This window comes from Myiozetetes cayanensis, unplaced genomic scaffold, assembly GCF_022539395.1.
Source record: "Myiozetetes cayanensis isolate MyiCay16 unplaced genomic scaffold, myiCay2020 scf1, whole genome shotgun sequence".
In the NCBI taxonomy this organism is placed as follows: domain Eukaryota; kingdom Metazoa; phylum Chordata; class Aves; order Passeriformes; family Tyrannidae; genus Myiozetetes; species Myiozetetes cayanensis.
This window is the reverse complement of record NW_026086604.1, coordinates 146,146,059-146,288,920: the sequence shown is the minus strand read 5'-3', so window position 1 is coordinate 146,288,920 and position 142,862 is coordinate 146,146,059. Positions and strand designations below refer to the sequence as shown.

The 142,862-nt window shown below is 41.8% G+C and overlaps 5 protein-coding genes and 1 non-coding gene across 8 annotated transcripts; 4 read left to right on the top strand and 2 right to left on the bottom strand.

The window, feature by feature from the left end:
• Positions 1-2,966: 2,966 nt before the first annotated feature.
• Positions 2,967-18,763, top strand: CSRNP1 (cysteine and serine rich nuclear protein 1). Of its 2 annotated transcripts, none has more exons than XM_050319378.1 (5): positions 2,967-3,096; positions 10,227-10,422; positions 12,753-13,012; positions 13,486-13,782; positions 14,840-18,763. In XM_050319378.1, exons 2-5 carry the CDS (start codon positions 10,251-10,253, stop codon positions 15,821-15,823), a joined length of 1,713 nt encoding a protein of 570 aa, XP_050175335.1. In that variant the 5' UTR covers positions 2,967-3,096; positions 10,227-10,250; the 3' UTR covers positions 15,824-18,763. The 2 variants fall into 2 exon arrangements, with proteins under 2 accessions (XP_050175335.1, XP_050175343.1); XM_050319386.1 differs by having other exon boundaries at positions 3,013-3,091; positions 10,225-10,422.
• Positions 18,764-25,674: 6,911 nt separating this feature from the next.
• On the bottom strand, positions 25,675-32,376 carry LOC126650961 (elastase-1-like). The gene is made up of 9 exons (XM_050336404.1): positions 32,319-32,376; positions 32,120-32,220; positions 31,854-31,961; positions 31,204-31,210; positions 30,529-30,649; positions 29,757-29,893; positions 29,486-29,631; positions 27,866-28,015; positions 25,675-25,809 (listed from the first exon to the last, which is right to left on the bottom strand). Exons 1-9 carry the CDS (start codon positions 32,374-32,376, stop codon positions 25,675-25,677), a joined length of 963 nt encoding a protein of 320 aa, XP_050192361.1.
• Positions 32,377-52,540: 20,164 nt separating this feature from the next.
• Positions 52,541-62,594, top strand: GORASP1 (golgi reassembly stacking protein 1). Of its 2 annotated transcripts, none has more exons than XM_050319431.1 (9): positions 52,541-52,646; positions 54,519-54,599; positions 55,632-55,835; positions 56,485-56,571; positions 56,924-57,054; positions 57,621-57,762; positions 58,176-58,320; positions 58,683-58,838; positions 60,437-62,594. In XM_050319431.1, the coding sequence occupies exons 1-9, from the start codon at positions 52,584-52,586 to the stop codon at positions 60,718-60,720; spliced, it is 1,293 nt and encodes a 430-aa protein (XP_050175388.1). In that variant the 5' UTR covers positions 52,541-52,583; the 3' UTR covers positions 60,721-62,594. The 2 variants fall into 2 exon arrangements, with proteins under 2 accessions (XP_050175388.1, XP_050175398.1); XM_050319441.1 differs by lacking the exon at positions 52,541-52,646 and adding an exon at positions 52,934-53,321.
• On the bottom strand, positions 60,436-92,210 carry WDR48 (WD repeat domain 48). Its single transcript, XM_050319365.1, has 19 exons — positions 92,127-92,210; positions 83,872-84,012; positions 83,469-83,547; positions 83,112-83,194; positions 82,864-82,993; positions 79,207-79,295; positions 78,252-78,353; positions 77,671-77,895; positions 76,167-76,241; positions 75,738-75,840; positions 75,332-75,429; positions 74,741-74,848; positions 74,265-74,361; positions 73,650-73,745; positions 71,478-71,583; positions 69,955-70,042; positions 69,306-69,382; positions 68,070-68,262; positions 60,436-67,478 (listed from the first exon to the last, which is right to left on the bottom strand). The coding sequence occupies exons 1-19, from the start codon at positions 92,172-92,174 to the stop codon at positions 67,383-67,385; spliced, it is 2,034 nt and encodes a 677-aa protein (XP_050175322.1). The 5' UTR covers positions 92,175-92,210; the 3' UTR covers positions 60,436-67,382.
• Positions 92,211-92,580: 370 nt separating this feature from the next.
• LOC126649647 (U2 spliceosomal RNA) lies at positions 92,581-92,772 on the top strand. The gene has a single exon (XR_007631111.1). It is a non-coding gene; the product is annotated as a U2 spliceosomal RNA (small nuclear RNA).
• A 12,186-nt stretch (positions 92,773-104,958) lies between these two features.
• Positions 104,959-139,698, top strand: LOC126650898 (sodium channel protein type 10 subunit alpha-like). Its single transcript, XM_050336277.1, is given in 22 exon segments — positions 104,959-105,228; positions 108,847-108,920; positions 112,768-112,912; positions 114,226-114,411; positions 116,512-116,703; positions 118,423-118,467; positions 118,469-118,526; positions 118,736-118,744; positions 120,751-120,980; positions 121,103-121,255; positions 123,662-124,015; positions 124,675-125,127; positions 126,569-126,688; positions 127,245-127,359; positions 128,006-128,160; positions 131,814-131,987; positions 133,409-133,663; positions 134,593-134,646; positions 134,984-135,125; positions 136,086-136,186; positions 136,984-137,248; positions 138,599-139,698. Coding segments are annotated over 22 exon segments (4,650 nt in total).
• Positions 139,699-142,862: the final 3,164 nt, after the last annotated feature.

Here is a 142,862-nt window from a genome sequence, read left to right as displayed (position 1 = left end):
GGCACCATCTAGAATTACAGATTGCCTCTGACATTTGCATATTTGAAGGAAAATCTCAGCTCATCCCTCCTGTGCCTCTATTCCACTGGGAGCTGTGGCTGATGTTTCATGGGCTGGGGAGAGTGACACAGGGTGAGTTAAGTAGTGGGGTGAAGCACCTGGAGAGGAGAAGCATCAATCAAGTACCACAGGAAAACTGGCTTGAGGATGTTCTTAGTCCTCCCTGGTTCTCACTCTTGCCCCCCTTAGGGCAATGGGTGGAGCTGCCCTGTCCATGGAAATCACTAACACACACCAGGGCAAGGTCAGGAGCAAAAATCCTGCAGGCACCAGAGGGGCATAAACTGGCTGAGGTTTCAGCACTAGAGAGGACATTTTTCACCACCAGATTATTTTTCCCCCAACATTTTAGCCCCAGAGCTTGAAAGCTTTCACTGGTCAGAGGACTAAGGCTGAGATTTTCACAGCAGTCTACTCCAAAAGAGCTGAGCCACACTCAGGCTCTTATCTCGTCTTCTCCCCTCTTCATGGTCAGATTGGGCACCTTCCCAATGAGGCACCTGTGTTACAAAAAATAATATTAAAAACCCCATGAAAGGCATCCCAAGAGGTTTACAAGTAAAATAATATTCCTGGAAAGAGGTGCCAGCACTCTAGCTTGCAGAACTGTGTGGGAAGCATTCTGGAGCTAAGGAGCTCACAATGAAGCACAGGGAAACGTGCTCGGGGAAATCCCCCCCACACCTCAATCCATCCCCCCTCACCTTCACAGTAAATCCCTCTGGGGGCCAAGCCTCACATATAGGGCCTAAGTTCCTTCTGGGGGCCCAATTCTTTGTGGGGAACAGTTCTTACTTGTGGGGCCTAAACCCATTTTTGTGATCAACCCTTGCCCATGGGGCCCAGATCCCCTTAAAGGAGCTCACATATCCTTGGGGGATCAATCCTTGCCTGTCTGGGGATCAAGTCCCTGTGAGTACAAAATGCCCTTTGGGGGCCAGACCTTGCTGATATGCAAGGGGGTGGGAGGAAAACCCCTTTTGGGATCCAAACTTTGCTTGAGTGCCCCAACCTCTCAGGGGACTGGAACCCTTTTTGCGGTCCAAGTCTTGCTTGTGTGGCCCAGAACACCTGTGTGGTCCAGGACTCGTGTGTGGTCCAAGTCTGTTCTGGGTGCCGTGCCTTTTGTGTAGGTGTCAAATTCACAGCTGTGACTGTGGGTCCCCAACCCCTTGTGAGGAAACAAACTCGTTGCAGGATCCAAATCCCTTTCAGGAGTCAAGCTGAGCTGTGGGTTCCAAACCCACTGTGGAACCCAAATTCATTTTGGAGTCCGAGATGTTCCTGTGGCTCCCGAACCGCTTGTGGGTCTCTGTGAGACCCAAATGCATTTTGGGGTCCAAAACCTTTACAGAGGACTTGTGGGTCCCAAGTTCCCTGTAGGACCCAAATCTGTTTGGGATCCAACTCATGTTGTGGGTCCCCAAAACTTTGTATGGCCCAAATCCCCTGTGGAACCCAAATGTATTTCAGGGTCCAGGTTTTGTCTGTGTGTCCCCAACCCTTCCTGGGCTCCAAACCCTTTGAAGTGCCCAACCCCCTTTTGGGGTCCTCACCTGCTTCAAGGTCCCAAGCCACCTGTGGTATTTACATGTGCTCTGGGGTCCAAGTTGTGCCTGTGAGTCCCTTGGCGGAGTCTAAATCCTTTTCAGAAGCCAACCCTGCTTGGGAGTCCCTAGATCGCTGTGGTGCCTAAATCTGTTTTGAGGTCCAACCTTTGACTGTAGGTGCCAACCCTTTGTGATAGCCCAAAGACCCCAGGGTGCCCAAATTTGTTTTGGAGTCCAAGCTTTTCCTGTGGATTCCCAACCCCTTGCAGGCTCTGAACTCCATGAAGCACCCAACAAATGTGTTTGGGGGTGCATGCTTTGCCTGAGTCCCCAGCTCTTTCTGAGCTCTGAATCCCTTGAAGTAGGTTTTCTTTTGTAGTCCACATCTGCTTCGGGGTCCCCAGACTCCTGTGATATTTATTTTGGACTCCAAGCTGTGCCTGTGGCTTCCCAACCCCTTGCAGAACACAAGCCCCCAGTGTGGCACAAATCCATTTTGGGGTTCCCATCCCCACCATGGTTACTCAAACATACCTTGATGGTCCAACCTGTGTCTGTGGCTCCCTGAATTCTTGTGGGATAGACCTCCCTGTGGGACCCTAATCCTAATCCATTTTGGGGTTCCCAGCCCAGTGTACTCAGAGACACTTTGGGGTCCACACTGTGCCTGTGGCTTCCCAACCCCTGGGGGTATAGCCCTCACCCACGAAACTCAAATCCACTTTGAGGGTTTCCCAGCCCCCCATGGCTACTTCAAGGTCCAAGTGGTGCCTGTGGCTCCCCAGACCCTTGTTGGATAGAAATCTCCCTGTAAGACTCAAATCCATTTTGGGGTTCCCAGCCCACTGTAGTACTAAGATTCACTTTGGGGTCCACTCTGCACCCGTGGCTCCCCAACCCCTTGTGGGACACAGCTCCCCCACAGGACCCAAATTCATTTTGGGGTTCCCAGCACCCCGTGGCCACTTGGGGTTCAAACAGCGCCTGCGACCCCCCCTCCCCCATCCCCATCTCTTGTGGGATAGAACTCCCCCATGGGAATAAAATCCATTCTGGGGTTACCAGCCCCCGTGGTACTCGGAGCCACTTTGGGGTTCACCCTGTGCCCGTGCGAGACACAGCCCCCGCCGTGCGACCCAAATCCCTTTTTGGGGGCCTCCCTCCCGCCCGTGGCCCCTGTGGCCGGCTCACAGCGCTGCGGTGCGGAGCGGTGCCCGCGGTGCGTTCGGGGCGGTGCGGGGCGGTGCGGGGCGGTGCGGGGCGGTGCCTCCCGCCGCCCCTGACTCAGCGCCCCGCCCGGCGGGGGCAGGAAGCCGGGCGGGCCGGCCGGCCCCGCTCCTGTCACCGCCTGCGTCAGAGCCCGGAGTTTTCCACTGACGGAAAAGGGCAGCGCGGGGCGGCGCAGCCCGGCCCGGCCCCGGCAGCGGAGCGGGAGGCGCCGCGCCAGGCACCGCCGCTGCAGCCGAGACCGCCGCCGCCGCCGCAGGTACGGACCGCCGCGGGCAGCCGGGATGGGGATGGGGGGAAGCGGCGCTGGGGCTTGGGGAGAGGCGTCCGTGTTCCACCAGCCCTGCGGCTCCGGGCTCCGCTCGGAGCCAGGTCGGTGCTTGCCCAGCGCGGGATTCGAACCTCGGGATCCCGGTCAGGAGCCGTCCCCCTCCGCCCGGGGGTCCCTCCGCGGTCCCCTTCGCCCGGGGGTCCCTCCGCGGTCCCCTCCGCCCGGGGGTCCCTCCGCGGTCCCCTCCGCCCGGGGGTCCCTCCGCCGTCCCCTCCGCCCGGGGGTCGCTCCGCGGTCCCCTTCGCCCGGGCGTCCCTCCGCGGTCCCCTCCGCCCGTGCCCGGGCGGTCTCGCCGCAGCGGCGCCGTCTGGCCGCGCTGGTCCTGCCCGGGGGCGAGCGGAGCCCGGCGGGGCCGGGGCTGGGGCTGGGGCTGAGCCGGCGGGAAGCTCCGGGATCCCCCCGGGGCAGAGGGACGGCGTTCCCTGGGGGAAGGGGTATGGGGGTTGCTGCGCCCCCGGCACCCCCGCACTTTCCCATCGGCAGCGCTGTACAAACGTCCGAACACCTTTATAATATTTACTAGGAGTAGCGCTGAGTTCCCCCCCCTCTGTCAGTCCAGGCTGTGCTCCATCCTCACGGCTGCGGTGCCAATTTTTTTGATGTTGAAAGAAAGGTTGGCGGGGTGGGGGGGCGGGGGGAGCCTTGCCGGCTCGCTCTTTCCCAAATCCGCCCGGCTGGGGATGCTTTCCCGTCGCTACAGCAACACCTACCGACGGGCGCACGGAGGGACCGACGGGCGGACAGACGGAGCGGGGCACCCCCAACCAACCCCCCCCTCACGCCACCTCCCGAAATAAAACATCGCGGCTTTTACAGCCCACCTGAGGAAAAAGGGGGGGAAAAAGAATACACCACCACCACCTCCCCGCAAACTGCTAAGTTTTCTCAGGTTTTTGTAATTTTTTTTTTCTTTTTGCTTGCCTCCCCCTCCCCCCGGCATCCTCCAAAGTGTCTGTCACCTCCGAGTTACATAATGTCGCTGTAGGAAGAGGCTGACACATAGGGACAGCCCTTTCCTAAAGCAGCTCAGTCTTACTAACGCCTGGAATGCCTGGGTGGGATGGATGGAGAGACTAACCCTCACGGCCATTTACAAACCTCAGAGTCACAGAATCGGAGAATCGTTAAGGTTGGAAAAGCCCTCTAAGATCATCGAGTCCAAACCCTTAACCCACCACTGCCAGTCTTGTCATTTGTTACTAGGAATTCATCACCAGTTATTATTTTTATTTTCTTATTTTATTTCCATGAAAATCATTTTAGTTTTCCCTCTGCTGAGCAGTTTGCAGATAAAGCCCATCGGGGGGAATGGGGGCGGGGGGGGGCCGGGGTTATTTTCTGGAGGGTGAGTTTGTTCTCCGCACGGAGAGACTCCGCAGCTCCCGGCAAAGCCTTTAATAATTCAGCGCAGGAAATGCGTGCGTATATATAGCAGGGAAGGTAACGCACAGCGTGTACCTACAGGAGGACAAATATGGAAACCTGGTGTGAATTATTCATGAGGTGTGATCAAATAGAGGATTTTCCTAGACAAAGCACACTTCGCTGTTTTCCTGTTTATTACAGCACAATCAGCGCCGAGTACATCCGAACCTCCTTTCATTCGGGCCGTGTCAGATAACCTTTAATGTGTTTGCTAATGTTTCTTATTTACCTTTCAAGCTGTCAGCGAGAAATAAGGGCTTGGTAGAAAAATCTGACAAGCCTTTTTTTTTTTTTTTTTTTCCTTTGTGGCCTTCCAAAAATGAGGAGATGGAGTAAAGACTTCTGATACTCTTCTCAGGGAAGGCACTTTGCCTGTTCAGTCTCTGACAGGAGAATAAACTCGTGGTACTCTGGACTGATTCATGCTCCTGCTCCATGGCACGGGGTACTTTGGGTTGTGCTGTTGCATAGTAGGCAGAGGCTATTTTTAACCAGAGCAAGGTTATGAAACCTTAGACCCAGCTGAGTGAAAATAATCTGGTCTGAACTGGAAAGCACAGCTTTGTGTGGCTGGGAACACGCGTGGGACTGTCCCCTGGAGGGTCCTGATGGGATGATCCCACTCGCCTTGGCTCCGTCAGCCCCAAAATGGGGAAGTATTGTCTTTGTGGAGGCTGTCACAGCGGCACTGGGGAAACCACTTAAGTAAATATGCAAAGAATTAAAATAGTTAAATGAGCTAGCAGTGAATCAGTGTTGATAGTGTGGTGATTATTAAGTAACCCAGAGGTGCTACTGGAATCACCACTGCTGTTAGACATCAAATTTCTGGGATAGCTAAACGGGAAGCTCAACTCCACACCAGTTTTTGGTGATTCTCACACCGAGGTCGCTTCACCCGCAATAAACGGCGGAGGGCACATGAATACCAGCCCCAAAAACTTCCCTCAGCTCTGCCCCACGAGTCGCCTTCGGAGCAGTACCTGGCTAAAATATGCGGTGGTGTTTTTTAAACTAATATTTACTCCTGCTAGACCTGCACAGCCACTGCAGCTCTGGGGGAGGGAGCGGGAGCCGCTCTGACTCATGGCTCAGCAGAGTTGTTAACTCACTCCCGGCGCCCGAGCCCTCGTCCCGGGAGGTGTGCCGGGAAGAGTCCACCTTGGTGTACTGCGACGAGTCCACTTTGTCTCCCGGGCTGCAGGCTGTGCTTTAAAGTCAGCAAGCCAGCTCAAAAAGTCACTGGAAAACAAATATTTTCAGTGCATTGCACTGAGGTTTGCGGGGTAGCAGGGATTGTTGTTTTCTTGGTGTTACCCAAATTGCTTGGCAAAAGAAACTTTGCTTTCAATAACCCATGCAAAGATTTGGGATCCTTCCGTTCTTTAGGATGCTTCACCAACAGAACCCTCAAAATTTAAAATACTCTTGTGCAGAGGTGTTATCCTGCAATACCACGGCACAAGCAAAGGCAGCTGCTGGGCTCTCTGTGAGGAGTTTGCTTTGCTTGCTCTGCAGCAATCTCCTGTCGCTTCAAAGCACATGTACAGCCCCAAAATGTAACACTGAAACATCTTCTCCTCATAGTTCTGCCCAAAGCCACGATGCCTCCTTGTGCAGTCTCTTGGAGACTGGACACTGGCAGGAGTTTTAAGTTGCCTTCCTCTGCGCTTGGCTAAACAAATGCCAAACCTTCTTAAATCTAAATTACTCGAAATATTTACTGTTGAGACGTCGTCCAAGAGGAGGATAGTTAAAACATTAATTCCTCGCATTCCAGTGTATTAGAGCTTTACCCTGCGACTTGCTGAGCGCCAGAAATGGGACTTTGCAGATTCAGTTCCCTTCCCCCCAACTAGATAATACCCCCCCCAGCTGCCCCCACCCAAACTTTAATACTTTAAAATAAAAAATAAAAAAAAAAAAAAAAGGAGGGAGAGAGAAAGAAAGGAATGCACATCTGGGCTAAATATTTGTTAGAAAGTATTCCCAGGATAGTGGGAGTTCTGGTGCCAGAGAGGAATTCCTGCGGGTTTGATCCATTGCATTATGTACTTGTTCCAAAAGCTGTTTTCAGTAAAATAGATGAGTAAGAAGTCTTAGCCAAGAACAGAATGTCTTTTTTGGCAACTAAAAGGAAGATAGGATTATTTTATTTCAGGTTATGTAAAAAAAAAAAAAAAAAGAAAGAAAAAAAAAGAGAGAGAGAAGGAGAAGGTGGTAAAATTCTGCACTCGGCAGTGCCTGCAGGGATTTGCAATGGCAGGCTTAGATATAGATATTTATTTTTTCCATGCTACTGTGGACATTTTTAGGGCTTCCTTGTAAGACATCACTGTGAATTTAAGGTTCCTTGCAATTAAAATATCCTCGTTGTGTCCAAATGGGCCTCTTTTTTTGGCTGAGTGGTCAAAAGCTTTGGTGACGTGACTTTAAAGGCAGCATCCAAATTGCTGGCAGGAATTCTGCTCCCCTGTGCTGGGGTGAGGAGGGGAGGAGGAGATGGTCCTGGCTTTGACAGTAATACCCCCACCTAGAGGATTTTTTGGGGGTGGATAGAAGTAGGCACCAATGGCTGCAGCCCAATTACATCCCTCCTGAGAAGGATTTGAAAACTTCACCTGGAAAACATCACAGCCATAAATCAGCAATGAGGGGGAAGGCATTACAGGGGAAAATTAATGTATTTGGCTGGTGGGCAACATGTTCACCAGCTCTTTCCCATTAATTGAGAATCCTGTTTGCACGACACCTACTTTGCATTAACAAAACAATAGGTGTTTTGAAGAAGACAGCATGCCAGAAATGTGTGTGTGGGGGGGTTGTTTCCTATGCATTTGGCTCATTCTCGTAGATGGGAGCTGCACACACCTCCCTTCACCCTTCTGGCTGATGATAGTATTTAAAAAATAAATAAATGGAATTGCACCATCTTCTGCACAGCTTGCCTTGGCTCCAGCTTGGTGTTTGTGTTAGCTCAGCTCTCTGGCTTGAGAAGAGCACTTCGGTTTTCCCTGTGGTGTGATCAGGGGGGATGTGATGCGGCTCCTGAGGGGCTGGTGGGTTTGCAGGTGACCTGAGCGGCAGGGTTGTGTCTTTGGTCTGGACCTGGGAGTTATCCCGGTCTCAGCAGAGTGATCTTGGCTGCTCCACCACCCTCTGGTGTCTCCCACGAGGCTTGTATGTGATCAGCATTGTATCTCTGAGGCTGTTTGCTGTTGGATGTGTCCCCTACGGGCTTTCTGAGGAGCTGGTTTTTCCCTCCCTTGGCTGCAGTGGCTTCACTCATTGGCAGTGTCAGAGGTGTCCTTTGGAGCAGCGAGTGGCCACTCTGTGGCACAAACTGATGCTCTTTCAAGCCAGCTGTGGGATTTTTTTTCCAAAGTTTTTGGCCCTTCCAGGTGGACAATGGGGTCTGCAAACCTCTGGCTGCAGCCCAGGCTTTCATTCAGATCCCTGCCTTGGATTTGAAGGGTTATATGCTCCTGGTTTTTTTTCCTAAAGCAAATGTGAGACAGTGCAGAAGGCATATGTATAAAAATAATAAAATTGTAATGTTTTGTAAATGCAGCCAGGTTGCTGGTTTGGGTGTCGTGGCTGCCTGTGAGCTCAGCTTTGCTGTGGAGCAGGCAGGAAAGGGGTTAATCCAGGTGTCGGGTAGGACATGTGCTGCTGGGGCTGGAGGGTGGCCAAATCCACCTTCTCTGCATCTATTTTGGATTAAGGCCAAAAAAACAACAACCCCTCTGTGGCAAAACCACCTGCAGCTCCAGGTCTGCAGGAGGAGGAGGAGGAGGGATGGAGGGATCACTTCTCCCCAGCCCCCAGGTTCAGGGGGCCATGGGGGATGTACTGGCCCCATAAACGTGTGCTGCAGCAAATAATTAACTTCCTCAGGCCAGGGAACTGCTTCATCCAGAGACTTTTCTGACCTTTTAGGGGACTGTTGTCTCCTGGGAAGCTGATGGTAAACATAATTAGTGAGGGTTGGTGCAGGGCTTGGAAGGTACTGCATGTGCTCCCATCGTGCAACGTGATACTGCACCGTGCTCTCGGGATATTGAAAATCCCATCGTGGGGAGGTTCTTGAAGCTGGTGTGGTGTCTGCACTGCCTGCTCAGGGCTGTCAGAAGGGCAGATTTAGTGTTCCTTTTTCTGTTTCAGGGACTTAATTTAACTTCAGACATGCAAAAGAGGGTGAGAAAGTGTTAAGGTTGCAAAGAATGAATTTGGTTTGTGGAGGAGTTTCAGGTGGTGGGAGGGGATGGGGGCTGGGTGTCTGATACCCCTGTATCTGCACTGTCACCATCCTGGGGCTGTTTAATCTCTTGTTTTGTCCAGATTTTAGGCATGCTTTAGCTTCTGTGTGTTATGGGGTGGCTGGTAGCATCCCACGTTGCTGGGGCTCTCCCCTCCTTGCTGGAAGGAGTTTGTGGGCTGGGGCTGCATCTCTGCCACTGTGATTGTGTCTTACAGCCTGGTGGGGCAGGGTTGAAGCAAGTCACCCCCCTGGCAGCAGCCTGGGTCTCAGCTCTGGGAATGGCTCAGTGGCTTCAAAATAAGCTGGCAGAGACTTCTGCAGAAGCAGGGGCAGCTGGGGTGGTGTTGCCAGTGTCTAAAAGGTGGAATGGTCCATCATCGGTGCAGGAGCATCCCAGCTTGGGTGGCAGCTGATATCCATTAGAATCACGGAATATCCTGTGTTAAATGGACTCACAGGGATCATCGAGTCCAGCTCCTGGCCCTGCACAGGACCACCCCAGGAATCACACCATATGCCTTAGAGCATTGTCCAAACCTATTGTAGGCAAAGTTTGTAGCTTTTGTGTTTGTTTGGTTTTTTTTTTTGTCTCCTGAAACCGTACAAACTTCATAAAAGCAAAGTTTAAAAAGATGCAACACAGTTATTTTTTGGTTTTCTATTTTTATTTTTTTTTTACTCTTTAAGATGAGCAGGGGCAAAGCATGCAGGAAATTTAGGAATCTAGGCAAATACAGAGCTCCTTTGTTTTTAATTAGCTGCATTGTTTTTAATTGCTACTATGCTTGATACATAACCCAGCCTAAACAAGAATAGCTTATTGAATGGGGTACTGACTATGAAAGGCACCGTGAGGAGAAGGGCTGTTCTTCACAGTTGATATATTTGTATTTCAGTGCTTCATTTAATAAGTCTGTTTCCCCGGGGGGCTGTAGCAAGTAAATCATGCCAACAGATTGTTCTCTGCAAACTGGCTTATTTTTGTAATTAGCAAGACGTTAAAGCTGTAACTGCATAGAAAGCGATCTGGGTAAGGAGAGTGAACATAAAAGAATTAGTAAGCAAAATGTAATACTTACTGTTTGATAACATTTGTGTTGATTGAATTGGTTTCTGGACAGTTTGTTGCCTGGGATAGTCGTTTTTTCTCCAGTGTTGTAAAAGGGGAGAGAAATTCAGCAGGTGTGCACAGCGAGCTTAGTAAGGTGTGGTATTTTGGGGGGGGGAGCACTTTTTGGGAATCACACCTGCATGGCCAAGTGGATCTGGTGGACAAGCTTTGTTAGGGGGAGGGGTTAAAACCATTTTGCTCATCATCAGAAACTGCCAGTACTTCCCTTGCTTCATTTTGCTTTTCTCCTTTGTTTTCCAGGTATATGAAAAATACGGCGTCACCATGAGCGGAGTACTGAAAAGGAAGTATGAAGAGCTGGGGGATGACAGTACCTACTGCTCCTCCTCCTCCTGCTCCCCCCTCTCCTCCTCAGCGTCCTCGGGCTGGGAGACTGACGAGGAGAGCTCCCGCGGAGAGGGCAAGCCCAGCTCTGCCTTAACGTCCAGCTTCACCCGTGAGTATCTCCAGCAGCCCCTTTCCTGTGATCAGCTGTGCCTCTGCATGGGTTTTTTTGTAGCATGCTGGTGGGTTTTCACCACGCAGATTCCCCCCTTGGAGCACACCTTTATGGGTGGGAGTGGCTGTAATGCCTGTCATGACACCGATTTATAATCATCCAGCATCCTCAGGGTTGTCTTCTTCAGCCCTTCCTCCCAGTATTTGTCATTCCTTTATCGTGTTTTTGCTGAAGTCCAAATTTCCAGGAATAGACACCCAAGGACCTGGGTGTGCAGAGACATGTGGGTGCCTCCAAGCCCGTGCTGCAGGACCATCCCACCAGCCCTCAATTCCCTGTCAAGTTGTTCCATAGGCAGAAACTAATCAGACAGCAAAGGCCCATAACACTCTTTTTTAAAAATGATTAACCAGTAGTGTAATTACCATTTCAGAACTCGTTTCCTACGTAAGTTGGGTACTTTGCCAAAGAACATGACATGTTTGACATTGCCTCCGCTGCTAGTACAGATAAATGCTATTTTGTTTTCCCAGCAATATCAGTTTTGAGAGCTTTTAGGAAAACATACAGGAGGCAAGGTTGTAAAACCTTTATCTGCCATGTGAAGGGAAAAATAAAAGATACAATAGAGGAACATCTTCACGGTGGAGAAATAGTCCAGCCTAGTAAATTATACTGAACACTCACTGTATATAGCAGTTAAGGTCCACTTAGCAGACATACACAAACACCCAGCGGTCTGAAAAGGCTTTAGAAGTCTTGTAATAATAAAGAGTCTCATTCTTGCTTGTCTTCCCAGGTTTTGTGACAAAACAATGAACTTTTTGTATTCCCTGGCTCAATTGGAAAGGGGTCAGGAATGGGAAAACAATTTCGGAGGAGGGGGTTCAGGGAGAGAGAGGCAAAGTGCAGCAGCTCAGTCGATAGATGATCGCAGTGGTTAACTTGCCTTCTGATAAAGGGCTCGTGTTTTAGAAGATTGAGTCAAGGTTATTATGAAAGTGCAACGCGCAGCGCAGAGATATCATCAGAGCAACTGCAGCGCCCAGTGTGAACCCCCAGCTATTGAGCAGAAGCTGCTGACACAACTGGGTGAACACTTCTTTTTTTTTTTCTTTTTTTTCCCATGAAACTGAAACGCTGTATTTTGGCAAGTGAGACTTGTGAAATGTGGGTGCAGCTAACTGTCCAGTCTTGCACTTTCCCAGCCTTCAGGGCCAAACCAAACCAGCCAAGCCCCTTGGGTTTTCACAGTCCTTCTGTTGGCTCCTTGCCTGTGGCTCTTCCACCTGAAGAATGGGGCTCGGTCCCAGCTCTGCAGGAGTCACCCATCCTTCCTGGGTTATTTTTTCCCATAATTTCCATGGTGGCCACCAAAGCACAATGCATTAGCAAAGAATAGGACCAAAATACCCACCACCACCACCAAATTTGGGTGTAGCTGGCTCTTGTTCCTGCCACTTTCTTGCAGCTGTGTGACCCAGTGCTGCTGTGCCTCGCTTTGCTTTCTTGGCCAGCTACGTTCGTGGAAACTCACTGACTCTGAAAGTGCCCTGACTAATTAGTCCCCCTACATCTGCTGTGTTTGCATGTGCAGATGTGCAGGACCAGGTATCTCTGGAGAGGCTCCCCTTTAAATGGTGTGTAGCATGTTTCAGCAGTTTAAGATAAACCAGAGTCATGTGTTGCCATGTTTACCCTGGGATCACCTGCACCAAGATTAACATCTTCGCAGCTGCTCTCAAATGAGTCTCTTGAGGGTAAACTATAGATTCAGAGTTCCTCCCAGTGGATGGTGAAAGGAAGTACCAGAAAAAAAAAAACACAGCTGTTTGGGCTGTTTTCTGCCCTGCCACAAAAGCTGGAGCCATGCAGTGCTGGAGTGCCGGTGCTCCAGCATCCCGGGAGCAGACCACATGTGGGGCAGGGTGTGTGGGGTTTAGAGAGACAGACGTGTAGGATGGCTGGTTGCTTGTTCGTTACGCTCTGCTGCACGTGAAGAATAAGCAAATGTATGTTTCCTGGGGGAAGTCAGGCGGGAAGGAGAAGCAGCAGCCGTTTTCGTAGGGTCAATCTCATCAGTGACTCCAATGCAGCAGGACTTGCCTTAGTTTTCTCTCCATCCTCATCCCACCTTTGAAGTGTTAGCTCCTAAAACACCATCAAGCAACGATGTAGCCTTGTCCCATTGTTTGTCCCTGTTGAGAGAGTAATTTTAAGTCCTGGTGTTTGTAATATTTACAGCCTGTTTGTAACATTTCTGTTCTGTCTGCAGGATGGCAGCGCTGACTTTGTGCCTTTTTTTCTTTTCCTCCCCCCGTTTTTAGCCACGTCTATCCTGAAGAAATCCAAGCGACTAAAGAAGAACAATGTGGAGTTTGACCGGGTCACTGTGTTTTACTTCCCACGCTGCCAGGGGTTCACGAGCGTGCCTAGCCGTGGGGGCTGCACCCTGGGGATGGTGAGCAAACACAGCTCCTCCCGGCAGTTCACGCTGGCAGAGTTTTCAAAGGAGCAGGAAAACGTCCGTCGGGGGAAACTTGAAGAGAAGTTGAAAGAGGAGAAGTTGGAAGCGTTGAAATGGAAAGTGAGTAGGAGCATGGGGCTGGGTTGATGAGAAGCTGGTGGATGTCGTTAGTTAATTGGCCAGCTTTCAGTAGGAGCCTCTCTGAGACCTGGAGGCATCAGTCCTTAGCCCTGTTTGGGTCTCCAAAAAACACAGGCTTCAGAGTGGATTTTTTCACTTAGTTCTCCATCTTTGAAAAGTGATGGAAAAGACACTGAAGATGTTTTTGTTCTTTTGGTAGTACCTCTTTATTCCTAGACTTGAGACTCCTCTCAACATCTCCCAAAAGCTTTTCATCTCTGTTTTAGACACTTGATATCCCAGGAAGCAGCCCCTGTCAGGTCTTTGGGGGCTCTGACACAGATGTTGTTCCCGGGGTTGGCTATCATGGAGGGGGAGCAGGTCATTCCTTTCTTGTTTCCCCTGATCTGGGGATGCTGATGGCTCTGTGACCTCAACAGGCCACTAATACTTTGTCCATTTTCTGCCCTCAGCTCACCATGAACGGCACAAAGGAGTCGGAGGAGGCCAACCAACTCACCATCGACGACATCTCCGACGACGACATCGACGTCAGCAACGTGGACCTGGAGGATGGGTTCTTCCTGCAGCCCTACCCTGCCAAGAAGAGGCGTGCGCTGCTGAAGGCCGTGGGGGTGAAGAAGATCGACAAGGAGGAGAAGCGGGAGCTGCACAACATCCGCCTGTCCCGGGAGGACTGCGGCTGCGACTGCCGGGAGGTCTGCGACCCGGAGACCTGCAGCTGCAGCTTGGCAGGCATCAAGTGTCAGGTACTGCCCTCACCTCTGGGCATGGGGGAGCACCACGGCTCCAGCTGTGTGCTGGAGCAGGGGGGTTTGGAGCCAGCAGGACAGGGTTAGAGCAGCCTGTAAAGTGCATCCGCTCCCAGCTGCGCTCAGAGCGGAGCAGGTGAAAGCTCTTGGAGATGCTCCCCAGGCTGTGAGGCAGACACTGCTTGAAAGCGTCCCCTTCCCAAATCACACGTGCAGCAATCCCTGTGCTGCTGGAGCAGCCATGGGGATGTGCCTGAGCCTGCAGCGAGAATGCACACACCACGTGTGTCCCCACGAGACCCGTACCTGCTTGGTCTCCTGCTGGAGATGGGCCACGTGGGAATGTCTGCAAGGGAAAGCTTCTTGCTCCTCACGCAAGGCTGCGATTTCTCCCCCTCCCCCTGGTTTTATTTTTAATTCTGTTTTCCCTTGGTGTGTGTCGCAACTCCCAGCGCGCTCAGGAGGACGTGGGAGTGTCAGCTGAGCGTCAGCCCACAGCGAGCTGTGCAGGCCACCTGCACAGTGGGATAATCCCTCTGTACTCAAGTAGTGTGTTGTATTTTTCAGACTAATTTTTTATGAGTGCCTGCCTAGCTGCATTTGAGGAGCCGTATTCCCTATTCTGGGCACTGCTCTCTCCCTCGATGCCGCGGTGGTTGGAGGCTGGAGGTGGCGTAGGTAGATGCGCACAGTCAGATGGGTGCACACGGGTGCTCCATGTGTGTGCCACAGCCCCCCTCTAGTGGCTGCTGCAGATCAGATAATGATATCTATAAATAGCAATAAATAGAAAAACTCAAGTTTGCCCCCTTATGTCTCCTTTTGGACCATTATATTTTGCTTTTTTTTTTGAATCTTTTAATTTTCTTCACTGAAATCTGACTTGTTACTTCATCCTTTCAAAAGAGCAGGGCATCTTTTTTTTTTTTTTTTTTTGTCTGCTCTTGAACCCCTCAGCTGTTACTTGGTTTCTCAGGGTGGGTGAGTCGCAGGTGGTTTTGACTTTGTACCGCTTTGTTTGATCCTAATCCTCCACCTCTTCTCTCTGTGCCAGATGGATCACACCTCCTTTCCCTGCGGCTGCACCAAGGATGGCTGTGGCAACACCGAGGGCAGGATCGAGTTCAACCAGGCCCGTGTGCAGACACACTTCATCCACACCATCATGAAGCTGGAGCTGGAGAAGCAGCAGCAGAGCAGTGAGAAGGTGTTAGAGGCTGAGCCCCCTTTCCGGGAGCGGCTCCCACCTCTGGGATGCACGGCAGGGAAGGGCTCCTTGGAGGAGCGCGCGGTGCCGCTGGCACCTGCCTTCCAGTTCAGCCCTGACCTGGAGGCCCTGGGGGAGAACAGCTGCAGCAGTGACATGACGGACTCCTCCATCTCCTCCCACCCCAGTGAGGACCTGGAGGAGCCCTACGAGAGCCTCCCCTCCGACAAATCCCAGTCGGATGTGGATGATGACGGCTTGGCGCGCATCCTTCACTTCAACGACTCGGATGCCGAGGAAGAGGGTGACCGTGGCCAGGATGACCTCAGCTGCTTCCACCCCGCTGACTTCTTCATTGAGGACCACAGCAGTGAGACCAAGCCTGTCCCTGGCCACTTGTCCCACCTCTCGGAGTGCCTGGACGAGAATGCCAACCAGGACAGCGGGGGTTTGCTGGAGGATGCTGCCCACGCGCGGTGCGATGGGCTGTCCTGCTGCGCCTCATCCCCCGCCGAGCCCTGCTCCAAGAGCTACGCCGACCTCAGTCTTTCCTCTGACTCCTTGGATTTTTTCCAGTCCTTCTCAGACTATAACTTGGGACCGCTTTACAACTCCTTAAAGGAGTACGAGAACCTCGATAACTTCTCAGCGTTACAGTTTCAGTTGCCTAATTTCCCGGGCTTCCCGCAAGCCGGAGATCAGGGCTCCTGTTTCTTGGAGTCCCTCATTGGTTTGTCTGAATCCGTCCCTGAAACCCCGGCCCCTTTCACAGACAATCAACTTTTGGAGGATGCCATCAAGTCATCGCTGATGGAGACGGTGAAAGTGTGAAACACCCGTGTGGCTCAGGCAACAAGGACTGGAGCCGAAAGGAAAATGGAAGAACAGTTGGATGGGCAAACTTTTCACCAGACGGGTGACAGTGTGCTAGTCAAATATAAGGAGGAAAACCCAACAGCAACAAAAGACTTTCTAAGCAAATAAACTATTTTTGGTCTTTATAGAACGTGGACGTTTTGACATACTGCAGCTACAATCAGTTCTCTCGCTGTTTGTGCAAAAATTTCTAAACTTTCATGATGGGATGGGGAGGGGAGGGAGGGAAAAAGACTTTCACGTAAGAATTTCCTTGTGTTTTGTATGAAAAGACCCGTTGAGAAATACTCCTCGCTAACGTTGCCAGTCGTACACAACAGCCCCTTCTAGAAACGTTTCAGTGTTGCAGGAACTTTTTACGACAACTTTTTGAAGCTGTATTTATTGTGAAAATTTGTGGTTTGCGTAAGAGTCAGCCCAACCCGCTCTTGCGTTTAAATCGGACGAGGTTTACAGAAGAGATCCATACACTATATACATAATCATTCTTCATCTATTTATTGCGAATTCCAGAATTTAACTAGCCACTGAAGCTTGAACTAGCATGAAACCTTATTTAAATTGGTAATACCTCAGATGTATTATGTGTACAATCATATTTTTTTGCATAATATATCTGTATTTATTTATTTTCTACCTGTAGTACGTGAATAGCACTGTGGTTTGTCAATGACCTGGAAGGGCAATAAGGTCTTCAACAGGAGGATGACCCTGGTTTTTCTGAGTCTGAATGATGTTGGCTGTTTGGTCTTCACTTCACATTTCTAAAAATGCTGAACCCAAGTGAGTGGGAGGGCAGGGACGGGGGAAATGTTTGTGCAACATTCCTTGGTTTCTCTCAGCCCTCAGATGGTGTCTGGTCTCTGTAATATCCCTATGGAGAGCAAAACAAGCAAAACCTCCAACTATTCAAGAAATAACAAGAACTAGCTCAAAACAAAACGAAACCCAACCCCTTTTTGTAAATTATTTTATAATTTATTTAATTTCCTGAGGATTTGGCCATGAGATCTTTCCCCATCAGTTATGGTGCCTGAATGTGCAGAGGAACTGTTAGCAGCAGTGGGGAGGTGTAAAGATAAGGACCTTTGCAGCCCTCGGTGGGGGCTTTGGGAGAGCAAAGCCAAAACAGCAACACTGTGCTCAAGCTCCTCAGCAAGTGCTCCTTAGGACAACTCCCAAACACCGAGGATATCACAGCTCCAAAATCCAGTGGATCAGGCTGATTGTAATCATTTTTTATACAGGTGAATCAGGTGATTCAAGTAAAACAGATGGATATGAGGTTTACTGGGTTATTTATCCATTGAGTACGGTTTTGAAGGGAAGAAAGAACAATATCTGAAGACAAAGCTGAAAAACTGAAGGCTTTTGGTTTTTAAAATGAGATAAATCATCGTGTTTAGGAAGGATACTGGAGGCTGCCTTGGCCTTTTGCTATTTAAATCAGTCTGAGAACATGACACTATTTGGCCACGTGATGTAACTGGACATAAAATCTGTACGTCAGTGATACACTAAGTGCCTACACCAGTGGTATGGAAAATACAAAACGGATTTAAAACCTGTTGGCTTTAAAGTCCCCCTTGGAAAATTTGGTGATGGGAGCGATTCCAAGCATTACCAGCACAGGGGGAGGACACAGCTCTGGTGTCCCAGCCCCACTGCCCTGGGAGCAGCTGGAAGGAACTCCCAGGAGTGCAGAGACACACGGTGAAATAACCCCAAAACATGGATTTGAGGATTTTTCTATTGGCCGAACTGTTTCTATCCCTGACGACAGGGATGGTGCTGATGGGGACCTGCTCATCCGCAGGCGCCTCTTGCAAACCTGCCGGCAATTTAGGAAACTTCTGGTGTACGAACATGGCGAAGGCTGGGTTGCTTGGGGGTTTTGTGTTGTTTTTTTTTTTTTTTTTAAATCGTTGTTATTCCTATTATTTAATTGTGCATCTTCTCTGGAATTGAGCCGGTCAACTTGGAAGCGGAGCCACGTCCCCGCCCCGCGCTCGCTGCCGCATCCTCCCGCAAAGCATCGCCCCCGGGGACCCCCCCGCCGGGCAGGAGGGCGACTGTAGGAATACTACTGGCAGAATGGAGGATTTCCTGGATATATATATTATTATTATTATTATTGTAACTATTATTATTGTTATTATTATTTTTTGTTGTTGTCGTCGTCGTCGTTTCTTTAGACTGTAAAGTCCCCCCTTCAGTTTTTATCTCCCAGGTGGTAGTTTCTATCCTTCAAGACTGCATCAAAAATACTGACAGTTGAAAGTCTGGTACCGTTCTGTATTTATTGGCACTAATATATTTTATAACATTCCTAGGTTTCTCTGCATATATATATTTATATATATAAAATATATACATATATTTTATATATATATATATACACACACACTTTTTTTTAAATGAATGATTAGGATTGACTCCTGCCTTTGTGGATTTTTTTCAATAATTTATTCTTTTTATTTGTGTTGGTGCCAAAAAGAAAGAAAAAAGATTTTTTTTCTCTTTTTTTTTTTTTTCTCCCAGGGCACTGAATTGTAAATATATAATTTTTTTTTTCTTCTTGGTATCTGTGTAAAAAGTCGCCTGTTAAACAGTTTAAAAACTGGGTATTTATTGACACAATCTGTAATTATCTAATGTATTGGTTGAAACGCTTTGGTTTCAACATAGCTTTATTTTAGCTTTCTTTGTGTATATATTGTGATTACGTTGCTTAAAGGTACAAGTTAAAAAAAAATGCTTTATTTTTACCTTAGCCATTTGCATTTGTTTATAAAAAAGCATATTTGTCTACAGCTGCTGTCTCTCATTTCATCAAAGCAATATGAAGAAATTTCCATTACACTTTCAATAAAAGAATTTTGTTTGAATACGGCAGCGTCTTCACCCTGTTTATCTGTCACTGTGGCTCAGAAATTTGGATGATGGGTGGTGTGTGGTGCATTGCATGTCACAGTTGCCTCTTCTTCCTTTGTTTATGGTCCTTTTGATCCATTTTTGAAGCTAATGTGTGTGCTGGGGTTCCCACCCCAAGCATCAAAATGGGAGCATCCTACCACGGCAGGAGCAGCCCTTGTCCCAGCTTGGTGTCATCCAGGAGGCTTCTCCTGAGCCTGGGGACTCCCATTGCTTTTCTCACCCCCCAAAATCATCCCAGGGAGGCAAAAATGTGGTGTAGCCTCTTACTTCTTGGCAAGATTCGTGCCCAGGAGATCCTGAGGCTCCTGAGGTGCCCCTGCTCAGCTGTGCTATGGCACTGTCCTCAGCACATCACCTTGCAGTGGCATTTGACAATTACCCTGCTCGAGTTGCGTCCTGCTCCACCAGTGTTACTTGTGTGGCACCATAACCTTTTCTCTTTTCCCTGAATATAAAGTAAAAATCCAGGGCTGGGATCCAGGTGGGGTTTTTCCTGAACTTGCTGGTCTTGTGGATGGTGGCTGCCTCTCTCTGTGGGATGGTAGAATAGACAGCAGTCATGGCAGCCTGCACATCAGCCAGAAGCATTTAGGAGAAATCTTGGGAAACCTCTGGGGAATCCTGGAAACCACTTTCCCTCATGGGTTACAAACCATTTCTCATCGCTCCGTGGCACTCCTGGAAGGATGGCACCTGGAAGGATGCAGCCAAAAAGAAGCATCACCAGGGTCCTGCGCCCCAGGGGAAAAGCAGAGAAAATATTCTTGGTCCTGGCAACAGCACAGAAAGAAGAAAGGGGGTGAGCCAGCCAATGGTACAAAGCAAAAGCTGAATAAATCCCAGGAATCTAGATAGGGAAAAGCACACCTCTCCCATGGGTTTGTGTCTGTCAGCACAGGCATAAATCATAACCCCTGCCATTGACCTGAAAGCAAGGGAAATTGGTCAAAGAATGCCATTGTCTAGTTTTCCATTGGGAATCCATTTTTAAAGGTTGCCGTCTGCCCCCAGAGCAGAGAAGCTCAATTAATTGAGTAAACTATTTGTTACAAATTATTTGCTGAGCTGTAAAAGCAGCAACACTGAAAAGAGGCTCGTCTATGGAGGCTTTGGGACACGCAGTGAACCCCGGCCCGTTTCCCCAACCAGAAGGATGTGTTTGCTTGGTTTTTTGTTGTTTTTTTTTTTTTTTTTTTTTTTTTTTTTTTTTTTTTTTTTTTAATGGGATTTATGTCTATGATTCCCTCTTACATGAGCTGCTTCCTGACTGGGAGGGGAACAGTCCCCAGCATACAGCTCCAGCTGCTGCACTGGTGGGTTTTTGGCTCACAGTGATGACTTTGTGCCATGCCCCAGCAAAGAGTATCATTACCCAGGGACCCATCACCCCCAAGAGACCAGGGTGAAACAGCCCCAGTGTGCTGTATCCCATCAACCAGCCTCTGGCATGGGCATCTCCATGGGGAATTACAGAATCCTAGAAAGGTTTGGGTTGGAAGGGATTTTAAAGATCATCAAGTTCCAACCCCCCCAACACCTTTCACTTGACCAGGTTGCTCCAAGCCCCATACAGTATGGCCTTGAACACTTCCAGGGATGGGGCATCCCTGGAAATGGAGCTTCTTTGGGAAAGCCTGTGCCAGTACCTCACATTCTCACAGTAAAAAATTTCTTCCTAATATCTAATGCAAATCTGCCCTTTGTCAGCTTGAAGGCAACCCCCTTTTCTTATTACTCCATGCACTTGTCCAAAGTCCTTCTCCAGCTCCCTTGTAGCTCCTTTTGGCACATTTCTTTTGGTGCAGCCCAGGACATGGTTGGCTTTCTGGGGCTGCAAGTGCACATTGCCAGATCATGTCCAGCTTCTCGTCCACCAGCACTCCCAAGTCCTTCTCCACAAGGCTGCTCTCAACCCATTCTCCACCAAACCTGTATTTGTGCTTGGGATTGCCCTGATCCAGGTGCAGGAACTTGTGTTTTTTTTTTTTCCCATCACATACCAGTGAGAGACTAAGATTCAAGTGGGCCACAGGAACATGCCAATAATTGCCAATTCTGCTGTGCCCTTTTCATGGAAAAGCCAAGCTAGTCTCTAGGTCTGAGTTAAAACCTCAGCTCTGGCAAACTTCTGCTGAATTCCATGCAAAGTGTATGTGCACGGGCAGAGAAAGTGTTAGAGTGGCAGAAGTCAGGGATGCAGAGGCATCACCTGGGATATTTTTATTGCCTTTGCCAAAGGCCTGGGACAACCTTACTCCCTGCTGCTCAGCCACGAGGTGCAAGCCTGCCTTTTCCTTGTATTAACCAGACAGATGAGAAAAGGGATTTTTTTTTCCCCAAAGTTCCTGCCCTCAAGACAGGCGCAATCCCTGTGGAAATGCCCTCGCTGCTGCAGAGCCAACACCCCTGCCCTGACCTTGCCCTGCAGCGCCCGAGTTGTTTTGTTGTTCGCTTTTTTTTTTTTTTTCCTTTCTCCCTGACGGAGATAAAAGTCCATCCCATCCGTCATTTTATAGCTGTTCCTGACGAGAAAAGTCCTCGGGACTCTCATTCCCGCCCGGCGCCAGGTTTGGAGTCGCCGAGCCTGGCGTCACAGCCTGTCCCCGTCCCCGCCGGCCCCTGGTGGCCAAATGACTCATCCCTTTTCCGGAGGCTGTTCCGCCACCCGGGGAGGAATGCTTTCTGGTCTGGTGGCTGCACACACGGCTCAACGCGTGCGGGCACCGAGAAACGAAACGATGAGTAATGCTGTGCCTGTGGGTGCTACGAGCAGGGTGGAGGCGGGGTGGCTGTGCGGAGAGGAAAAAAAAAGAAAAAAAAAAAAGAAAAGAAAAAGAAAACAAAGAGGGTGGTGGAGCCCTAAGCAGGGTGGGGGGGTGCAGGGATGGGTTACTTGGGGTCAATAAATCATTGGTTTCCAGGGGTGGGGAGGAGCAGCGCCGCCCGCTGCCAAACGGGGAGGGAGTCCCAGCTCGGTGTAACCGGGCTGGAACACGTTTTTCCCGGTGAGTACAGGCAGACAGCTGGTCTCAGCCTTTCCATGGACAGGGAGAAAGCTGTGGGCTGCACCTGGTTTCACTCCTTCTAAGATGCAGCCCCTTAAGAGCAGAGTGGCCATGGTTTGAACGCCAGAGGGCCTTGCAGAGAGACCATCTCCAACCAGCTGGGAAACTCCTCCAGGGCTTCTCCAGCCTCCAGCTTCAAAGGAAATATGAACTCCTCTTGGCACAGAGGCTGCGGTAAACTCTGATGCTTCCAGGACATGGACCTGCAGGAGGCCACGAAGATGCTCCAAGGGCTGGAGAACCTTTGCTCTGGAGACAGGCTGGGAGAATTGGGGGTGTTCATCCTGGAGAAGGGAAGGCTCTGGGGAGACCTCAGAGCCCCTTCCAGTGCCTAAAGGGGCTTCAAATAGAGCTGGAGAGTGAGTTTGGACAAGAGCACATAGTGATGGGACAAGGAGCAATGGCTTTAAAATGAAAAGGGGGAATGGCTCTAAACTGAAAGAAGGCAGGGTGGGATTAGATATTGGGAAGAAATTCTTCCTGGTAAGGGAGGTGAGACATTGCCCAGAGAAGCTGTGGATTCCCCATCCCTGGAATTGCTCAAGGCCAGGATGGATGGGTCTTGGAGCAACCTGGTCTAGTTGAAGGAGTCCCTCTCCATGGCAGGGGCACTGGAACTACATGATCTTTCTGGTCCCTTCCAACCCAAACCATTTAGTGATTCTATGACTCTATCACTCCTTCACAGCTATGACCACTAGGAGTTTTCAGTGCTGTTTAATCCACACATGTCCATCAGCTTGTTTTGTCCCTCCAAACCTGCTGCTGAGTGAATAGCAGTATTGCCACCTACTGGGCAGCTACCTCCTTCTCCCAACCTCTCAGCTAGCCAAAGTGCTCTTGGGAAGTGCTTGTCCTCCTCTATGGGACCAGAGGCACCACATATCTCACTAAGACATCATAGTAAAATAAAATAAAATAGGTCTTAAATGAGTCACTTGGGTTTGGAGGAGAGGTGGGGATGTCCTGGGGCTTGGCTGTGTTTCCACATCTGGCCTGGCACACACATCCTCTGCTGGATGAAACCATCTCCATAAGGTAAATGCTCAAAAAACCCCCATGGATGCACCTACATTTTGACCAGAGAAGCTGAATGAGGGACAAAAATGCCAGTGCTGGGCATGCCTAACTCCATTACATCTGCTGGTGCATGAAACTCACCAAAGTGGGAATATCTGCAGTCAGTGGAGCTGAAATATTTTGTCACAAGCACAGAGGCTTTGGGGACTTTCAGGTCAGTCCAGCTGAGGAGGCTGAAAGGCTTGAAATTGCCTGGGGACCTGATATCTTGGGGAACACATGAGCCACACACCAGGGTAAAACATTACAGGAGAACCCTGCCACCAAGATTAATACCATAGAAGGATCTCCCTCTAAAATAACCCTGCTCCCCTGAGACACACTACACAGGAAACTATTATCTGCTACACTTCTCTGGAAATAAATATTTGGCTGCTACTTTGGAGTAAATAGAGATGAGAACTTAATGGTCCTTAAGTGTTTTTCATAGTCAAAGCATCCCAAAGTGCTCTCTGGTAATTAAGGCTGAAAAGCTGTCAGGAGGCAAGGGAGCCCCTTGTAGCCACACTCCCAATATCCATCACTTTTGCCTGCAAGTGAACAAGTGAATGATCAGTGAAGGAGTGGTACAATTTCAACTAGAGAGATGTTGGAGGTTATTCTGATGAAGAACAGCAGCCCCAGGGTAGGATTTGGATGAGGAGATATCTATAACCAGAAAATCTCTATGCAGCCGTGGTGTGGCTGAGGGCCCCGTTGCTGAGCTTATCTCTGATTTATCTGTGATTTTAAAGCTCTTCAGCTCTGTTGCATTTTGGGCCAGCTGAGGTGCTCAAGGGTATGAAGATGTCCCCATGGGGCTGGTGAGGTGACAAGTGACCTCAGGAAATCTGTGCCCCTTTGATGCAGCGGGATGGGATGGGATGGGATGGGATGGGATGGGATGGGATGGGATGGGATGGGATGGGATAGGTAGTTCTCAGACATCCCTCATGGCACTAATTTGATACCTCCACCCCCACTCTGTGTTTCACAGCTCCTACAGCCTTACATCCCCAGATGGCTCAGTGTGTTGTGGCTGGTCCTACACCTCACTGAACACCCTACACGTGGTGGGGCCAGGAGATAATTCTGTTGCCATGGTTGTCTCCTTTTTGTGCTCTCCACAAAGACCTGGGGAACACCGGTTTTCCAAAATCTAGTTCATTCCCTGCTTCAGCTGCACCCCCACCACCCAGTTTTGGAGAAAAGGACGTGGACATTCCGTGTGAGCATTACAGCACTGTGCCCAGCCGTGTTTTCCCACTGGATATTACACTGCTGTTCCACCTGCCATCCCCACACAGCAAACCCTGTGCGAAGAGCCGCATTTTCCACAGCCTTCCCGAGGTCACAGCTTTGCCTGGCAGCGCCAGGGAACGAGCAGCTCTATCCAGGCACTTGGATATTGAGAGGCAAGTGAGGCGCAGGAGAAGCACACGTGCCCTGTCCGTGTGCTGCCAGGCTCCCGCCTCCCTCTTATCCTGCGCCATAAATCACAGCTGAGCAGCACATGCTGTTCCTGTCATCGAAACACGGAAAGCAACGCTGCTCTTGGCACGGGGGATGTGATAATGACCCTGAATTAGGGCTGTACGTCTCCGGCACCTGATTCTCCTGCTCCTGTGGGTGCAGCCTGAGGTTTTTCCTCCTGGATGTTGCAGGAACAGGTCCAGGTCTGGCTTATGTGGAGGAAGAATTTAAAGGAGCAGTGTCCAGCCTGGCTTTCAGAGCAGCCTGTGACAAGAGGTTTCAAGCACCCGATGGCCACAGCTGCCCTGTGGAGACCAGGGCTGTGGGCAGGAGCAGGGACAGCCTGTCACTGCTGTCACATCAGGGAACAAACAGGGGATGGCTGTGGTGTTTAGCCCTGGGTCAAGGCACGTGCATAGTCACTAAACTCCTAATGTGGTCCCAGTAGCAGCAACATCCCCAATGGTTCCCAGCTCTGCTCAGCACCAGCCAGGAATGGAGGGTAATTAGAAATTGTGACCCCATATGACATCCCTAAAATTGCCCCATGGCCCATGCACTGAGCACACAGGATTAGATCCCCCAGCCCAGGCATCAGGCACTCTCCAAAACCACCAGGCACTCTAAGACTTCATTTCTCAGCACCTGAGTAATTCTTGGAAGTGGTTTGAGGTGTTCCCTTTAAAAAGACCTCATTTCCCAAAGCCTTTGATCTGTGTTTTTTTAGTTCCTTCTGAAGCTCCGACACAAAACTTGAATACAGTCAGGCAAGACTTCAGGTGCCGGTGTGCTCCTGACACGTGGCTGTGCAGTTGTTCTTGGAAGGGACATTTCTGAGCCCAGCAGCTCCAGGCTCTTTCAGAAGGGTCCTGCCCACAGTGGGGGTTGGAATTAAATGACCCTTAAGATGCCTTCCAACCTAAACCATTCTGTGATTCTCTGATTTGTGGTCTAGCAGCAGAAATCACATGTGCTGTCTTACACAGAGCAAGAACCATTCAGTAATATTAAAGAGTAGAAAAGCTGAGATTTAGGGTTTTTTAACCTGTCAGAATAGGAGAACTGCCAAAGCACTGAGGGCCCAGGAGACACTTCAAAGTGCAGCCCAATAAAGTTGGGAGCCGAAAACACAACCAGGACTCTGCTCCTTCACAAGCCTCGAAGAAAGTTCTGCAGGTTTCATTTTCATTTGCTGTAACAAGGAAGGTTTTTGTGTTTGCAGATCAGAGCTCTGGATAAAGGCGGCGAAAAGCAGCTCCCGTGCGTCATTGCTTATCTGTGGGTCTGCAGGCAAACACGGGGGACAGAGTGCAAGGCTGAGACGTCGTTCCTCGCCCGCAAAACTTCTTTAGCAGTCGGTGGTAACCGTGCTGGATATTCCTTCGGTTGGCCAATGCCCTCTAGTGGCTTTTGGAGAGGAGAAATGTGCGTTCCACAAAAGAGAGGATTTCGCTAAAATACTGCTATGCCCTAGGTGTGTGCAGGGTTTGGGAGAGGTGGGGCACGGGTGGGTTAGAATGATAGAAGAGCTAAATCAAAACCCTTCACCCATAATCGTGCAACTCATACGCAGCAAAAAGGGGCAAAGGGAAGGTTGTGGGATTCCCTGTATTTTCCAAGAAGATGATTTGTCGTTCACAGAATCATAAAATGATTTAGGTTGAAAGAGACCTTAAAGGTCATCCAGTTCTAACACCCCTGCTGTGAGCAGGGCCACCTTCCACTAGGCCAAGCTCAAATCAAACCCAGCCTTGAACATGTCCAGGAATGGGGAAGGGGTGGTTTTCTAGTTCATGAAAAGACAAATCCTGCTTTATTGTGCACATACATCTCTCTCTCCTCCTCCTCCCCTCCCTTTACCAACCCTGCTGTGTGTCTAATAGGGAGATGCCTTTTGTTTGAAAATATTATGCACTACAGACAGGCTTGCCCAGCTGGCTGAAGCCCCTGCACACCTAACAGCACAAGGGATTGTTTAACACTGAATTTATTGCTTCCTCTCTAGAAAAGCACCCTCCAGAAATACCCTTTTCCGGACTCTTAGTCTTATAAAACGAATTGAAAAAGTAATCGTCCTGTACAGAGTGGATTTAAGAATAAGTTAGATGGATTGTGCTTTCTGTGGGTTGAGTTTGCCACAACACTTGAGGCAGATGGCCTCTGTGTGAGCAGCGCTGTATTGAGGCTGTTTGTTTAGGAATATGGAGAGAACCCAGTTCTGCAAGCAAAAACTGCTTGGCTGCTCTGAGAATAGAACAGGATAGGAATATCTATCCTTGTGCCCAGCAGTGCCACACATTGCTCTGCTCCCACTGGCCTGGAAGCACCCAGCTGACCACCTTTGCTGATGGTGGGGTTATCCCTAAGGAAAAACCCATCCTGGTCATTTTCAGGGTGGGTTTGGTGTTGAAACCACATCCCTGAGGAGCTGTGCTGGCTGCCACGGCCCAGACCCAAGTTAAGGACACCATCACTGGAGTATTCACTGGAGTCTCCTGCCCTGCTGGCCTGGTCTGAGCTGTGCCTAAGGCTGAGAAAACACAGCAATGGATCACTGGTTGCAGTCAGTGAGACTTTATTACCCCATTAGCCACACCTTGCTGTTAATAGCCCAGAGAGTGCAGAAGGGATGAGAGGAGGGTTAATAAGCAGAGATACTTTATTCTAATCTCTTATATTCATGCACCAGTCAATCCGTCTCTAGAACCCCCCGTTATTCTCCATAGTCTGGAAAAGAAAAAAGAGATTAATTCAGCAGAGAGCCAGAATAAGGCATATCTCCATCCCAGGTAATACTCTGAAGAAGGGTTTGCTCTCAGCTGGCCCAGGAGATTGCTCTAAAAATCTGTTCCCATGCAAAATGGTTTATGGACCACAGTAACCTTCCCCTTCCTCACACTGATTTAAAATACCTCTCCCCACCTTTCTTTCCAGCAGGAATCATAGTTTGCAGCTGCATTTCCACAAAACCATCCCCTGTGCCTGGGATACGGCTGCTCCTTGTGCCCATCATTATTTCTGGGAGCAAAGAGCTCGTTGTTCACTCCCAAACGTAAAGCTGAGGGTGGACAGTGCAGCACTGCAGGACTTGCACTTGCAGAGATACTTTATGTTTGCTGCATTTCCCATTCAACAGAATCCTTCCATGGTTTCCTGCAGCAAGGTTTTGTCTGGGTGAATGGTGATGAGAATTTTTTGGACACAGACCCCAGTTCCTGCCTGGCTTGAATTTTGTCCATGGTCCTCAGCAGAGCATTTGCAGCTCCAAGGCAGCAGCTCCTTCCTTGCTGTTGTTTGACTACACCAAAAGTAACATCAAATGTCCTGATTTTAGACCTCTCCAGATTTCCCAGCTTGACCCCTAATGGTCTAATAAATGAAAGGCTCCAAGGCTGCTCCCCTGGCAACCCCTTGCTTTCATGGGAGATGCACCAGGTTACCTCACAGGCATTAAGCAACTTACACTGTAGATCCAGTCCACATAGGCTGACACTCGAGTGAAGACTGTTGGTTTCTGGTAGGTGTTACAGTAGGGCACTAACCCAAAACTGACGATCCCATGGACTTCCCAGTGATCATCTTTGTAGCAGTTGAGAGGGCCCCCAGAATCCCCCTGGATCGGAGGAAGGAAAGGAGCATATTAAGGCAAATTATCCTGAGCAGTTGGAAGACTGGATGGGATTAAGGAGCATGGAAATAAACGTGAAAACAAACATGAAAATATAAATTTGTGCTGCTTTCTTTTCCAAGGGCTGACTGGTCCCCAGCAGTGAGAGAGCAGAGACTGCCCAGCACCTCCCAACATGCTGCAGAAGTCAGCCCCTCTATGTATCATTTCAGTCCTCATGCACATACACACACCTACATATACACACATACCCCCAGGATGGGCTGAAACCCTAATTTACCACCACTGCAAATTTAGTGACTGTAAGCAAATGGTCCAGGGCACAGTCCATAAAACCCAGTCCTTTCCTGCAAGGTCCACCTGCCCAGCATCTCTGTTAAAAAATCAGTGCACTCTCCAGTTATCAGGGACCAGGGAGAAGGGAAATGCTGTTCCCCTTGTTTTTCGGAAACAGGTATATTCAAAGAGTCCCAGGAAGTTAAAGTGGTGAAAAAGAAAGGAACTCAAAATATATAAGAAGATAAAGGCTTTTGCTTGGCTGAGGACCTGGTTTTTAACAGGGTTCTGCCATAATTAAACCTCACCAAAAAAAAATACACTAAATATCTACAGACTTATAATTACCTTATACCTATAACTGACTATGCATAACTGTTTAACCTGTTTTATTTCTATATGTGTCTCTATTATATTCATATATTTACATAATCAAACATATTATGTATTTGTCCACAATTTTTTAAGGGCTCTGCATGGTGGCTCTTACCAGAAGCCACCTCTGCAGCAAAGAGAATACAGGCAGAGGTAACAGGCATTCCCTGCCTTCATGTGCCAAACCTCCTTGCCTTGATGCTGGGGCCACCTGGAACTCCCAGGATAATGAGAACCTCACAGCATCTTCCTTTCCCACCCAACCTGAGCCAGATAGTGCAGTTGGACATGGCCAAAACTTGCAGCAAATTCAGCTCTCCATGCAGAGTGGAAGGGGAGGGAAGGATGGACAAGCAGAGGGAAGCACTGCCTGGCCTGCACAGAGCACTGCACAGAGGTGCGATGTGACAGCAGTGTTGGAGGAGTGGACTGACTTCCCCACAGCTTCACCCTTTGGGTGAGGGCAAAGACAACTGCCAAAGTTTTAACCTAGTCCCCAGGATCTGGTCAATGGGACATGCTGCTGGAAGACAGGGCAAACATCCCTTCCAAAATCAGAGGAGAGAGGCACACCCTGAGGATTTGGAGGTTTTCCCTCTGCTGTGGAGAGGTGGAGGAATGTGGAGCAGGTCTGATTTGGAAGATATTCAGCAGAAATCATCCAAGGGGCCAGGATTTGCAGGAGAGCTATTGCAGGTGGAGAAATGGCAAAAACAGGTCCCGAGTGAAGGAACAGCAAGGTCAGAGAGGTAGGAAAAAAACCAGAGAGGAGCTTAAAAATGCTTTGATAATAACAGCTCTTACACTGCATCCAGCCTTCACTCCGTCTCCACCTGCACAGAGCATGGTGTCCTTTGCCTGGGATCCCCACCAGTCATCCTGGGAGCAGATCTCGTGGTCAACCACCGGCAGCATCACCTCCTGCAGCCTGTCTGTGCTGCCACCCCCAGCTAGCAGGGAAAGGGGGAGATGATGGTCCAGGAGCTCCAGGCATTGAGGAAGGAGGCTTTACCTGCACAGTGCTCCCTCTGGAATCAGGGGGGACCCTCAGCACTCCTGCTTCCCCCTTACTTACCACTAACCAACCCCCAGCCGGCGACGTAGCAGGGGTAGTTATTGGGCAGAATTTCTCCTCTACGTGGAAGCACTCCCAGCTCGACGAACCCGTTGGCAATGGCAGGAGACTCGAGGTGCAGCAGGGCAATGTCGTAGCTGAAACAGGATAGAGGGGAAAGATTCCTTGCTGAAAACCCGAATCAGTCGTAAACCAGGCATCCTGGCATGATGCACCTTGCAGATATGATTAATTATTCCTTGTAGATATCACAGGCAACAGGAAAATAGGAGCAGTTAAGGGAGAAGAGGCCGTGGTACAGACTGATAAAGGGCTAATATCCCTCGAAAGCCTCCTACTGCTTTGGAGCTCTCCAACCTCTGAGTGAATTTTGGTCCATCCTGGGAGGACAGGCATGGTCTCTGAGGGGTGACTTAAGACAGTCCTTCAGCGTTTCCTTGTTGGCTTCCCCTCATGAGGTGCACACAGTGCTGTGACTGCTGGCAAGCCCCTGAACCTGCTGTGCATCCAAGATCCATCCATTTTTTTCCAAGATGGGGAAAAGAGGCCCATCTTTTCCCCATTTTGGGCAAAACAGGACTGAGGTCATCCACACAGACACCATGGAACACCTCCAAGAGAGGAAGCCACTTGGGAAATCTCCCTTGCACAATCTTTCAGTGCTTCCCAGAAATCCATCCTCATTGGGAATTGGATTGAATGCGCACATAAATGCTAGTGGGACAGGATGTTAAATACCATTCAAACATTTGACATTACTCAAAACAATCACCCATTGGCAATGTCATTGGGATTCCAGCCATCATGAATGAAGATTGCATCCACATCCAAGTAGTACTCGGTGCCATCCACCTCCAGGAGGTTGTGCTCACCCAGAGCCACACGGTAGGATGCTCCTGGGGGCCTGAAAACCAATCACAGAATAATTAACGTGAAAACTACTGCCCACCAAGTGCTTTGCAGTGTAAATCCTTCCACCAGTGCAATAATTTCCAAAGCACCTTCCATCAAAGGATTTTCAGTGGACTGTAGCTAAATTTGCTGTGAGCAAGTCTGCAGAAGGGCAACAAAGCTGGTGAAGGGTCTGGAGCACAAGTCTGATGAGGAGCAGCTGAGGGAGCTGGGAGTGTTTAGCCTGGAAAAAAAGGAGGCTTAGAGGGGACATTACTGCTCTCTACAGCTACCTGAAAGGAGGTTTTAGCAAGATGAAAGTTGGTCTTTCTTCCAGGTAACTAGTGACAGAACGAGAGGAAACGGCCTCAAGCTGCACCAGGGGAGGATTAGGTTGGATACTGGGAAAAGTTTCTCCACCGAATGGGTTTTCAGGCATTGGAACAGGCTGTTCAGGGAAGTGGTGGACTCATAACCTCTAGAGGGATTTAAAGGATACTTAGATGTGGCACTTCAGGACCTGGTTTAGTGCTGGGCTTGGCCGTGTTGGTTTAACAACTGGTCTCAATGATTTTAGATGATTTTTCCAACCTAAATTATGACTCTATGATTCTAAATGGAATCAGGAAAATGCTGCCTGCAGTTTGCTGGCAAAGCAAGCGAAGGTGCAGCATCAGCTGACACAGTGCTGAGCTTGGCCTTGAACGAGAAGGTTCATTCTGCCTCTCTGCATCTTTCTGAAACCGAGTGTGAAGGAGCAGCTTGTTACACTTCATTGGTGTTACAGCTTGTTGGTGTCCTGCTGTACTGCTGAGGTGGTGCATGTCAGACATGCTGAAGAGCGTGTTGTACAGCACAGCTCAGATACCAGTAAATGTGCCTTTTGTTCCATCTTTCCACCTCTGTGCAGGTTTCTCGGGATGAAAACCCATTGGAAGTGCTCACAGCCATGCAAATGCACCTCTTCTTATGCAAATCAGCAATCAGCTTGATTTCCACTCCCAGTAAGTCAGCAATTACGATATAAAATCAAGGCTAAGGCAAACAGAGTTTTCCAGTTCCCTTGATTAAGTGAGCAGCGAGATGTCCAGCTGTGCTAGGCACGGAACCACTGGGGAGCTCAGAGGATGAGAAGGGTCTGGCTCCCTTCTGCAGCAAGAATGAGGAGCAGAACAGGAGTTTTAACACTTTACATCCTACTCACACGCTGAGGCAATGGGCTGCAGTCATGACCCACTTGCTGCTGATAAGGGTTCCACCACAAATGTGAGCATAGTACCCCGGGTCGTTGGGGTAGGCAATCTGAAGTGATACCTGGAGGAAACATCAACATGTTTTACACCTAAGACATGCCCCTGCAGAAACAGTGTGTGTGGCTTTGGACAGCAGAAGCTATCCTTTTCTCGTTGTTGTGTTTGGGTTTATTTTCAAATATAAGGCTTTTTCTGAAGTATAAGACACACCAGTATTACCTGCCACTTCCAGCTGTTTGGTTGGGCTTCATGGCCTCCAATTACTCGCTCTGTCAGCACATCCTGAAGAGTATCCCTCAGGGGCCTTCCAGAGATTGCCCCTAACACACACAAAAATGGAGAACAGCTTTTGCTGTGGACTCCTAAAGAGCATCAGTCATCCCAGTCAGCCAGGTCTGAAAGATGGAGTGACTGAGACCTGCACGTGGTGACACTGTGATCACTCTCCATTCTGGAGGCTTCTTTAAAGCCTCCATGGTTGACAACTGCCAGAAATAGGCCTTAAGATACAGAGCTCTCATATAAATTGACTCATTCCCCATACTCCAACCCCACCCTGCTGCACCAACATAAATCCTTTTTCTTTTAGGGTGTAGGTTTCCCATCCTTCCGAAAACTTCCAAATCTTTCTCATGGAGAAAATGCTCCTGCAAAAGAAGAAAACCCTGCCACATCAGGGTTTGCCCTAGCACAATAACTGCAGAGAAAAAAAAATTTATATGCTCTAATGTGCATCACTTAGAGGTTGAGAGGTTCACCCTTCCCAGATCAAATAAATTGCATCTTACCCAGGCAACTCAGAAGAACCAGAAATGGAAGCATCTTTAAAAAAGTGGTCGTAATTTTTCCCAAGAAAATGTCTTTTTATACTAAAATATCTGGTAAGAAGCTGTGTCAAAATTTGGGATCAATACAACTTATCGATACTCGTGACAGACTACACTGACCAAAAATGTTCTCTGTGTGGAAAAAACCCAAACTGCTCAAGGTAGAGCCCAAGGTTACACAAACAGGTCCACCCTGCATGGTTCCCACGGGACCATGAAGAAGGAAAAAAAAAAAAAAGAAAAAAAAAAAATTTTGAGTGCTCTCAGACCGCTTCAAAAATAGGAAAAAGTGAGGGGGGTTCAACCTAGGCTGGACATGTTAAATACCCTCCCTTTGGGTATTTATGCACTTTGATGAGATCCTTCCCTTCTCCAGGCTGATCAGTTCTACATCTCTTGGTATTTCCTTGTGGGAGCAGTGTTTCAGTTCCCTCCTCATCTGTGTGACACCCTGCTGGAAAAGGTAGCATGGGTCACCCACCCAGGTATGGTGGTGGAATCTACTCCCCATGGAAAAGACACTGTAGTATCAGGACCTTTCCCCTATCATTCCTCTTTAAAAAATCCTCTTTATTTTACTGGAAGCCATAAAAAGATCAGTGCGATGTTTCAGCACTGAGACTTTTTTTAATAGTCATGGAACACATTTTCCCCTTTACATCATAGATCATTGTTAGCTTCCCATTAGTTTTGGCTAAGGAGGTCAGAAAGTGGCCTCCTACCTAAGGAGTCTCTTCCCTCACTTTCACTGCATTCATCATCCCTGGATGTTAGTCTGGGCCAACTCACTCATTTTTTTAATCACCAATTTATTTTTTTAAAGGCTTTATGAGTTCCATACATAAGATGTTGTTTAAGCATGCAGTTGTTTATACTCCTTTTGGACACTGTGGCATTTGGCTTGAGCAATTGCTTGTCCATGATCTGTCCTCTGCAGCCACGAACACGGTATCGTGCTCATTGTGCAGCTTTGATGTGGGGCTGGGTTCTAATGCTCAAAGGAGAAATAAATTCCACTAAGGATGAAGAATTACAGCTGTTTTCAGAATTCCTCCACTCCAGGCATTGTTTCAGTGTAGGGCTCTTAAGGGATTGTCTGAGTTTCCCCTCTGTGTTCTACATATGTGCTTGTGGAAGTGGTTGACCTACAGGACATATGTGAATGGAGAGAGGGGAGTGCAAGCATTGGGACTGAGAAGCTGTTTCATATACAAGCGCTTGCCATGGTGAAAAAATTTGAATTTTTTGAGTTAGGACTTCAACTGTAGCAGGAGGAAATGGAAAAATACTGCGATTTGTGTTAATGGCAATGAGAAGGCTGATTAATAGAAGGCATCCTTGCCCATGGCAGGGGGTTTGGAACTAGATCATCTTTGAGTTCCCTTTCAAACCAAACCATTCTGTGATTCTATGATTAGCTTTGGTATCTCAGCATTACCATGGACCTCCAGCTGTGAAGGTCTAAAGGTGACACTCAAAACACAACATCTCAGCTACTGCTAAAGTTCAGCAGCCCATAACCCTCCAGGGGCTATCAAATTATTTTCAGAACATGAGGATCCCTGGAATCAGAGCCCAGAACTCTTCCTCTTTGAAGGAGAATCTCGAGGCAGAGCCATCTCAGGGTTTCTCACACGTGTAGGCAAAAAGGAATTTCAGAGCTCCAAGTCTTTACCAGCAAACAAGATGAGGCATCTTAGAGAATCAGAGAACCTCCTGAGCTGGAAGGGGCCCACAAGGATCATCACATCCAACTCCACCACCACAAAGCCAACTCAAGTGGCCCTGTTTGTGTCCAAATGGCAAAACTTTTTTATCTCTAACCCAGAGAGGTCTCATCCATGGAACGTGGGGTCTCTTCCATACTGGTTTCCCAAATCACGTGTAAAAGTTGCTACAAGAACTGTGGGCTGGTGCAAACCAGTGTTATGCCAGAGTGTGCTAACAGCTATCTGTACAAAAAAAGAGAGACAATGTCTAAGTTGGTGGTTCAGCACTGTTTAGTTAAATGGTGCTTTGACATTGTTTATTTAATTAGTGATCTAGCACTGTTTAATTAGTGTATAGCCTTTATGTCCTTGTTCTCAGAGGATCTGAATTAAATATTGGGATGACAGCAGCGTTTTCTGGGTGTGTAGGTTATTTTCAGAATGATGGGAAGCACAAGGGATGTTGTGAGTGGTAGGATGGATGGTGGGGAAAGATTCCAGGACTGTACAAGAAAATAAGGACATTTGGGTGGACTTGATGAGGTCTGTTGGGAGCTACTGAGCACAAAGATGAGGATCATCTTTCAGGGAGGCTCTAAAGCACAAACTAAATTCCAGATGCTGGGAAAGTTCACTGTGTATGTTTGCTGTGCAGCTTTATGCCTGCTCTGCTCTTACATGCCTTTCCTAACCTATAAATATTCCTAGCTTATCATCATCTGGAAATAAGTTAGGACAACATGAGTGGAAATACTTCTGCTATAAAAGTTAAAAAAGTCTATGGATATACTATCCTGAAACCACTGCTAAAACCTTGACCTAAAGCACAGGTCTTAATAAATGTACTACTGAGGTCTTATTCATCAGTAAATGAGGATAACAAATCAATGAGGATAAAGGAACAAATTACTTCCTTCTTTTCACTGCTACAGGATGAAGCCTTCATTTCAGTATGAGCACTGTTGAGCTAGGTAAGAATGATGTGAAAATGCTAATTTGTCAGACCACACTGTTTATATCCTGATGAATATCTTTGAAGGCTCGTGTAAAAAATGTCCAACTCAACAGAAATTTTTAGAAAGGAGGAAACATAAAACCAGTAAGTGCGAAAACTTCACATTGCAGCACTGGCAATGGAAAGTGGCATAAGGCAATGCCAGTATAATCACTCTAATGATAAAAATGTTTGCTAAATTTAAAGTCAGTCTCACAAAATACACACAGTTACCCCATATTCACTGATGTTTCACAGGATGATGTTTGATGGAAAGGGCAATGGACTGAGTAGCACTAGAGTTAGTGTACACTGGGCTGTACACATCCATGAGAAATGCTACCTGATAAATTTATAGGGCTGCTGTGGTGCAGGCAAGTTCTAATGCACACATAAACTCTACTTGGAAAGTGATTTTTTAAAAACCTTTGATATACAGACTGTTGAAGGTGGCATGGAATGTGAGAGCATCTGCCTCATTAAAGTTACAAGATCAAGGACTTTTTAATTTAAAGGGGATTAGGAATAAAAGGGAAAGGGATAAACAAAAAGCAGAGACACAAAGGGACAAGGGATAAGTAAGGTGATAATGAAGGGCAAAAGTCTCCAGATCATAACTGATGGCCCACTGGGGAACTACAGGCTGAGCTTTGGAGGGAGCTCACCTGGATGGTGCTACTGATAAGAAAGGAAAAAGGTGAACTTCAGTATTTGGGGTATTCACAGGGGCTGTGCAGGACAAGTGGTTGGACTTGATCTTAGAGGCCTTTTCCAACCCTAATGATTCCATGATTCTATGACTAGGTGGCAAGTAGGAGGTCATATAGCAGGACCAAGGGCCCAGAGTCCCACTGAGGGCGTGTCAGACTGGGCTCCAGCAGCTGGGCAGGAGAAATCCCAGCTCCTGAAACCTGATGGAGATGACAGGTCTTATAAAGTCCTTATCAAAGACCACTGCATATGAAGGTCTCACTGCTTTTATTTAAAACCTTTCTGCACCACCTGGGGAGGTAAAGGATGAACTGCTTCAGTACATGTTTTATTTGAGGAATAAACCAGCACATCAGTGAATGGGCAGGTGAGCAAAAACTAGCAACCCATTTTTTTTCTCATTCATCAACACCTGACAACAACCAGTTCACTTTTGCTAATTGTTTGAGTTGAATTCTGGCCTTGACATTTTGTTTTAAGTATCGCATGGACTTGGGTCATTGTCAAAATAATTTGAATGCTTTCCTTCCAATCAAAAAACAACTTAGAGAACCTTCCAGCCTAAAGGGGCTACAAGAGAGCTGGACAGGGACTTTTGACGAGGACGTGGAGTGATGGGATAGTAGAGAATGGCTTCAAACTGACAGAGGGAAAGTTTGGATTAGATATTTAGGAATAAATTCTTCCCTGTGAGGGTGGTGAGGCCCTGGTACAGGTTGTTCAGAGAAGCTGTGGCTGCCCCATCCCTGGAAGTGTCCAAGGCCACGTTGGATGGGGCTTGGAGCAACCTGGTCTAGTGGGAGGTATCCCTACCCATGGCAGGATGTTGTACTACAAAAAGGTAATGCAAAACCAAACAGGTTGTTAACAGATTGTGAGATAACCCTCAGTACTGCCTTTTAGAGTAAGCACCCAATACAGCACTAAAAAGCCACTGAACATATACCTTTATCTTTTTATCTTGCACCTGAACTCCTACAGACAGGTTTCCAGGATCTCATAATACAGACGAATTTAAATATTGAATCTTCATATTAGGGCAACATATTATTGACAAACCAGGTGGAATAGACAAATCAAAATTCTCATAATTCAAACCACTGTATAAGCTTTCCTGTTTGTCTCAGCACAAAAGATACCAAGAGAAAACCATCTCCCATAGTACAAGCAGTGATACAGTTTTCAGGAATAACGTGTCACAGCTGGGTGCTGTCAATGTGGCAATGTTTCCTCACTGCAGTAGAAGAATTTGGGTCATTTGACTCCTAATTATCCAAAACACTGGTCGTTAAAACAAGGTCAAAGGGCTCCTTTAAGTAGCAAAGCTTGTTACCTGCCTTAATATGTTTAGTGATTGATGATTAATTTTGAGCATTCATAAAGCTCCCTTAAAATCACTGAGTGTACATATGTGTGCAGGGAAAGCTTGTAATGAAATATTTTCTTGGATCAAGACCAGAGTGCTCAGCCAGTTGTAATTGCAAACTGTTATTTCCCAATATTGATTTGACTACATTGAAAAATCTTAGGAAAGCTGCAAAACATTAACAATTCAAATTATTTAAGGACAACACAGAACTGAAAGAAAAGTCTTGAGAAATAGTGCCCCGTTTATTTACTTTTAACAGCAGAGTAGCTTGATCTTGCTGCAGATTCTGCAGAACATTCAGTCCATAACTCAGTCTCCTGTGTCAGTGTTCTAAGAAACCATTGTGCTAGAAAGCAGTTTACTGAAATCCACAGTTTTCATAACACTTAAGAGTTATGGGTATGATTTTTCTACAAGTAAATAAAGTGCATGCTTTAGAAAAATTAGTCTGTGGAATTTTATAAACACTGGTACTCCTAATTTGACTGAAATCAATGGAAAATTTTAGTATTAATGACATCAGAATCTTGCCTACTGTGCTTACTGGAAAAGTTTACTTTGACCTTAAGTAAAGAGGAAAAAGCACAAGATTAACAGTCTACATTCTGTCTCTTAATCCTTACTCAACATGGAAAAAAGCAGTAAAATATAATATATTTTATTATGCTTATTAATTTAATTTCAGTGCTTTAAAGTTAAAAAGAAAATGCTATTCATTGTGGAGAAAAAAATAGGTAAAAAAGCAAAGTAGGAGTCTATTTGCAATTTGTATGTGCATGAAAAGATCTAAAGACCATTTCACCTATTTTTTTTATAATTTTTACAAGTATATTGAGAGCTTTTTCTACATCATGTCTGTCTGTAGTAGCCATTACACAGTATTTCTGTAATGTCTTTAGCTGATTTGGGCCCTCTTGAAAACCAGGACAAAACTCCTTTAATATTTTTTTTCTGTTGCTCTTACACCCTGTTGCACCTCTTCATTCTATTTATCTAAATTACTGCGACATCAAATTCTCCATGGCATTTCCTAGGTTCTCAAATAGTGACTAATATAAAGCAGTATGCAATTTTGTCTATAAATTCTCTAACTACTCCACATGTAAACAGGGCAGTTACACATTTGTTTTTCTAAGTATCTCATAAATCACACTGTTTCCCAGACTAGAAATTTATCACCTTTTAAACTGCTACTAGTTGCATACCTGTTGTATAGCTAATGTCATCCTTCTCCAGGCCTGGCAAGCATGGAGGTTTTTAGAAGTGCTGCATTTTCCTTTATTTTTAAAAATGACAAGATGTTAAAAAAAAAAAAAAAAAAAAAAAAGAATGGTTAGATATTAATTATCTATACCTATTTCTAAGTGGGTTGTCAGTATGTACGTTTGTGCTTTTCCTGCATGCATATTCATGCACTGAAGACTGACAAATTTATATCTCAGGGAAATTTATATGCACAGGGTAACAACTTTGAGGCACCCTCCTTTATTTTTCTTCCTTTCTTCTTTCTCATGTAAATCATGCTGATGTAAAAAGACAGGCACACACCCTAAAATACCTGTTTCTCTCAACATCAGAATTTCTGGAAAGAGGAAAAAGAAGGAAAAAGGTTCGTGTTCTCAAAGCAATGAATGCAGGAATATACATAAAAACATATCTCAATGAACACAATTTGAGCCAGTTTCAGGAAACTCAACATAAAGGGCAGAAAAAAGGCTGGGTGCCTCCACTTGTGGATGTGGAGGTGGTGGCTAGAGTGTTCTCAGCTGGTTTGGTGCAGATGCCCATCTGGTTTAGCTGCAGTTCAGTGTGTTTGCAGTGCCTCATGTTCCACCCAAACCAACAACAGCCCCTGAGAAGGCAGCAGCTGAAGAACACCTGTACCTGGATGCACAGAGAAGCTATTTTTGACTGAGGATCAGAATTTCTCCTGCTGAGAAGTTGCAGGTGTGCTCTTAACCAGAAGGACAACCAACATCAGCACGTTAACCAGGGACAGCAGAGACTGGGGTGGCAAGTCTGGCCTGAAATGAGTATAAGAAGAGCTGGAAGGAAAGACAGGGCTCTTGGACTCACTGGGAGCCCACAGCCTAGAAGAAGGTCCATGGACAGACTAGGGCCATATGAATCCCTACTGGCAAACCCCACCTGGCAAGGGTTCTGAGTGCACCAGCAAGTGCTGCAACTCTGCCCCTACAGCCTTGGGTGCTCAGCTGCCTGTGTTCAGGGTCAGCTCTGATATAGTGGAGCTAAGACCTTGGATCAGACTGCTCTAGAAACTGCTACGTTGGAGGAAATGCTAAATAAGAAGGTAAAAAAAACCCTGAAAAGCCTCATCTCAGTCTCTACCCATTGGACCTCCTGCTCAGGTCCTTGCTACATCGCTTAGGATTCAGTTCCCTATCCCTTCTTCCCCCACTCCCCATTTCATGGTCATTAGCTTTAAATAAGCACTTTCACTGGCATGTTTGGAGCTCTTGGCAAGTAAATCACTTGCTGACAAACTTGATGCTAAGTGCTTGCTGTTAAAGAAGATGGGAGCCTTGCAGTATCTTATCTATTGGTACTATAGCACTGATACTACACCTGTCACTACATATGGCTGATGATCTTCTCCAGGTAGGGCTTTGGGATATTCCCAGGCATGACAAACTCTGAGCTTTCAGATCACTGGGATGAACCTTACAAGTAGGCAAGGAGTTGACAGTGAATATTAAACAGGGTAGCAAAGATGTTTTGCCAGTGACAAATAAAACCCTGGACTTTCTCCAGCAGTGACAACTGATGAAGGGATCAGGAAAGCTGACCAGCTCTGTGCTTTGCATCTTCAGTATCACCAAGCCCAAGTCAAAGTCAGAACTCCAGAGGTTTAGTTGGCTCAAAGGGAACTTTTCCACATATGTCTTCAGATCCAGAGCTCCTTCCACACCAAGAACTAAACTGCACTGGAGGTTAGGGCTTGGCATTCCTTTCTGCTGTCTGTATTGTGAAACTGTTTACACAGTTCCTGGTGTGGTTTTGCCCCATGTGAGCCACCACAGTCCCAGACAATACTTGGTAACATTTTAGTGCATAATTTAGGCCAGAAACAATTCAAACAGTCAATTGGGTTGCACACAAATGGGTCTAGAGATGAAAGAGTTTAACCACATGGATGTGAGATATGTCTTGCCAGCTGGACCCAGGAATAAATAATGAGTACCACCCATTTGGTTTACTAATAGAATGATTTTTTTTCATCATCTGAAACTCCGTCCAGATGCCTCTTTTGTAAGCCTGCTGCTGATGCAAAGTGAAGCAATTAATCTTTTCACCCTCAATACGAGCAATATCACCTTTTTGAAAAGTCTGGGTGCTGCAAAGCAGTTGGGCAGCAGAGCTCTCTGCTGGCTGTTGTTCTGACTTGTGGTTAAACAAACAAAATTTAACCTGTGCAACTCCAGGTATGATGCTAAACACCTACAGGTGTGGAGTAACAGACCTGACGGCTTTTCACTGAACATGTGCTGATGCAGAAAGATGGGAATGGAAAGGAAAGAGAAGACGGCTTTGACAACTCAAACAAAACCTCAAAATGCTGGTTTTGGTGCTAAAGGCCATGTCAAGGTGCTCAAGCACAAAGCACAGTGGTGCTGTCAGTACTGCCCACTTCTAATAGGTTCATGCTGTTCTTGAAGAGCTCACAGTGACTGATGGTGAGAGAACATTGTGAGCTTTAAAGGAGTTGAGGCGGCAGTGGCACATTGTTCTGTCCCTGGAGAATAACAGGATAACTTGCTGGAAGTGGTGAATCAAATTAATCCTTTTCAAAGTGTAAGAACTTGGTTTAAGCATTGAAAAAGGACCATACAAAAGGGTGATGTATTTGACAATTAAATGAAAATGAACAGAAAAACTTCAAGACAGCAGCCAACCTACGTTATATATGTAAGCCCTACAGAAGTAGTCTTGTATTTGGTAGAGACAAAAGAATTTCTCAGGAATGTAGTCTTATCCCAAACAATAGAAGGAGTGGCTAAGTTCACCAGAGTAGAAAAATCACTTCCATAAGTTATAAACAGTTTGTCAGAAAAGTTGTAGTCATGTGGCACATGAAGAGCCAAAGCCCAAGAGGACTTAGACAAATCTGAATCATACTGTTCATAACTCTCTGTCCCCAGTTACTGTCCTTTCCAACTTTGCCAAATTACCTCAGAGCTTGATCAGATTGTCCATGTGCCTATTTGGAAAGAGTGACCAATCTTCTCAGAGTCAAGTTTCCATATTTACCTATATCAATTGCCATGAAAAAGAAGAGTCCTTTTAGAAAAAGTGAATTTGGGAATATTTGCATAATTGTACATCTTAAAAACTTATAAACTCTAAGTGTATGGATTTCTTCAGATAGATGTTTGACTTTTTATAATATATCAATGGATGTACAGGTTTTCTCATACATATGCCATCCTTCATATGCCATTTATAGCTTCACAGTTCTTACAGTTTTAACAGATCATGTGTTTGCCAGTTCTGATGCACAGATTAATGTAAAATCAACCATTTAAAAAAGAGACAAATCAGTCACCAAACACATAAACTATGCCAAGGAAGAAGTTAGCCTTGGAGGAGGAGGAGTTTGTTTACTTTTTCCCAAGTACCACAACTCTTACTTTGAATCATGACTGCTTAAATACCTTGTTTCTGATTACATGCTTAGACAAGGAGTGCTTCTGCAATTAATGAAGCACTTTTGCCAGGCATTAAATAAACGTGCACTCTGTCAATGGCATGTGTTGCTGGAAAGCTGCCAGTTCAGATCTCTCTCTGGGACACAGATGCCTACACTTCTCCAAACTTCTCCCTTAAATCTCCAAATTGATGCTCCCTGAAATCGTAGCAAACCCCTGAGCTCTGCTAAATGCACAAAGCTCCCTTTGTTGAGCAGTGAGCAAGAGAACCTATGGGTTGTGCCAGGTATTGGCTGTGCTGTTTAACACCCTCCACAAAGAGGCACCTGCACTACGGTGATGATGGCAAATAAAATGGAGAGCAATACTGATAAAGAACAGCATTTCCTTTAACAACCTGCTCTGGAAGGAACCAGCCCTTTGAGGGCTGGCAGCCAGCTGGCAAGGATAATTTGTCACAGGAGCACACAGCATTAGGGCATTGGCTCGTGGGCTCTCCAGTTACAGGTATTTACATAGCTCAGGAGCGATGATCAGCTGTGCCAAGGGTAATGTTACAGACACGGCTGAGCTGCTCTAACAGCTTGTTGCTACAGAAAGAAGTGACTTGTTATCACTCTATTCCTGGCACCAAATTCTTCTTCACTTGCCTTGAGCTCTGGAACTTTTCCTCACACATGGTGAAACGATTTGATTCACTAACACCAGAGAAAATATATTCCTATTTTTGCTGGTTGTTTCTCTGTTGGTTTGGAAAGATGAATCAGGCAGGTGCAGAACTGGATGATTTTCAGGCTCTGTGCAAAGAGGCAGGTGAGACCATGTGGCAAGAAGCAAGTTAGGGGAAAAGTACAACCTTCCCATTTCAGCACAGCGAGTTCCTGAGGGGCTTTGAATTTGTAAATAGCTCAGGAGTAAGAAATATTGCACATCTAAATAATGAATATTTTACTGTTATTTTCATTCAGGGCTGCAAACACAGTTCTGTGCAGGCTGAAAGATCTGTGACAGATCCTCTTTACTGTGTGTTCACACACATCCAGCCACCTTCACCTGTAGAGACCTACTCTGGAGCAAACATAAAAGAAATCAGTAAGGATGTAAACAGACTCCAGTTACAAACAATTTTGGTTACAAACTGAGCCTTAAAGCAGTCACACAAACTGCACAGAGGTTTTGCTCTGAAAACCCAAAATCCACAAATACTCTTTTGCATGCCTTACCAGCAGTAGAGTCCTTTGAAGCAGTTACAGCCAGATTCCAAAAATTATTGTTTATTCATAACTTCAAAGAAAAATGTAGTTTTATTAAGGTTAACATGTTTTCTCAGCAAAACAACTCATCTTTCCGAGGCTGAATAGTTACACAAAAATTATAAAGCAATAAAGGACATTTTATCTCTATCTTACAATAACTCAGATGATTTCAAATCTGGAAAAATTTAAATATTGACTTAAATCATTCAGACTTCTTTTTGTTTTGGTTTGTGTCTGTAATTAATCAAATACAGCAATAGTGCTTATCTCTTGGGAAAAGGGTAAGGTTTTTTAAAAGAAATAATGGCAGAGCCACATAACCAAAAAGAACCCACATGCTGCTATCTCCAGCTTCTAGAAGAAGAAAACTCTTCCAAAACTGTCAGATCTATTCATATTCTAATGTTACACTACAGAAATTCCTGTAAAATCCGGGATTTTACACACAAGAGGAAATTTCTTTTAGTCAAATTAAGAAAACAATTTTCACACGGTCATGAGGATGTTTTTTAAAACTTGGAGTGAAAACCTGAATAAACAAAAAACCTTCAATCCTATACACTTGTGATTTACCCACAACATTCTGGTAAGGGTTTATTGACTGTTCATATTTCTGATTCCTGATCGTGACATCTGCCAAAAGCTTGTAAAAGTAAAAGGAGATTCACAAATAAAAAGCCCTACATATGAGCAGGCATTAAACAATATTCCAAATTCTTTTTTACTTGAAATACTATCAGAATGCATAATAAAAGAATTAATACCACCTCAAAAGCATGTTGGACATTTCCACTTTCTAGGAAGAGCGAGTTCCAAACCCACTGTTGGGTGTCACACAATGATCAGTGTCACTTTGGTGACAATTACTCACAAACCCCAAAGATTTCTTCTATATGTATCGAGTGAATATTCTTTTCTGTCCTACAAAGATTGTATTTAGGGGATACAGATCTCAGATTTTCATAATTTCTTTCCTTTACTCCTTTTCTATGACTTTTTATGGAAAACCATTAGTGATGCCAACCTATCTCATGAAGCAATTTCCTGATTAGTACTTTTATGTAAAAATAGTGAGCTGCTGTGTAGGCTGGGGAACAGTTATTCCATCTTGACAATCAATCATCCAAATTAAAATAAGCCAATTTCATTATTATCTGAGAAAATAAGAAGTAATTAAAAATGAAGTATTTAGATAACAATTGTAATAAGTATCAAGAGCCTCTTATTTTCTCTCTACTGAGTTCTATCACAGAAGACAGAAACAGACCAAATCAATTTTTTCCAAAGCAATTTCAATCTACTTTTATAATTAAATCAAAGATAGATTTCCCCATTAGCACAACTATTGCAGTATCCGAGTAATTATGAATAATCAGCCGAGGACATTCTTTACTGATTTTTCTTGTGCATCATTAACTATCTGAAGTGACAGGGCTAACATAATTTCTGTCATGAATAAACAACTAGAGGAAACACGGAGGAAGTCAAGTACAAACAATAAGGAGAAGGCCACTCTTTGAAAATCAGAGCAATCCTGGAAAACGTTCATAGCTGTTCTATTTAAATGAAGCTGCATCTGCTTGCAAGACATTAAAGCTTGTGACATGTTGCATATCATTAATTCTCAGTAAAAGCGTAGATTGAATTCATACCTAATTCAGTGCAATTTTCTGCCAGTTAATGGCCCTGAGAATCAAACATTCACAAATGTAAATGGGAGTTTTTCCAAACCAATACTTTATGGGCTTTAAGAATCGTCTTTTGCTGCAAGTAGAAAACCAAGCCTGAGCAATTTTCCTTTTTGTTAAGTGTGACCTGATTTTTACATTTGTAATATGATGCACTCTTCTGATGATTTACTGTATTACATATGAATTTTTAAATATTTTTCAATTTGATACTTTTTTAAAATAGATAAATAAGGACATAAGTGGCTAGTGTGGGTGGATTTTCTTTTTATGTTTGTATTCCTCTTCGGCTCTTATTCCATTCTAATGTGAGAAACGTGATTTAAGAATTACCCCCCTGGCAATATTATGGTCTTGAAAAATTAATAAATATTTCCTTTTCTATATCTTTTGAGGATATGACACCAAAAGAACAATTACTCTTACCTTGTATATAGAAACCACAAATGAGAGGTTGATTGAGATTTTAAAAAATACTTTCTTTACCATCTGTTTGATAGGTTTCAGTAGCTTTTACACGGTCCTTCTGATCCTGGTAGTGCTGGACAATTATCAGTGCTGCCAGCTTCTGCTGACATATTGAGCCTGGTTGCCCCAAAGGGTCATTTATCAGTGTTCTCTGTTGTATTTCAAAAACCTGCAGCAACAATGAAGAGTGTAAGGGAGATTCCTGAAAATGAAATTACAATTGCAACAATTTCAGACAGTTTTTCAGAGCAGTTTCTTTCATGTCTGTGTGTTGTTTGGGCATCCACTGAGGAGCAGACATCTGCCTTGAAATTGCCTTTTTCTGGTCCAAACCAGAGACCTCGGTTCACTGACTGGTTGGAGAGCAGCTCTGCAGAAAAGGATCTGGGAGTCCTGGTGAACAATAAATTGGACACGAGTCAGCAGTGAGCCCCTGCAGCAAATAAAGCCAGCCATGTGTTGGGCTGAATCAGCTGAAGTGCAGCCAGCAGGTCAAGGGAAGTAATTCCCCCTCTGCATCCAGCAGCTGTTACACTGCATCCCTGCAGTGCTCTGTCCAGTTCTGGGCTCCCCAGTGCAAGAAAAAATGTTCGTGTGCTGAAACAAGTCCAGAAAAGGGACTACAATAATAATAAGGAGGCTGAAGCCTAAAGAGTTAATCAGCTCATACTCTTTAGAGTCCCTCGGGAGTGACTCATAGGCTTATAAAGGCTTTTAAGTCCCCCAGAGTATCTGACACATCCTCACAGGGCTGACAGTCTGACATGGGCCGGGGAAACCGGCTCTAGGCAGCCCCTGCTTGAGCAGGGCTGGGGTTGGACAAGGTGACCTCCAATGTCTCTTGCAACTTGACTATTCTATGGAGACCCATTCACTTCCAAAGCTTGGAGGTGACTGAATCCAAACACTGTTCAAGTTATTTCAGCGTGCTGGTGACTGCACTACTGCCCCACTGCTGTCAACCCAGCTAAGCTGCTCCTGCATCCAGCAGCACAGCTTAAATGCTGGAAGATTTCCAAGGGCTCTGTTTGTACAGGAAATACCCTTGCCTACCAACCCGAGCAGTTCTGATAGCACTGGCACACTGGTACAGTAATGGAGACAAAAGAATAAACTGCTTAGTCTCTGCAAGCCTCAGTAATAAGACTTTTAAACATGACTACACTGAATTTAGTTGCACTCTAGAGCTTTGGAAACCCTCTTTACCAGTGGAGCATCAATATGTTATTTATATTCAATGAAAATTCTCTCTTGTAAATACAACAGGGAGCTTGAAACACACTAGTACAACAAAATCCACAAAATCCTGAACCCTCGTCTCTGCCTGGCAACTTTTAAATGTGGAAATATCTTTCTTTTTAAAAGATTCAGTTCTTTACAGATTCTGAAGAGGTGATACTGTTAACAAGGTGATGATCATTTAAATTGTTTATGTATGAGGTAAATATGAAAACGTTGTCTTATCACTGTTAGGGAGACAGCTGCTTCCAGAATTCCCATTTATGAGCATCCCGTGCACCTTCCAAGAGGTATAAATAAATATGACTGAAGGTCTTGACAGATTTATTAATCTTTGCCAGTGAAGTGGATAATACCACTGTGGCTAAGCTTTACCACCTGTTCCAGAAAGGCACCAGCATCACCTTATTCATGTGTAACAATCAACAGTCTTGTTCAGGTTCTCAAGTACCCTGAGGCATCCCAGCTGCCACTGAAAACCTGTGTTTAAGCAAATTAATTAGGCCTGTAGGCACTATATGGGGATCTTAATGTTGACCTGACCACCCTAGTCAGCACCATTCCACCAAGGACAATGACACTGCCATCAAGTAGCTCCCAACTCAGCAGCAAATTCACTTTGCTCAAGCAACAAAGGGCTTTTTTGGAAGAAAGTTCAGCATCTTTAAAGGATTGAAAAAGATCCTTGTACACTAGACATGTGAAATCTTTAATAAGAGCTACAGCCAAGGATTGCCTGTTTTTCTCCACCGATTGAAAAGAGAGAAACCTACAACTAATTCAGCTGCAGCTTTTCAGACTGTATCTACATATCTAAATGTAGAACAGTCAGCACACGTTTCACATTTACACAGGAACCTTTAGAAAAGACTGATATTGCAGGCAAGCTGTAATTGCTAAGCATAGAAAGAGCTTTGAAAAGTAATCATTTAAAGGATACAGTTCTCTGCAGAATCTGCCAGTTCCACATTACATTGTTTTAGTTCTATTACCATGAATGATAAATGACATTTCTTTCAAAATTCAGTGTCTGCAAGAGCAAAGACCTCATAGAGATATCATTATGTGGAAATGCCACAACACTGCAGTATTTGTAGTGGCTTAAAGCACTTTAACAATCATAATATATTTCTTATGATCTGCCAGTTATTATGGTTTTAACCTTGCATTACCAATTAGCTGCTTTTTATAATTTATTGGCTTTATTATAAAAATCCTCTTTTGACAAAGTATTTGAAAGAATGCCTAAAATACAGCTCTTAGACATTTATTAACAATAATACAATCATATTTTCACTGTCTAATACACAATTAACAGAATAAAATTTAAAAAGTAAGATTTCAAAAAGTGTTTATTAAGAAACTTGACAATAATTTTCACCCACCAGTTATGGAGTAACCAGTTTTCATGACATGAATATGCCACCTTTGTTCAGCATGGGACCAGAAAGTCTCCTTTGTCTGTTTTCAGAAACTTTTTTGAATGCAACTGTTTCCTGTACAACACAACTAATGAGGAGAGGATAATCACAGAGAAAACACACAGGAAGAAGAGGCTGGAAAATCTTCTTGGACCTTATTGTCAGTAGGTCAGGATTTGCCTCTTAGTGGAACAGTCTGTAAGACCTGTTTAGAAAGCCTTTTAATTCCAGGCTCCTTGCCTCTGGCATATAACTACATCAGAGTCATTCCAAAGTTACAAACAAATGTAAGTAGACTTGATAAAGCAGTTTTACCTCAATTGTTAATTCATTTTCCCACTGTAGAAAACCACCAAAAAAATCAACATTCTTGCTCATCAGAAAATGTTTTGGAATAATGTAAATATATCCACCAAAAAAAAAGAAAAAAAATTTAATTGTCCCAGATTTTATAGTACACAAGAAATGGAATCTGAATAATTATAATCTGCACATTATACATTAGGTTTTTGCATATTTATATGTTCTTTTATTTGGATAAAAATCTGATGATCTCATTTTATTTTTTTAATAGTGAGGACATCTGCCTTGCTACAGATGAAATGTCATTGATACACTTCCTCCCTAGATCCAGGAGACATTTCTAGCCCTCTGTCAAGTCCTTCATCATTTTTATCCATTAGCTATTAAAACATTCCTGCAAAATACAATTCATTAGTCTCTGTGTTCTTCCTGCTGCTTTTATTTTCCAGCTTTAAACCACCTTCACAGTCTAGAAATAAACATTCAAAGAAAAATGTGCTAAATGTGTTAAATTTTGAAAAGTCATGTAATAGCAAAAGCAGTGAAATGAAAAAAAAATCCTAATACTGAAACACAAATATTTTTTTCAGATTTTGATGAATTGTGCTACTGAAATCAAAATTGTTCAGCATTTGAAGATTGGGTAGCAAAGTAGTAAGTTTTATTCTTTAGAAAGTATATCTTAAAAAAAATAATTATTTTTGGAAAAAAGGGGCACTGAAAACTAATATGTAATTCTACCCTGACACAGAATGTAAATCTGCCATGACCTTGTACAGAACTTCATCTCAGTCCCCACTGCTGAATATTGGGTGACTCCTGTGTGAGCTGCAAGTGTTCCATGTCTTTCAGGATTTTTGTGTTCCTAAAATTTATTACTTCTTGTAGAAGGAGTAGCCACTAGTTAGTGTTCCCCTCTACAGTCTGAAATATCTCTTGTGCTGCTGTTCTAGAAACATCCACACAACTACTCAAAGTAAATCTTTAGTGCAGCACAGAATCCTCTTCAAGGGAGCTACATGAAAACAAAACTTGATTTCTCTTCATGAGAATACACAATGTGTCACTACAGATTCTGCTATGCAGTGCTGCTCTTTAATAATTTACTAAAGTCTCTGAGCTTCGGCTAAGCTGACAAATTTAATATGGAAGCACTGCTCAAGTGTTGAATAAACAGGAACTGAAGTATTTTTCTAAATAAACAAAACTGATGCAAAAGAATAGTCCAGGGCAGATTAGATTTTTTCAGTAGTTTTACCGACAGCAACGCTATTTTTGGTACTAGTCTCTTTAGTAAATTAAACTTAAAACATATCCACATCTATCAAATCACTCCTAGATTTCTTTCATACTACAACTCCTAATTTAACCTGCATAAGTGCATGAAACACTGGGCTAATGCAATGCCAAATTTCAGACTGTTGGAACTTTTGACGAGTAAAATGCAAAAGCACAGAGGGAGAAAACCCACTACCTTATCTATATTTTTACACCTTTTGTCATCTCACTGCTTATCTTTCTTTCCAGGGCTTTTAGAACATGAAGAAAAGCAATGTCTGGGTTTTTTCAATCACTCTTTGGATGATCTTTCCATTCAGTGTTCATTTGCTTCTATCATCTGTTTCTTATCTTTTAACCACTCATTGAAATGAATATATCTTACAGTATTGCTGCTTAGTTTCCTTAAAAAACCTTGATAAAGTTTTTTTGTTTGTGGGGTTTTTTTTGTTTTGTGGGTTTTATTTTGTTTTGTTTTGTTTTTAAATCTAAGCAACAATATCACTTCTTTCTGTGTGTTTGTTACCACCTTTAGGAACTGCAATAGAAGTGTGAGATGGGATGTCCCTTTATCAGAGCCACATGAGCACTTACCGAGAATGTAATACTCAGACATCCAGAAAAAAACATTATTTATTATAGTTTCTATTACTTTGTTGAGGCTTACAGACCTCCCCTTCAGGTCTGTACCAGAATTCCTTCCTAAAAACAGAGTATTTGGTACTTTCCACTCCCCTGCAGCCAGTGTGCTTTAAGCCGTTCAATACAACTGCTTGTGCTGTGCCATCTCATTCCCCTGTTCCTCTGAAGAGATTGGGAAAGTACCACCTATTCCTGCAAGTTTACTGTCCATCTTGTCTCTTTTATGGGCTCTTTGACCTCCACCTTGGCATCAGACAGATGCAAAGAAAGGTTTGGGGATGGGAGCCTCCTCATTGCCTTCCATGGTAAACACAAATGCAAAGAATTACTGGGGGTTTTTTTGTTTGGATTTTTTTTTTCTATGCACTTATATTTCCAAAGAGCTAATTTTATACTGGGATCAGACTCTCTTCTCTGGCATCTACTTTTGGTATGTCTGAAGAAACAGTTCTCATTTCTATTTGTAGAAAGACAATTACACCGCCCACACTACAGTTCTTCATTGGCTCACCTGTTATAAAAAATATTGTGGAGAAAAGCAATTTAAGAAAAAATACAACTATGTGGTAAGGTTCTCAAATATACCCAGCAAAAAAAACCCTCAGAAAAACGTTTGGCACAATTTTATTTTTTTCCTGAATGCTTACATGCACTTCTGCCATCTGCTCAATAAATGTGACGCACAGATCTGCAGTCACAGCTTAGAGACAACTCCAAGAAAAAGTTACTTAAAGAGGCTCCTGAGAATATCCAGATCTTTCTTTGGAGAAAAATGAGCCAGTGTGTGTGGCTTTCATGCATAATTAGCTACTGAAGCGACAGGGAAATTAAGAGTTTCACTTGGAAGCAAAGGCAGAGGATGGAGAAGCAGCTCTTTTTCTCTCATGTCTTTATGCATCACACTTAAACCACAGAAATTATGTGTATGGATCCTTAGGAAAAATGACATGTTGGAGGTGAGAGCAGTGCTACCAAGGAGTTTTACTGAAATGGATGCTTTTATACTTGAAATGAAAGTACCTATGCAGGAAATACTACTGGCACTTTATCTACAATAGTACAATAACACTTCAAATTACTACCCGGTGCTTCGAAAACTCTCGGAACTTTTCCATTAGCAAGCTGGAGGCAGAATCAAAAGAATTCATCCCAAGTAAAACACAGGCATGAAATTTCTGAGGGGTTGAAACACCACCACTTAGTGATCACCCTCCCATCCCCTGTGCCTTGAAAAACAACACCGGGCCATTGATTTGCTTCTTCGCTTCTTAATGCTAAAAATTATCTCAGCTGGTGGAAACACCGTTTTAGAGCTCAATACGCAGCTACAGGGAGGGAGAGAAACACGTGCTCTTTAGAAATGTGTTTGTGAGGGAGATATCGGTAAAATAGGAACAGTAATCTCTGTGTGGGTTATACGAACAGGGGTATGATTTTTAAAGGCCGTAGGAATGAGAACAGTAGTGAACTGTTTTGAGTTTGTGTGGGTGTGGTTGGTGTTTGTTTTTTTTCATGGTCTTAAGCTGTGGCAGGGGATGTTTAGGTTGGGCATTTGGAAGAACTTATCTCCAGAAAGGGTGATTAGATATTGGAATGGGCTGCCCAGGGAGGTGGCGGAGCCACCGCCCCTGGAGGCGTTTAAGGAAAGACTGGACGTGGCACTGCGAGCCACGGTCTGGCTGACACGGTGGCGTTCGGTCTGAGGCTGGACTCGCTGACCTCAGAGCTCTTTTCCACCCTAAAAAAAAAAAAAAATCCTATGAGCCTGTGATTTTTGTGATTCTGTTTGTTTGGTTTGTTTTTTCAATTCCACGGTTCGGCCGCTCCCCTCCCTCATCCCTCACGATGGCCCCGCCCCCTCAGCGTTGGCCCCGCCCCTCGCGGCAACGCCTCGCTAGCCGGCCCCGCCCCCGTCGCTAGGGGGCGTTCCCCGCCGCCGCGCTCCAGGGCGCGGAGTGGAGCTGCGCTCCCCGCTGGCCCCGCCGTCCGCCGGCGCTGCGCTCGGCGCTCGCTTGCTCGGGGCTGCGGGAGCGGCGCCGGGGCGGTGCTCGGAGCCGCCGCCGCCGCCGGGAGGTGTGAGCGGGCCCGGCGGGTCCGGCCGTGCCGCCGCCATGGGCTTGGGCTCCAGCTCCGAGGGCCCCGGCGGCGGCGCCGAGGGCTTCCACGTGCACGGGGTGAGGCGGCCGCCGCCGGGACGGAGAGCGGGAGGGCCGCGAAGGGGCGGTGGGCGCCGGGGCGGGTGTGTGTTTGTGTGTGAGGAGGTCCCGCTCGGCCCCCCGGCCTGAGGGGGCTGAGGCTCCGCGGCTCCCGCCTGTCCGCCCCTTCCCGGCAGCTGCCACGCCGGCAGGGCCGGGGCGGCCGCGCCGCGCTCGGTGCCCACGGGCGCCGCGACCCGCCAGGTCCTGGTGCGGGACAGCCCGGGGGAGCCTGCGGGGCTGCTCTGGGGCAACTCGGAGGGGTTTTAAGAGTAGTTTACCCCTCTCTCTGTTCCTGCTCCTCTCTCTTTCTGCTCCTCTTTCTCCGTGCTTCCTCCTCTCCCGTTCCCCTCCTTTCCCTTCTCCCCTCTCTCCTTGCTCCTCTCCTTCCCTGTGGATCTTCACAGCATCTCGTCCTGCTCCAGCCTCCCCCAGGCGCTGGATGTATTTGGGAGTCTGTTCTAACTCAGTTACAGTGGTGTAAATGCGTATCCCTGCGCTGCAGGGCAGACAGAGGTGTTGCTGATTAACAGCTGTTAAAGGAGTCATCGTTTCGTTTCGTGGGTGTTCTCCCTGGCTGGAACCAGAGTGGAAGTGTCGTTGCCGCGTGCTGCTTTACACATCGTCCCAGTTGATGTTTCTGAGTGTCACGAGGTGTGTTTGGGGTGCTGTGCTCGTGGCAGCCTCCTGAACTGAGCCCGCTCCGTCGGCGATGAATGTCGGTCCTCCTTTTGTGCTGAGCGCACAGGACACTGCTCAGGTTTCTGTACTGGAGGATGATATTGGTGACCAGCAGTCTGCAGAAGACAAAGTATTTTCCCTTTTCTTCAGGGAATTCATGCGGCTCTTGGTACCGGGTCGTTTTGAAAACCAAGTGCAGCAGGATTTTTTTGCAGCTCACAGAGCTCCCTGTGGGGAACCCGTGTGGCTCTTAGACACCCAAACACCCATGCCCTGAGCTCTGTAGTAGCTTTCATGTGATTCTTTTCATGTACATTTTCATCCTAGACATTATGTAACATGATGGTTTCATTCTAAGCCTTCTTGAGCATTGTTTAGAATTTTTATGTAAACGTTTTTAACCTCTGGTTCAGTATAAAGCTGCCTGTTTGCAGTTTAGGGTTGTGATCCAAGTTAATACTTCCTACTCCAGTTGTGGTTACAGGGCTCAGTCTTGACTGTTTAATAATAAAGCACGATTTTTATTCTCAGTCTTGCTTTAAAAGCTTTTGCTGAAGTAACTATGCTATTATTTTATAACTATAAAAATATATGTAAATATATGAAAACATATATAAAATATAAAACTATTTTATTGATGTATTTTATAACTTGCAGACACTTCTGCCATCGAAAGCCCCAATATCAATACCAGTACCTGTGGTGAGGCAGTGTTTGTAGTGTGCTCATCTAAGTGTTCCCGTTCCAGTGGGCTGGAAACTGTGGGAACCCAAGGGTAAACTTCATTTATGGAAAAATGGCTCTGCTGTAAGTGGGGATCTCGATGTGCTCAGGCTGTGAGAAGCATGGAAGAAATCCTGAAGCAGCACTCTGGGAATTAAACCTTTCTCCAAAGTATTCAGTATTTAAATTCCAGGCTGTGAACTCTGAATAACAATATTGTTTTTCTGTGGGGTTCAACACCTGCTTCTTACAGCTTAATTTGAATGCCTGTTGCTCATAGTTTTATATAACTTAGTTTACAGTTGTGGATTGCTTCCTGAAATCTGTCATTTGGTATCTTATCTCCAGTTCAGCTCAAGAGTAAATATGGAATTGTGTAAAGATAAACACTTTTACTTATGTAACTAGAGATCAGTGTTTAATAATAATAAAATGTACGTTTTTCAGGTTCAAGAAAACTCCCCAGCTCAACAAGGAGGACTGGAACCTTTCTTTGATTTCATCATTGCCATTGGACACACGAGGCTTGTAAGTCTCAAATGACTTTAATGTCATTTCTTTTTCTCCTGTGCATGACCTTAGGTCTTGTATCGATTAAAAAGTAGAAGCCAAAACTGTCACAATAAAGAAAGCTTTTCACATTGTATGTGGCATTAAAAATAAAGTAAAATTTGCTGGTGTTCAAAGTCTCTTATTTATGCCTTTACTCACCTTAGCTTCTTAACAGGTTGACACAATGTTTATGTTATTACTCATTCTTACGTATTTTTTGCCACAAGGTGAATATTGAACTGGTGAGTCAGTAGTAAGAGCTCAACATTTGTTTAAACAAACTTGTTTAAACATTTGATAAAACCTGAAAAAGAATTGTAGCCTGTCTACTTATACTTTTGGGACCAAGAACACAATAGGCTGAGTTGTGAGAGAAGAGCCAAGTTCTGGTTTGGTGGGTTTTTTGGGAGTTTGGTTGGGTTTCTATTGTTTGTTTATTTAACAGGCTCAGAGCTTTGCCTGTACACTTCACCCTAACCCCGTACAAGCTGAATTCATCAAGTTTGTCTTGCTTTTATGAGTGGAGATGTCTTTTTGGAAGCGCTGGTTTTAATGGTGATTGTGGTGGAAGATCCTTTCACCTTATTAACGTGACAGGCATAATGATGGTTCTGTCAGCTGTTCCCAAATAGTCTGTCCTTTCACAGTCAGTTTGCAGTGACTTTGAAGGGCTCTGAGAGGTGAAGTGAAATGTTCCTGCTCATTGTTAGACTACATCTCATGTGGTGACATCTCCTGTTGCTGGTATTACTTAATAGCAGTTGTGAAGCATTTCATGCCAGTGATGAAATGGAGTAACAGCAATTACTTATGTAAAGGGCCATGTGCTGACAGTACTGACCGCTTTCTAATAAAAGAAAATTGAACTGCTGGGACTGTTTGTGAACCACAGAGCCTAAACCTTGATGGGTTTGGATCTTTGTATTAAAATTCTGCCCGAGATGTGACGTATATTACAGGTGCAGCTGGAAATAATGTTAATCCTGTATCTCTTTCTGTGCTCTACAGAATAAGGAAAACAATATGTTGAAAGACCTGCTGAAGGCAAATGCTGAGAAAGCAGTGAAGCTGGAGGTGTATAATATCAAAACAATGAAAATAAGAGAGGTGGAGGTGATCCCCAGTAACATGTGGGGAGGACAAGGCCTCCTCGGAGCCAGCGTGAGGTTCTGCAGCTTCCAGGGAGCCAATGAACACGTGTGGCATGTTTTGGTGAGACAGAATTCTTTGGTGCCTTGTCAGTGTTCGTACAACCTTGTTTTACAGTGTAATATTTAGAAGTAACTTTTATGTAAAGTGCAGTGCTGAAATCACACAGAGGAAGGGAGCGGAGTCTTGAAGGTTTGAGCTATTTCAGTAGGGACAACGAGTAGGTGGCTGTCAGTGTTGCCTGTCACTGACAAAAATAACTCCATTGCAGCCAGACCCAATAGTCTAGATGGGAAGGTTTTTTTTGTTGAAGAATCAATGTCAAAAGCAAAAATGTTCTGGCCTGATTGGTGCTTCTGTGTTGGCTTAACTTAATTAAATTAATGTTACAAAAAGCACCACAAATTTATTTTAAAATTAAGAGGTAGAACTGAAAAGGAAAGACTGCTTGTTATGTTTCTGGTTGTTAAAATAAATGCAACTTCTCCACGTCTTTGGAGTATCTTATTTTAAATTGGTACCAGCTTGGTCTTTCTTATGCAGCATGTTTTCCAAGTTGTCACACCTACATGTAGACTCTTCAAGGACTTCTGTTTTATCCCATAAACAAAATGTTCTTTCCTATTGCTGTTTTTGGGGTTAGCTTTCCTTTTGGATCTCGGGGTGGTTTATCCTCCTGCCCATGCAGATGACAACCATCATTCTTTCACAGGATGTTGAACCTGCATCTCCTGCAGCTCTGGCTGGTCTCCAGCCCTACACTGACTACGTTGTTGGATCTGATCAGATTCTCCAGGAGGTAGGGTGCATTCTGGTAGGGATTGATTGTCTTTGCCAAGTGTATGTTGTAGGATTTGTTTTTTCATAAATCTGCTTCCGTGTACATCAAACGTATGGGGTTGGTGTTTGGGGATTTGGGGAGGTTGGTATTTATGTCAGATGCTTTATTGTTGAGGTAAACATTATCTGTCTTTTTAATGTGACAATAAAAAGAAGTTGCCATTAAAGATCAGACTACACTAGTGAGTTTTCTGGCTCTGGGTTTTTAATGTCTCATGTTGAAGTAAATAACTATGTAAAATGCTGACTTGCCTTTAGTTCCTTGTCTTGCACATGTGAGTTTATTAATTACTTTCTTTTTTTCTTCTTAGTCAGAGGATTTCTTTTCCCTGATTGAATCCCATGAGGGGAAGCCGCTGAAGCTGATGGTTTATAACACTGAAGCAGATTCCATTCGAGAGGTAGTTGTGACTCCCAATGGAGCTTGGGGTGGAGAAGGAAGGTACTGATCTCTGGACAGTCACCTGAAGACAGGTTTTATACTCACTGTGAATGAGATCCTGTTAAGAGTATTATTACTATCAATTGCAGCTTGTTGTTTTCAAGTTAAGCCTTATTTCGTTACACTTATCACAAAAACTGTTAAATCTCTTCATAAAAAAAAAAAAAAGCTTTAAACTAGGAATTGGGCATGTTCTGGATCTAAACCTTTTGAGTTGAATCTCAAATGGCAAAACCCCTGTGTTGAGTTCCCCGTTAGCAGATTCACTGTCTGCATTCTCATAGTCAAACAATGAGCTAAAGCAAGAACAAGACCCACATCAGGGCAGATGGTACATTCTGTAAAGATACAAAACCAACCAGCTGAAAGCTTGTATTTCTAAAAGTCAACTGCACAGCATTCCCTGAGTACTGCAAGTGAAACGACTCTTGCAGGTAGGTATTTCCTGCTCTAGATGAAAGACACAAACTCTTTTCATTGTAAAGAGTCAAAATTTAAAACACTTACTAGTTTTGTTAAGAACACCCTTTTTTTTTTTCAAGTTCTGATTCACTTGTCTTGTACAGCTTAGGATGTGGTATTGGATATGGCTACTTGCACAGAATTCCAACACAGTCCATAACATCAAAGAAAAAGCCAGAAAGCAAACCACCTTCACCCTCACCAGAAGCTGGGACTCCTGTACCATCCACTAATGGTTACACAGAGGTAGGTAAGAAATAAATGCCAATTTCTGGCATGTGTTCTGGAGTTGGAAAATGTTCTACTTTTTGGAACATTGGTAACACAGTGTATTGGAGTACAGTGTTCCATTTTACTGGAATGAAATGAAGGTGGGTGAAGGCAAAGTGAGAGCTGAGGATGCTGATCAGGTGTGAAATCACCAGTGTTGGCTCATGCAAGTTTTTGCATGGACTGTTCTTGTAACAACATAATGGCTTTAAAAGCTGAACAGGAACACTTTGATGTCCTAACTGGTGTTTGGTTTTCAATTTCAGCATCACAGATTCTCTCTGAATTGGTGTATGTGGAAACAGGCAGGATGCTTTCATAGGAAGGTTGGCTTCAGGCAAAGCTTTCAATGTAAAAGGATGTTTTTCCTTCTTACTGTCTTATTCCAGACTCCATTATTGGCACCTACCTCTCAGAGTGACAGCTCTGGAACAGTCATGAACTTGGATCATTCCAGAGATCAAGAAATGAGCGGTTATTCACCAGAAAGCTCACTTTCTCCTCCTCCCCCTCTCCAGAGAGTTATGGATCCAGGTATATTTTCTTAGGTGCTTTTTCAGCAGTTCTTTAGAGGACATCAGGGATTAAGGGCTGGACTTGATGATCTCAGGTCCTTTCCAAACCATCTGATTCCGTGATCTAAATAAACTAATAATGTCTTAAACAAGCTTGAGACTTAACTATAGAACTGTGAGCATTGGTGGTTGTTTTCCTTGAAATTTTTGACTTCCCTGGATTTCAGAGCTGTAGAACTGAGGGACCACATAAGTTAAACTTATTTGCATTTAGCAGGGAGGGGACTTCACTGACTTTAGTCTGGATATAACTTGTCTCTGTTAATCTATAATTCTGTATTGTATCTAAAAAAGTGATGCAATATTCGCTTTCTCCTTCAGGATTTCTAGATGTGTCTGATATTTCGTTTTCCGAGCTCACTAGCTTAACAGAAGTGTCCAGCATGTCCCCATCTGCCTCCTTCAACGTGCCAGCAGCAGGTGCTTCTGCAGGCCCTGAAAAATTAATGTCAAACAATGAAGCCTCCACTTATTTTGGTAAGTGCATTCGAGATTTCCTTTATTTCTGGAATTGCACCAACTCATGCCTGCTCAACATTATCACACTTTTTGGAAATAAGCAAATTTTAATAAAAATCAGAAAGGAGAGGCAAAAATAAGATGGAAAAAGTAGCAGAAATCAGATATAGAAATGGACAAAAACTAAAGGGCTTTCTTATAAGATTATAGAAAGGTCTTTTTCTTTAAATGAAATCATTGATAAAAACTGGCTTTAAAAGTAGGTATTTCTAAAAACAGTGTAAATTAATTTTTGTACCACAGTTGTAAAGCAAAACCAAAGTTGTAGTCATCTTAATATTGACTTTTTGTGGTGGTTGACCCTGGCTGGACACCAGGTACCCACTCAGTCACTTTGTCACTCTCCTTCCTCAGCTGGGCAGGGGAGAAAAAATCCAGTGAAAGGCTCGTGGGTCAGGGAGAGATCCCTCTTCAGGTGCTGTCATGGGCAAAACAGACTCAACTTGGGGAAATTAGCTTAATTTATTACCAAACAAATCCGAGTAGGATAACGAGAAATAAACCGAAATCTTAAAAACGCTTCCCCTCTCCCCCCCACCTTCTTCCTGGGCTCAGCTTTACTCACAAATTTTCCATCTCCTCCTGCCAGAGGCACAGGGGGACTGGGAATGGGGGCTGCAGTCAGTTCATCACAGGTCTCTGCTGCTCCTTCCTCCTCAGTGGGAGAGCTCCTCACACTCTGCCCTTGCTCCAGCATGGGGTCCTTCCCACAGAGGTCCAGCTCTTCAATGTGGGGCCTTTCCATGGGCTCTAGTTCTTCAGGAACTGTTCCAGCAGGGCTCCCTTCCATGGGGTGCAGTCCTTCAGGAACAGACTGCTGCAGCCTGGGTCCCCTCTGAGGGGTCCTGCCAGGGCCCTGCTCCAGCACAGGCTTCCCCCAGGGTCACAGACTCCGCTGGGCATCCCCCTGCTCCGGCCTGGGCTCCTCCACGGGCTGCAGTGCATCTCTGCTGCTTCCCCATGGCTTTCCATGGGCTACACCACTCCTGCCCCTCCTTCTGCACTGACCCAGGAGTCTGCAGAGTTGTTCCTCTTGCATATCCTCATTCCTCTCTCTGGCTGCTGTTTTGCATTGGGAATTTTTTCCCCTTCTTACATACATTATCCCGGAGGTGCTGCCACTGACACTGATGGGCTCGGCCTTGGAGCTTGCTGGCATTGGCTCTCTTGGACCCCTGCAGCTCCTTACTACCAAAACCTGGCCAAGCAAACCCAACACACTTTTCTGTTTTAAAAAAAAAATATATCTTCACATGATGCCCACCTTTCCCTTCCAAAAGGTAGGGTGACAGTAAGCATTGCAATGCAAAATAACAGTAAGAACACAGCAGACCCAAAGGTTCATGGTCTTTTAAAAACCTGTGTAAACCATCAGATTTCCTGGATTTGGGGAGGACTGAGTAAATGCAGCCCATGTCTTTGACAGTTGTGAATCTGTTTATGTGCCTGTACGAGGTGTCTTGTTCAGGCTGATTTTTCTAGACACAGGGTAACCAAGGGTGCTGCCTGTTACCTTGCCAGTTTTTATTTTCTTACAAACCATTTCCATTTCCCAGAAAATGCCACAGCTTTGGACCCTCAAGATATAACCCTGTATTCTGAAGGCTCAGTCAAGCAGCCAGAGCTGGATGATCTACTGCCTTCAATTCCACCTTTACCTTCTTTTCCTCTTCCTCATGAAATTTCTTCAAAAACAACACTAGGAACTGATCCTGATAACCAAGAATCAAAGCTGCTTGTGAACAGCACTGAGAGCTCATTAACCACTGCTCCAGAGAAACCAGAGGAAGAAGCAGCAGCTGAACAGAAAGAAGCAGCAGCTGCACAAGATCCTGAGTGAAATGGACCCTGCTCGTGTTTACAGACTGTCAAATGCTGCACTGCTGCAGCTTGGAATATTTTTCTGATCTTGAAAGAATTACAGTTACTCTATTTTGTTAGTGTAGACAATACTAGAAAAGAAATCACATGAAGAACATATCCTGTTGTATTTTCCAATCACTGTTTAATGGATTGATCTGTGTTCAAACTTCAAATGCTGTCCAAAAATCTCCAAATTAATGGAGAAATTAATGCAGAAACAAGTTGGACACTGGCAAAATGTCAAGTTCCAGAATTCACATTTGCCTACAACTGCTCCTGAATGTATTTATGAAGGCCCTATGCCTGAACAGTGACACTTAGTGATGATTTTATCAGTATGTTTGATGGCATTAAAAAAAAATATTTATAGTTTTGATTTGTTAGAAAGCTTTTCTAATGGTACTCCTTGGCTAGACAGTTCTTGTGATTTGCAAGGCATTTCTTACCCCAGGACACTTTTATTCCTACTTAATACTCCTCAAACTGTTATTTTTTTCTTGTTTTAATCCCTTCTCTGTAACAGTCACCTTTGCTACAACTACTTCCTCAGTAAAGGAAGTTCCATGTGGTTTGAAGTTGCAGCACAGAGATGGGACAGAATCGTGGTGGGTCCTGCCCTTCCCTTCTGCTCTTCTGTGGACCAGGTGGTGGCCTCACACTTAAATAAGAAATGAAGCAGGGGAGGGAATGATGATGGTTATTTGAAACGAATGGAAGTGAAAATGATGTTTAAGGTGGGGTGATGAACCTTTTCAGTGGAGCTGAACGTCTTGGCTTCTGTAATGACTGAGAAATAGCTTTTCTTTAGTTGTGCTTTTCTATTGACTCATTTCTATTTTTATACAAGTTGTTGTAAGTTTTAAGACATGGGGCTGTTGTGCAGCAACATCAACTGGTTTTTGCAGCTTTTTTGTTTGCACTTGTCTTCAAACAGATTCTGAATGTAGCAGCAAACATGACATGAACAATGAAAGGAGTGTGGTTCTGTAACCCTCAGGGCAGTGATTTATCATGGAATGTCAAAGGGATAGGGAATAACACAGTTACTGTGGTGAAACCCCTTCCTGAATTAAGAGATGGGTGGTGTTGTAGCCAAACACTGAAGTACATTATTTAGCACAGTATTGCCTGATTTCCCTGCCCTGTCCCCTGCTGTTTCTGCACTGTGCAGATCGGTACATGAGAAATGCTGGGGCTGAAATCTGGTCCTGGGGCAGGAGGGGGGACTCAGGGTCATACAGATGTGCCTGTGACAGCTCAGCTTCACCCAAAGGGTGCAGGTGAAGTCACAGAACAGGAGTTCTTCAGCTGAGTCCACCCTAGCATAAAATCTGTCCTTGGTACTCCTTCATCTCTGTTGTTAGTCTGAAATAATGCAAGTACAGTAGGTCTGAACAGGATTGTCAAAATACCTGTTGCTTTAAAGAATGTATTGAGCCCTAACTGCAGGCAGTAGAACTGAGAGATTTGGACTCTAGTCTGCTAAATGGTCTGTTAATTGCAAACTGATCTTATTTCCTGTATTGCTAAAATAAATTTCCTCTTTTCTTTCCCCACCTGACTGTTACAAGGGTGAACAGCCAAACACTAAAAATAAATGTAATTTAAACTATTACTGAGTTTGTTTGATCTTGTAGCCTGATGTCTGAAGACATCTAGGTGATCTGTTTTACTGGTTTTGTTTCTTTAGGACTTGTTTCTAGTCTTCCACCTTTCTCAAAACTGTTTTTAAGCTGGTAGTAGCTCACTTAAATGATGCTGTACCATTAACACCCTTCAGAAATTTAAGAGCAGAGAATGTCAAAACTTGTTCTAGATTTCAATGTCACCATAATAAATGGCTTAAACTTAGTCTGTGTGTTAACTGGTTCTTGGAAGAGATTTGGAAAACCAAATCCCTTGGGTTAAGCCTTAGGCAGAGTGATGTTGGGTTCTCCTAACCTCAAACTTGATCATTCAAATGCTAAATGAGATGAAGAGTTCAACCTCCTCATCAAATTCCTTTACTCTTGATAATTTGGATGCTACCTCACTGCTGAAGGTAGGTAGGCAGTACTCCTACTTGTGGGTAGAAGATGGTTAGAATTTCTTAGTTTCAAAATAAAACCTAAAAAGAGTGGGAGAAACACCTGAAGATTCAGAGCCAAAACCAAACAGCCAATCAACCCTGTGCTGTCCCAAACATCTGTTTCCAGGTAAGTAAGAGCTGGATATGACCTTTCTCCCACTGTAAACTTTGAGGGCATCTCTAAACCCGACAGCAGTTCTTCTGAAGACACAGGACAGACTTTCTTGGCAGCATCACAAGGAGGGCAAAATAAAGGAGGAGGAGCTCACCTCGGAGCACTCAGGGGTTTGTATGGCCAGACACAACAGGATCAGCTTCCAGACCTGGGCTGCTCCCTCATATTAAAAGCTGAGCCTGAGGACATGAGCCTGGCAGATGTTTAATCCAAAGAGGCTCCCAGGAGCTCAAGTACTGCAGCAGGGATTAGGGCAAAGCCCATCTCCAGGGAGCCATGGCCCTGCCTACCCCAAGGAGCCAGGACACCTGGGATTGATGTGGGCTGATCCTGGATGGGCCCTCCAAGGCTGGGGGATCTCCACCCGCCTGGATACTACAACTCTGCTCAGCAAAGCCCGGAGACACTTGGTCAAGCCCTGCCCCAAGCAAGGTTATCTTGAGCATGCTGGGCCAATCCCTCCCCTCTCAAGTAATTACTTGATTGATGGGAACTTTGGGCAGCATAAACCTGTACTGGGAATGATCACAGATCTACTGAACCTCCTGCTGTACTGCTCTAGGCTCTGTGCAGAGGCTGCTCATCCAAGTTGCCACACTTGGCTGAATTTCTCTGAGATGTAACTCAGCAATGCTGCAGGAAAACAGATCTCTGCAATGCTAAGCAGAGATCACACCACTTGTGTACTGGTGCGCTCATACACTTCCAGATGCATTCTCCATCTTCCCCCAAAACTGGGCAAATATTTTCACCTCCAAGCAGTTTCACAAGAACAGGCACCACTGCCTCCGGCTTTTAAGTGAAAGCAGCTACAGGTTCACTCACTGCATTGACTCGACTGGGATAATCTGTTCCATTTCCTGGGTGCTGCCTCTAATGCCCACACATCCTCCCCACTGGCTTTTGCCTTAAGCAAACACTATCTGGGGGTGGTTCTGCTGTAACAGAATTTCAAAGCAATTGCTTGCTTTAAGTTACAGTTCTAACCTACAAAAAGTAAACAAGCCCTCATAGTCCCCCCAAAAAGATGGCTATAACAGCATCACAATATCCTCAGAGAGAGATCAGGCATGTCCCACTCAGTCTCTAGTCACTACCTCTGCAGAAAAAAAACCCACCACAGCCCAGGAAACTTTCAGTCGACCCATATTCTTGATTTTTAAGTGTGCATGTGCTCCCAGCAGCTCTGTTATCCAGCTGGGAGGTGACTTCACCCACCTCTATTCGGGAGCCACCAGCCCATGTACAGTGTTAGATCATCTGCTTAAAGACTGATGCCAAATATCAAGTTCAATAAATTTCTGGGGATAAAGTTTGAATCAAAAAGGAAAAATAATACCTTGGTGTGATGCACTGGTCTTGATGACAGTCACTGCGAGCCTTCACCTCCGGCCAATGCATTCTCTCCCCTTCCTTGGCACCTCCACACCAATTCATCTCAGAGTGACTTCACAACCTCTCTGCCTAGGGCTTATTTTGAGTATATTTTAAATCTTTCTAAAAGTTAATTCTAAATCCTTCAAGTAGTTCTCTTTTTAAAATGATACTTGCACTTCAACTGCCAAATACTGAGCCAAGCTCTTGCTCTCAGCACCTCCTCACCTGAAGAAAATAAAAAATTGTCTGTCATAGACAAATTAAATGCTTTTCTAGGAGACAGGTTACACTACTAAGTACTAGATTTGCAACTCCTTCCCATCATGAACTCGGAAATTAAAATAACTTCTACAAATCAGTGGCCTTTTCTGTGATTCTGGTAAACTGGAACTCTCTCTGTTCACAATGTGCCCAGGAGCTGCGACTCTCATATGAACTCAAAGCTCTCCTGCTGCTGCCTTCAGGACTCTTACAGACAGCACAACTCCAGAAAAGGTGACAGAAAAGGGAGTAGCAAAAAAAAAAAAAAACACCCTCCTCTCACTTTATACTCCATCAAAGTCAGATGCTGGGAGTCTCTGGGAGGACATTCTCTGCCAGAGCAGCCCCGCTAACAACCCCCACGGCAAACGCTTTGAGTATCCTGTCCTGGCTTTATAAGCATCAAGGAACCCAGCCTTGGTTTCCCATGTTCCTCTTAGAGGGATACAACCTTTCCACATCCAGACAACTCAGCACCAGCTGGCATGAGTCACTTGTTAGCACAAACTACTTCCATGGTGCAAAAGCAGCGCTGCCCAGGTGATCAGCATTACCTGAGCACATTCTGCACCTCAGTAGGAGCTCAGAGCTCACACCTGAAGGTCAGCACACCTCCTAAACTCTTACATTCAACCATAGTATATTATAGGATCATCTTCATGTGATTTTGCTAAGGCACTGCCATTTCTTCAGCCGTTCCGTTATTTGAGGCTTCAAAGGACTCTGAAGCCCTTTGTGACATTCAACAGCAAAGATCAAAGCTCCAAAGTTGCATCATTAATCTGGTACACAAAACGACTTGAAAATATTTTAACTAAAGCCTTTTATTCTATACAACTGTGAAACATCGTTTACCCTTCTGGCATTGCAGACTCTTCTGTCAATCTTTCCTGTTACTTTGTTTCAGGATGGTTAGAAAGAAAAAAAAAAAAAAAAAGAGAAGAAAAATTACAACCTTGGCTGGCTTAAAAGAAAATTTCTGGGAGTAACTCCAATGTACACAATAGGACAGGAAGACAACGAGGAAACAAACCCAAACTTAAACAGTGCCTATTGGAATAAGCATAGACCCTTGATATTAATAAATACAAGTCAGGACAATTTATCAATAAAAGTTACAGTTCTGTTTAACCATTTAATTCACAAGTAGCGCTAAAAGTGTGCAGTTATAGCACAACTGTGTCAAACTAAGCACACACAGAAATGGGGATTAAAAACTGAAACTGACTCTCAAAAAACAGGGAAAATGACATGTTAGCTTAGTTCTGAACCATGGTTTGTCTCCAAGCAATGAGTTTGTTTTGATGGGTTAAGAGTGCAGAAGGGAAGGATTTGACTATTTTTTCAAATAAAACACAATGAAAAATATTCTACCTCTTGTTTGACCAATACAATCCCAGTAATATAATTTATTGGGACTTTTTTTAGGCCTCAACCTAAATCTTGATAGCAAGATACAGGAAGGGCAAGAGCATATGTCTCCTGAAGAAACTCCAATAATATACTGCCCCTTGAAGGCACTTGTGCTTCTGCTTCAGACAAGAGTCATTTTTACACCATTTCTCTACAAGGATTTGTAATTTGTTCTGGCTATTAATGGTTTTCTGGGATATCCCCACATTTTCTCACAAAAAGCTGAAATGCCTTTACCCCCCCCTCCCCCCAATAAGTTAAACCTCTATAAAAGATTACCATGAGCCTATGACAGTCACATATTTTTAGAAACAGCAGGGAAAACAAGATCTGCATAAATCTATAACAAAAGAACAACTGCATATAAAACTTCGGAAAAGAAAAATCAGTATTTTTATCTCATGAGTATGAAATCTGCACAGAAGTTTCTAAAGTTTAACATTAAACATATTAAGTTATATTCAGAATGGTTTGAAGTCTTAACAAAATGTCACATAGATTTGGAGCACAGTTACCAAAAATTAGACTAATGTGTCTTTAGAACGCCTAGGACACAGTGCAGGAAGTAGTTATATATATTTAAAAAAAAATCTCTAAGTTGCTGCAAAGCATCTTCACTCCATAATGATGCACAGCATCATTAGACTCACCCTGCTCTGATATTTTTCTAGTGTTTTATCTTGCACATCAAAGGCTCTCTAAAGCCATTAAAACAATTCTAAAGTTAACCCTTCTTTTACAATTAATTGGGCCAATTCATTCAAGTATGAATACAATACAATATGTATTTTCTGGGGTTTTTTTTTGTTTTGTTTTTAATTTTCCAAATTTCTTTTAGTGGCAGAAATCTTTGAGTAACCTGTGAGAAATCATTGCTGGAACTTTATGAATGGAATGTACTAAAAATACCTTGTGTGCAAGTCTGAATTACATTGTGAACACAGCAACTAATATGGCCAAACCAGTTTCATGTTGAGCATGAGCAGATGAGTATATTACGTTCTGGAAAAAAAAAAAAAAAAAAAAAGAAAGCAAAAAGGAGGAAGCAAAAGTCTGCACTGGGTTATCATCCACTCTCTGTACACCTCACACAACACGAACCACTCAGGGACTTCCCATCTCACTGACTGAGAGGAGGACAGACTTTAGTTTAAGTCATATGGATTTCTTTTTCCTCTATGTTACAGATCTATTAGTCACTTCAATTAAATGCATACTTCCTGTCCATACTGGGTGATTAGCAGTCTCATCTACCTTAGGGTTTCAGTGGGCTCCTATAGCACTACTCTTGGAACCAGTACAGTATGGTCAAGTAAATAATGAACCGCTTGGGTCCGTGCTCCCCTCACGTTGATTTCTGGCGATAGTGAAGCGTCAGGTCCCCTCCACTCTTCCAAATGAAGTGTTTTACAGTTCGAAGGTCCATATTCGGATCCAAAACCTGAAACAGCAAAAATTCATCTTTCACTCCACGGATCTGCTAGATGGTCAGATATTCCCAGGTAAAACACTCCTACGGGTGAACTGGTACCAGGATGAACCACGCAAAGGCTCAGATTTTTCAACCAGCGAGTAAACCTGATGCATTACTGAAAGATTTTAGCAATGTAAGATGTCACTTCATGTTACAACCACCTCCCCAGTACTTAATCTTCACGCACTTAAATAGGCAATTCATGGTTTTTGGACAAATTTTGAACACTGCTAAAAATACTGAGTTCCAAACATTAAAAAAAACCAAAACACCAGAACTCTGCAATTGCATTAAGTCCATTTGTTGAGTACGTAACCCTGTAAAAGCCACTAGTCAGAACAAATTAAACAGGCTTACAACAGAAGTTCTTCGTTCTGGCTATCTGCAAATGTCTGAACTTGTGTCATCTCCAAGTTGACGTGATGTCAAAACGTTTCCTTAGTTTTAAAGGTAGCAGATAATCTACAGAACATTTCAAGTTCAGGGTTCAAAAATTCATAACCAATTCATTGCTAGACGTTGGTTTTGATCACACGCTAAAACACCCAAGGAACTTACCTGGTCCTGGCACAGAAGTTCAATCTTCTCCTCTGCTAGCACAGCGATGTCCTCCTCTTTTTCTTGTTCTCCTGTTTTTTCATTGTTGGAAGAGCTGGTTGTCTGAGACTCATTATCCAAGTTTATGATTTTCTCATACACGTGTTCCATCACTTTCCTCACCTGAAGCATGTCACTTGCTGACAGTCGGTCTCTAGATAAAGGGAGAGAATTATGTGAGGAAAAAACTTGAGAAATTATATTTTTTACCCTCACAATACCTTAGTCTGTAGCAAACTATAGTCTCTTTATAATAGAAAGTTTAATAGTGAATTATCAGGATCATCCAGAATACCAGGATCACAACAGCTATTTATCCAAAGAGTCTTACAGAAAAGTGGTAAGATATTCAAAGGATTAGATTAAAATCAAAGCTTAGATGAAGAGTATTGCACTCCACCCTAATTCTTTCTATTGGAAGGCATTAGTAGAAGGTCAGAAGATTTAGAATTACAGAGCTAAGCCAGAAAATGCTGTTCACCCCACTCCATTAACAGAAGGACATTCTCCTGTAATAAGCAGCAGCACTTTTTCCACAAAGGACACAAAAAGCCTGTGAAACTCCTCTTTCAACAAACAGTCTCTGATGTGAAAAACTCAGTAAAACATAATAGAGAAACCAGGTGTTTGTGTAAACTACTGAAAACTGTTCTATATAAATGGCAGGCATACTGTCTATGACACTCAAGTCACATCAGAGTTGTCGATTTACAACCTACACAGCTCCCAGTTACATCTCACGTGACTGGTAGACTATATTGCACTGCCTACTGTCAGGTTTTGTACCTTTTCTTTTTAAAAAGCTACCATTCACTACTGTTAGCAACAGGAAACATAAAACTGGTTCTGAACACAGTAGCAATCTATTAGTTCCTCTGTTTTCTGATTAAGTATCACAAAAGACAGGAAATCTCATTTCAGTAATTAGTTCTTAGACATTTCTTAGCATAAATTTGAACAACTGACCACCAAACCCAAAAGACACCTCTAGTTCTTTCAAATATTCTGATATAACTCAATGCTTCAGAGCAATGCTGCTTAAATGATTAGAAAACAGAGAATTAGTTCGGTGGGTGTTTTTTCTTGTTTTGGTTTTGTCTATTTGGCTGGGTTTTGTTTGTTTATTTGTTCTGGTTGGGGTTTTTTAGCATGCAGTTCTCCTTCTGCAGTTTTTCAAGTCCAACATGCATTACTTACTTTTTTAGAGTTTTTGCCCCCGATGATGAATGAGGTTGGAGGTAGAAGGGAATCTTATTGAACTTGGGCATATTTTTCTAGAAGGAAACACATTTGGAAAGTGTTAATTTAGGATGAACCGTTGTCAGCTCCTATTTCCACCAGCTGGTATGTGAAGTATATTCAGCTCCTAATTATAAAAACCCATGAGAGATTCTTAATCAAGATCCCTACCACAGCCAACTTCCAAATTACTCATACTCCTGAGACACTTCAATTTAGATGATGCACAGATCATTGAGCTTCTGAATGTAAATTATCAGTTATTTCAGAGGCAATTAGACAGTATCAAAAGACAGCAGCAATATGAAGTGTATTCTCTGTTCCTGAGCTCCTCACTTGAAAAGGATACCAATTATGCACAGGGCTTTGAATTCTTTTCTAAGACTTTATGTCTGAAGAAAGTGAGCAAAAATACATTAACTAGACACATGAAAAAATCATGAATCTCAAAGGGTCTTGAATACAGACCTCGAGGTCACTTATTTTGAATACAAACAGAGCATAAATTTAAAACGTAATTTCAGACACTGCACAATTAAAAAAATCGTAGTACATCTTAAAAAAAAAGCCACAGTAAAAAAGCAACACTTATGCACACAACACTTACATCCACAGTGATGTCAATAACCCATTGTGGCACAGTTTCATTAAGAAGCATAGACTCGGTTTCTCCACCTGAATCCCGACATAATAACCTAAGACACACAGAAATAACCTCTGTGAATGAAAACAATTATTGCCATTTGCATTAAGAAACCTTCAGAAGAGGACCTGCCCTTTTAATGGGCAAGGAGAGCTTGAACTTTGTTAGCATCATCTGACTTATTGGGGAAGTGATCACTTCTTTTCTGTAAAGACAAGAAGTAGCTGTAGGAAAACAGATCCCAGAGCAGAAACAGGGAGTAGGATCTTAGGAAACTGAGGCCATGACACTGAGAAAATTTAAGAACCTACTTTGCTCTGGATTGTGTATGTTTGTGTGTTGAAGAACGATACTGCCAGGAGAAGGGGAAAGGCACCTGGCATAAAGCAATTCTTTTCTGCTTCAAATAAACGAGCTTTGATTTAAAGCATCTGCTAAGGCCTCACCAAATCAAAAGAATAAAACCAATTTTAGGAAATGTGCACAAACAATGATGAAACAAAGCCAGATAAAATTTTATAAATTCCAGTGAGATATTTTGTCAGAGTCCTACAAGCCATCTTATAGGTCCCATAAGTGTGGCTTGCTCCCTCCAATGGGGTCTTCCCAGTGTTCTCCTAAGAAGAGGCTGTGTAAGAGCTAAGATCCACCAGTATAGAATGGAGGCAAAGATTAAGCCTCAGGTACAATTTAAATACATTGATACTGCAGAAAAAAAAAGTCAGTTTACAAAGCTGGAACTGCTTTCCATGTTTTACTGACTAGTTCATGGACTGAAAGTTACATCATTTTTGGGCTTATTCAGCCTGGGAAACAAAAACAACAAAATCAAACATCTCCCATCCCTTAAATTTAAAATCCACTATGTCAGTCACTATCAGATACTTCATAGTGTTTCAAAGCTCAGTATCTGTTTTGCAGCACTAAAGTGTCTCTTATGTAAGAGACATAATTAGGCTTTTTCAGTGTAGAATGAGAAGAGCTAGAAGAGTAATTAGAATATAAAACATTACAACACAGAACCTGTGCTCCTACCTGCTAGAGCTTAGGAGCTTCTAATGGATCATTGGCTGTAATTCTGGGAGCAGAAACCAACTCTCTAGTAAGCAGGATTTCCTGGGATGAGCCATTATTTCTCAAAGACCAGCACAACAGACCCATAAGAGAAGTTCTACAAGAATTTAAATCTAGACTTTTATTCTAAACCAAATTTCAGTTAATCAGTTTGCAGAAAGTGATCTCAAAACTGTGAGACACAGATAAGAACTGTTGTAGAGTTCTTTACAACAGTAAAAACTCTTGATGTTCAAAGTCACATACACAGTTGGACAATGCCAAATTATCATCAACAGCTGCTTATTTTGCCTGCCAAGGGCATGTCTTGAATGTCCAGTACAGAATGAAAGCATTATATTTTGACAGTGTTCCTGCTTGCACAAAGGAAGTGATTGTTTAGTCGCTGAATTTACACTCTTGAGTTTTTATACCTGAACAAAGTGCGTCCTCCAGCCTCACCAAAAATAACTGGTGTATGCGGTGGGACTTGGAAGTATCCATTTCCTTTCTGGACTCTGTTCTCCTGCTCACCATTCACTGTTAGAAAAAGAAACCATCACAGCAGTGAGTCTGCAGTAGGCCTTAAAACTGGGCATCCATAGACCAAAACGTGTCTTTTCCACCTACAGCTAATTTATTTCATAAATTAACAAAATCATAAGCTTTATATAAAATAAGAAAATCCCTATTTCCAACACGCAGCAAGTATATAAGAAGGAACAGCATAGTGTAATGAGATCAAAACAGGTCTGTGGAAGGCCTATTTCAAAAGCCTTTGAGAAAGGGGAAATAGAGCTCAGGAGCCAGAACCCAATTACTAGGTTTTTTTCCATTTCCTTAACAGAATTCTAATTATTGTTCAATTTGTCAAATCCTAATATCAGAAATCAACCAAAGAGACTCGGCTGAGACAAGACTATTCTTCCCTTCTCCCCTGACAGTACAGAACTCTGAAGGATGTTGGCTTTTCTACCTGGATTTGCCAGGTGTCAAAACAGCATACTAGGAAAGCTCAGACTCACAGTTCCTTGAAGTTCCTACATTATAAATTCAATTTATTATAAGCAATTACAACAGGATGGTCTTCAAACACTGAAGAACCTGATTCCGTATCAACGGACAGGATAAGATTGAAGAAAAATCAGCATTACTTATGCCCCTACTGAACAGTGCAGCTTCCAGTCAGTCAGGTATCTTGAAACACAGTGCAGGAGAATTCAGATGCCTGCCTTGCACTTGAGAAAAATCATCTCTGTTACAGTGCAGCATCTAGTTGGTGTATCTGAACATGACGTTGACCTCAAGCAACGTAAGAAATTTAAATGGCACAGTCTCATGAGATGAATGATTCCTTAGCTTGCTAACCAGAAACACATGTAGTGAAAGAAAGGTCAGAAATTGTATTAAGCAAAGAAAATACAGAAAGAAAATCTATATTAGAAGGGACAAGCATGACACTGAAGTTACAGCAAGTGTTTGTTTCCTAGTTTGAAACCATAAAATTTCTCTTACCAGTTGAGAGGAACAACACTGCACATACACACACATATATACACATGTTTATTTAAAATCTTGTTTCTCTACAAAAATTCCAGTGTCCAACTTCATCTTCTCAAGTCACTGCTCAGTGTTAGTTTCCTCATTTTTTTCTTTTGAAACAAAATGAAGACTGATTTTGTATTTCTCATACCTTGTCTGGCTTTAAGCTGCAGATTGCCAATACACAACAGTGTGAGAATCAGCAACTGGATCCAGAAGAGTCTGCCAAGTGCTGTAACTCTCCATGGAGATCGTTTTTGAAAGAAGAAAGTAACTAACTCTTGGTCACAATCTTTGTCACAAAATGGCAAGATACTGCTGAATATACAGTTTCCCAATTGCATTATCTATCTGTAGAAAGTAATTTTTTAATCACTAAAGACCAGACTTTTCAGTCAACTCTGACCTGGCTTGAATTGATTGCAATCTTAGGAGTTACACAGTCTCTTTTATTCTGCCAAATTCACCCACTATCTTACATTTTACATAGCTTGTGCTTTTCATCCCGTGCCTGATTAGAATGAGCATTATTACCTTAAAACACCATTCTAAGGTGGTTTTCTATAGACCTACTCCAGGTATTATTATACCAAAGGTATTTCTTCAAATAAATCTTTCCTTTCTTTTCTTTTGTTCATAACACCTAAAAGAAAACTGGAATTATGTCAAGAAAACACTTGCTAATGTTGAATAACTGAACTATTGCTCTTTGCTGTCATTACCTAGGCTGCTTCTTCTCCAAGTCAAGCATTAGTGTGCCAGTAGCTGTTCTTCATCAAGGCATCATGTTTCTGTAACTTCAGAATTATTTGAATTCTTCTACTCACCTGCTTTTTTAACAGACTAGAGTTCTTAAGATTTTTGCTGATGCTTTCAAAAGTACTTACTTTACACTTTCTGGGTAAAGTAAATTTAAAAGGGCTAAAAGACACTAGTCCATAATGCACAGAGAGATGAGGGTAAGAGAGAGACAAGCAAATATGTTGTGTCTGTTCAAGGAACAGAAATAAATAAACAGAAGGTACAGGCAAATCCTAAAAAAAGGAAAATATTAAAATACTAACCATGGTTCATCTCATTTTCTTCTTCATCCATTGGATTGATATGTGTTCTAGGCCAATACTCCAGAAGTGCTTGCAGCAGAAGCCCTCCGAGGTTTACTGTCAAGACACAGTGAAGTGAAACTTCAGTTGCAGAAAAATTGTTGGCAACGTGATATTCCACATTTGGTCCACAGCCGAAAATTTCCCAAGTGTTTGAGCAGCTCTATTCCCAAAGCAAGCTATTTATGGCACAGAAGTCTGCTTATCACAGTCTCAGAGCTCTATGCTACAATCTTTCAGAAAAAGCTGATTTTAGAATCCCTGCTGTTGGATCACTCACGTGCTGTAACATTCTCTAGATCAGGTCACAGTTACTTTTTCCCTTTCATTTCTTGAAGGTTTGAAACCAAGTTAAGCAGAAAATCTTAACATGATGGAAATGTTTCAGAAAAAAGCAAACATTGTCACTGAAGAATTCATTGTGGAATTTAGTGTTAAGAAAATAACCCCTAAAATCCAACCAGCTACTGACATATGAGGCACTGGAATGCTTCAAAACATGTATACTGGAACTTTTCTGCCTTTTTTTAAAATAAAAATATTATTTAAAAAATAAAAAAATTACTTAAAACTTACATTTTGGATCAGAACCATCTGGACTGCTAAATCCAGCATCCTTTGCTGAAACCCAGGCTGCAAAGCAGTCACTTTCATCCAAAGTAATTGTCAACATCTGTTGACAAAAGACAACCAGGGAGAGGAATGCAATAGTTGTTTTGGATTAAACAAGTCTATAAATTTATAATTTTGTTCACACTTCACTGGGATTACAAACCAAAGAATTTCTAAATGCATGGCAGCACACACTGTTTACCAAACTGTATTAATACATAATTGGTATTGGTGGAACATACCACAAGGGAAAATATAATAAAAAAAATCTGTTATTCAGACTAAGAGCAGGGGTAAGATTTGCTGTTTTACTTAAAAATAAGTCTAATCCATCAGATAAGCAATGAACATTCTTCTAACGTTATAACAAACGAAAAGCTTTGTGAACAAACAGCATATGAAATGACATTAGAAAAACAGATGTAGGAGCTGTATCTCACCCCAGTTTTCAAGTCCACTGAGAACCAGTTTGGCACATACACCATTTTAAATCTCTTCTTAATTTCTTCCTCAAAGTCTACTTTCCCAAGGTCTTCAACTTTACATGCCTGCACGCCAAAACAAATTTCGAATCACATCAACACCCAGATCTTTAACTTGACTTTCATACACACGTGGAATGATTAGGACTTGTGATCTCTCCAGGAGTACTGCAGCCCAGAAACATGAAAGTTAAAGGTTCAAATTTTTCTCAAAAAATTGAACTATAGTTTATGTGGTAAGTAATTTTTATTTCAAATCTAGCAAATTCAGATCAACTACTGCAATGGGAACAGCACTGAGTGAATTTGTGGGTGAATTCAAGGGTCTGAATTTCAGGTGTCTGCCTCACATCAGGCAAAGATGCAGAGAAGCTCAGAAATGCCCCCCTCCCTTTTCAAAAGCCAAACGTTGCATGATGTCTTGAGACAGAAAGAAGACTTACTTTCTACCATAGGAATCTCACACACAAAGAAATATATATATATAAAAAAGGGAAAAAATAAATAATCATCCAGCAGTAGAAACTTAATCTGAAATAATATACCTACCTTCAAGACATCCCAGTATGCCACATTATTATTTGTGTCTTTGGTTAATATGTGTCTCTTGTCGTTAAGAATGTGGCACTGAATAATACTAGCACCCCCTGGCAAACAAACAAGAATTGAGGTCACTACTTATTTTCAGTCATTATTCTTTCTAATATCACAACAAATTGTGCAGCAGTACACAACACATGTACTGTTTCTTGGTATCACTTTTTTATGTAAGAATTGGATGCCACCAAGGTGTAAACACTATTGTAACTAACACTGGATAGACAATACCTACATTGCCTTTGCTTTAGTTCAAATCATAGTATCAAGTATGTAAAAATCTGAGTCAGTCTTAAAGTGTATAATTTCTGCTAATGGTAACAGATTTTATAAGGTCCTCTGGAAAACAGCTGTTTACCTTTTATAACTTGGTCAGGCTGTGTGCACAAGGGTGGTATGGGATTGGTACAATCATTATCATAATCTCCTGATGCTCTAAAATTATGAATTCCCTTCAAAGTCTAAAGAAAGAAACACAATAATGACACATTTATAATAATCTATAAACTCTGTTTTTATATATAACAACTGCCAGTTCATGCTGCTATTTAGATGTTCACTGTCCAGTTCCAAGAAAGATAATTTATTTCTAAAAGCACCATAAATAGAGAGCAAAGGAAGTAATTCAAAGCCTAATGCCTTTTGATCAATCTCAATATTAACATTTTATTATTTTTTTATAAAGAAACCTTACAGATCACAGTAAGTCACAGTCAAATTACAAACCAAGACTGCAATTATCAAGACTACTTAACTGAAATCACAGACTGTAAAATATATCCCTTACCCATTTATTCACAGAGGATTTAGTTGTTGCAACCCAAAGTGCTGGAGGAGGATCAGCTGATCTATCAAGTTCCATCTAAATAATAAAACACAGAAGCTTTCAGTCATGCTTAAATTAGTTTTCCTTTGATAATTAATATTGGTCTGTGTAGACTTGCTCCCATACTTGGAAGTATCTCAGGAACAGCACTACTTTCAGTTTACTACAGAAATACAAAGTTTAAAGGAAAGAAACTAAGCTGAAATATCTGAGAATGCAGAGACATTGTGTCAATTATTCAACAAATAGATTCTGGACATGGATAATAGTAGATGCAAGGTGTCTAAATAGCCCAGCATTTAAAGTTGCTTCTAGCAAGATGCAATCTTGTCTAATGGACAGTTTGATAAGCACTGTGTTTTCTGAATTCCTTTGCATTTAGACACTTCATATGGTTAAAACGAGAACATCAGAAGTTCTGTACTAATTAACTGATTAACTTAATACTTTTGGCTCTGCCATTTCTTAGCCAGTAATAAATCACCGTAGCCAAGCTATTACAGACCCCTTCTGATCTCTGTGCAGCTTGACCATACTCTTCATTTCCCATTTTGAACTAAAATTTCCCAGACTGTGACCTTTTCAGAGCTAAATTAGTATAGCCAAGACTGGATTTGAACATAGCCAGAGTTCACTCACAAGGAAAGCCAGACTGCCTGTATCTGTAGGTATCTCTTCCAACTGCACCCTCCTTAAACACCTACAGGTTCCAGGGTCACGTTACAGTTACAAAAAATGAAACATCGTTTTTTGTAACATGTTACAAAACATGTTACAGACAACAAAAAATATCCAAAAAGCAGCCTCTTCAGAAGACTCAGACTTGCACATGCAGTTTTCTCCAAGAACACATCAAGTTTCAGTGCTCAAAAAAACCACCATCAACTTTACTCCTGGTTCCCCTGAGTATGCAACAGATTCTAACACAGTCCTGAGCACATATGTTGCTGCTAAGAAAAATCTGTTTTTGTACAAAGCCTTGGCAATGCCAGCTCAGTTTCTTAAAACTGTACTAGAGCCTGATAAACTCAACTTTTCATGCCTAAAGCACATTCAATTTCAGTAATACTTCAATTTGCATATTTTCAGTAGCTGCCAGGCATCTATCTTCTTCAGACAATTAAGCTTCAGATGCAATTTAGGAGACAAAGCCAATCTACTAAGATGTGGCACAGCAAGCACTTGTTACCCAATGCACGTTCCTTCTATCAACTTACATCACTCAAGCCACTGTTTCGTTAGACAACATGCAACTACCCTTTTACACTGAGAGGGTGATGGAGCACTGGCACAGGTTGCCCAGAGAGGTTGTGAATTCTCCATTCTTGAAAATATTCAAAAGCCATCTGGACATGGTGCTGGGCAATCAGCTCTGGTGGTCCTCCTTGATTTGCAGGGGGACGGACCTCCAGAGGCCACTTCCAGCCTCAGCCATTCTGTGATTCTCTGAATTAAACTCAATTACCTTAAGAACTGGTGCTTTTTCTTCACAGATAAGCACACGGATATCAGGATTTCGTAAATCTGTACAGTAAATCTTCCTGTCTCTTCCTCCTGAATAAACATGAGTGAAGGCTTCATTGACCTGCAGAGCCCAAACACCTTCATCATGGACTCGATACGTGGCTATGCATCTCTGCTGCCCAAGCGACCACAGGCGGATAGTCCCATCAGAGCTGCCTGAAAGACACTGAGCAACAACCATCATACTTCAATCAAGCACGTATTTCAGTCTTTCAAAATACTGTCTTTTCCACAAAAAGCTTTGAAAATTCTTATGGTTATATTTTCACATGAAGATGGTGCCAAACGAAGACAGGCAAATAACAACTCTAGTCACAGTTTTATGTAAACAACCCCCTCCATACCCGGATGAACCTGTAATAAAACACAACTTTCACCCATCATCTTCCCTCCCTTAATCACTAAATATCTGTAATACTTGTAATCCTTCTGTAATCCATGACATAAAACAATTATATCGAAAAAGACTAATGACATTTCTGCATTCTCCGAAATGCCTTCAGCTCAGGTTAAAGCACATACCTGGGTGCCATCTCTGTTCAACAACAAAGCTTTCACATTGTCTGTGTGCCCTTTGAGTTTCATTAGTTTTGCACAAGTTCTTGGATCCCACACCCTTAGAACCTGCGGAAACAGAAAGTGCATAACTGGAATTAATACCAATCTTCCCACCAACATTTGCTCTGCAGAAATTAAAGGCTTTCCCAAATGAATTAATCTGAGCATACAGAAAACCATCGCTGTAACCATACATTAGAAAGAGACAGACATTATGCAAGTCTAGTGATCAGATGTGATCTTCTCTTGATTTTAATTTAATTTATTCTGGCTTCTTCAGTCTTAGGAAATAAAAAAATGGAAGTAACAGTAAACAGGATAGTGTGATGGGGGTGAAAAAGATTCCGAGAAAAGATGATTCATCGGTGTGTCCTGTTTTCATTTTTATATTGTCTTGGAAATAAAATTCTCTCAAGGTTAGATTAGGTAAAAAAACAACTTACAGGGACTTAAGCATGTTTCACTTTCCTTTACAACAAAGAACAAGGCTGTCTTTTGGGGACACTTGAACTTCATTATCTCACTTCATTTCCCACTTCCTGAAGGGATCTCACAAATTGATGGCACCGTTTCTTTCCTACCTGCAGCAACTGCTTCAATTTTTATAATCATCTGAGTCATGTGCCCCCAAAAATCAGAGCTCTTGTGGTGAAATGTAACGATTTCTGACAAAGAGAATGTTACACAAGATGATCTGATTGTCCCCCTGTGTATGAAAGCTGTATGGATATGTGACTTCCTCAGACTGAGGCAGGATTTGTATCCTACACTTGCATTCCCACTTAAAAGAAAAAAGTGTTTCCACTCACTATTGAAACCACAAAAGCTGCTACAGGCATGACACTGAAAATGAAGAAAACTGTCTCTCTATACTACACTTTGAACTGAAGTGGAATGACTCTTACCAAATTTTGCTTACCTTTTCAGTGGACCCTGATACAATAACTGTTCCCATTTGATTCATCGCAAGGCTGTAGATTGAGTCTTTGTTCCCACTCAGGGAAGAAGCTATTAAAAAAAAAATTACATATTCAATTTTAATGCTGTTATTTGAAAAAAAATGAACATACTTATTCATTCAAAACCGGTATTTTAATACCCTTTGATTCATGAAAATAGTGCCATTCTAGCCCATATACTGATTTGCTTTAAAAAAAAGAAAGACTATAGTCTGAATACTGCAAGGAAAACCCAGCCCAATTCTTAATTTACTGGTGCATAAAAACAACCCCTCAGATTCATGGTCATTACAGTCCTGGTGCACTTTTGGCACCATAATTCAGTGCCAAGACCATCAAGCTATTCTTTCTCAACTACTTTATTGGAGTATGATACTTCTACGTGATCTTGTAACACACAGCATTTGGATTTAAGAGCAAAAATTTTCTTTCCAAGCCAAGTAGCAGTAAAATTCTACATTTTATATTAAAGGCTCTTCTCCTCGTTCAGCAGAGATGCAGAGAAGTTACAGTGCAGTGCTGCAATGTGTTACTTGAGCACGGATGCTGCCTCTGAGTTTGGGCAAACCATATGCCAGCTCTTTAGCATCACACCTACCATCAGAGTTGAGGAATTCTGTGCCATCTAGGCTAATCCACTTTTGGAGAGAGTAAAATACCAGTCCCTCAACTGAGAAAAGCACAGACACAGCAAGTGAAAGTCATCTATTTAGAGAGCACAATCAAGCAGTTCATTAAGCCTCAAAATCCATACCATCAGTATGCCAAGAAGGCTGAGAATAGCAACAAACTGCAAGGTCAGCGAAAACGTGAAACTTCACATAATGATTTATGTATATCATGGAGCTAAGTTTCCAACACAGCATTTGTAACCTAATATCGTAATATAATACTGCCTTTTGTCACAGTGGAGGAACCTGTGTCAGGGAAGGTTTAGGTTGGATTGTGAAGAGGTTCTTTAGCCAGAGGGCAGTTGGGCACTGAACAGGCTCCCCAGGGAAGTGGTCATGGCACCAAGCCTGACACAGCTCAAGAAGAATTTGGAAAACAACTGTCAGACACACAGTATGATTTTTTGGGGTTGTCCTGTGCAGAGCCAGGAGTAAAACTCAATGATCCTTGAGGGTCCCTTTCAATTAGGGTTATTCTATAATTCTGTGAAGCACTATGCAGTTTTACTTTAGGGTCCTCTTAGTCACCAGTTATGGTTATCCAAATGTAAACTGTCAACGAAATATATTTACTCAGAGGCAAAATATAGTGAGAATCTTCCACTATCCACAGAGAACAGGTAAAGGCAAAATGCAGAACTGAAGACTCATGGAGGTTAGCACACTGTTCAACAACCATAATAATTCAGGAGAGGAAGATAACACAGAGTTATCAAAAGCTGGATATCAGGAATGGAAGAGAGAATCTTAAATGTACACAAGCAAAGTTTATGCCAGAACAAAAAACAAAGCTCAACTCCATCCTCTTCTAGAAGGGACTTCTTGTCAAAAGCAAAATCTCTCTGCTTAATTTGAGTTATGGCTGTGCTGACTGAGAGACTCTTTAAAAATAAGATTCCTCTTAATGCCATCTTGTGTACATTGCTTCCAGGCAATCAGATGGGAAATTAATGTACAAGAACAAGCTTCATTTGTACTCTGAAAAAGAAAATTATACTGTTTCAAAGGACTTGGGAAAACAGCTTCTTTGAGGATATTTACTGTGTTCTTCCCAACAGAAACACTACTATTTGGGAGCACTAAAAAAAAAGAAAAACAACTCCTCTGATTCCCTTTCCTCCCCCTCATGAAGTATTTGTGTTCTAACTCTAGAAATGCAAATTTACCCCTGTCATCTTAGAGGTCATGTCTCCACTTCCATTTGATCTTTGGCAAAAAACAAGTGTCAGCTCTGCAGTACTCCTCATCTCTGATTTACTTGAATCATTTAGGTTCTGTATCACTGTAGCAGTGTACAAGAAATGCTGTGGGGTTTTTTTAATTATCTCACAACTGAGTTTTCCTATCAGCTCACAAATAGATTCTTCCTTCTAGAACTCTACATTCAAGTAGAATATGGAAAACCTTACAGTTATCAGCAAGGTTTGGCTATAAAGTAACTCTTTCAATGCAAATAAATAAATAAATACAATGATTTTACATTTCTGGGAAATAGAAAGTAAATCTCTTTAGGTAGCTCCAGTTGTGTGCCATTCCAGCACTATTCTGCAGGGCAACACAGCTCACTAGAAGCCATCTCTCTTCCACTGGGCTACTCAGACTTGTCAGCATAAGGCTATACTTGAATTAAAGTCCTGTAGACAGAGCAAATGCCAAACTGACAGTTCTGCCCAGCAGATGCACCTTTGGTTTCAGAAACCACCCAATCCATAAAATTAACACACCTTTCAGAATCATCCAAATACAGCAATTCAAAAAACCCCCCTACAGGCCTGTCTCTTACTTACAGAATCGCATATTCCTGAAATTTCTTAAGAGTATGTTGTGCCACTTCCAAATTTTAGTTTTGCAGCTTTTCGTTGAGTTATTCCTAACCTGTGACTGAGGAAGCAACTATTCTTATTTAGAAAACCCAAGTGTGGCAGTGTGCAAGCTGGTTCTGTTCTTTCCCAATGCATCCATCAGACTGTGCTGTGTTAAAACATCTATCAAACACTAAATGAAAGAGATCAGTCACTTTGAACAAAATTCTTCCAACCTACTTAACAAGCAGCAGACACCTCATTCTGAAAAAACCTGTGGTAAAACAGCCAATACAAATCAGAATGCCCATGACCCAGATCTGTGCTATTGACTGGAGCAATCAAACCCAACTGGACCTGAAGACTGGTGTGACACTTCCCAGAAGAGAAACTTAATCAGCTCTACCCTGATTATTCTAAGAAAGTGGTGTTGGAATTGCTGTGTAAGGAAAGATCTCATAATTTACTATGACGCCTTTACAGGGAGAGGGAAGCAGAACAGATCACTTCCTGAAAGATGATGGTGACATTAGGAGATAATCATGATGAGCAGAATCTACAGTTTCCCCTTGCCTTCCAGTATCTAGTGAGTTATATCTCACCAGTCCATTATCTTTATCAGTGCTTAGTATTAATCTGCATGGTTTTTTAACTAATTTAACTACTAACTTCATTGTTCCGATAGAGAAATTCGATAAATTTGTAAGTCCTGCTTTAGGAGCTGTACTGCAATGTTTTTTCAGCATCCATGCAAACAAAAAACCAATCCCAAATTATAATACACAAAAAACATACAGACACATAATCCAAGAGAAAATTTCTGTGACAGGTTAGTTGAGAAGCAAAAAAGCTTCTCAAGCTAAAGTTCTATCAAGTTTCAGAGAAACCAGCACATCACATTTCAGGAGAAAAAGTTCAAAGAGACTTGTCCTCTATTCTAAATGCCATGACTGCTGGCTGCTCTAGATTTCCAGCTATTATATAACACAACAAACGCATTGATTGTGTACTAAAACCACCTTAAAATTTCTTGCACATTTTTTATGTACCGACAGAAAGAGGCATTTATGGTTTTCAATTGATCTCACAGATTGTGCTACTCAATAAAATGCATTGAATTTGCCTCCCCTCCCCAGGTACCTACTTGTTACAGTGTTATTTGAGGCAGTCAGTGCTGTTAGAGTATTTACATCCCAGAGGAATATCTGTCTGTCCAGCCCAGCAGATGCTACCAGCTCCTTGTCTTTTGCATATGCCAAGGCTTTCACATAATCCTACAATAAAATAAATACAAGAACATGAACTGACCACGTCATCCATTTGAAGCCTACATCTTAATAATGGAAAGAACGGCAGTGATCACACACAGTATTTACAGAAAATGTTTTTCACCTTATGCGTCCTTAGTGTTGACATGCAAAATCCCTTATGTGCATTCCACACTTTAACAGTAGTATCTGAAGAAGCAGATATCACTAAATTGGAAAGAATAAAGACTAAATTTTAGTGGCTTATATATAACTTTCGGGCATATCCATACTACTGTTTTATAAAAAAAGATTGAAACAATCGTTTATATACACATTTCAATTTTCATTAAAATGTCTGCTTACCCTGTTTACCAAATTTACAATAGACATCACAAATTGATTTTACACGCTAAGAAAAGATGGCAAATAATTTAGCAGCAGATAATTTACTTGTATACGGCCTCTGAATGCTGTAGTTCTCAAACTTTCAAGTACTTACATGTTTTACCATTGCAGCAGAGCACAATGTCATTTACCCAATCTGTGTGGTGTTCCATAGATGCTATATAAGGATCTTGCTGCAAATTAAGGAAAAAGAAGTTTATAAAATCTCATCACAAACAGAAAAGATTGTGACGATCGTATCCTGCTGTAATATTTTATTCAACCTTCAAATGGATCTAAAGTTCCCTTATCCAAGGTTGTTTGAAATCACTGTTCCAGAACCCTTTTGTGACAGAACTAAACAGCTATGTGAGGGTACCACAGTATGAGCAATGTTAAAATTATTTTGCTATCATAACAATTGGCAGCTGTTAAAAACCAGTATCAGATGTAGACCTGTGGACAGCTTGCCTAACTTGGAAAAAAAAGGTGTAGACAGGAAGCCTCTTGTGCCTGACCTTGTGCTGATTGACACTCCATATCCTTATGATGGAGTCCCGGCCTGCTGTGAAGAGTCTGTTCAGTGCTGGATCCAGCTGAAGTGCATTTACCCCATTCCGATTGTACTTCTCCACCTCATCTCTAATCACATAGGAGACCTAAAACACAGTTGCACAAGTCCGATTAAGGTATTAAGATGTTGACTCGGCCACAAAACCCAAACATCCAGTTTCATCTTTGTGAGGGTCTTGGGTAGAAAATATGAGGAGTTTTACAAGCATTAAGTCTGTAGGTTTGAGAGTTACCAACACCACCTCAGTCATTTCCCCCTCAAAAATGGGGAAGAGTCACAGAGAAGATATCAGCAGTGCTAGAACTGGAGCCCAAAGGATTATTTAATCATTACAATTCAAGCTTAGTTAGATCCAGAGAATCCTTAGTTCGATTCCCTGCTTCATGTGCATATTATGGGTGCTCTTAGAAAACACACTGAGTTTGTGTCTCACTTCCTAAGAAGGTTCCACAGTTTCCATAGCTGGGATGGCAGTCTTTCCCAGTCTCAAAAGGGAGAGGATATGGTCACTAAGGATTAAAGCACTGAAAGACTGCAGATACAAATTCAAGCTATTTCAGGTGTTATTATTTTTAAACCATTTTTTAAAAACCTACCTACCTATCTGCCAATATAATAAAAAGCTCAAATTTTGACTGCTCTTTCAGATAAATGATTCCTTTAGTTTTTTTCCTGCTGTGTTTGACAGTACTGTGTGTAAAGGTTATTTCGTGGATTTGTCCAGAAACACTAAAAGGATATTTCAGGGGACTCTACAAAGGCCACAGCACTCTCCATTATTACTGTTCAGTAAACACAGTTCTAAGGCACTGCAGTTTCTTCAGAGCTACTCCACTCACACTGTGCTGCAGCTCTCCTGATCCCCAGGTTTACTCAGGGTTTATATGCATTACTCTGAGGAAAGCCCTCACACTTAGGCAAAAGGAGGGGAAGCTGCCAGTTATGCCTCTTCCCATATTCTGTAACACATAATCAGAACAAGGCACAATTTCATGCTTGGTATAATCAAATCTGCTCAGAGCAGGAATCATTTGGATACACAAGTACGAGTGTTTTGAACATGCTTACAGGTAGTCTTGGGCTAGAGATCTGAAAGCAATTTTTCACTCCAATAACTATTAGAGTAGTATAAAGAAAACATTTTCCAGAGCAGATCTCAGTTACACAGAATAAAACCAACAAATTAAAATGTTCAGTGGTCCTTACCACTGAAGAAATATTTTACAGCATCTCAGATTCTGTACCATGAGAACTGGCAGATCCATTTGGTGAATGTGAGCAACACCTCAACTGAATTATCCTGTCCCTGTGCAGCACAGTAAAAGAACTGATGCTTCCAGAAAGCACATGTCCAGTGCTATTCTGTTTGAGAGGAGCTGCAGCAGCTCTTTAGACCAACACAGGAGGATCAAAATTAAGAGCCTCCTGAATCCTTCTGCCTTAATACTCTCCACTACCATTTCACAAGTCCTTTACTAGAGTTATTAATGTTATGTACCAATGCTCTTAAAACACTTTTTGCTCATATTCTGCCAGCCACTCAAAGCCCTTGCAGAGACACAGCTCTTCCTCACAGTTTTAGATTGTGTCCTAATTTCCAATACTTTCAGCTGCTCTCATCCATTCCAGACTCATCCATAACGTTCTTGCTATCCGTGCTCCACCTACACACAGCTTTGGAGACACTACTGAGAGAAGACACCATAAACCACCCATAGCAGCATTATGTTAAAGCACTTCAAAGAGTTCTAAGTTTTTGGGTTTTTTTTAGAGAGCAAGATGCATTTGCAACTCCTCAGTTGGGCTTGATGATATCATGTCTACACTGCTAGAAGGCACATAGACTGCTGGAGTTAAAGGATTTTACAATGTCAAGGTTTAACATGATACAAAGCACAAGGTGAAGGAATGACCACCAAATTCATGCTGCTTCCAAACTCTTTGAGGCAAGCTGATAAAAATATTCAGTTAAAAATACTGTGTGCGAGCAGGTAAGAGGCAAATTAAAGGAATTCAAAATTTAAAGTAGATCAAATTTGATGTTAGTAGGGAGAACAATACAGTGTCAGAGTCAAACTCAGCAGGACCCTTCAGCTCCTGCTTCTCGCAACTGCCAGCAGGATATATTTCGATGAATTTTCAATTTTTGAATTTGTTCCCCTTCTTTCAGTCACCTCTCATATTTGCTATATTTTCAGGTGTAATACAGAGCTCTTGATTCCACTCATAAATAAGACTGTCACACTATGTTAGTCATCCAAGCATTTTAAAGGAGTTTTTTGCTCATACTAATGTTACTTTTTTAATTTAAAGGAGTTCAAGCAAAACAAAGCCCTTAATTCTTTTTAATAACTTCCACACACGAATTAAGTAAAACATCTCTTGGCAAGTATTGTTTTCATTTTGAAAGAACTGGGACACAGAGAGGAGTTACATTGTTTTAGGGTTAGCGAGTCTATCTATGCTGGATCTCAGCACCAGTTCAGCATTAAAATCAACACCATCCTTCTTCCTGGGAGAAACCTGAGAAAGTAGCTCTGCTGTAATAACTGAATTAAACAAGATTAAAATCTTATTTCTTACTATTACTTTTTTTTTCCTGTAAATACGTGACAGCTTTGATGGAAAAAAATACAGCAAAAGAGCTTGACATAAAATTCCCCAGCAGTGACTGCTACTGTTCACAGAATTCAACCAGTTACTTTTGTCTCTGCTCAGACTTACAATTCTACAAAGTTTTATTTACCATCCACATAAGGAGTAGGATTTTTGTTTTCCTGATGAAACTGTCTTAAAAATTTAAGAAATAAGGGCAGAAAGGAAAAGAAATCCCTATTGTATAAAGAATCAGTAATGACCACTGTCTGCCTTTCATGGGAAGAAACTGTGAGGGCCATTTTTTCAGTGATAAAAGTGATTCTCATCCAAATTATGCATGTGCTCCTTAAAATTGTTTTTCTTTTTTAAATTTCTAATACTAAAAACACAAGTAGAGAAAATTAAGATGAAAGAAAACTACTTTGTGGTCGGCAAGCTGATGGGATACCCAACATTTCACATGAATACTGTGATTTGAGCAGTCAGGCAAGTACAAGGCAAGCCACTTGTCCTGAAGAAAGTATGAACTAAGAAAGATGACTATGGCAAAAAGTGGACTCTCCAACTCATGTTGGAGGCCTAATGATATCCAAGCAACTACCCACTGCTTAGATTGAAAATGCTTAATGAAATTTTCTCATCCAGAATAAAAAAAAATGTTAAAAGGTTCACTCCTGCCAAGTAATCATCGAGACTAAAATAAACATTTTGTATATTAAAAAAAAACAGAACAAGACACATGGCATATGTGGCTGAACCAAAAATAACCTCATGAGACATATGCTGAACACCTCAAGGAACCCTTTGGAAAGAGAGATATAACACCAGAAGCATCCAGGCTTGTACTCAAATGTGTTAATTCTACATTAACACAGAGGGGAAAAGTTAAGGGATCCACAAAATCTGTCGAAATGCACTGGGAACTTAAAACTGATCAATAAAAGTGACAGCAACTTGATTTAAAAGAGCTTACACTTGTGTAAGAGTGGTGAACATACATACCCACCAAGGCCACTAAACTAAAAGAAACACTAAGAAGAATAGAGGAAGGTTCTCCATTATCTTCTTATTTGCTGGGGGGAAAGGTCAGAAAGTGCCTTTTTGTTTGGTTGGTTTTTGAGTGTCACTGAGTATAGAAATAAGAAATATTAGTAAATCCAGTGAGTATACAAACAAATACAAAATATAAAGTATATATTCAAGTGCGTGCATGCACAAACATATCTAAAGAACATAAAAGCAGTAAGATTTTGGCTGAGGAGAAACTGCTGTGATAAAATTCTCCTCTGCTCCGGAGCACACACATTTTATCCCTGTATATAAAGTCCTGTGCCCTGCCTGGAAAGGGCTGTGGAGGTCACCAGGAAGTGACGGCTCTGAGCCCTCAGTGGCATTTGTTCCAAGCAGGACAGGCTGGAGAGCCATCCCTGTTGTGCCCAGAGTCAGTGAAAAACCAGAGACAACCCTGACTATGACACAGATCATCCAGGGTTTACTGCCACCATCCGAGAGGGACAGGATTTGTGGGATATGGGACATTTTAATAATGACCCAGGTCTTTGACAGCAACTCTGCTGCAGCTTTTATAAACTCCCCATGAACAAGAATCTTTCACAGCAGCACAGCACAAAAAAATCACAAGGGGATGGGCTCTCACTATAAAGAGTTTATGGGATTCAGTACCCTAAACGGATCAGGATTAATCATTTTAATGACTACCTAAGAGCTCCAGAGATAAAGCTTCTGTCAACAGATGCATTTCAGAACACAAAGACAAGTGAATTTCTTGCAGGACCTACGATGTGTTTCTTGCATGGATGAGTGTATCAGCTGATCTGGAGTCTTGTTACCCTTGTTACAGGACGTGTCTTATAAGAGATTTTACCTTCATAGATGGGTAAAATCCACTATTAAAAATACCACCACACCATCATGTGGAGGAAACAGTGACAAGCGGAGCTCTGAGGACACTCATCCCTTTAAGTAGAAAAAAAAGAAATTCCACAAGGCAAATATTACTGTGAACAATTAAAAAAAAAAAAAAAAGATATCTCATGGAGGATTCCATGAGATGGTAGATGAATTGCATTCAAAATGGGAGTAGCAGCAGTTAAGCAGCAAGAAAAAAAAAATCTATTGCCTTAGTATCTTGGTAGAGCATATGCATCCCTAAAAATATGGATTTTAATTAAGAACATATTATTTGAATTCTTATCAGGGTCTTCAGGCTATAGAATAAAAGTAATGGAAGACATTAAAAAAAATCATTTTATCCTTTTCTAATGGAATCAACTTACTGGCTATTTGATTGCTTAAGGGTTTTATATGAAATAAATATAATTTACAAATATAACTTGTATATTTACTACATATAAAATATAAAAAATAATACATATAAAATCTAGTAAGTTCCAGTAGTAGTGCATAAAGACGACCAATTCAGTGCAAAAAGATCACAGAATCTTAGAATGGTTTCGCTTGGAAGGGACCTTAAAGTTCACCTTGTTCCACTCCCCTGCCATGGGCAGGGACACCTTCCATTAGACCAGGTTGCTCAGGGCCCCATCCAGCCTGGCCCTGAACAATTCCAGGGATGGGGCATGAGATCATCTTATTCTGTACAAGGCTTAAAGACAAAAAGTACTGAAAATTCAATAATTTTATAAGGATGCTGATCCAAAACAGTTATGGCAAAATTCCCACATGTTGTCAACAGGTTTTGAGTGTGGGGGTAAATTTATTCTGGCCAGGGAGCAAGTTTGGGAGAGCAGACACAACACAACCCCTTAAGGGCAGCTACTTCAAGCCACCTGCTGAGAAGTGGCTTCATCTGGATTTAATTCCCAGGAACAGATCTGAAAGTACAGCATACAGCCAAGAGCAGTGTCTGACACACCTCTGCATCCTCATCCCCTTCCCAATTCAGACAACCTCACTCCTGCAGCCCTCAGAGAAGCCAAGCTAAGCTTAAGAAACACCTGTCACTGGACATTTCCAATGCCATTTAAATAATTAAACTTCTTTCCTTTTTCTATGCATGGAATTTATTTTGAGGCCTAAAGCATCTACTCTGATTAAACCCTTAGAAACATAAAACTATATGCAGAAACACCCTAAACTGACTATTTTGGAGGGTTTTGCTTACCAGTAAAACTGGTGCATCCAAGATAATAATAGCTCTGATTTCCATAAACTTCATCCATGTAAGGAATCAAGTACTTTCATACCCGAGAGGTGTTTTTTGAAAAAGCTTCTCATAGCCTCATACATCTGGGACAAATTTCTCCCTCTGTCCGTCTGTCTCTGATAGTTTCATGTAGCAGCACCCTAAATGCTCAGCCATTGGCAAGCAAAATAATTCATGAGTGGTTTTATATTTCCATTAGCAGCTGATGGATAAAACAGCCACTTACCATTCAACTACACAAACAGAATCCTGTCTCTGACCGAGCAGGTGAAACAATAAGAGGGCAAGAAAAAAACACCAATAGCTTCTGCTCAAGGCTTTATAAATGTTTATTATGGAATGGTTTGGGTTGGAAAAGACCTTAAAGGTCATCTTGTTCTTACCCCCTGCCATGGCCAGGGACACTTTCCACTAAACCAGGTTGCTCTAAGCTCCATCCAACCTGGCCTTGAACACTTACAGGGATGGGGCATCCACAGTTTCCTTGGAAAACAACCAAAAAACTGCAGATCTAGACTTCTGATGCACCAGTTGAGACACAGATCACTGCAGCAGTACATGAAGTGGAAAAAAAAAAAAAATCACAAAACCCAATGAGAACAGAAAAGAAGACATCATAAACCAGCACAAAACCACCCGTAAAAACAAGCTTTTGAGCTAAGTAATGCATGGAAAACAAATGTAGTAGTAAATAAGGAAACAACGTGCTCTTTGATGCATGCTGCTGTCAGGGAAATACTCTTTCATAAATAGGACACATCAAAGAAATATCAAGGTATAATAAAATCCCCTTCCTTAGGAGTGCAACCTGCAAAAACTTGTTTATGGCAGAGGCAATCAAGTCAGTAAAGGGATATTACACTTGGGATTTTTTGTATTTTAAAGAATGTCCAAGGGATTTTCTGGTAGAGTAAGGGAATTCTTTATACAACAGCGACTGAGTGCTTCCCTTAACCACACAAAACACTAAGGGTTCTAAAGAGGTGCACTCTTCCTCTGTGTGGTAAAAGTCAAAAGATGTGTTCAAAAACCAAACCCACCTCCGTTTGGAAGGATCTTAATGCTATTCCAAGCTTAATCAATATTTTATTTGATCACAGTGGATAGATACGGCTGAAACTTGCACTTGCCACTGGACAGCCTTGCACATTGATAAAGCATTAAATCTTTTCCACAGTGAAAGCTGTAAAAATGCCTTAAGGGGTGGCAGCATCACAAACAAACAGCAAAACATTCAGAATCATAAAATAAAACCATTTTCATGACTTTTATTGTTAAAGAATCTTGACTTTTCATACACACTTCGGTAATTCCAGTCTCTACCAAGGCTACAATGATGTACCCCTAACTACACATGAGCCCACACCTCTGAGTCTAATCCTTTGTCAGGTGTGCTCTACACCCTCCAGACTGTCTGTGACACAGGTTTCCTTCAGCAAATGCTGCCAGGAGCTGGGAAGGACCTAATTTTGAATTCTGAACAGAAAAGGTCCTATTCCCTGCTCATGTGTGCAAAGGGCCAGCGTTTAACAGAGACAAGGCACTAATCAGAAGTCAAAGCAGCGGTAAGATGCAAAGCAGATCATAAAATGGTTTGGGTTGGAAGGGGCTTTAAAGACCATCTGTTTCCAATGCCCTGCCACGGGCAGGGACAGCTTCCACTAGACCAGGTTGCTCAAAGCCCCAGCCAACCTAGTCCTGAACCCCTCCAGGGATGGGGCATCCTCAGCTCCTCTGGGCAGTCTGTTCCAATGTCTCACCAGCCGCACAGTAAAGAATTCTTTCTAACACCCAATTTAAACCTAAACTCGTTCAAATCGAACCCACTCCCCCTTGTCCCGCCACTACAAGCTCTTGTTAGTAATCTTGCCCATCTTCCCGGTAAATTCCCTTCGGACCTGCCAGCCCGGGCGCTCCTGCCCTTGGGTCTGATGTTCCAGACGGGAAACGCACACCCGAGGAGATGTTCTCACCCTGCTCCAGAGGGAAACACAGCGGGTCGAGCGGCAAGGAACCTGCAGCTCCGCCGCTGCTGGGAGTTCACGTTACAGCCGAGGCGGGGCTGCGGGGGAGGGTCACAGGTCCCTCGGTCCCAACTTCACCTCCCGCTGTGGATCACCTCCCAGCCTTCGGATCAGGGCTGGTCCAGCTCTGCCTCCTGCGTGTCCCGACCCCGCCGGGCAGAAAGCGGCGGGCTCACCCTCAGTCAGCCGCTCTCCCCCGGCGGGCTCTGGTGAGCGACACCGGGGGCGTGCGGCGGAGCCTGCCCTCACCGCAGCGCTGCCGTGAGAGAGGGGCGGCCGCGCTGCCACGGAGAAACCCCCAGGCCCTGACACCGCGCGGGCGCTGCCGCAGCCCCCCCCGCGAGGGTCCGGGCTCCCGCTGGGGCCGCCGCGGCCCCGCCGCGCCCTCACCTGCACTTTGCGGCGCCCCGCCGCGTTCTGCCGGTGATGCGCCGCCATCTTGCATGTTGACACTGTGGCGTCATGTCCGACCGGAAGCACCGCCCCCCGCGCGCCCCGCCCGCCCTCGGGTTTTATAGGGGAGAATGGTGGGGGCGTGGTCAGTGGGGGCGTGGCCAAAGAAGGGGCGTGGCCAGAGGTCCCGCCATGTTCCCTCAGAGCGGCCCCCTCAGTCCCTGAGGGGAGGTTGGGTCGTTCCTCTTTCCTTTGCTGTTCTCTTAATATCCCGCTCTGTGCTGCCGCAGTTGAAATCATAAACAGAATCGGTTTTATACGTGTTAATAGTAATCGGGTAATTTTTTAATCAGGAGTTTTGCGCATGCCGATAATGACCAGAGGGTTCCTGTGTGTGCACGGGATAATCTGGTTGCGTTGCCGAATAGCAGGTAGGGGTGCTGGTTAGAGCATCGCTTTGCGGCCTTTTGGCTGAGATCAAGCGCTCTTCTCAGTATTTGTTCCTATCAGTTTAATATCTGATGCGTCCTTGATGAGAGTACTTTATATTAAATGGGTTTTTGGGTGCAGAAGTTGGACCCAGAGGTTGTTCCCTCCGCTCAGCGCATCCTCCCAGTATTGCAGTGCCTCCAGGACACTTTTTTTTTAGGACAAGAAGTATTCCCATTCTTCTTCAGTGCTGGCTGCAACCCTAAGAAGAAGACATAATGATTACTTAATTACTTCTAATTTACTAATTTTTACTTTTGAACATGGTGGGGTCTAAAATGGTGTGTTGTATTACTTGAATGCCTTGCATATGCAGACATAGACTATGATATCCCAGGAAATGTTAGTCACACAAAAAGGTTAAATAGGATTTCAGATCACCAAGTTTCACATCCTATGAAGTACAGCCTAAATACAGTAATTTCAAGCAGTTACATCTGAGTCATGCCCATAAATTATATATAGGCTACAACACTTTTGATTTTCAGCCATGGAAAATCTACCATGTCCTTTGGGGATTTTTTCAGTGGTTAGCAGCTCTTAAAATGCATCTCTTCTTCATATCTTGAATTTATGTAGCTCTTATCCCAACTGCAGAACCCAAAAGAGCTTTTCCTGGAGGATTAGAGAGGCCTTTGTTTATGCAAAACATTTTCTACTTGTTGTATATAGTTGTAGTACTTGTAGACTAGTTGTATAATTACACTTTCTTAAAAGGGGGTTGGAAGTGATGTCCTAAAGCCAATTAGTTCCCATTTTAGCCCAAAACATCATCAACTCCACTGATGTAATTCCTGGAGATATCTGTTTAGTCTCTAGTTGCAACAGATGGTGAATCCAAAACGTTCATATGCAACATACTCTACTGCTTCATTATTCTCACTACCAAAAAAAGGTTTTTCTTGTGCTTCCTCTGAATTTTCTGGGCTGCAGTCTGAGTCTGTAACTTTGTGTTTCCCTCTTCACAGACAGGAAGATGAGTTTATTCCACATTTCTTCTTAACTATTTGAAAGCTATCATGTTTCCTTTCAACTTCTCTCCCGTAGACAAGATCCATTTGAACTTTACATCACAAATTCATACTTCTAAGGGCTCCAAATCACTCTTACAGTGTATTTCTAAAATCTTTCAACATTTTGTTTGAATACTGTGACTGTCAAGCCTCACAAGAGAGAATGCAGCAGCACACAGAAGAATCTGGGAAGTTCCAGAACATTCTTGAAGCTACTGTGGTTAAGGAAATCTAATCTTTATACTCTTCCTTATTACAATGATTATTCACTCAGTGCTTACATTCTGCACATTTTCATCCTTCCTTCTCTCCTTATCTCAACACCTGGGCTTCACTCCTGAGACCCGTTGGGTTCTCCACCACTTCCTTTTTGGCTCAACATCTGTTTGCTCACTGCAGTGTTCTCAGAAATTCACAGTTTAGCTAAAGAAGATCAGATTTTCATGGAAATTGAAAAATAATTCCTAGACCTATATATACACCATACTCCTTCTCTTCCCAAACCGAAAGCAAACAGCTAATGTTATAGCCTAGATCATCTTACCACTTTCCTACTAGGGAATAACACAAACATGATGAAAGACTGAAAGATTTACTGCATAAAAAAGAAAACCTTGCTTACCGTATTTTTTTCTGTAATATTGCACTTAGTTCAGGCTTTATAAACATACACACAGAAAACAGAAGATTACTGGTATTATGATACTCATATTTTTGGCAGCCCTCAGTATATATGATCTTTGTTGGACTAGGCAATCTCCAGAGATCTCTTCCAACCACAGTGTTTCTGTGATACAAAGGGATCACTGTACTTTTTTTCACCTTAAAGTAATGAATCGTTGATCTGACAGATTGAACAAACGCTGCATTATAGGCATCAGTAGCAGCAACAATCCACTAAAAGTTCTTTGATGCATAAAAAAAAGTGAACCCAAATTTTTAAATTGTATAAAAATGTAAAAAGCAAATGTTCTCTGTCTATAAACAAGTTAAATTTCAAATCAAATATACAATAGGTGATGACTGCCCTTGAAGACACAATATTATCCTTTTACTAAATGAATAATCCATTGATGATTATGGATAATGATGATTAGAGTTTATGAACTAAATCATTGCTTCATTTTACCAAAGAATAACACAAAACTGGCAGAATTTCAAGACCTTTAAAAGAAGAGAAGAAATTACTTTGAATAGGCGTGGAAGTGATTGTGTTATGAAGAAAAGTCATCAACCTCCTAATGGACTAATGCATACTGGAATGTAGTAAGGCACTTTGCTCAGTATTTACTTCCAGAGAAAACTTCACATTGCTTCATTCTTCCCCAGTCCAGAATCCAACAGAACTACAAACTTCATGCATGACAGCACTCTGAAGCACTTTGACAATTACCATTAGCCTGAAACAACGTGACTAAACTGAATAAAACAAGTCTTCATTTTACCTTTGAAAAAAAGGTTAGTAAACAATGAGCACATTTTACACTTGCCCTAGAAAGTAGCTTCAATCATGTGCTTCCCACTGCTGTAACAAAGTGTTTGCCACTGTAAGTAAGGATCAGGTTCGTGACACCTGAGAAACCTGAATGTACAGAAGTCTTTGGACCTGATGAGATGCATCCCAGAGTCCTGAGGGAACTGGCTGATGTGGTTGCCAGGCCCCTGTGCTTGATAGCTGAGAAGTCCTGGCAGTCAGGTGAAGTCCCAGGTGCCTGGCAAAAGGAAAATTGCATTAATCTTTAAAAAGGGTAGAAAGGAGGCCTCTGGGAACTACTGACCTGTCATCCTCACCTGTGAGCCTGGGAAGATCATGGAACAGATCCTCCTAGAAGCCCTGCTGAGGCACATGGAGAACAGAGAGGTGATTTGGGAAAGCCAGCACAGCGACACCAAAGGCAAATCTTGCCTGACCAACCCAGTGATTGGGTGAGCACATGAATGGACAAGGGAAGGGCTACAAACATTGTCTGTCTGGACTTCTGTACAGCTTTTGACATAGTTCCCCACAACATCCTTCTTTCTAAATTGGAGGGAGGTGGATTTGATGGATGGACTGTTAGATGGATAAGAAATTGCTTGGACAGTTGCATCCAGAAGGTAGTGGTACACGGCTCAGAGGCCCGATGGACATCAGTTATAGGTGTGGTCCCCCAGGGGTCCGTACCTGGGACCAGTGTTATTTAATATCTTCATTGATGACACAGTCAAAGGAATCAGGTTCACCTTCCATGGATTTGCAGATGACACCAAGCTGAGTGGTGCAGTTGACACTCCAAAAGGATGGAATGCCATCCAGAGGGACCTGGATAAGCTCTAGAAGTGGGCCTGTGTGAACCCCATGAGGTTTAACAAAGCCAAGTGCAAGGTGCTGCACCTGGGTCAGGGCAAGGCCAGGTATCAATCCAGGCTGGGGGATGAATGGATCGAGAGCAGCCCTCTGGAGAAGGACTTGAGGGTGCTGATGGGTGAGAGGCTGGACATGAGCCATCGATGTGCACTCACAGCAGAGACCTGATTGTGGCCTTCCAGTGCCTGAAGGGAGCGATAAGAAAGATGGAGAGGGACTAATTACAAGGCCAGGTAGTGACAGGATGAGTGATGACAAGGGGGAATGGTTTCAAATGACAGGTTTAGATTAGATATTAGGAAGAAATTCTTCCCTGTGAGGGTGGTGAGGCAGTGGCATGAGTTGCCCAAAGAAGCTGTGGATGCCCCATCCCCGGAAATATTCAAAGCCATGTTGGGTGGGGCTCCAAGCAACCTGGTGTAGTGGAAGGTGTCCCTGCCCATGGCAGGGGTCTGGTACCAGATAATCTTTAAAGTCCCTTATCACCCAAACAATTCTGTGAATCTATGGATTCTTTGTTGGTTTTTAATTTGAAAAGCTGTTTGATTTTACAGAATTTTTAAGAGTTTCATTCTTGACACATTGAAGCTACCTTGTGTACCAATGCATTTAATGTGTAATTAAAATAAAAGCTATTTCCTGTTGTTCTGTAAAGTCAATTATCTATTTACCAAATACCAAATTTCATGTCTGTGCTATTTCTTATTTCATTGTGCAACATGAAAAAAGGGAAATGTGAATCATAAAAATTAGTGTCTGGGCAAATATACCCTGTACTTTACACTCTTAGATTCTTTCCTAAGACAGTCTGGGGTGCACCTTTTATTTATCACACAGATATTTATTTACCAGAGCCCCTCATTTTTTCTGTACCAGCCTCATGCCTTCAGATATTTTACATGATATTAGTTTCTCTGTGTGTTCTTTCTGGTTTTATTGTATATGTAATGTTTAGTTATTCTGTGTCCCAAGTGTAACAAAGAAGATGGATTTCCCCACTCCTTTTCTTGTTTTTGTTTTGGGTTTTTTTGTTTGTTTGTTGGTTTGGTTTGGTTTTTGCTGGTGTCCCATATTACTCTTGTTCCAGGGTTATAATATTTTATAAGACATTCCCGGAATCTCATCTAGGTCTTGAAGTTAGTCAACCTTGAAATTAAGGGGAATCCTGAAGATTCTGGCCAGCAGTTGAATTAATTCAGCCCATGAAGGATGCATTTGAGGTTGTATTGGAATAAATGTGTGTGCATTACTTAAGAGATTGCTCTTAATGGGCTATGCCAGAGGTTATAGTGTTTCCCAGATTGTGGGCATGGCATTCCCTGTATGCCAGTTGAGGTTATGGACAGGAAGGAGAATTGCAAATTCTCTGAAGCTGCAGCTGCAGTAAACAGAAATCTCTGCAAATGATTTTCATTGCAAGTGTATCCAATGCAAATGCTTGAACTACCAAAGAGTATGACATTTTGCTGCTGAGCAGTGAAGTTCCTTCATGACAAATTTGTAAGAAATATAATTTATGAGCTGTAAACATCAGAGTTAACAACTGTTACCGTGCTCCAGATCTGTGATATAAAGAATTATTGCCCTATGCAAATCTGTGTACATGTGTCTACATGTTCTATATGTAGATAGAGCCAGGTGGGGATGCAAAAACAAAGGTCTAAAGTGATGAGATACTAATGGTTTTGAGTTTTTGAGAAGGCCACAAGTGTTCACAAGTTGTTTTGATACTTTGTCATCCTGTTAAATACTTATTCCATTCTTTTGGTCCACATTTGATAGGTTTTAACTTCAACATGAAAAGTATTAAAGCTCTCATTCATCTGTAAGTCTCTATGATTTCCTTTTGAGAAAATCTGTCTGTTATGCAGTCAGTTCTTCAGGTTTAGAACATTTAATCAGTTCCTCCTGATTAATGAAACGTTCTGATTTTTAGCTCTAAAGATACTTGGAAAGGTTTTTTCGTTGCATGTGGTGGGGAGGCAAAACTAAAAGCTGATTTCTGTTAATTGGTGTTTATTTTTATTATGCCCAAAAGAGACATCTCTGTTCCTGTAGGGTAAATATCTTAAGGAAACTAAAAGATCTACCAGACCTGTGCTCCCTCAGACAGGATTTCCACTCCCTGTTCTCCAGAGTTTGAGGTTTTGCTTTCAGGAGAATATTTTGATGTCTGTGTTCATACCTCTTTGTTATTATGTGCACAGCTGAGTTTTCTGTGTTTTGTGGGATTTTCTCTGTGAACAGTGATTTGAATATGGTGGTTCTAATGGAGGATCACTGGCATCACTGTGTTTGTCTCAGACTTACTTGTGGTCAGTGCTGGCTAATGGGCACTGAACCATAACCAGAAGGTGCAATAAACTCTGTAATTAATAGTTGTGATCTATCTCTGTGAGACTCGACCTAAATTAAAACACTCAAAAAGATATTTATATTAAATTCAATAGGGTTTTTCATCAGTGGATGACATGACCTAGTTGGAATAGTATAATTTTGTTTTGCAGTATCCGTTTCTTGAAAATATGAAATATTTTTCTCAGACTCGGGTAATTTTCCTTTCAACTGTTATGACTGAAGTTACTGGAAGTTTCTAGCCTGTAAGTAAAATGAGTTTTATTTTTCCATTGACCTTTTGATAAATGTGTGTGTTTTCTCTCTGTGAAACACTTTTTTACTCAAACTTCCTGTGCTTGAGTGAATAATAGGTGGATAGACTATTGAATAGGTCAGTATGCAAATTTCACGATTAGAGTTACAGATGATTCAGTTGATGCTACTGATATATTTGTGGGAAATTTATGTTCCATTCCCTCTTGTATCCACCTGGGATCTTGTGTCCAACATGTAATTTTAGCCCATTTCACACATAGCGTCTTAGTAATACAAATGTATCTTGAAGTGAGAAGGAGCTTTTCAATGATGTGAATTTCAGATGTCTCACTTGTATCAGGGGTTCCATGGTCAGTGAGCTATTGAGGGAAAGGGTCAATCAGATTGGAAAAGGAGGTAAATTGTGCTGGATTTATGAGGAACTGAAATAGCTGTCTCATTCCTATAAATGGGAAAAATGTAAACCCTTCTCCCTCTAAGAGAGAGGAACATGTGAAGTGTCTGTTTTCCCAGTGAACAGGAGACACAGATTCCCAGGATTATACCACAGAGCATTTCTCAGTAGGGGGAAGCTGACAGATGAGGCAGCTGGATAGAATTTGAGAATAAGAGGGTCATGCATTGGGCATGAACTGCCAAATGCCTTGATATCTTTAATGTCTGCATTTATCTGATCTGTAATTTAAAACATCAACTAATGTCTGGAGTTAGGGCACCGATACAAAATACATTTAAATATGCAAAAATCTGTGGTTTTTTCCACTCTTGACATCTGTATACTCTTAGCCATTAATCTAATGGTGGTGTGCTAATGTCTTGTGCTCCAGCATGAAGGAGGAAAAAGAAGAGGGTTCTACTTTGCAGTTAATGGAAGAGACAGATTCATGTCAAGAACATAGTGACTAAATTAAAGTAATTTCTAGTAAAAGTATTTTAGTAATTTCTATAATGAACATTTTTTGTTGGTCACCTTTTCTCCATCAATATTCTGAGGAATAACGAATGAAAGTGGGAAGAAAACAATGTTGTTATACTGAAGCCAGCTTTCTGCCTCCTCCCCCCTCTTTCAGAAACTGCCTTCCTAGTAGAAAGTAGAAGAAGAAAAGAAAGTAGCAGAAGAAAAGTTACTTGTCTAATTGTGTTGCTGTTAGCTGCAAATCCTAAAGTGCTGCAGATAAACATCTTGTTTTCTGTGCTCTGTCTTTTCAGATTATAGATATCAGAGTGTGTGTGCAAAGAGGGCTCTGTTGGAATCTGTCTTGAATCCCTTAGTCCCATTTTTCACAGGGACAGATGGATGGAGAAGATGCAGCAGAATAAATAAGTGCAGGAAGAGAGCTTTTTTGCATTTCATGGTATTAGGTGTTGCAGCATTATAAATGTGGGTGCTTCTGACCATGGCAGTTACAGTGCCATTATAGTGATGCTTCAGTGATCTTTAAAATTCTGCTCTCTTAATTGAACTGATCTCAAGAACATTCTCTTACTTACTGGAAAAATAACTTACACTGCAACTTAAAATGTTTTGTTCTTGCTTACCCCACAAAACACTTAGGGTTTTATTTCTTTGAAAGCCACTTTCAGTTGTTTCCTTCACTGATGGTACCTATTGAGCAAAGTGTTTGGTCACTGTTTGCCTGTTTGGCTGCATTAGGGTGGCCTGGCTTTTAAGGACAGCATAGTTCCTTCAGCAGAATTCTTCCAGCAAAACCCAGAGTAACTCCCTTATCATGAGGAAAGATTTATATCCTACTCAATAAAGAAGAAAAAAAATTTAGAGAGTAATGGATTCTGTTGATGTAAGTAACAGAAATAATTGTAATTAAGAGTAACTAAGAGAAATAACAATCAGTGTTTGCCATTAATGTGTGCTACTGTGCAACAGCTGCTGCCATAACATTTTATACATTTATTTAAATAGATACAAGCAATTTCAGATCTGAGGAGAAATGTTGTGGGTTTTATACTGTGCTACTGAATGTATTTTGGACTCTGATCTCGTATAGAAGAGACAGTATATTTGACTTTCAGATTTTGTTTCTAAAAGGTATAATAAACATATGGAGTGTGGAACCAAGTGGAGACTACATTGCCCTCTCCATTCTAATCCCAACAGAGGGGGAGAACATTGTGGTACTGAGACCATGCAGTGCCTGCCTGACAAGGGAGAATCAAGACGTTCTGCTGCTGAAGCCAACAGTGACATCGAACCCCCTCCTCAGATGCCAAGCCACAACCACCACCCCCTCCCATTACGTAGACCAATCAGAAATAAATGGTACCTATGACTGGAGCCACTCAAACTCCACCCAAACACAAACCAAGTAGTATAAAAGTAAGTTGGGGACAAGGGGAAAGTGGGAGAAGACCTCCACTGAAAGTGCTGGGACCAGTCGAGGGGTGGAGTCCATCTCCTCCCCCTGCAGAGGGACACCTTGGGTGAGAACTACACTCTACGTGCACTAAATGCTGCTTTTAGAACTAGGGCTTTTGTTTGTGCTTATCCCATAGCGTATTAGCAGATTGCTTCCTATCAGAGCTTGTACTTGCTTAATATCTGTATCAGTTGATTGCATTGTCATTGACAACCTTTGAACCTTATTAATCTGTCACCAATTGTATTAATGAGAAGTGTTATTCCATAAACTGGTAAAGTGAGTCCTTGCAGTTGCAGGGAGCAGAAAACACCTTGCCTGGACCTGCAGAGGGATCTTTGCTCTGTGGAGTCCCTCCTAACAGAGTGGTCGAGGTGCCCTCTGACCTTGTGCCTGTTGGTGAAGGGTCTCATTACGAGATGCTGATGGATTGTCAGACACCAGGGGCTCGACTTTCCTGGGGGCACTGAGAGGCAAAAATCTAAACTCCCACCTTTCCTTTTCCCAGAAATACTGGTGGGTGATTGGTGATTTTTTTCAGGATGATTAAGTAGTGTACAGTCCAGCCTGTTGCATACATTTCTGATTTTGGAAGTAAGGAGGGATTTTATTTTATATTATTATTTTGGTATTGTGAATAACTTTGTACATTACATTAGTTTAAAAACCAAACCAAAGCAAACCAAACAATACCCCAGAAATCTTCCCCACAACAACCCAGTGGTAGATATTTATCCAAACAATCCAAACCAAAAGGTTTTCTTTGGCTGGGGGGGACGAGTGGGAAGTGGAGAATGGGGGACAAAGTGTTAGGTGGAAGAAATGGCCATGAATTTTAGAAACAGCAATAGTCCTCTAAAATGTCCAAGTTTGATTTATAAAGGACTAAAATCTCTTAGATCTGCTGATAATTATTGAGACTGAAAGAAAGAAAATTGTGATCAGACAGCAGAAGTATTTACTCCTTATGAAAACTGAGTAGGTGACAGCAGCAGCTTCTGGGAAGGTATTGTACAGCACAGAAGAGAGAGAATTCCTGTCCTGTTTCCCAAGGTGTTGCTCTGAGCTGCTTTCTTGTTTTTTCTTATTCCAGATGAGGAGATGAACACATCTTTATTCCCATGTGGAAGAATGCATCCTAAAAGCATCCTAAAGCCAAACTAAGCAGTTACTTTGCTGTTTATTTTTTTCAGATCCAGGTGCTCACAGGAAATATTGGGTGGGTGGCTCTTGACAAGGGAATGGATAGAAATAGTTTGGGACTCAGAAGTGGTTATAATATGTGCTAAAACTAGATTGAAACACAAATAAGGACATTTTTGTGTTTATGTTCCTCCTAGGTTTCCTATCTTGAGAAACTCCTCAAAATGCCCCTTACAGACTTTGATTGTGTTTTCCTGTGCAGTTCTATGAGTTTAAGTTCCACTGTTATGGACCGTTGGAGATCTAGTGGTCAATAGTTTGATTGCTGTTACCTTGCCACACTTTAAAGGAACTCTACATGCTTTTAGGGAGCTGAAAGGAGTTCTGAAATTTGCATAAATGGCACCAGATCAAGGAGCTGAGTATAAGGCTTGAATCTGTATTTTGTTTTTCAATCAAAAAGTCTAAATCTATTAGTTATCATCTCTAGTGATAAGCCATTAGCCCAGGAAGCATCTTGTAAATTGTGTCTCTGAAACATTGTATTAATAGATACATTTTTTGGCATTACTTTGCTATTCTAGAAAACTGCCCCAAACCCCAGCTTTTATCTTAAGAAATTGTAATAGCAAATTGTACTTAAGTAGTGCCCAGTGTCTGCTTCATTTAATGACTTGTTGTTCACCCTCTCTGTAGTACCTGAAGTACCTCAGTGCATTTGTATCTGTTACTGATGGACCACTGTCTGCTATGGGACCAGAGATATCAAAAACCATTCCAGCATTTTCAATTCTTAATTGAATTTCAATGGGAATTTCTTTCCTGTCCTGTACTGGAAATAGCAGATCTGGGCTCTGGCATTGTGTCTGCCTCAGCAGCATCCTTAGGTAGTTTGTTGTTACATTTTCCTTGTGTGTAGTTACACACCCAAGTTTGTTCTCCCAGGTTCTAGAAGAAATTGTGTTCAGTTGTCCTTCAGCTGTTTCTGGGAATGCTGGTTCTGTGTCTTCCCTCCCAGAATCAGTAACTGGGAAGACTTTTCTGTCTAGTGCAAAGACTGAAATTCTTTCTAAGGGTAACACTTTACCTCAGTGTCTTGATCTAAAAATTCAGCTGGTTCAGCAGCCGATGACGAGGTGGCTGAGTTCAGCTGAGCTTCAGGAATTCTGAGGAGTCACTCTGTCTTTTTGAAATTATTTAATCATCTGTATCACAAGGATTTTTTTCAGTCATATATTCTTAGCTTCCTCTTTCCTAACCCAAGTCACAGCCTGTAAATACTTGGTAGTGGTTGAAAAGCCAAAAAGTCTGTTGTTCTCTATGAGCACCAGAATGTGGCTGGTACAGGTCTGTTGAAGAAATCCTCTCACATTATCCATGAATGCTTGTCCAGTTATGACTTCTGGTCACTGTTGCAGAAGGGAATGTGTAAGGTTTTTTCTTTTGATGACTGCTTTTGTCAGATTCAGTCATCACTTTTTTCAAAAATTCTGCTCCCTAAAATACTGTTTGTATTTGCTAAAACAGTTTTCCTTGCTTGATTTATTACAGTCCATGTAGTTCCCTAAAAGCTCAGTCTCTCTGTTATCCTTAAAATTTCTTTGAAGATCAATTTGATCTTCTTAGAATTATTAAAAGTAAAAAAAAAAAAAAAAAAGAAAGAAAGCATCTTGATTTTCACTTGAGCTTTTGAGCTTTTGATTGCAAAATGGGTCTGTGTGGTTTGGCAAAGTACCAGTTCTTTGGTTATATGCTTCCCTTTTGTTACCGTGGTAAATTCTCTTACTCTGAGTTGTGGTTGCTGATCAGATCTGAATTTGCTTGTTTAGTCCCAGAGGAGGAAAAGAAAAACCACCCAAGTCCCATAAACCCAAAAAAAGTCATTGCACAACCCTTATTGTTTGCGTATTAATTTAAAGAAATATTTTGGCATCCAAAGAAGAGAGCTGTAATTACAAGAGGATATTCTCTAATATGTATGGTCTGTAAGTGAGTTCACAAAACAGAAGCAGCACAGCTGGACCTGAGCAATCAAAAATGCAGAGTGTTTGAAAGAATCAGGTGTTGATCTTTGTTGGGTTGGTTTTACATTACTCTTTCTTTTAAATGAATGAGCTTCTAGCTGGTTTTGCCTTATATCCCGGGTGCATCAAACACAGCAAACACAGGGGTGGCCTCACATGGGTGCAGTTCTGGGCCCCAGGATTTAGGAAAGATGTGAAGGTCCTTGAATGCACCCATAGGAGGGCAAAAAATCTGGTGGAAGGGCTGGAAGGAATGTCCTGTGTGGAGGGGCTGAGGGCTTTGAGCTTGTCTGGTTTGGAGAAGAGGAGGCCAAGGGGTGACCTCAACACTCTACAGCTTCCTGAGGAGGGGACGTGGAGAGGGAGGTGCTGAGCTTCTCTCCCTGCTCTCCAGTGACAGCACGTGTGGGAATGGTTCAAAGCTGCACTGGGGGTGGGTGTAGGTGAGACATCAGGAAGCATTTCTTTACCAAGAGGATGGTTGAACACTGGAACAGGCTTCCAAGAGGGGTGGTCCTTGCCCAAGCCTGTCAGTGCTCAAGAGACACTTGGACAGTGCCCTTAGGAACAGCTTTAACTTGGTCAGCCCTGAATTGCTCAGGCAGTTGCACTGGAGGGTTGTTGTGGGTCCCTTCCAGCTGAAATGGGCTATTCCTGTTCTACTCTATTCTATTCTCTTTTGATGTGGGGTTTCACAGAAGTCAGAAATCGTTTATCTAATAGATAGTAGTTTAAAGGTGTGTATTTTTTCTGTTATTTTCTAATTGTTAACATCTTTTTACTTAAATTGCCTCTAGCACTGGAAACAAACATTCAGAAGGAAAAATGGATCCCTGGTCTTGGTCAGAAACTAATGGCTTTCGACTTTTCACCCCTGAGTCCTTGGCAGCAATTGAGCAAAGAATTGCTGAGAAAAAAAAGCAGCCAAACAAAGAAAAAGAGAAGAATAAGCACCAAGGAGTTAAAGAAGAGCAACTTACTCCCCAGCCTCATCTGAAAATCTGCAAAACACTGCCATCTCTTTATGGGGACATTCCAGCAGAGCTCATTGGGGAACCCCTGGAGGATTTGGATCCATACTACAGTGATCACAAGGTTAAAACTTCCCAAAGCATTTCTTTGATTTAACTTTGTCTGCTGGACAAGGTAGTAAAAGCTCTAGTTGGGAGATGCTGGGTTTTGATGGTTCTCTAGACAGGGCTTTCAGTGTTACTGACATCTTTTAGGGCAGGATTGCTAAGGTGTGCTCTGCTTTATGCCATGAAGATGCATCTTCAGTTCCAGTCAGCAGTCAGATTTAATTATGAGAACATACTACACATGATTGATACATTTCTACAGGAAATATATTCTAGGATGAGGGATGTTTTGTTTTCCAGAGCAATCCCTGTGATGCCTGTGAGGCTGAACTGCCTGTGCTGTAAACAGTGCCTGTCCCAGAGTAGATCATGCTGGAATTGCAGATGCTTTCTCTGAATTCCAAAGATTATACCAATTAGGGGAGGCATTTGGAGATATTTCCTGCACTCTGTATCGCAAACCCATGTATTTGCATTGTTGTAAATTAATTTTCTGTTAGATTATGTCTGGCTGTCTTTGTCTATTGTACCATATTTATATTGCATATCCCCCATGTGGGTGCAAAGGATTGGTGTTGTTGCCTCCAGGAGTGTCTACAGTGGATGCTCTAGGAATCTCTCTTCAATTAAATGTCTGCTGTATAATTGTTTACTGTTGAGGGAGACTTGACCTGAAGAGCAGGAGGTTCCGTGCAGTGCTGTGCTCTTCTCTTTATGATGTGCCCAGCAAGGCATTGCAATATAATAATTGAATCAGAGAACATGCAGAAGACTTTGTTCTTCCAGAGATTTGTTTTCTCCAAGTAATCAAAGTAATATTGTTGATGAAGAGAATGAGACTCTAAGGCTGATTCAGTTGAAGAAATTTTTATTAGGAAACTGGTTTTCATTCAAGATATTTTTACATGTAGCAAAAGTAGGGAGCTGGGTGGAACTTGAGGTAGCTTAGAAGTTTGCTTGTTAATTTAGGGCTACTTCAAAGTTTTAATTTTTCCTTTGCATGTCTGGGATTCTGGCATTCCTACCCAGTGTGTATTTTGCAAATAAGCTTTTGTAGCCTGTAAAACTATCCAAGAGTAAGGTACTTCTGAGTATGACTGTGACCATTGTTGCATTGTGACACTGAAGTCCTAGAATAGTAAGTACTATTTAATTGCTTTAAGTAGTTTAATTACTTTGACCAAGTGAATATGATCACTTGCTCTTCACATTCATTCTCATTACTGCTTCTTCCTCTCAGGCAATACTGCACTTTCCTAGAGCTGCTGTCTTTCCTTCAAAATGTGTATGGCCAGGTCACAGCTCCAAGTAAGAAAACAGGAAAGCTTTACTCGTGATTGCAGTTGGATACAGTTCTAGATGCAGACTTGAAAACCTGAATATTTTCTATTTTGGTGAAAATTTTAATTCATTTAAATATTTCATATCCTGTCCTATGAATCTGTTCTTTATAGACTTTTATGGTGCTAAATCAAAAGCAGGACTATTTTCCGGTTTACTGCCACACCTACCTTGTGGATATTTGGTCCTTTTAATCCAGTCAGAAAAGCAGCTATTAAAATTCTGACCAATTCATATCCTTTCATTGGTTTCCCTTATCTGCATTTTAAAATATTATGTACCATTTTCTGTCATTCTCTTCCTCTGTTTATATTAATATGAATGTATGCTTATACGTCTGTGATAGGTAGTTTTTTAAAAGTTATCTTGAATCTTATAACAGCTGAGATATTTCCATGATGTTGGTACAAGCTGATATTTAAAATCAATTTTGCAGATATTGGTATGAAACAACCTTTAGAGGCTATTGTATGATATTGTAGCCCTTTTCCAGAACTTGTTCTAAATCTCTGCTGTGGTCACAAGGTTAAATTAAAAACATACAAACAAACAAACAAAGCAAACCAGGGACTCCCTAGTTATTAAAATATGAAAGATGGGATTTATGCTGAAGCTCTGCTCATGTTATCCTAAGTAATGTGTTCCACACTCAAATTTAGAATGTTCTGAAGAGTGCCCGTCTTTCATATATTTGAAACAATATAACTGTAGTTCGAGGAATGTCAGAATGTGAAGGATTTGCAGGTGCCAAAACCGTCAACTGAGTAGTTTCTGCTTTTTCTGCTAAATATCTGTATTCATTTGGAATTATTAATTTGTGAAAATAGGTCCTTTTAGTGGAAATGACTTTGAATGTGTATTTCTGCTGTTAGAAATTTACTATATTTACTATTCACTTTCAAATAAACCCTACATTTAAGAACAGTGTTTGTTTAAAAAGAAAACCCAAAAGTTTTATAAGATGACAGGTGAATGTTTATGAAAGAAATGTTTTTTTTTATGCATGTTTTCATTCCCTACCACGTAAAGTGAGAAAGCTTTCTGAACTCCTGCAGAGCAGAGGGGTGTTTTGCTAACATGGATATGGAATCCCAGTTTCAAAGAACACTGGTTGTCAGTAATGAAGCTTTCTCAACTGGGTTTCATTATTTCATGTTTCTCCTCTCTTCTGTTAAACATGTTATGTCCCACTAAAGTTCTAACTTAGTTTCTTTGGAAAACACATGAAAAGTCCTGAACTTATTCAAAACCAAAGTCATTATTTGAAGATCTGTATGCCTTTTGTGTGGAAATCAGGACCTTCTATGAACTTCATTGTTTTATAATGTAGCATTTTTTCCTTAACTTACTATTCACATATTTTACTTGGCTTTATTGTATGTACTGTGTTACTCAATTGTATTCTACTGACTGTACCTGAGCTTACCAGCAGGACTCAACTGGACTGAGTAAGTATCTCAGTGGCTCTGTGTTCCCTCTTTTTCCATGGGTACTTACATGCAGGAGTGAAAAATTTAAATAATGTGGTGCTCTAATTCAAGGCCTTGAAAATTCTCAGACAGACTCTGAGGAAGACTGAGGATTGTTATTCTGTCTCGCAGTCTTTGGTGGAGCTTCAGTGCCTTTTCATAGAGGCTCACACCACATGCCCTTCCCTCTGTGTTGGCTAATTTTGCCATCTGGTGTGACATAGAAGGTTGCTCCATTTTTCATTTTAAGGACTGAGCCTTTTAGAGGACTGTGGGGAAGGATTCTGACTTAATATCTCTCCTTCTACAGCAATAACCTGAATGTCTGTTCTGGTTGGCTCATGCAAAAACTGGAAAGGGACAAATGTCCATTCTGTTCTTTCTTCCTGTTTCCTGGTGACACTCCTGGGTCAGTTGTTCCCATTAGAAAGGCATCTCTTTGTAATGTCTTGCTACCTCTTGTACCTGTGCGCTGTATCCAGTGCAACTTGACTTGTTCTAGAATTAAATCTTGAAAATGTCTCCAGATCCCCTTTTATCTTGGGTTAAGCATGGTGATAACAACAGCTTTATTTTCTGTAGGTTTGCTTTCAATTATAGAGTATTTCTCAGAATAAATGTATAAAATGTGCAAGCTTTACAGGCTGAAATAAGTCTTTGTTCAATTGCTCTTGTTCTATTGTTCTGCAAGAATGTTGAGGCTTTGTGATTTTCCAGCCTGCTTTAGAATATAAACACCATCTTAAAAATGTTTCCTAAGGAAGTGTGAACTGTCCTTCACTCAGAAATATGTGATATCCTTATGTGAACTTCTGTGGTTACAGATTTACTACCTGGAAGTCTTACTAGAATTCAGGAACACACCTTCTTATACCGATGATGCTTCTGAAAGTAATCTGTAATCTGTTCTATCATAGAAAATGCCTGCATGTGCCTGAATGTGACTCAATCTCATTAATACTTTTATTTCTATAAACTTTAATATATTCTTTCCTCCTCAGAATTGCTTTTACTGCCATATATACTACTGAAATATTGATAAAAATAGTAGCAAGAGGATTTGTTTGGAATGAATTTACCTTTCTTCGAGATCTGTGGAACTGCTTGGATCTTTCTGTTATTATCGTAATGTAAGTACAACTCAGTTTTGTTTTACACTCAAGACAAAAACCCAGATAAAATACCATTTGCTGAAATTCCTTAGAGTGTTTGGCATCCTACCTGCTAAAGAGTTACTGTGCTTCAACCACCGTTTGCATATCTGCAAAGAGAAAAATAGTCATAGGCTGGCTCAACATGCTCATGGTTTGAAAAGCTCCATCCTTGCCATTCAGTCATAGGTGCTTTCATTTTACAGGTATGTTACTATGTCTGAAACTATAGGCACTGTTTCAGCTCTTCGAACTTTCAGAGTACTGAGGACTTTGAAAGCCATTTCAGTTATACCAGGTAAGGAAGAATCTTACTGATATCCTCTCCATTTCACCAGTACACCAATTCTCATTCCTCTCCTGTTCTTGTCCTCAGTTTTCTGGTCATATTTTGTGACTGCTTATGGGATCCCAAGGTGTGACTGTTTTACAGTCTGTACTAACTCTCAGCAGCATCCTAACAGAATTTGTTTAATCATCTTCCTCCAAATGGTTTTGACAAAGGCAAATTTATTTTCTGCATTTTTTGTTCCATTACTAATGTTCCATTTTAATTATCCCGGTGCCTTTGACTTTTTACCTTTGTGTTCCTGGAGCAGCCTCCTCTATTTGATGTGTTCTCTTAATATAATATGGTTATACACCCATATTTCTGTTTCATTAGCTTCATTAGCTTGCTAAGATTCATTGGCTTAATCTCCTCTGGTTTCTTTCTGAGAATGCTGACTTCACAATATTTGAGACTTTCATCTGTTTCCTTACTGACCACAGCCACTCTCTGGATTCAGTGTAATACTTTCAGCAGGATGTTGCATATACCATCCAGATACTCAATATGTTTGCAAATTATGCCCCTAACTAGAATACCAAAGGATGATTTCAGAGTCTACCTGCAAAAATTCATTTGAAAATCTATCAATGACTACATATATTGTCATAATATATATTAACTTTACCTATTCTACGTAATTGTCAATATATTTTTGATTTTGCTCTGGGATTATAACAGGAATGAAACATAGAAAGTGTTTGATTTCAGTGTCAAAACCACACAAAACATTTTCCTTTCATATCCAGTGTGGAGAACAGAGATCAAATACAATGTGCCTTTTTTTTTCTTGTAAAAAATCCTGGATAACACTGTCTGCTTATATCATATTTCAGATTCAATTTTTCTGCCTCAGTATTAGTCTTTAGTTTACATAAAAGGCATTTTCTCAGAATCCCAGAATGCTTGAGTTTGAAAGGGACATCTGGAGGTCATCTGGTCCAGCCTCACTGCTCCAGCAGGGTCACTGAGAGCTGGTTGCCCAGGGCCAAGTCCAGACAACTTTTGTGTATCTCCAAGGACTGAGACTCCACAACCTCCCTGGGTAACCCGTGCCAGTGCTCAGTCACCCTCTCAGTACAAAAGTGTTTCCTGATGTTCAGATGGAACATCCCATGTCTCAGTTTGGACCCATGGCCTCTGGTCCCAGCACTGGGCACCACTGAAAAGCCCCTGGATCCATCCTCTGTGCACTCTCCCTTCAGAAATGTGCATCCATGGAGCAGATGCCCCCTGAGCCCTCTCTTCTCCAGGCTGACCAGGCCCAGCTCAGCCTTTCCTCCTGGGAGAGCTGCTCCAGTCCCTTCACCCTGTCTGTGGCCATTTGCTGGACTCTCCAGTATGTCCATGGGCCAGAACTGGAGCCAATACTCCAGCTGTGGCCTTGGCAGTGCTGGGTGGAGAGGAACCATCACCTCCCTTGACCTGCTGGCTGTGCTTTGCCTGAAGCAGCCCAGGATAACAGTCACCCTCTTTGTCATTGTAATGTGTATTTGGCACAGGGTGAAGTACTTGTTTAGTGTTAATCAAGCATAGAAACCTGACCCTATTCATTAAAGTTTGTAAGACTTAGTTCTAAGATACCATCTTAATTTAGAATTCTGCACAGATAGCAAAATTAGTGTTAGTACTAAACAGAAGCCAAAGAAGTTATGGTTAGGAAACTTGGGGAAAAAAAGATTTACTCACCCTTGTGCTTTCTTTTGCCTCATTTGATACTAGGAAGTTACAAACCCATTGACTCTGATTGCTTTTAACCTACTTGCAACTGCTGTGTCTTGTCATATGGGAATGTCACTGCATTCCTCTTCTGATTTTGCATTTTATTGGATCTTCTTTTTCTAGGTCTGAAAATCATCGTAAATTCACTTGTTGAATCTGTTAAGAAACTTGCTGATGTGTTGATCTTTACTGTATTTTGCTTGAGTATATTTGCTCTGATAGGCCTTCAGCTTTTTATGGGCAATTTAACATCCAAATGTGTCCTCAATAATATTTTGTACAATGACTCCTTATGTAAGGATCCCAAGATCTATGTACCAAGTGATGAAGGTAAATGTTGCTCTTTTCTCCCTTTACATAACCTGTGTATATTCCTATGAATGTCTTGGATTTCAGAGGAATGTTAAACTACATTTCCATGTATTTCTCCCAACGGAATGTGAAATTAGTGAATCTCAGATTTGGAGAAAGATCAGCAGTCTGTGGGATAGATGGGGCTGAGTTTACTATAAGCATTTGCCTTTTTACCTGTTCATTGCACGGAGATCCTAATTTTAGGGGTACTGCACAGGGAATGGTTATTTTTGCATCACTTCTTCTATATTTCAGGGATTTTGCCTACTTCTCACTGAGATTCTTATTTTTACCAGAGACCAAATGAAATCTTATCACTGTGAGTTGTACAGTAAATAGTTGTTATTTTTTTAAATCTGTCATAGAGACAGATTTGATGAGAATCAGCCCTATATGCTGTGAAAGGATCCTTCCCAGAGCTTTGATCCATCAGGGTTTTTATAAAGTGCAATAAATGTGTGGTTTCCTGTCAGAAGGCTGTGGAAACTGACAACTTCTGATTTTATGATTCCTTGATTTATTTTTTTATTAGATATCTGCCACAGAATGACATGGCTCTCCTGACATATTGCTCTGTGGGTTCAGTTCAAATCCTGAGTAAGTGAACAAAGTAGTTTTTGTAGTTTCTTAATTTGTTCCTCCAGATGTACTGTGGTTTTATTTATGGTCTAAAGCAATAGTGATGATTTTTCAGGAGGGTAGGGTGTGTGTGTGTGTGTGTGTGATTAAATTAAAAGTCAGATATTTCACATCAGGAAAAAAATGAAGTACAAACATGAAAACCAGTTACATATGTACATTTTTGCTAACCACTGGGAATGTAATGGTAAGGTAGAGTTATATAAATGAGGAGAGGAAGAGATCAGTAAAGACTGTTAGATATTAATAAACTCTCCTCTCTTCATTTTGGTGAATTATTTAAAAGTAAAGATAATTCCATTTTTCCCCTCTCTGTGTATTTGTTTGCACATATCCTACATCAGGGGACACTTTTTGTCTGGTTTTCTCTGATTAGACAAAAGGCTTTCTAGGATGGTCTGATATAAATCAGCCCCTCTGGCAGAATTAAATTGGAGAATAATGAAATGGACTTTCAGATAAACTGAACAAATTTGGTGTTCTCTATTGGGTGCTTTCAGGTGCCATTAAATCTCCAAGTAATTGTTGTTTAATATTTGTTTTGTGGTTAGGAAAGAGTGCCCAGAAAACTATACCTGTCAGAAGATTGGGCAGAATCCTGACTTTGGTTATACAAGTTTTGATCATTTTGGCTGGGCCTTCCTCTCTGTATTCCGTCTGATGACACAGGATTCCTGGGAGCGTCTCTACAGACAAGTGGGTACTTTTATTACCTGCTGGAATGACTTGACACATGCAATTCAGAGCTTTATGTCCACTAGAAAAATCTGTACTGGTTTCAACATTACTGACACCACATTTCCTTCAAAATCCATGTAAAATATTAAGGAAGTAGGTTCAAGTGACTAAGTTGTAACACCTTCTGCAAGGGACATTGAATGGGAACAATCCTGCTGTGAATGCCCAGAGTTCTGTAGGAGAACACACTGGGGTGAGTGGTTAAGAGTGAAATATCAGCATGGAACCTCCAAAGGATTGGGATATACAGCAGATCCAGGCAGTGAGCTCACTGCTGCTGCAGGGAGTGGGAGGACTTGTTGCCTTCTCCGTTCCTCTTCCTTTTAAGTCCTGGCTCCTCAGCAAACCTTTTGGCTCAACACTTTTGTTTCAGTTCACTTTTGACAACTGGTACTAAAATTTGGAGGCTTGATGTTTTGATTCCAAGAGTTGAATGTAACTTTTCAATTCTGGTTGAGTTTTTTTGCAGAAATGATACAAAAATGCATGTAGACAACTCTCCAGATCCCTTATGTCTATGCAGTGCCTTTGCTAGACAAAAATTATCCTCGGCCATTTTCTGTAACTTTCATATTGTCCATTTTAACTTTTTGTTCCATCAACCTTTATTAACTTAAGACTTCTTTTCTAAAATAGATCTAACTTCTTTTTGCCATTTGAATGTCTCAGATCTTAATTTTCACCCATCTCCTCTGCTGCTATTTAAACAAATGTAAGAGTAAGGTAATCAGTCTCAATATTGACTCTGATTCTGTAATTTTAACATCTTTCATGGTTGTTTAGGTAATGCTAGCTTCCATTGTTATTTCTGAGTTTTATTAGTTTCTTCTGTAGTCACCTGGGCAGCTCTTTACAGCTGAAGTTTTCTTCTCATAAGTTAACCTCTGATGTTCATTTACCTGATTTGCTGGGAGACATTTACTTTAATTTTAAGAGTGGGTCTTATTAATTCCTTTGTGCAGTTTATGGTATTGTTATGAATGTCTGAGATGATCTGTTACATAAAAAGAAAACATGATGTGAACATAGAGAGGATTTAAAGAGCTCAAATGTATTTACTTCAAGGCCAAGGGAACTCTTGACTTGGTGTATTTCTAGACCTACTGTATAACTTAGACCAGAGGCAGGTGCTACTGTTGTTTAATGAAAATAGTGCAGTATGTTAACCCTCTGTATTGAATAGGAAAAGAAATCTTTAGAATTAGTGTGAAATTGTATTGTAAATATTACTTTGTTAAGAATATATCACAACATTTACCTTTTCCTCACAGACTATCCGTACATCTGGAGTGTCCAGCTTTTTTTTTTTTATGGGAGTCATCTTTTTCTGCTCATTTTATCTCTTCAATCTGATCTTGGCTGTGGTAACAATGGCGTATGAAGAGCAAAACGCAGCTGCAAGAGAGGCCAAGAGAAAACTACTTCAGGATGCTCAACAAATTATAGAGAAAGAACAGGTTTGTAAATTATTACACATCACATGTGGTTCCCTTTGTTTTCCTCTGTATGTATTAGGGAAATGATGTTTTGAATTAAACATGTGCTTCTTACAATACTTTCTCACACCTTCTCTTTGTGTCTGTATAAATGCATGAGTGTATGTATATATGTATTGCAATATATAAACATCTCTGTGATAAAAAAACCCGTAATTAAATTTGAGGATTTGCAGATCTGACATTGTATAGGAATGGCTTGCTGGCAAGTTTGTAGCTTTTATGGTATTGCACAGGTGCTGCACTCCATGGTTTTCCCCGTTCTTGTACACTACCATTATTGCTGTGGACAGAAAGTCCTTTCTCTGGGTATTCCTTCTTGCTATCACTGTGTAGTCTCATGAAGGAAATATGAGCGGATACATTTACATCCAGGAGAAAAAATGTCATTTCTGCAGTTCCCAGAATTTGGAAGTTGCAGTGCTGATAGATTTCAGGCCTGGTTAAAATACCTTCCAAGAGCCACTGTGCTCAACATTTTAAAGGTTGTCAGGCCTCTTTTTGAGTGACTGCATGCAGGAGGTCTATCAGTTGACAAGAGCAGGAATAGCTTTAGCCAGGATGATGCTGTTGGTTTGATATAAAGTTCCACACTGACATCCAGAGACTGCATTGGTTTCTTTGCTGTTGATTTGCAGAGTTAATAGACACACATCAGATTTCCACAGTGTTTCCTCTTGACATAGTATTGTTCCAGTCATTCATGCCTTGGTCTGTAAGGGACCAGGGATCACCTGTTGTTATTTCTGATAATCATTGAGTCATGAAATCAGAGATGGGTTTGGATTGCAAGGGACCTTAAAGATCCTCCACCCAGGATGGGCTGGAACACCTTTCACTAGACCAGATTGCTCCAAACCACATCCAGCCTGGCCTTGAACACTTCCAGGGATGGGGCATCCTGAGCTTTTCAGGGCAACCTGTGCCACTGCCTCACCAACCTCCCAGCAAAGAATTTATTCATAACATCTAAATCTCTTCCCTTTAAAACCATTTGTCCTTGTCAGGTCACTACCTGCCCTTGTAAAAAGTCCCTCTCCAGCTCTCTTGGAGCCCCTTTGGGTACTGGAAGGGGCTCTAAGGTCTCCCTGGAACCTTCTCTTCTCCAGGCTGAACGACCCCAACTCTCTCAGCCTGTCTCCAGAGCAGAGGTGCTCCAGCCCTCAGAGCACCTTCGTGCCCTTGGGCAGGTCCATATCCTGCTGATGTTGGGGGGGCCCAGAGCTGGACACAGCACTGCAGGCAGGTTCTCATGAGAGGGGAGCAGAGAGGGGACTCACATCCCTTGACCTGCTGCTCATGCTTCTCGTGATGCAGCCCAGGACAGTTATTTCTGGGCTGCAGGCACACGCTGCTGGGTCATCTCAAGCTTCCCATCCACCAGAAGTGAAGCTCTAAGCTAGGGCAACAAGATGGGTTGAAAATTATTGGTAAGACCTATTGTAGCTTGTAACTTTTTATAAAAGATTATTTTTATAAAAGTCATATTTGTAAGGGGACATACAAATATTCTCTAGCAACTATCCAATTTCATCATTAAGGTTTAAGGCATCACCATTTTACCAAGTTCCTCCTCTGCAGCTGTTGGCAGGTCTATAATGTTTCCCTGCCTGACATTCCAGCTTGCCAAGCTTTATTTAGGTTTTTCTTCCTTCTGTTTTCCTTTTGACAGGATTAGTATTTAAGAAAAGGATTTAGACTGAGCCTTTAGTGTTGTGTTGTCTTTGGACTCAAGGTCCTTTTCAAAGCAAGAAAAGGGAAGGAAAAGGATACACCATAATATTCTGTAATTCAGAGACAAAACATCTCAAGTGACAAGGGCAAACTTTAATTTTAGGCGCTGACAAGTAACCCTGTTTTGTCTTTCAGTATTGTGAATAGAATTTTGTACTCCTGTCTTTTTATAGCAGTTTAATGTTGGAAAGCTAGGAACTGTTAGTGTAAAGCATTCAGACAACATAATAATTTAATGAGTAAAAACTCAAAGTAAAAATTATCCAAGTCTGTGTGTTGTCATTTACCTTGTGTTCATAGACAGACCTTTGGCCTTTTCTCTTACAGGAGTTGGCTGCAGGAGAAAGCAGTAAGGCCTTGCAGGTTGAATCTGAAATGCCAGTTGCTGACTTGACAAATTCCAAAGGAAGAGAGAGTAATAAAGAAACACCTATTTTAGGACAAAATGCAATTTCCATTGATCAGAAGAAAGAGGAGGAAATATTTCATTCACAGCCTGGTCACTGCCCCAAGGAGCTTGTAAGTATTTGAAATAGAAGATTAATTCATTAGACTTAGGTGTGATAGGACAATTCAGTGAGCAGAAAAGCTTTCTTTCTTTGCAATTTTTTCCCTCTGTTTTATTTTTTTTTTCTCCTCCTTGTATTCATTGGAGTATCTTGTTTTTTAAAGAAATCTGAAAATTGTATTTTGGGACGTTAGTAGTACATATTAGTATTTCATATTAAAATAATTTCATGTTAAAACAAACAAACCAAACAAAAGAAAGCCTACAACATGATCGAAGCACTGTGAGATGCTCTGACATAGAGTTCTTTCATTAGTCAAGTAACTGTAAACTGCAACAAAGGTGGCAATCACTGATGGTTTTGCAACTGAGGACTTTTCAAACAATGTACTTTCATCATAAAAGAGGCTAAAGATGTGAAGTCAAAGAGAAAAAAGCCTATCAGGTAGAAACAATTTGGTAGGACTTAATCAGTTTTAAAAAAACTTGAATGGACTATTCCTCTAGTACAGATCCTTATTTTAAATCCCAGTTTCTCATTCACAGTTGTTTCCCTCAGCTAAAGACAGATGAGCAGCAGTAACCAGGTCAGTGTTGGTGAACTCCCTTGTTCCTTTCTAAAAGCAAACTCTGAATGCTTCTGAGCAGCTGTGAATTTCAACAAGAAGACCGAGGGCTTCAGTCAGACTGGCACACAAATGTTTATGTGTTTCTGTCTTATGAGATATCAACCATTAGAGAAAGCACTGGGAACTGGGATGTGATTAGAATAGTCTAAATGAGCCTTTTAGACTCAATATATAACAATACAGAGAGAAAAATTAAGACTTTAGCACTATATTGTCAATTCATTTGGTATGTCCATTCTATGACAGTTCATATCAGCTAAGTTTTGGTTATTTTTTCATTAAAATATCGAGATGGCAAAGAGAAATAATGATTACTAAACCCCTCAGGGCAAGGATATCAGTTTCATGCCCTGAATAACAGTTTTCTAGAATAAGTAAATAAAAAGCATCATATCATAAAGTTTGAAGTAATGATATGATATATCCTTACTTCTGTACCCTTCCCACAAAAAGAAAATGAAGCAAATCAAGTTGTGCTGAGAGGAAATACCAAGGTACTGGGCACTGTCATGTGGTCAGTCTGTCCACTCCCAGTCTGTCAAGGTTTCCTGTCAACTGGTAGGTCTAATTATATCCTTCCTGATACCAGAATGCTTGTTTGGTTAGAGCCTGGTGCTAATAACACCAAGGTTTTGGGTTCAGTCCCTGTGTGGGCCATTCAATGAAGAGCTGGAGTTGGATGATCCTCGTGGGTCCCTTCCAACTCAGGGTATTCTGTGAAATTGCAGTGAAATTCTTTCTGATTTTCTCTGTCTCAGAGTCTCACATATTCTTTGCAGCCCATGTTATGTGACTGTCTACTTAATCTTGAGAAAGTGTGTGTGTTAATGTGTCATGATCTGAATATTTGATAATAATTCAGTGTATCCCAGAAGATACAGTTGTTGACCTGTCTGTCCTTGAGCTCACGTCAGGAGCACTGAGCTGAGCATTCTGTGGCTTCTGGTGAAAACAGAAGTAATGCCATTCCTAGTTTTGGGCAGTTCAATATTAGTAGAGATCTAGATAGGCCTGGTAGTGCTGGAAAAATAATAATTTTTATTATTGACAGTTTTTCCTATTCCCTTGGTATATTCTCTTCTGTTGTCTTTCTAACCAAAGAGGCAGGTCCTGCTGTCTCGTGATGTGTCAGTGGACTCTATTAACTGATCCTTTGCGAAGACAGAGATTAATGAGTGCAGCTGCTATTCTTGCAGATTTTTCAGGTAAGTCATTTTTCCTATGGGATTGTGTAATGTGACCTGAGGGATCAAACTGTCTCAAACACTCAGCATTATTCTAAAAGCCACTAGGGAAATTATGCACCAAATGTAAATTTCAGTAAACTAAATATTCTCATAGCTCATGTAATTGTGACTGTAACTCCCAATAACCAAGGGCAAATCATGCCTGACCAACTTGACTGAAAGAAGAGAATTTCAAAGTGTGTGTAAGCAGAAACATTTCCCATTTTCAGAGGAACAGGTTGTGCAGTCTCTGATCTGATGATGTCTGACCCTGCTTTGAGAAAGGGATTGCACTACAGATCTGCTGAGCTCTCTTCCAGCCTCACTTATAACCCTGTCCTCAGCTATGGACACCTGTGGCTGTGCAGATTCAATTCACAGGAAACAGGCTGTCATTTTCCCTGAAACAGTGACTTCTCTCCTTAATGCAGATCCTTTATCATCCTTAAATAGTGTAATCACAGAATCATGGAATATGTTGTGCTTGAAGGTTCTTAAAGATCATCTTGTTCTTACCCCCTGCCATGGGCAGGGACACCTTCCACTAGACCAGGCTGCTCAGAGTCCCGTCCAACCTGGCCTTGAACACTCCCAGGGCTGGGGCAGTCACAGCTTCTCTGGGCAACCTGTGCCAGGGCCTCACCAGCCTCACAGTAGAGAATAATAAACAGATGAAGAGGTGGGTAATATCCCCTGTTTCTGTCATTGTAAGATTTGTTGATTCTGACCTGCAATAGCCTGTGATTAGTTTGTGTAGTAGGAGTGAAACAACTTTCTTTCAATGATGCCATTCTGCTCACATGAGATTGATGGTTCTTTTCAATCTTTTCTCTGACTGATTGTCTTTCTCTTCCCACTATGATATTCATCATAGGACTATTCATATGTCACTTTCCCTCTTTCTCTGCTAGGGTCAAAAGAGAAACGTCCTGCATTGTCGAAACGTTTTGGACAAAAGTGTCTAATTTGGAATTGTTGTCCATTCTGGAGAAGCAGTCAAAGAGAAGATGAAACTGGTTATTTTGTATCCATTTTTTGATCTCTTTATCATGATTTGCATTATCTTGAATACCTTATTTATGGCTATAGAGCACCATGGCTTGTTAGAAGATACCATACCACTGATTACTGTAAGTGACGAGGTAAGTGAGGTCTACGTTAGGGTGAATATGGAGTTATAACCCTGTATTTACACTGGAACAGTCCCATAAGGAGACAGACTCCTTGAATGACTCTTTTCTGAATTTCTTTTTTGTCCTTCCAGGTCTTCACCCTGATTTTTACACTAGAAATGATCTGGAAAATCATTGCTCTAGATCCCTACTACTATTTTCAGAACAAGTGGAATGTTTTTGATAGTTTGGTTGTTTTGATTGGCCTACTGAGCTTTGGAACCAGTTTGTTACCTTTCCGGGTGGTAATGATTTCTTTATTATTTTTTAAAAGCACATGTATTGTATAGATTTGTAAAAGGTTACAGGGAAATACCCTCTCATTATTTTACTGATAAAATTTCCCATTTTCAGAGGAACAGGTTGTGCAGTCTCTGACCTGATGTCTGACCCTGCTTTGAGAAGGGGATTGCACTACAGATCTGCTGAGCTCTCTTCCAGCCTCACTTATAACCCTGTCCTCAGCTATGGACACCTGTGGCTGTGCAGATTCAATTCACAGGAAACAGATTGTCATTTTCCCTGAAACAGTGACTTCTCTCCTTAATGCAGATCCTTTATCATCCTTAAATAGTGTAATCACAGAATCATGGAATATGTTGTGCTTGAAGGGTCCTTAAAGATCATCTTGTTCTTACCCCCTGCCATGGGCAGGGACACCTTCCACTAGACCAGGTTTCTCAGAGTCCCGTCCAACCTGGCCTTGAACACTCCCAGGGCTGGGGCAGTCACAGCTTCTCTGGGCAACCTGTGCCAGGGCCTCACCAGCTTCACAGTACAAGAATAATAAACAGATGAAGAGGTGGGTAATATCCTCTGTTTCTGTCATTATGACATTTGTTGATGGTGACCTGCAATAGCCTGTGATTAATTTGTGTAGGAGGAGTGAAACAACTTTTCAATGATGCCATTCTGCTCACATGAGATTGATGGTTCTTTTCAATCTTTTCTCTGACTGATTGTCTTTCTCTTCCCACTATGATATTCATCACAGGATTATTCATATGTCACTTTCCCTCTTTCTCTGCTAGGGTCAAAAGTGAAATGTCCTGCATTTTGGAAGTGTTTTGTACAAAAGTGTCTAATTTGGAATTGTTGTCCATTCTGGAGAAGAGTCAAAGAGAAGGTGAAATTGGTTATTTTGGATCCATTTGTTGATCTCTTTATCACAGTTTGCATTATCTTGAATACTTTATTTATGGCTATGGAGCACCCTGGAATGTTACCAGAAACCAGAAAACTGATTACCATAAGTGACGAGGTAAGTGAGGTCTACATTAGGGTGAATATGGAGTTATAACCCTGTATTTATACTGGAACAGTCCCATAAGGAGACAGACTCCTTGAATGACTCTTTTCTGAATTTCTTTTTTGTCCTTCCAGGTCTTCACCCTGATTTTTGCACTAGAAATGATCTTGAAAATCATTGCTCTAGATCCCTACTACTATTTTCAGAACAAGTGGAATGTTTTTGATAGTTTGGTTGTTTTGATTGGCCTACTGAGCTTTGGAACCAAACTGTCACCTTTCAGGCTGGTAATGATTTCTTTATTATCTTTTAAAAGCACGTGTATGCTATAGATTTGTAAAAGATTACAGGGAAATACCCTCTCATTATTTTACTGATTGTCGTGGTTTTGCTCTGGGCCAATTTTCTCTCACCTCCCACACAATTACTATAAGTTGAGAGAAGGTTTATACAAACAAAAGAGATCTGATTGGGGAGAATAATATTAGGATTTATTACTAGCAAGATAAAAAGAACTATATCTACAGCAATTCTAATTAGGTAAACATGCTATGTTTTTACAAAAATACCCCTCCCCTATTTGTATCAGTTCAGGAGGAGAAGCAGTCTTTGTTCCATTTCTGGAGCTCCAGGTCTTCTAAATAATTTTGCAACATTTGAAAGTTCTTATTCTATTAGCTCTAGGATGACAATTCCAATTCGTTGCAGCTGGAACTGTTTCTTTTTCTCTCTCTCTTCTATGTCGGCCTCAGGACTGGGCCTACCCCCCTCCTGGGCTACGATCAGAGGCTGGGGGTTACCCAGGCCCTGTAGGGTCTTCCATGGACTGCAAGGAGACACTTGCCTACCATGGATCTTTATCATAGGATCACAAGGGATAATGGCTTTTGAGTTCACCCCTGTTTCTTGTGAGGTCTCTTCCCAAGGGAGAACAGTCCTTGATGGACCTCCCCAACATGGGTTCATCCCTTGGACAACAGTTCTTCCATTCTCTGCTGTCCCTCAGGGTCACAAATTCAGCTGCACCAGCAGGGATCCCTCACAGAGATCCCAGGCCTACCAGGGCCATCTCACTCCAGAACAGGTTTCTCTTTCTCCATGGGCCACAGGTCTCTAGCAGAACTTTGTTTTCTCTAGGCCTCCCACAGAGTCACATTTTCTTCATTCACTCCTCTGCTTCGGCGTGGGTTCTTTCATAAGCTGCAGAGGGTCGTCTCCTCTCCCCAGCAGTTTTCCACAGGTGGCAGGGATTTTAGTTTTCAGTCTTTTCCCTGCTGAAGGGAGAGAGAGAGAGAGGGGGAGTTCCCCCTCGCCCTTCGTGGCTTTTTCTCTTCTCTCCAGCTGCCAGCTTTGACCTTGGATGCTCCATTATCTCAGCCTGGAATTCCTTCTGCAGTATGTCTTGCCCAGGCAGTTTTTCTCTAAAGTTTTTTTTTTTCCTACTCTGTTACAGGAGAGAAGGGGGGCTTCAGTACTACACCTGCCCCCAGTCCAGGGTTGGGGCAGGAGGGGGCCCTGGCCCGCTTGGGGCTTACCACCTTTCCTACGTGGCTACTAATTTCATCTGCACATCAACCTTCTCTTCCGTTTTTTTAAATATGTAATTGGCAGAGGAGTTACTAAAACTTTTGATTGGCTTTTTCTCCGGAAATTCACCTGGAGAAAACCATTTTCAGCCCCAGAGGAGGATGGGGGCAAACCCATGACACTGATAAATCTGTCAAATCAGTTCTCTTTGTTGGTAAGTAGTTAGCAAACATGAACATTTAATTCAAGTGAAAATTAAATTAATATTAAAGAACACTTTCAATATGTTTCTTATACTGTGTATATTGGACACTACAAATCCTCTGGCACAGTCTGCTCCCAGGGAGATCTGACCCAGCAGAGAGTTCACTGGTTCCCTGTTAGGTTTGTACAGGGGCACTGCTCAACTACACTTCAGACCTACAATCAGGAGCAGATATTATCTGAGTATTTCCTGAGCTTAAGGATAGCAAAGGTTCCGTCACAGCTTTTCCTTTTGAGCTGAGATTTGTGAAATAACTGAGCTTTTCTCAAGGCTTAGTCTTGGCCTTGAGGACTCTGCAGTGCTTTCCTTCATTCTAGGGAAAAGGAGAAATCATTCTGAGGCATCTATGTATAATATTACTTTTGTGCTTATGTCTTTAATGCATATTTATAATGCTAAATTGATTATTTACTTCAAAATTTTTCACAGCATTTCAGAGTCCTCACACCTACTCATGGGGGTATATAGGGTAGGTCCCATCTGGCTTTTCAGATCCTATTTCAAGTCTGTTTGGTGAGAGGTGTAAAAAAAAAATTTGTCTTTTACATTCCATCTAGTCCAAAACTCAATCATTTAATAACCTTCATCCATGTATCCATAAAATATTTATATTCCTGTTCTTTTTATTGTTAATTATATTATCAGACTGGCATATTCTCGTATCTAACTTGGCACAAACAATTTGAAACCTTTCTTTGATAGTTCTCTGCTCCAAATAACATTAACTCTTGAGGCTTAAGCACAGCACTTTTACATCAAAACAATTAAAAGCCTTTCTTTTTGGGAAAAATAATTACTGCAATAAAGGCAGCATGATAAATGCAGGGCCTGGGTTTTATGAGGGCTGTGTTGTCTGGGCTGTGTTTGACCTTTCCTTTTTTCTCTTGTGCTTTATTTACAGATCAGGATCTTCAAATTGGCAAAGTCCTGGCCAGCCTTGAATACTCTTATGAAAATAATTCTGAACTCATTTGGTATTCTGGGTAACCTCATTCTGATTTTGGCTATCACCGTATTTATTTTTGCTGTAGTAGGAATGCAGTTTTTGGGCAGTGATTATGAAGAACACTACTGTAACATAAGCACCAGTGGGGATTTACGCTGGCATATGAAGGATTTCAATCATTCAATTCTGATTATATTCCGAATATTATGTGGAGAATGGATTGAAATGATGTGGGAATGTATGGAAGTGGCTGGAAAACAGAAATGTATTACCATTTTCTTGCTAGTCCTGGTGATAGGAAACCTGGTGGTGAGTTTTAAGCTGATTCCCAGTCCCTACTGAATACACCCAGTTACACTGGCAACTGATTTTTTCAGAGGCAAACTTTATCATTTCAAGAGTATTCACACTATTCTCTTCTCTTTTCCACTGATTTTCTCTTTCTCACACAAGAGGTAGAAGCAATACAAAATTATTCCCTCTACCCAGAGTATAGAAGTGCAGTGCTTCTGATAATGTGTTGTCTGATGTAATCACCTTTTGTGTTGATAGAATCCAGTAACCAAACTGTTCAGTGCTTTTAATGTTTATCAACTTGTCCTTGTATTATCAAGAGTTTACCATACCCAGATTTTCTGTTTTCTATGACATATAGTGGATCTAATGTAAATGTACTGGAAGACAAAATCTTTTTCATCTGCTTGGTTTGTTGCTCTATACCAGAACCTTTCTGATGGTGGTGTTATTCAAATGTGTCTTTGCTGTTTTTCAACATTTCTATCTCCTCATACATTATGGACATCAGAGCAGGTGAAAATATATTTGATATACCCAAACCCTCATTCCTTCCTTTTTCTCCTGCCATTCCTTCCATTTCATGTCAGTGGTTGATGAAAGCAAGACTGAGGGTTTCTGAGGTGTCTTTTGTGTTAGCAGTAGTGCCTCTAACTTCCTTTAACTATTTTAAGGTGGTCAACCTGTTCATTGCCTTGCTGCTGAGTTCCTTCAATACTGACGCCTCAGGGGGACAAGAGGAACCTGGAGAAGGGACTAAATGTCAGATTGCCCTTGCACAGATTTACAAGGGCCTGAAGTCTGTGAAAGACAGAATTCTGGATCCTTGTGGCAGAAAACCGAAAGGAAGCCTCAAAAAGACGGACAAAAAACAGACTTTGGTAGAAATTTCTGGCAAAAACCTAGAGGATAATAATTATGCCATGACAGATGTCAGAAAATATATAGACAACAATGGCTTTGACACAGAGTGTTACCATAATGAAGAGAATTCCTCAATATCATGGAAATATGAAGACCTTTCCAGCAGTCACAGTACCTGTGTTCCCATTGCAGCAGCAGAGAGTTACAGTGACCTAAGTGATGATGAGCACATTGTATTCCCAGAAACAGAACACAGAAAGCAGGTAAGAACTATTCATATTTAAAAGAAATACTGTAACTTACATCTGTAATTGTCATCTCAAAGGCTCAACAGTAAATGGTATCCCTTCTGTCATTTCTGCTATTTTACTTTCTTTGTTCTTCTATTGTAAGGGCTACCAAATAGTCTTCATTTTCCAAAGGGATTTTGAATATCCACTTTGTCACCATTCTTTTCATGGATAGCCATAATTCTGCTTTTGCCTGCTTTGTTCCCAACTATTGCTGTCAACAAATAAATGAAGTTTGAAGAAGACAGACATTCCTTCTTTTTGTCTCCTTTGTCTTACACTTGGATAGTGTCTAACACAGGCCTCTTCTGCTGCTTATATGTTGCTTTGCAGTTGCATGGAATACAAAGAAAATGCAAAGAAAAGCTGCACCTCAAGAACTAATTTCTTTTTTTTTAATTACCTCTTCACTTCTGTGATGCTTTGGACTCCCTTTATATCTTGTGATTTTCTTGCATCGGGCAGGATAAAGCTCAAGTCTTTCTGCATGTGACTCAGACATTTATACCGTCACGATTGTACAAAGGCATTTAGGGCTGTTTGAGATATTTCAGGTGTCTGTCACATCCACAAAGAACTGTCAAATAAGATGAAGGAGCTGTAGGAACTCTTTTCACAGAATTACAGAATTGTTTGGGTTGGAAGGGACCTCTGGAGATCATCCAGTCCAACTGCTCCTGCAAAAGCAGCGTCACCTAAAGCAGGTTACAGAATGTGTAAGGGTAGGTTTGGAATGTCTCCAGTGGTCAGTGTCTAAGTGGACTGCTGGGATGCATTTCCTATGGTTTTGGTCATATTAGGAAGCACTGTCAGTGGAATATCTTTGGACAAATTCTCAAAGAAGCAAAAATTGCTGATCAACTTAGAATCATCTATGGCCATTTCCAGTATGTTATCCAGAAGCACTTGATGACAAAAACTGCAGCAGTGGACTCTGGTCTTTCTTGGAATTTGTGGAGACAAAAGGACTGAGAATTGATTGGGATCACTTAGGTCTTCTGCCTGTAACTGGAAGCATGAGGCTGTTGGGGTCCAGCTGCAAAGGTTAATGGGATGCAGGAATCCATCCATGGGCTAAATGTATTTCTTGGGGAATGATACATTTCCCCAGTAAAACTACAGGGCATTGATATTTGAAACTGAGGAAGAAACCATTCTATTATAAGCATTTTGAGGATATCATTTAATTATCTGTAAAAAGACAAACATGCTAGTTAGTGGAAGGTTCTCTGCCTGTGACAGAAGGGTTGGAACGAGTTGATCTTTAAGGTCCCTTCCAACTCAAACCATTCTGTGATTCTGTGATTCTAATTTTTGTGGATGTTTTAGATTCTCTTATAGAATTCTGAATTTATGAATGACTGTTAGGGAGGAAAAATGTGGAAAATCAACTGTTTTACATTATTTCCTGCAGGGAGACAGACTAAGACATAGAGAACAGCAGCAGAGTTCAAGCAGCTTCAGTCAGATTTCTGGGACTCCTGAAACTATACATGTTTTCACAGTAACACATGAAAAGCAAGAGCAAAAAGAGGTAGTTCTAACTTTTATCATCTTGTGGAACATGCTAGAGATTCAAACTGTCACAGCTGTTCTCCCATTCAGAAATAACAGCACAGGCTGGGATTTTCTGAAGAGTTTTACAAGTGTGTAGGTTACCTACCAATAATGACAGTTCTTTGAGGTGTGTAGACAATACACACATTTCTATCATCCTAGGCCTTCCCATATTCAAGCCTTTTGAGACATGGTTTGTATTTCTGAAAAGAGAATTGGATTGGCCTGAAGAAGTCAGACTTTTCTCCAAAGTTGTAGCATAAGACAGTCCTTTTTTCCCTGCATTTCCTACTTAGATGACTAGAAGAAACCAAGAAAGTTATTAAATTAAAAATAAGGAAAGAAAGAGGGATTGGCTTTTTCTGTCCTATTATTTGTAATTTCATTTTAGTAGTTCAGCAAAAATAAGGTAATTTATAGACTGCAGAATTCTTTTGGGGAGGGGAGCAGGGGATGATAAATTTCACTTACTTTGGTTTGTTAACCTTATTAATGAAGAGCAAATAAATTCTCTTTCTCCTTCTTCCATGCAGAAATGTGGTGCTGCTTGTAGCTTTTCTGAAGCCAGCACTGTGGATCCAGCTGTTGGTCTGGAGATGGTTTCCCAGACTAAAAACTCACACCTGCCTAAGGACTGTTTTGGAGAAAGTAGGAATCTTTTCTGTATTCTGCTAACACCAAATGAACCAGTGTTGAAAAATATTCACTTGGAACATGTCCAAATTAGCAGAATCTGTTTTTCTGCTCATCCCAGTGTTGACATTTACCTTTGATTACCTGAACATCTCCTTAGACTCCGTTGACTCTCATGGTTCAATCCTGCTGCCTTTACAGATTCATGAAGAGTGTTTCTGGCGGAAAGCAGTGAACAGGGAGTGTAGTTGTAATGTCTCTGCAGTGCAAGAAAGTCAAATGATCAGTACAAATAATAACTGACTAACCTAGTAGTAAGGTAATATCTCTTTTCAAACAAAAAGAAGAAATGCAGATAATAAACATATACAGAAGTAAAGGTGCTTTTTTTTTGGTGCCCACAAGCCTTTCTGCAGAAGGGCACAAAAGCTTATTTGTTTTTTAACATGTGTGAGTTGCTCTATTAGAAGAGAATATTTTAGCATACAAATTTTGTCTTTTCTTTAGCTTTAGATCATTTCAACCATAGCATCACCTCATAGGTAAAACAACACATTCTTTCTCTAGTCAGTAGAAGCTCTCTCTAAGATGTCTTATACTTTTTTAATTCCATGTCTCAGCATTTTCCATGGAACCAACAGACTGTTCTTTCTCTTTTCAGATTGTGGTAAATGTTTCCCATGCTGTGTAGTGGATATCACTAAGTTTCCAGGCAGAAATTGGTGGAACCTCAGGAAAACCTGCTACAGAATTGTTAATCACTGCGGATTTGAATATTTTATGGTTTTTGTGATAGTACTGAGCAGCGCAGCACTGGTAAATTGCATTTAATTTCTCTAAATTTGAATTGATTGTTGTCAATAAGGAAAAATAATAGTATTTGATTGATTTCTTGTACTCTGACATTCCTTCCAGCAGGGAGAGATAAGAGGGATACATGTATCCCTCAGTGGTGATAAGGCTTTCCCGAACTTGGATAGGATATTTAGATATATGGATTTAACTATATGGAATTGTAGCTTTTCAAGGAATATGGTTCTTCATACACTTAAGTGTTAATTACAAGGCTAAAATAGAATCTGAAATTACTTAACACTTTTAAATAAAATAATAGCACTTCTAAATGTTTAAAACATTTTAAGAACATTATGATCAGAATCTAAAAGTGAAGTTGGCTGTAAACTGATAGGTGAGGTAATGTTGCTTTGCTACCCTGATCAGATCCATTTCTACTCAATAAGGGAACTTTTATGATTTGAAAACATATTCACTGTATACTAAAAGTAATTTTTTAAATAAAATGTTTTATAGTGCAGAAGGAACATAACCAGTTAGTCTGAAAGGGATCTACGTGGAAAATGTCAGAATTTTCCAAATAAAATCTGTTCTGTGTACATTAAGTTCAGGTTGTTCACTGAACTATAGATTTGAACTGTCTGCTTTAAAATTCCTGTGGCAAAGTGCCCAAGGGAAATCCCTGAGATTTCTGTGAGGGCTCCTCTCTATTCATGTGGAACCAAGCTGAAGTAAGCGTCATGCTTTTGCTTGTTCTGGAAAACTAAGAAGGAATTTTCCCTTCTCTCTGCCTACTGTGAAAGAGGGATGTTGAATGGGTAGGTTGGTTCTGCCCTGGGTGATTGATCAACACAAAAGAATTGACCAGTAGGTCCGCATTCCAGATTGATGGCCCTGAGAGTCTGTGGGGAGGGGTGAGGAGTTTTTTTTTTTTTTACTTTTTTTCTTCTCCTAGGAAATGGCACTCACTTGGTTGTTGCCTGAGCTGGGAGAAGGTCTGGGTGGCAGGAGCTCCGAGGTTGCTTTGTTCTCAGCCTGAATGCCTGGCAGGTGGTTTTTTTTTGTTCTCCTGGCCCTGGTTCACCTGTGCCGTTTTCTGCCCCAGCCCAGAACCTGCTTGGATTTTCATCAGAGAGGAACTATTCGGGAAGGAGGTCACCTTCTTTCCCTCCTCAGTTTCTGTGTTTTTTTGACAGCGGTTCTCTCGCACATCAAAGGAGAGGGGAAGCCACACGGTGCAGCTAGTAGACAGTTCCCATTAGGAAGAACCCTTTTTTCTCCTTTTTTCCCTCTCCCGGTGAGGGGGAGGGAAAACCTCCATTTTCGACTTCTCCAGGACACCCCGGGGGCCCCCCATGGGGTGACCACCAGTGACCCAACAGCACCCCCTACTGACTGCGGTTAGAATTGCACCAAAGGGCACGAACGGAACTGTTTACCTTTTTTTGTTTGTTTGTTTTGAAGGAGATTATTATGGATATAGGATTATAGTCTGGTTGTTTTATTTGTGGTCTTTCGTTGTTCTGATCAATACACATATATCTTTTAATAAAGGGCTGTTATTTTTCCTTTTTCCACACTTTCTCAATTGGAGCCTCTTAATTTAGGATTTGTAAGTGCTTAGAGGGAGGAGTTTGGGTCTTCCTCATAACTCATCCTCGGCAAAACACTTGTGTCTCATTAAACTGAGACAGTAAGGAAGGAAACTGAGGTATTCTTTCATGTACTCTAGGTTCTACTAAGTTGAACACAAAGCTAATTGGTACCCAGGTGCAAAATAATAAAACAATAACATTTTCTTGTCATCAAAGATGTTTAGCAGTGAGAACTTTCAGATTTCTAAGATCCTGTTGTCTTCTTGCAAAAAGGTACTTGTCCGATTTTTGTTTGGTTGGGGTTTTTTTTTGTTTATAAAGCTGTATGCTGATAGGGAATTTTCTGCACCAGTTAGAACAAAGGGACACCATGGTGTCCATGCCTTGAAAACAAATTAAAGGAGATGGTGATCACAGAAAGAATGCACAAAAAAGTCCAGGGTGAGTGCTCAGGGCTCAGAGCAAGGCAGGAGTAGTTAGGAACTCAAGTAGTTTCTGACTTGTTTAAGTAGCAGCAATTAAGAGTAGCTAGAATCTTAAAAAAGGTAGGAAAAAAAGTAGTCAGAAGTATGAAAAAGCATCACTGCTAATGAGCAGGTGGTTTGACTGGCAGATGGAGATCAAGGCAGCCAAAGTGTAATAATGGCCAGTCTTCGCGAGCGAAGATCCGGGGAAGGTCTTTCCACCTTCCAGCCTGCGCATTGGATTTTTTTAGGTGAGACACAGTGTGCGCGGAACTGAGCCCACCCTTTAATCCTAAGGTTCATCTGCCGGGGCCAAGCGAGCTTGGACGGTGGCAGCGAGGTCCTCAGGACGTAGGTGGGTTGCCTTTAAGGGCTAACGAGCCCCACCTGCCCGGGAGTGGCCCTGACCGGGAATCGAACCCGGGTCTCCGCGGTGATAGCGCGGCGCCTTTACCACTAGACCAGCAGGGGCTCATTATTATTACAGCCAAGGTGTAGCAGGGAATAAAAGGACACATTATCAAACTTGCTCAGGAAAAAAAGGTCAGAAATGGTAAATCGGTTTATGTGCATGAATGCCAGAAGTTCTCATTTACCCACACTCAAATGAAAGTCCCATGGACACAGGGACAGCTCTGCTCTGTAGGCATTTCCCCTAATTGTGGCACAGCTGGAAGACCCCTAAGCTCCAGAAGAAGCATCACTGTTTTCTAACACTGCAGAACAGGAGTGCATAAGTTTATTTGGGTTATACATTGGAGCATCTCTGCTCCATGTTTTTTCACTGGTCTATGCTCCTGCTCCACCTTTTCCATGGCCAGTTAGACTGGATTTTTAGGCATGTCTTAACTGCAGGGAGGCAAATAAGATCTGCTGTAATACCTAAATGAAATGGAGATGGGGCTATAAGGTAGAGGAGAAGTGCTTGAAAGGAGGAATAAATACATTTCCTGAGGCTTGGTGAGGAAATAATGCAAGGTGTAAAAGGAATTGGGAGCGAATTGGCAATATCAAAAACTTAAAATTAATTAGCAAGGCATCAAATGCATTAAACACAAGCAAACACTGATGTGAACAGCAGCAATCAATAAAACATTTTCCTAAAACCTCAAGGTCAAGGTTTAGGTGAAGAAACCTGTAACTCCAGGAATGAACAGTTCCAGATAAGGAGTTTGTCATATTTTTTCATGTGTGTATTACAACTCTGCAGGCTGACTAAAGATGGAAAGTCAGAGTCTAAAAGACATTGGTTAACGTGTTTAAGTTAGGCTTTATTGTGAAGATATTTAGACCAACACCTTCAAAATTATCAACTACCTTGGGAAGCCAGACTGTGGTAGCCACAATTGCCTGTCCTCAGACATGTTTTGCAATGTCGAGCATAAAAACCTGAAAGCATGTGATTTTTCAAAACCTGAAAATGAGATTGCACTTATTTTACAATTTAGTTTTTTACTTCTAAGTATAAAATTAAGTGGTGGTTGCCCACAATGTAATATGAAATGGTTGTAATCAGACAAACTATAATAAGACAAACTGTGTATTCTTGTGCAATTTAAAAATAATTTTCCATACAACTACTGACCTGTTTTAAAACTGAATTCTGAAATTCCAGGCATTTGAAGATATTCACCTGAAGAATAGAAAAACAGTGAAAATGATTCTAGATTATGCTGACAAAATATTTACCTACATCTTTGTGATGGAGATGCTTCTGAAATGGGTAGCTTATGGATTGCACAGTTACTTCACAAATTCCTGGTGTTTGCTTGACTTCGTCATTGTATGTGTAAGTATTATATTCAGCTTGTCATACATTTTGATTTTTGATATTTTCTCTCTGGATAACTATGTGTAACTTCTGATTGTGAATAACTACAAGTGTGATAGTTTCCGAAAGGTGTCCAAACAGGCTTTAGGACAAATTTAAATGGAAATTTTCAGCAATAGCTAGAAGTTGCTTCAGAAAATTTTATTAGGCATTACCATCATTGAGGACCATGATGGCTCTAAAAACCTATTCAAGTGGAAAGTAGGAGTTAAATTAGTGATCAGAAATAAAACTAAAATAAATTCCTTAAAACGATAGAAAAATGTGAATCTACTGGCAGTTCTGGACTAGATGATCTTAAAGATCCCTTCCAACCCAAAGCGTTCTGTGATTCTGTGATTTGGACATTTAGAAACAGAAAAATAGGTAGAATTGCTTCCTTGAAGGACAAGAAACTTAGACAGTAAAGGGAGTTGAAAAAAAATCATTTACGAGAGTGTTAAAGACATAGAAAAGTACCTTTTGTTTTGCAAGAGAGAAATCCCAGCAATCCTTTGCATATCTATAAAGGTAATGCTGAAAATACCAATAGTGAGGTAAGGGCAGTATTCAATTCCTACATATTTATTATGAATTCAGACAATATTAATTATTATAATCTTGCCATATAAAAATGAAACATCTATACTCGTCAACGTCACACTGGGAAGGTTCTGAAGTGTTTTTAAAAAAGGACATGTAAACAGATGACTGATAGTAACATCAGAGTAGTTGCTTGATGGCCTCAGCATTGAAAGTTGTGAAGTAGTAGGAAATTTCAACAGAAAAATCTAATAGTATAGCTATTTATAAAGAATATGTAGCATGACTTTCACAATTACTGTTTCCTAATCTTAAAAGCAGTGCTCTCCAAAACAGGGGAAAGCCATGAAAATATATGAACCATTAAAAAAAGAAAAAACAAACCCAACCAACACCCTCCCCCATTTCAAATTAGAATGAAGAAATCATTTTTTTTTTCCCCATATATTAGAAAAGAATGAAGTAAAATTGCAATAACTTTGAATTTAATGTGTATTTTCTTAATGTGACTTACTGGTCAAAGATATTGTACCATTCAGGTAATGATTGTTTGCTAACACAAACAAGGGAAATTTTGTTTACCATTTAATAATCCCAGTTCCAATTTTGTAAGCACAGCTGTCATTTGTTTCCTGGGGACCAAATCCTGATACTGAAGACAAGGCACATTGTTCCTCTGGGAGTGGCCTGAAATCTCTCAGGACTCTTAAAGCATTGAGGCCTCTACGAGCTTTGTCAAGATTTGAAGGGATAAAGGTAAAGATATTGGGGGTCGGTGTGAATATTTTGTAATGGCTGAAGATTTTTAAGAAAATGACAATATAAAATGCATTATTATTTTCATTCATTTCCTTCAGGTTGTTGTCAATGCACTCCTCGGAGCCATCCCCTCAATCTTCAATGTTTTGCTCGTCTGTATTGTCTTTTGGCTTCTATTTAACATTCTAGGAGTAAAATGGCTTGGGAAAAGATTTTCAAAATGCATTCTCCAGGAAGGAGATATCAGTCTCATTAATAACAAAAGTGATTGTTATGCCTATGGTGGAAATTGGACAAATTATCCTGTAAACTTTGATAATGTTGGGATAGGATACTTGGCTCTGCTCCAAGTGGTAAGTTCCATAAAAACATTCTCAGTTTTGGTTTCTTCAAGGAAATGGGTTGAGCAGCCCAACCATGGGACACCACTATGCTTCTGTTTATCCCATGGGAACTGGGGATTTTTTTTTAACTTCCATATACATGTTCCTTATTGGTGACCTGCTCAGTTCCTCCTAAAGAACACCTGAGCATGTGCAAGCTTGTGTTAAAATCAAGAACTCTGTTTCATGGCTTTTCAGTTTTGTTTTCATTTTGATTAACACACTAAGCCTGAAATATTCTGCAGGTTACTGAATTTAAAGTTATTCTCATTTTGTCTAGTTCAGAATGGATGAGAAAGAAAATCAGGGCACAGTTTATTTATATTTTCTTTTCCTGTGGAAGTCATGAAGAAGAGGGATACTAATTTAATCAGCTCTCTAACACCACAACAAAGGAGAAAAAGGCATGTTTTAAATTGGTTGTTATCCCTGTATCTTTTTTTGATGAAGTTCTATATCCTGGATCCTCCAAAGTATTCTATGATTCTTCAGAGTTGCTAAAAATTGTGGGAAGGATATGTCCTCTTGTTTTCTTAGAAATTTTTTTTATCCTTTTACAATATATTTGCAAGTTGAAAATTTTTTTGCAAGCTAAACGTTTTACTTTTTTTTCATAAAAAAATTTAATTTAACAAGAATTAACAATAAGACGCTTTTCACAGGAATAATGTGGGGGTTTTGTTTTAGGAAATATTTTTGTTTGTTTGTTTTTGTTTAGTTTTCAGAAAGTTCTTTTTTTCTCTTTACTACACTCTAGTGATAATTCCCAGCAGATCTTTAGAAATTATACACATTTTTATAGCAAACTGCTCATGTTCCACAACTATTAACACATTTATATAAACTATACCTAATTTTTTTTTCTTATCTATAAAATCTTAATAATGCATCTTTTTTAGGCAACTTTTAAAGGTTGGATGGATATTATGTATGCAGCAGTGGATTCACGCGAGGTATGTCATTACAATGAGGTTTTAGTTCTTTTCCCTTTTCTTCTTCCATTTCCATCCATATAATTACTTTCTCATCTTTGTTTGCAATATCAAGTGGTCGAATGCATCAGACTACAGAGTGAAACAATAATCCTTGGAGAAACAAAAATCTGGAACTTAGACAAAAGAAACTGGTCAAAGTAGAGTGACACCACACAAAAGCCTGCTTTTTTAATGCGTAGAAATAATCCTTCATGACAAAAAGAAAAAATTTTTGTTATATAAATTGGAAATGGTAAAGCTGTGATTATCTCCTTTTTACCAAAATTATTTTTTTTGTTTGACTTTTTTTTAACAGATCAATGAACAACCAGAGTTTGAAGCAAGCTTATACATGTACACATACTTTGTGGTTTTCATTATTTTTGGATCTTTCTTCATGTTGAACCTTTTTATTGGAGTGGTTATCAGCAATTTTAACCAACAAAGGAAAAAGATAAGTACTATGGAGCTAACTCAGGGTCTCCTGGAATCCCAATTTGATTAAGTGAACAATGGTGGTTAAGGAACAACGGTCACACTTCATTCTAAGAATTTCCTTTTCTAACAAAGTCCCAGTTACGATAATTCAACCAGATAGAAACAAAAGTCATGAAGTAGTTTATGAGCCTGAACATTTACTGGAAGTTTATGTGGATATAACACTTTTTTCTTAGTATATTCTGTGATTGGCATTTTTTTTCTTTTTCAGTTTTCCTCTTTCATTTCTTTGCTGTTTCTTGGGAATTTTCCTTGTGATTCCACATAGTGGAAGTCAAATGGAATTTTCAGAGGTCTTGCCAGAGTGACTGAAATTGCAGATGCCCCAGTAAACACTGTTGTGTGTTTGTTGTACAAAATGCTGATCACTCAGTGCTTTTATGACTGATGAGTGGCTTCTGAATCCTGGGTTCAAAGGGATTGCTAAATACTGCAGGGGGTGTAGATGGGGACAAGTGATACAGGGGGTGTAGATGAGAATAAGGAATTGGTTGTCAGGAACCCCCTGTAGAACTGGGTCCCATCATCCTCCATTTACCTGCTAGTCCAGCAATACACTTTTCTTTCTACCTTCCCCAAAAATAGAGAGTATTTCCCTTCCTGATGAATCATATGTAATTTTTAAAATATGAAATAGATTTGTAAAACTTCAGAAAGGCTCTCACACTTGAGGGAACTGACTTGGGAACACTGCCTAGACTAGACTTTCAGGATCAAACCCAGATCAGCTCTTTCCAGTACGTCTGTTTCAAAGATCAAGGTGAAAAGGAGAAATGGTGAAGACACAGTTTGTCTCTGTGCTCTCTTAGGTCCCACTCAGGACAGTTGTAAATTACTCTTTTTTACAGAAATTTCCTGGTATTTCTTTAGGGAACTGCTTAAACTTCAGCTGAACAACAATATTCTTTCCCTTTACTTAGGTGGAAAAGATCTATTTCTGACTGAGGAACAGAAAAAGTACTATAATGCCTTAAAAAAGCTTGGATCCAAGAAACCTCAAAAACCCATCCCAAGACCATCGGTGAGACCATCTTAAGTAGAACATGACAGAAGATACAACGATGGTGACCATATTTGAACTCAGTAGCCCAGGCACAGGGAAATAAACTCTGCATTAGAGCCCATCATCTTCTTTATTCCAGTGTAGTATTTACATTTTACTCTTTCTTAATTCCTCCTAAAAGAGTCTTTCTTTGTGAGCATTAATTAGGGAAATTTATATCCTATTTGTTACCTATTAAAATATACAACCTGTTTATACAGGTTCATATTAAATATTTGATAATCATGCCATTACCTTTTGATTACTTAGGTTGCATGACGTTGCTTCTCTAACTAGGTTGGATTATTGCAGGTGAGAATGAATAGAGACCAGGACATGCTCCATGGCAGTTATTCACTTTTAAATAATCTTATGCTTTATTTCTTTTAGTTTCTTAAATTTATTTCCAGGCTTGGATTTTCATAATAACTATTCAGAGTTTTTCTTGCTTATGACATTTGAATTTGAATTGCTTATCCTTCAATGAGGATTTCTATTAAAGAGCAATCACAGTGTACTCTGAATGTTTTCCTGAAGTATATATATATATATATATACACATATAAGCGCCCATACCCTTGTTTGATGCCTGAATATACTTAGCCAAGTACTGTGAGTTTTCACTGAAGATCTAAAGAAATCACCTAAAATTTAAGTAGATTATTCTTAAATTTATGTTACCTTCAGTTCTTGTTCTAAGCACAAATTACTGATTAATATTTGAAGGCAGGCTGGGTCCTAGAAGTAGCATCAAGCATTTCTTGTTCTCTCCACAGAATGCGTTCCTGGGATTGCTGTTTGATATTGTAGAGCACACAGCATTTGACATCATCGTTGTGATTTTGATCTGCCTAAACATGGTTGTTATGATGGCAGAAAATAACCAGGAAGGCACCAAGGAAGTTCTTAATAAAATCAACTACTTTTTTGTGGCTGTATTTACGGCAGAATGTGTCATGAAAATACTGGCCTTAAGACAGCACTACTTCAAAAGCGGCTGGAACTTATTTGATTTTAGTGTTGTGGTCCTTTCAATAGTCAGTAAGTACCAATCACTAAATCAGGTAATGTGTCATACCAATATTGAGCCAAATTTCCTTATGAACTAACCACTTAGATATGTTTGATAAACAAATTCCAGATCCACTGTACTTTTTCAAAGTATATGCTAAGTGATTCCTTCTATATTCCTTCCTTTTTTTCCTTTATATTTTTGCATAGTGCTAAAAGGTAAATAGAGTTTTCAATCTTTATTTTTCTTAAAATATGTGTTTTATTGAGTAATTAATAGTATAGGAACCTTATTCACTAACATCTTCACTAAGTTATTGTTCTTAAATGGTTATCTGACTGTTTTTATGCTTTCAATTGACGTGTTATCATGGTAACTATTGTTTTCACAGTAAAAGTAAATTCATGTTAAAAATTCATTTGCATGAAAAATGAGAAAGATTTATTTATTTCACCAGGACTTCTTTTAAAGAAGACAGATCCCGATTGCTGATTTAGAAAGCTCAGGAAAATGTAGTTGCTCAGCACCATTCTAAATCTGGGACACTATCTGTGACTGTGAAAAGTCTCATTTAAACTGGCTTGGGGTTTTCTGGCTTTGCAAATAAGACTAGATGCTGATCATTTCCTCTACAAAGGGCTGTGTATAGCTCTAGTTTCTTGTACAGTTTATTTGGTCTGTGCTTCCCACTCAGGCTCAGGTTATAGCACAGAATAAAGGACAGGAAAGACAAACTGCTCTGGGTTCTCTGTTTCCTGACTAAGCACAGTAACCCTTTGCTGTCCTGTGCAACCCAGGAAAATGATGACTCCTTAACTCCTCTGCTTGTAATCATTTGCGTTGCTCTGTACCATTGCTCTGTTCGTAGGGTCAAAGAACGGGGTATAATGGGGGATAAGTATTAAGAGACAGTTTTCCTTTACATTCATTTTGGTCTTCTCTGACTCTCCTTCAAGTACCAAGCATTAGTCAAAGCCTCACATTTAGCATGTGAGCAGGCCTGTAAAGAAGCAGCAGATGACAGCTAGCAGGCAATCCCCATAACTTCCATCTCGGGAGATGAATGGAGCTAAAAGGATTCTTAAGAATTTGAGCAATGAATGTGTAACTTCACCACCCCTGAAGTTTCCAAATGATGCATACTCTTGATGTCTCTTTAATACTGAATAGTATTAAAATTAGTCTTTCTTTTCCTAAGCTGTTTTGTAAGCAGGTGCAGTACTGATGATATATGTGTGGAAAGCAGTGTAACATGGTCAGTGTTACTTCTAAAGCACGGACTATAACAACTATATACCTAAAGCACAGACTATAACAAAGCAGACATAAATTTGACTAATATGAAATGACAACATTTTGTTTTCTTTCTCTCTTCAAAGGTATTGGAGTTTCTGAAGCTTTCCAAAGATTCTTCTCTCCTACACTTTTGAGAACCATTCGCTTGGCACGAATTGGCCGAATCCTGAGATTGGTTCGAAAAGCGAGAGGAATTCGAACCCTTCTGTTTGCATTACTGATGTCTCTTCCTGCACTGGTCAACATTGGCCTTTTGCTTTTCCTGATTATGTTTATTTATGCCATTGTGGGCATGGCAAACTTTGCCTGTCTTCCCTGGGAAAGTGGGATTGATGACATTTTCAATTTCCAAACCTTTTCTGGTAGCATTCTCTGTCTCTTCCAAATTACAACATCAGCTGGCTGGGATACTCTTCTGGCCCCTTTGTTAAGTGAATCTGGTGCATGTGCTCCCAACCTAGATTTAAAAGAGAAAGATAAAATTAATTGCAAAAACACAGCATATGGTATTTTCTATTTTGTAAGCTATGTCATTATCTCATTTCTCATTGTTGTAAATATGTACATAGCTGTCATTTTAGAGAACTTCAATGTTGCCACTGAAGAAAGCACAGATCCTCTTTGTGAGGATGACTTTGATATGTTTTATGAGACATGGGGAAAATTTGATCCACTGGCAACAGAATTTATTGACTATTCTGCTCTTTCAGACTTTGCAGATGCTCTGGCAGAACCTTTGCGCATTCCAAAGCCTAATAACATCCAGCTCATATCCATGGACCTCCCTCTAGTGAGTGGAGATAAGATCCACCACTTGGATATCTTGCGTGCTTTCACTAAAAGAGTCTTGGGAGAATTTGGAGATTTGGATAGTCTTGAATTACACATGGAAGAAAAATTTGTGGTTGCCAATCCATCTAAAATTTTTCAGAAGCCAATTTCTTCCACTCTTAAACGAAAACAAGAGGAGGTATCAGCAGTTATTATCCAAAGGGCCTTCAGGAGGCATTTGATACAGCGTTCATTCAAAAATGCATCTTTCTTTTGCCGTCACAGACATAACAGTGCTGTCTTTGGAGAAGAAGCACGGGAGAAGCAAAGGCTTATTGTATCAATGCTTAATGAAAGTAGTGGCAGGAAGATACATAAACCACGGTCTTTTTCTTCCTCATCTCTCCCTTGACTTTATGATGCTATTAGACCATTATAAGCTGGACACATAAGGTTACCCCAGGCTGCAGCATTTTTGACATGTAAACCAAAGTCACTTATTTTGAGATGGAGGCCATGTGTGAATCCCAGAGCATAATACTCTAAATTTAGAATAATGATGGCAACCTTGAAGTATTCTGATTGTTCAAATTTGCAAATTCTCCTTAAAATGATTAGGATCTGAACAACTATGTCATAAATGATGGAGGAAAATCGTACAACTTTTTTCTCAGCTACTGGAGTAGGTGTGTTCATTTTTTCACCTGCCAGTTTTGTCCTAGTTCATGTGTTTACAGAGAAAATCTGTAAAAGGTCAGTTGTAAGCACAGATTTATAAACACAAAAAGCTCTAGAATATTTTATATCTCTTTAGAGATAAACATTATTTCCAACCAGGCTTTATTCTATCAAAAATAAATAATCACTGCACTTCTGTAAAAGAGCTCATTCAGGACACTTCAGTAACAATCAGCCACTAATTTTGATGGTTTGGGACCATCTCCTCCTAGTGCCTCTGGGTGGATTTGTTTATGCTTAAGAATTTTTGAGGTGTCTTTATATGTGCACCTTAATGGATTTAACAGATCATCCTCAGTTGCCTGTGCATAAAAGTTGTATATAATTTGTTCTTTGTATAATTTAGCATATGAAAATTGTCATAATCATAGTTACCAAAATCAAAGAATGTTATACAAAAGGTATTGCTTCCAGAATATATTTAGAATCATTGTACATAAAATTTCATAATCAACTGAATGTCACAGAAAGCCTTACTTAGTAATCTTAGTAATATGAGGCAACATTTAATAAAAGTTAGAGGAAGCATTTATTTGATTGATTCTTAAAAAGAAAGTATGAGCAATGAGTATTCATATTTTACTGATTTTTTTTGCATTTTAGCTTATTCAGATGAAGTGTCAGGGTGGATTCAGAACCACTAGTAAAATATGACTGGTTTAGATTCTTCAATAAAGAGTTCAGATGCTTAACATGTTTTTGTCTGTTTTGTAAGGAGTATCTTCAGTTTCATATGTTACAAGAAATAATCTGTTCTTAGAGGGGTAGAACCACAGTAATACAATTTTCCAAAAGTCGCTACCTATTACCACAAGAAAACTGAAAATGTTTCACTTTTTACAGGGAAGCCAGAAAATATTTAGCATTTATTGGCCAAGAATAGCAGGAACAATAAGGTAATTACTTAATTTTTACTGTCATTTCCCAGGTTAAATACTATTAAAATATGACAGATATTGTTAAATTTAAGTTAATTTCAGGACAAATAAAGGCACAGGAAATCGAAGAGTTAAAAAGTTCAGATACAGTATGGTTTGAACGGGCTTTGTTATGGTTGAGCACTGACTCCTCAGGGAACTGGTGGAATCACCATCCCTGGAACTGTTCCAAAAACAAGTGGATGTGGCACTTAGTGCTGTGGCTTAGTGGGCATGGTGGTGTTTGATTAAAGGGTTGGACTTGATCATCTTGGAGGCCTTTTCCAACCTTAATGATTCTATGATTACTTCCAGAACCAGCTGCAGTTCAGAAAAAAAAAAAATGGCTGATGAAGAAGGTTTGCAGCCCTCTTAGCTTAAGTCAGGAATTTGTGCTTGGGAGCTGCAGCACTGGGCAGAGGGATGCAGAGATATTTGGTGGCTCTGCTTGAGATCTGCTCCTGTCTGGATTGGGTTGTTTCACGCAGAGTGATGCTTGTGAGGTGAAACTATTTCTTTTGTTCTTTGAGAGCTGGAGTGAGCCGACAGCTTTTGTTCAGGGATCAGGTACCGTTAGATGGCAGCATTTGCTGTTGTTTAAAATGTGGCCAATCTTCAGTGAAACACGTGTCAAAGTTGCACACTTCAGCACAAAGGTATTAAACTGATTGCAAATAAGTTAGAAAAAAGGGTCAAAACTCTTTTTTTTTTTTTTCTGTCCAGTGTTTTCAAGTTAGCCACAGTTCTCAGTAGGTGCTTTTTCACTGACTGTTCTGGCTTTTGATAGACCTTAATGACTGTGGGGTAAAAAAAAAGTTCTCCTGTGTCCTTGGGCTTTCTGGAGGGATAGTTTCAAATATATCTTTATATATAATATAAAGGAAATGTTTCTTAGACAAGAGGTAAGAATGCTTTCCTCTTGCATACTGAAAAAGAAGGAAAGACTGGAAAACCCATATAAGAGGCTTTCAACACTAATCACTCTATCTTTGCAATTTAAATTATTTGTTTGAATGCAACACCAGGTTCTCTGCCCTGGATCATAATTAGAATTACTTCAACGATGAACACTTTATTTCCATGATAAGGGCAGCAGTTTTGGGCAAAATCACAGAACACAGCCTTAGTGATTATTTTACCTCAACAAAACACAAAAGCACCTGAAGTCACCATAGAGCAAATTTAGAAGTCTGACCAATGCTTTAATATTGCTTAAGCATTAAAACAGCCTTAGCATGCAATTGCAGGGTTGAAAGAGAATGGTGATATCCAGCTGTTGCAGCTTTTTTGTGCTACAATTGCCCAAAAGGCACTGCTGAGGCAATGCAGAGTTTCTTTAAGAAGTCTATGCATGGTGGTAAACAGGTGGGAGCTTTTGGCAATTCTGGTATCTGGAACTGTGAATTCCTCCAGGTTAAACTGCCTGGATATATGTGAACTTCAGGAGAAGTGGTCAGGCACGCTTGGAACACAGCAGAAGAGTATTCCTTTCTGTCTGTGAAGGTGACACTTAAATCAGAGAACAGCAGAAACAAAGGAATATTGGATGACTCCAGTTAGGAAACACTGTGAATGTAAAGCTCCTGGGGAATTCCTGAGGGTCAGCAGTGTAATACAAACTAACCTTTCTCCTTAGTCGTGGTGCAGACCTTCGTGTTACATTTCCCTGTATCACTTTTCCTGTGTAGAAATAATATTCAACTGACCCATGGTAAGTAAGAGACTTTTCCTATTTTGTGGTAGCCTTGTATCCCTGAAAACTGACTCCATGAAGGGTTTGTGGTTCTTCCTTCCACACTATTACCTACATATAAAAGCCAAGTTACTTAACATGCACTTAAGTTTGGGCTACCATCCCACAGCTGATGGCAGCTACCGTATTTAAACACAATTCCTTCATCTTTGTAACATTTTCCATAAG

Bases quoted from the DNA above. Each gene is read 5' to 3' on its own strand.
- CSRNP1 (XM_050319378.1), top strand. From the start codon at position 10,251: ATGAGCGGAGTACTGAAAAGGAAGTATGAAGAGCTGGGGGATGACAGT. The intron at 13,013-13,485 runs GTGAGTAGGAGC...TTCTGCCCTCAG, and splicing joins TGGAAGCGTTGAAATGGAAA to CTCACCATGAACGGCACAAA. The intron at 13,783-14,839 runs GTACTGCCCTCA...TCTCTGTGCCAG, and splicing joins TGGCAGGCATCAAGTGTCAG to ATGGATCACACCTCCTTTCC.
- LOC126650961 (XM_050336404.1), bottom strand. From the start codon at position 32,376: ATGGAGGCTTTAAAGAAGCCTCCAGAATGGAGAGTGATCACAGTGTCA. The intron at 29,894-30,528 runs GTGATTGTTTTG...ATCCTGTTTCAG, and splicing joins CCCAATGACATTGCCAATGG to CTACGACATTGCCCTGCTGC. The intron at 25,810-27,865 runs GTAAGTTGCTTA...CCTCTCCAAAAG, and splicing joins ATGTGGACTGGATCTACAGT to CCACTAGAGGGCATTGGCCA.
- GORASP1 (XM_050319431.1), top strand. From the start codon at position 52,584: ATGGGCTTGGGCTCCAGCTCCGAGGGCCCCGGCGGCGGCGCCGAGGGC. The intron at 52,647-54,518 runs GTGAGGCGGCCG...TACGTTTTTCAG, and splicing joins AGGGCTTCCACGTGCACGGG to GTTCAAGAAAACTCCCCAGC. The intron at 57,055-57,620 runs GTACTGATCTCT...TGTCTTGTACAG, and splicing joins GCTTGGGGTGGAGAAGGAAG to CTTAGGATGTGGTATTGGAT.
- WDR48 (XM_050319365.1), bottom strand. From the start codon at position 92,174: ATGGCGGCGCATCACCGGCAGAACGCGGCGGGGCGCCGCAAAGTGCAG. The intron at 76,242-77,670 runs GTAATTGAGTTT...TTTATTATTTAG, and splicing joins AAAAAGCACCAGTTCTTAAG to ATGGAACTTGATAGATCAGC. The intron at 67,479-68,069 runs GTAAGTTCCTTG...TTGCTGTTTCAG, and splicing joins AACTTCTGTGCCAGGACCAG to GTTTTGGATCCGAATATGGA.